We start from the raw sequence: 132,222 nt of genomic DNA on the forward strand, positions 1-132,222 counted from the left end.
CGTGGATCCGAAAATTCAGGCTATTGTGCATAAAGTTGGAGGTATGCAAAGGGAACTAGAGATATATTACCATACTCTTCTGAGAATGGTGAATGCATTAAATGAGTTAGTTAATGGAGTCGGTAAGAAAATAACCGACTTAACTGAAAAGTTCGAAGCTATTGAGGGGAAAATAGATGTAGAGTTTCATGTTGTTGAGAAGGGGGAGCAGGTACTTAGCAAGAGAAATAAGATGGATATATAAAGTCTCACACAGTGGAGTTGTCTGATTAGTATAAACCGAGGGGTCAATAAAGCAGAAAGTGATTCAATCGCAGAAAGCAGTTCGTGAGAAATTACGGTTGCTGAGAATTGGAACATGGAATGTCAGAACCCTATTAAAAGCTGGGAAACTAGAAGAGGTTAAGATGCTGATGGAAAAGTCACAGCTGGACATATTAGGAATCTGTGAAACTAGATGGGATGGTAACGGTGATTTTATGTCAGGGGATTTCAGGATCATTCACAGCAGTAGTGCTCGAACAGGAAGAAATGGCGAAGCTATAATTTTGAGAGGAAAATGGAAGAACAATGTTTTGAACACATAACACTGCAATGATAGGATAATGATGATTAAAATTGAAGCATAACCCACGGATTTGTGTGCAATTGTAGTTTACTTACCAACAACAAATAGCAAGGATGAAGAAGTAGTAGTAGTAGTATATGAGCAAGTTGATGACTTAATGAAACTGGTTAAAGGAAAGGACAATCTAAGCATAACTGGTGATTTCAGTGCATCGATTGGTGAAGAGAACAAAGGATTATGGAATGGCAAGTTTGGGTTAGGACAAACGAATGCTAGAGGAGAAAGGTTGCTAGATTTCTGTGAACAGTATGAGATGATAGTCACCAACAAGTGTTTTGAAAACCCAAGAGAAGAATATATACATGGAAAAGTCCAGCAGATGGCAAAAGGTTTCAGATAGATTATATCCTAGTCAAGAAGAAAATAAAGTCTAGCCACTCGTACCCTGGATATGATATAGACAGTGACCATGTTCTAGTGATAGCAGACTATAGTAGCAGATTTATGAAATATAAACAACTAACCAACACAGATGGTTTGTAGAAAAACTTAAGGAAAAGCAAGTAGCTGCAGACATGAAAGAATTGATCGATACCTGATAGGTAAGAGGGAAGGATGGAAAGGATTCAAAGAGATTGTAGAAGTAGCTGCTAAAGAACTAGTAGGATTAAGGAAACTAGAACCAAGGAAACCATGGATGACCAAGGAAATACTAGACCTTATTGAAGAACGAAACAGGCTGAGAAAAAAAGATTTCGATAAGTACAAAAGAGTAAAAAATGCAATTACACAGAAATGTAGATTTTAAAAAGAAAAGTGGATGCACAACAAACGTAAGGAAATTCAACAAGATCTAAGTGGAGGTTAAACTGATAGAGCCTACTCTAAAATTAAATCAATGCAAATAAAGCCAAGAACAAAATTAAATATGGTCAAGAATAAAAATGGTGACCTATTTTTCGAATTAGAGGATGTATGCGAAAGATGGAAAGAGTATATTGAGGAACTATATGAAGGAAAAGATATTGCTAATGAGGGGGAAATTCTGGAAGCAGTGTGGATATCGACATGGTAGGGCCACCTATATCTAAAGAGGAATTCAACACTGCCTTGAATGATCTAACTAATGACAAAGCGACAGGCACAGATAATATCCTACCAGAAATACTGAAAGAAATTGGAGAATCAACAAAAGAGTACTTATATAAACTTATTAAAGAATACTATGAAGATGGAAAAGACCCACCTACATATTTGCTTAACACCAAAACAATAATAATCCCAAAAAAAGGAAAGACTCTGGACTGTGAGAACTACAGAACTATCTACTTACTATCCCACACTTCCAAAATAATGTTAAACATAATAAAAAATCGAATAAAATAGAAAATTGAGGCAAACCTATGAGAAGGACAATATGGTTTCAGATCCAGAAAAGGGACTAGAGAGGCAATACTAGCTCTGAGGATGATATTACAAAGACGAATTGTAGTTAATAGGAAAACCTACTTGACCTTTATAGATTTACAAAAAGCATTTGACATGGTTAACTGGAATTATTATTCCTAACAATGAAGGAAATAAATCTTGATTGGAGGAACCAAAGATTAATCTGGAACCTGTATAAAAGGCAGGAAACATAGATAGAAGTGAATGGTATGAAGAAGAAAGCACAAATATGTAGGACAGTAAGGCAAGGATGCACATTATCACCATATCTGTTCAACTTATTTATTGAAAAAACATTAAAAAATTGAAAAGAATAACCAAAGGAATGAAAATTAATGGGGAACGAATACACTGTATCCGTTTGCAGCTGATATAGTAGTACTTGCTGACTCAGTAAAGAATGGAGTTTATGTTGCTAAAATTTGCAAAAATCCTAAGAGAATTTAATCTAAAAATAAACAAGAAGAAAACAAAAAATAAGGTAGTAGGGAAGACAAAAATAAAATAGTAAAGTTAATATTAAACTAGAAGATGATGTTCTAGAGCAGGCTGAGAACTTCTGTTACTTGGAAAGCACAGTCACTGGCGACAATAAATGTGTCACAGATATAAAGAGAAGAATAGCAATGGCAAAGCGAGCTTTCCAAAATAAATAGAATTCGCTAACAGACAATCATATAAGCCTAGAAAGTAGGAAAAAGTTTGCCAAAACTTTTGTCTGGAGTGTCTTAGCAAACAGATGTGAAGCGTGGACTCTGGGAAAAGGAGAGAAAAAGAGATTGGAAGCAATGGAAATGTGGATATGGAGAAGACTGATGAAAAAAAGCTGATTAGATAGAAAAAGTAATGAACAGATTTGAAGAGAAGTGAATGAGAACAGAACGCTGCTAAATTATATAGGAAGAAGAAAATCAAAAATGATACAGCACATAATGAGACACAACCAGTTTCTAAGTAATGTATTTTAAGGAAAAGTTTTAGGGAAAAAACCAAGAGGCAGGCCAAGAGCAACCTATTTTAATAACATCAAAACAGGTATGAGGATAAAATTGTATGAAAAATTGAAGAGGATGACAATGGATAGAGAGAAATGGCTAAATCGACAAGGCACAGCCTTTAGTTTATGATAATCATGAGGTTAGGGCATATGCATCGACACAAAACACTAAGAGAGACCTGTTAGCCGGTTACTGAATCTCTCCGACAGCTCTCAGCAAAAACAGAAACACACGATAACGATGTGTTGCCATTGAGGAATTCATTATCCATCACGCCCCTGGTCAGATAGATAGGACATTCGTCGTTAGCACGGGAAAACTGTACATCTTGGGTAAGCAGCCTATAACTGAAACTGATGACACAATACATTACCGAAGAATATGTGAAAAACTGGTGAATGTGGCATTGAGAATTTAGATGTAGCTGGAGGCCCTGGCACCCACTGGGTATCAAATGTTATGAAAAATGCGGATACTATTTCGACTCATTTGGTGACCTGCAACCACCAGAAGAATTACAACCATACTTCACTCACAGAAGACGTGTGTTCTACAATTATCGGCGCTACCAGGACTTTAATACATACCTTTATGGACATCTATGCATCATGTTTCTCTTAGACGTTTGCAAACCTCAAAACACTTAAATCTGAAATAAGGACTGTAAATGCAACGATTGACTTTAACCAGAAAGGTTCAATAGGGCGTCTGCTGGGTTTCACAAAAGGGCAGGTTTTGAAGAAGGATCCAAGTAAATTTTACAAGTCAGATCAGACTATGGACATACTGCCTGTCAGCACAATCCGAGTCGAGTGTAACTTTCCAACGAACTCCTATCTTAACGTTAGTTTGATTCATACTATTTATGGATTCTGCCCCTCAGTTGCAACAGTTGCAACGGGTTATACGATTGCTGAGACGCCTGCCAATACAATATACCTTCTAGTGACAGCTCAGACACTGGATTATTTGGAGCTGCGTATTGTGGACCAGAATAATCAACTTGTTGACTTTCGTGGTGAGGAAATCATTGCACAATTACATCTAAGGCAGCATGGGTGTATGACATAAAACAATTGCACGCAATCCACACTACCGAACAGCAAAGTGATAACATGTGCGAACTACGAGTTTCTTAAATCAGTTGGCTTGAAACCGCGCAATGATGTCCTCACTCAACATAACCAATCGATAGTATGATGAGATAATTATACGTCAGGAATACTTATCTCATAAACCTTACGCTTCTACCACATTAGGATTGTCATCCAGCACTAAGACTCACTGATGCTTCCATGCATGAGTTTCATAGATCTAGAGGGGTCATTCAAGAAAACCGACGGCAGTGATACAGTGGGTTCCAAGCTTACATGTTACGCTTTAACATTCCTGTTCCAACAGATACGCTATAAACGCAATCGGTCTGAGGTCGATCGTGCACGCAACCCCTTAAAACATGTCTCTACATCACTTGCAGATTTGCATAGTTTAGAAAATGTGGGATGGTTCATAGTCGATCCGGAGGATTGAACAGCTGCAGAGTACACGCGATTTAATGCATGCATACCTCCAAAAATGCTTATGGGCTACTTTGAGGGCATGAGACAGATTATTATGAACGCTAAACAGGAACTCATTATGGTGCAGAGTGTGACGGACAATAACTCATATATACAAGGAGCTCAAGAGGAGAATATTATCACAAACAGCAAGATAATTTGGAAAATGTCTCACATCAGTGTATCCGAGGAGAAGTGTTTGAAGCTTTTAAAAGTTCTGAATTCTGGTACATTTCTGTCAATGAAATTTCGCTCATGGAAGGTTTCCGAGTAGTGTCACCGACTCCGAGCAGACAAACATGGGCCTCTTCGCAGCTAGAGACTCCTAGACTCATCATACTTGCGTTTCTGACTGATAGAAGAGGTAATGTAGCAAATTATTCCACCATGTTCGACAGCTGCAAGTTGACTAATCCAAAGCCTACCTGAATTCTGAATTCTACCCATATGACAATTTACATTTGCAGTGGAAACAAAATGTATGCAGTCCAGCTTATGACATGTATGAAAGGTTTCATGCTTCTCACTACGAAATTGCTGAGGGATAGAGAGGAGGGTGTCTACTCAGTCCACGTAAGTTCAAGGAGCTTTCACCGATAATCATAATAGGCTGCTAGAAACAGAACGAGATAATTAAGTCTGGACCTATAGACATGTGAATTTAATTTGAATCTTTGACAAATTTCTCAGAACACACTGCCACGTATGCTCTAGTTCTACTTGACCATGTGATCAACTACTGCCCACTCACCGGTGTTGTGCAACGAGCTGTATACATTAATAGGTGTTGTACCTTACCTAGAGCATTTCACAATGGCATCTCAAGGTGTGAACATCGTTGCGGATGCTCAGGGTTTCTATGATGGCGAGCGTAGACAGTTCATATTTAAAGATGTTGCGTTTGAAGCGTACAAACAATATGCTGGAATAATAGAGACATGGTCAGCAAACATTGCATCACTGAGGTCTTTCAAGTATGTAAAGAATGTTAAGACATGGAGTGCTAAGTGGTTAACACATTTCTGCCATGGAATTCACTGGGATGATTCTGGCATACCTTATAAAGATACACTCCTGGAAATGGAAAAAAGAACACATTGACACCGGTGTGTCAGACCCACCATACTTACTCCGGACACTGCGAGAGGGCTGTACAAGCAATGATCACACGCACAGCACAGCGGACACACCAGGAACCGCGGTGTTGGCCGTCGAATGGCGCTGGCTGCGACGCATTTGTGCACCGCCGCCGTCAGTGTCAGCCAGTTTGCCGTGGCATACGGAGCTCCATCGCAGTCTTTAACACTGGTAGCATGCCGCGACAGCGTGGACGTGAACCGTATGTGCAGTTGACGGACTTTGAGCGAGGGCGTATAGTGGGCATGCGGGAGGCCGGGTGGACGTACAGCCGAATTGCTCAACACGTGGGGCGTGAGGTCTCCACAGTACATCGATGTTGTCGCCAGTGGTCGGCGGAAGGTGCACGTGCCCGTCGACCTGGGACCGGACCGCAGCGACGCACGGATGCACGCCAAGAGCGTAGGATCCTACGCAGTGCCGTAGGGGACCGCACCGCCACTTCCCAGCAAATTAGGGACACTGTTGCTCCTGGGGTATCGGCGAGGACCATTCGCAACCGTCTCCATGAAGCTGGGCTACGGTTCCGCACACCGTTAGGCCGTCTTCTGCTCACGCCCCAACATCGTGCAGCCCGCCTCCAGTGGTGTCGCGACAGGCGTGAATGGAGGGACGAATGGAGACGTGTCGTCTTCAGCGATGAGAGTCGCTACTGCCTTGGTGCCAATGATGGTCGTATGCGTGTTTGGCACCGTGCAGGTGAGCGCCACAATCAGGACTGCATACGACCGAGGCACACAGGGCCAACACCCGGCATCATGGTGTGGGGAGCGATCTCCTACACTGGCCGTACACCTCTGGTGATCGTCGAGGGGACACTGAATAGTGCACGGTACATCCAAACCGTCATCGAACCCATCGTTCTACCATTCCTAGACCGGCAAGGGAACTTGCTGTTCCAACAGGACACTGCAAGTCCGCATGTATCCCGTGCCACCCAACGTGCTCTAGATGGTGTAAGTCAACTACTCTGGCCAGCAAGATCTCCGGATCTGTCCCCCATTGAGCATGTTTGGCACTGGATGAAGCGTCGTCTCACGCGGTCTGCACGCCCAGCACGAACGCTGGTCCAACTGAGGCGCCAGGTGGAAATGGCATGGCAAGCCGTTCCACAGGACTACATCCAGCATCTCTACGATCGTCTCCATGGGAGAATAGCAGCCTGCATTGCTGCGAAAGGTGGATATACACTGTACTAGTGCCGACATTGTGCATGCTCTGTTGCCTGTGTCTATGTGCCTGTGGTTCTGTCAGTGTGATCATGTGATGTATCTGACCCCAGGAATGTGTCAATAAAGTTTCCCCTTCCTGGGACAATAAATTCACGGTGTTCTTATTTCAATTTCCAGGAGTGTATGATGACGGCACTTAAGTTATTCGATTACATGGATACCATCATCTACGTGAAGGGGAAGGAGAAGATCTCATGGATGTGTTGAATCTTTAAGTTTGCTGCTATTCAAGACCTGGAATTCTATGGGTGTCCTCTCCATCGACTCAAGAACATGTATGAAAAAAGTTTTGCCGTGTCTGCTTATGAAAATGTTAAATTACTTTTAAGTTGGATGAGAAATAAATGAATTTTTACCTCACAACCTCCGTATTCTTCTTCCTCAACCCTATTCCCTCTGTGATAGTGTACAGTTTTAACCGCATGCTATATCTGTGGTTTTCTTCAAGCACAGGAGACATTATTTTAGATATGTCTGCTGTATATCTTTGGAAGCAGACAAGGTCCTGTGCCTCCTGCTCCCATAACCCAATTCGTGCTGCACGATAGGCATAATTCCATGTAACCATTCTATATATTTTGTTAACTTCAATATTAAACTTCACCTCCTTAATAGCACTCATCTTCATCAAAACTAATGTCATTTGTGACCTGCACAGACTTTATATACATATACATACATAATGCAATAGTGGATAGGGTTTCTTGTAAATAACAACAACAACAACAACAAAGACGTATGGTGACTAATGTTTTTTTCTTGGTTTATTCAGTTCAAACAAATACAATATACACTCCTGGAAATGGAAAAAAGAACACATTGACACCGGTGTGTCAGACCCACCATACTTACTCCGGACACTGCGAGAGGGCTGTACAAGCAATGATCACACGCACAGCACAGCGGACACACCAGGAACCGCGGTGTTGGCCGTCGAATGGCGCTAGCTGCGCAGAATTTGTGCACCGCCGCCGTCAGTGTCAGCCAGTTTGCCGTGGCATACGGAGCTCTATCGCAGTCTTTAACACTGGTAGCATGCCGCGACAGCGTGGACGTGAACCGTATGTGCAGTTGACGGACTTGAGCGAGGGCGTATAGTGGGCATGCGGGAGGCCGGGTGGACTTACCGCCGAATTGCTCAACACGTGGGGCGTGAGATCTCCACAGTACATCGATGTTGTCGCCAGTGGTCGGCGGAAGGTGCACGTGCCCGTCGACCTGGGACCGGACCGCAGCGACGCACGGATGTACGCCAAGACCGTAGGATCCTACGCAGTGCCGTAGGGGACCGCACCGCCACTTCCCAGCAAATTAGGGACACTGTTGCTCCTGGGGTATCGGTGAGGACAATTCGCAACCGTCTCCATGAAGCTGGGCTACGGTCCCGCACACCGTTAGGCCGTATTCTGCTCACGCCCCAACATTGTGCAGCCCGACTCCAGTGGTGTCGCGACAGGCGTGAATGGAGGGACGAATGGATACGTGTCGTCTTCAGCGATGAGAGTCGCTTCTGCCTTGGTGCCAATGATGGTCGTATGCGTGTTTGGCGCCGTGCAGTTGAGCGCCTCAATCAGGACTGCATACGACCGAGGCACACAGGGCCAACACCCGGCATCATGGTGTGGGGAGCGATCTCCTACACTGGCCGTACACCTCTGGTGATCGTCGAGGGGACACTGAATAGTGCACGGTACATCCAAACCGTCATCGAACCCATCGTTCTACCATTCCTAGACCGGCAAGGGAACTTGCTGTTCCAACAGGACAATGCAAGTCCGCATGTATCCCGTGCCACCCAACGTGCTCTAGAAGGTGTAAGTCAACTACCCTGGCCAGCAAGATCTCCGGATCTGTCCCCCATTGAGCATGTTTGGGACTGGATGAAGCGTCGTCTCACGCGGTCAGCACGTCCAGCACGAACGCTGGTCCAACTGAGGCACCAGGTGGAAATGGCATGGCAAACCGTTCCACAGGACTACATCCAGCATCTCTACGATCGTCTCCATGGGAGAATAGCAGCCTGCATTGCTGCGAAAGGTGGATATACACTGTACTAGTGCCGACATTGTGCATGCTCTGTTGCCTGTGTCTATGTGCCTGTGGTTCTGTCAGTGTGATCATGTGATGTATCTGACCCCAGGAATGTGTCAATAAAGTTTCCCCTTCCTGAGACAATGAATTCACAGTGTTCTTATTTCAATTTCCAGGAGTGTAGTTATTGAGGTACAATATAATTCTTGAGGTACAATGAAGTTTTTTTTTGAAATACAATACAGTATTCTTGAGGTATAAATTGACTCTGCTATTCCATTGCAGAAATGATTTTAACTTACTCACTACATCACTAACACTGGTAGGATTTTTTAAATATAAATCTATGCTAAAAGCTAATGTGGGGATACTTTATTTACTACAACTAAATTCAACAGCCCCAGTACCATAGCTTTTATAATAATTCTGATGGACTGCAGACACTTAGAATCTACAGGGTGTTTCAAAAATGACCGGTATATTTGAAATGGCAATAAAAACTAAACGAGCAGCGATAGAAATACACCGTTTGTTGTAATATGTTTGGGACAACAGTACATTTTCAGGTGGACAAACTTTCGAAATTACAGTAGTTACAATTTTCAACAACAGATGGCGCTGCAAGTGATGTGAAAGATATAGAAGACAACGCAGTCTGTGGGTGCGCCATTCTGTACGTCGTCTTTCTGCTGTAAGCGTGTGCTGTTCACAATGTGCAAGTGTGCTGTGGACAACATGGTTTATTCCTTAGAACAGAGGATTTTTCTGGTGTTGGAATTCCACCGCCTAGAACACAGTGTTGTTGCGACAAGATGAAGTTTTCAACGGAGGTTTAATGTAACCAAAGGACCGAAAAGCGATACAATAAAGGATCTGTTTGAAAAATTTCAACAGACTGGGAACGCGACGGATGAACGTGCTGGAAAGGTAGGGCGACCGCGTACGGCAACCACAGAGGGCAACGCGCAGCTAGTGCAGCAGGTGATCCAACAGTAGCCGCCATGTTGCAGCTGCGATCGAAGTGACGCCAACGTCCTCTATCCATACAAAATCCAAACGCGGCAATCCCTCAGCACTGCTACCATTGCTGCACGAGAGACATTCGCTAACAATATAGTGCATAGGATTGATGACGGCAATATGCATGTGGGCAGCATTTGGTTTACTGATGAAGCTTATTTTTACCAGGACGGCTTCGTCAATAAACAGAACTGGCACATATGGGGAACCGAAAAGCCCCATGTTGCAGTCACATCGTCCCTGCATCCTCAAAAAGTACTGGTCTGGGCCGCCATTTCTTCCAAAGGAATCATTGGCCCATGTTTCAGATCCGAAACGATTACTGCATCACGCTATCTGGACATTCTTCGTGAATTTGTGGCGGTACAAACTGCCTTAGACGACACTGCGAACACCTCGAGGTTTATGCAAGATGGTGCCCGGCCACATCACACGGTCGACGTCTTTAATTTCCTGAATGAATATTTCGATGATCGTGTGATTGCTTTGGGCTATCCGAAACATACAGGAGGCGTCGTGGATTGGCCTCCCTATTCGCCAGACATGAACCCCTGTGATTTCTTTCTGTGGGGACACTTGAAAGACCAGGTGTACCGCCAGAATCCAGAAACAATTGAACAGCTGAAGCAGTACATCTCATCTGCATGTGAAGCCATTCAGCCAGACACGTTGTTAAAGGTTTCGGGTAATTTCATTCAGAGACTACGCCATATTATTGCTACGAATGGTGGATATGTGGAAACCATCGTACTATATCGTTTCCCAGACCGCAGCGCCATCTGTTGTTGACAATTGTAGCTACTGTAATTCCGAAACTTTGTCTGCCTGAAAATGTACTGTTGTCCCAAGCATATTGCAACAAACGGTGTATTTCTATCGCTGCTCGTTTAGTTTGTATTGCCGTTTCAAATATACCGGTCATTTTTGAAACACCCTGTAATTTCAACAGTCCACAATAATAAAGGCTTTTAAAATAACAGTTCAGATGGACTGGGAGCTATATACACTTAACACTATTCTGACTTGGATGGCTAGTAGCAGGTGAAAAACTTTAAAGCTATTCTATTTACAACACGCACAGGGTGCATATATATATTTGCAGGCTACACATCCATTGCGTATAAACAAATAAATCAATATATAATTCTTTTCTATTTTTTGCTTTTTTTTGTTTATGCTTTTTTTCTTTCTTTCACTGGCATCCTTTCTTTTCCACACATTCTCTCTCTCTCACTCTCTCACTATCACTCAATCAGAGTCCCCCTCCCCCTTCTCTCGCAACAAGTAAGTAGTGTGAGTATGGGAGAGTTTCAGTCCTGCCATCGCAAATGACCCTTTTATCGTCATGAGGTGACAGACCGATTTTAGACTGCAGCATAGTATACACCTCCTGTCCTCTCGATCGGATGCTGGTCTGCTGTACCATATGCAGTGGTTGCGAACACCACTGCACAGCCACTACAAATAGTCTTTAATACAGAGGGCTCTTGATGCCATACGACACACACCCTTAGCCCACCTCTTGGTGGTACCTTCCAATGTGCAATACCCGTACATTTTTGAGTGTAGACTTACAAACTCCACAAACGGCAATCAATTTGCCTTGTCCTTCATAAGACCAAAAACCATTTTGTTCTGTGGAATAATACCATAAGGATTATCGGCCGTGCATGAGGACGTGTCGAATTCATGATCGTGGCACCTAATTAATTCATATGGATTGCAGTTCTTCACCCAATAGATGAAGCTATCTGTATCCATATAAAATAATTTAGGATCTGCAAAATGAGTTTTCTCAAACACATAATGAAAGCGGTACATGCGGAATTTGGATAAGTCTAGTATACACATCCCCACATAAATAGGTTTCATAATCTCTACTTCAGTCTTCGCCATCTCCACAACAACAAAATTCTTATTGAATATGGTGACCCACTTAAAATTTGGTCTGACAATGCATTTTCTTACGCCATCCCTTTCGGTTCTAATCAAAGTTTCACATCGTTCTCTCAAATTCTCCATTGTTGTACCATAAATTGAATTATTCGTTAATTTATAAAAATCTTTCTCAAAGTCACACGTCGTGGAAGCTCTCTGTCTCATATTCAGATCAATATACTCCTTCAACTAGGAGGACTGCTTGAAAGAGACCGCCTGGGTGATTCTAACCAGCTCCATACCCAAGCTGAGATACTGCTGGAGATAACGATAGTGAATGATGTATGTCCACTTATCCCCCAGTGTTGTCATCAGTTTTAGCATGGAGCCTCCTCACGGAACTAGTTGCTCTGGACACAGTGGCAAATTGGCGTGTGCGTCATGCAAACTAATAGGGTATGTGAGTTCTGCCTCCACCACATACCCTACATCAGAATCAGCTGCCATACCCCCCAAGATTTTTCCACATAATCCCTTGCATTCGTCTTTGGGCACCCATCGAAACTCGCCAGTCGGCAGTGATTGCTGAATGGCGTGCCTGTATAAGTTATTTACGTCCAGGTACATTATGTAACTCAAATCAAGGGATGGGATGCATTGAACCTGTCACCCATCCACGGGTTATTTGCCTATGGACACACTGGCAAAATTCCCCACAGATCCCTCGCTCAAAGAGAAGAAGCATGTCGGCATCGGTCAATAATTCAATGCTGCACTTCGTTTTCTTGAGCATTGAGTCCCAAGAGAACTCAGGTGCCTTGTAATAAAAGGCGGGATCCAGAGAATATATGATCACGCATAGACTCCGGAATTTCTCGAAAACGTCCACAAGCAAGTGCACGTCTGTGTCTATGTAAAGCCGTGCGTACTCTCCTAAAGTGGAAAGATTTAATTCACGCCAGACATTCACGGCATGCTCATACTTTGCATATGTTATGGCATCGCCTGTAAGGTTGCTGGAGACTGCAGATATGTCGAGTAGCCTGGTTTCGTTGAATTTTGCCATACTATCCACATACTCATATGGGAAAGTCCCTTTCCTAGTTACAAGTTCAAACTTTTCCTCGTCGGGAATTGCAGCTTGAGTGACATGCATATCCCCCCGAGGTTGAGTTTCAACGAGTTTCTGGAGTGATGCCTGCACAAAATGTAGTGTATTAAGGAAGCAGAGCATAATTCTTGGCGTAATTCGTTTTGATAATGAAATGTATTTCTCGACTCTCTCAGGTAGGGCACTGACCTGATCTTTATCCTAACCGAAATCATCCAAGTGCTCAACTATAAAATGAGCATTATACCCATTTAAATTGTGAAAGAAAACGGGTATGTGTCCAGGTAGCTGGTACTTCAAATTGCACGTGTTGTGAGATGCACCATGGAATTTCTCTGTAAGATGACGGTAGTCCCTATAAGCAGTTTCCGCTTTTCTGTCTAACGGCAGCCCACAAATTTGACAATCAACTACGTTATTATACAAATCTTCATTCTCCTTCGATTTGATCATGGGCACATTGCCACTGTAAAGCTTATCAACCTCTCATGAAAATTTTTCGAGCTCAGTGAGCAGCCAACCTTCAGGGCTGTCTCCGACGTAAGATTTGTAGCAGTTAAGACTGATACACTGCCGCAAATGGTATGTGTTTTTCTGTAAAGGTGGTGTGTGAGGCTGTAGGGTCACCTTCACTGCGGGTCACAGTGCAAGGAGACATTCAAAGTCAGCGTACCATACACACAGGCATCGCTCCTGTTGGTGAGCATTCTTGGACCTTCAGAGAAGCTAAAGCTCACTGGCAAATTTTGAGAAATGGTGGGGGCCGACGACAATGCAAGACAAGCATGATCATATCTATTTTCGACATTAATACATGCCTGCTTGTTAGCTATATCTTCAGGGAGCTTGATACAGCTAGACCCTCCATTTACTGGATCATAGTCACGTGTGTGGATGTCCAGGTGTAGATTTCTGCTGAGTGTTTAAGCTGAGCCTCTCACTTCCATCTCAGAAAACCGGCCCAATATAGCACTCAAGGTGGATTTACGAAACCATTCAGCAGTTGATGTGCTCCGTGTTATCACGCCATGAAGACTCGTCTATTCAACAGCTGACATAACTTTGGGGGGGGGGGGGGAGATGTGATAATTCGATGCAAAGCGCCGCACTGCATTTAATGGCGGGATACTGCAGATCACTACCTTGAGGAGCTCCATTTTCACGACAGGAAGGCATGCCCTTAGGAATCCAACAGGGTCGTGGTACCCTGCTGCCAGGTTCTCGATCCTGATGAACGCGAATCATTCCACATAAGCGTCTGCAATCACCGAGTACACCAACTGCGGTCTGCTATAATTGACCTGATGTCCTTCACTAAAAGGACGGGAGAGGGAACTGCCACTATCCATAGGATTTTCTTTATTCCTAATATTATAACTACAACTAGACGATGGAGTTGGCAAGGTCGACAGGAGTGTGTGCTGTACATCAGGTGATCGGCGAGGATGTGACAGCAGAGGAGGAGACGCTGTGGAATCGGGCAGCAGCGAGCATCCTGTATGCTGATGCCCTAACCTGCTAGCCTGAGGGAGGGCGGCCCATGGACGTCAGAGCGACGCTGTGGCAGCCACAGCCGGGGCAGGGTCGGGACCAGGGGCAGAGGCGGCGGCGGCCGCTTCCCGGTGAGAGCAACATGGGCTGGGTGCAGGAGGAGCATAACAGATGATGCTAGCTCGTTTCTGTGGACTTGCCCCAGTGTCACTTAGCCCGCAACCACTTGCAGAGGCGCCTGCAGCTGCCTGCAACCTGTGCAGAGCAGCCGATAAAGGGGTGCGAGCTGGCAACGTGTGCCAGCGGGAACCTGTCGCTTTTGCAGCCCCGCGTGCATCTGGGGAGGCTGCAGGAGCACGCACTATGTGCTGAGAAGGTGGTTCTGTAAAGACAGGATGGGAGCAATAAGTACCCACATCCACAATGAATGGGGAAGAGAACACTTGTTCATATAATAGCGATAATAGTAATAATAATGGTAATTACCTAATTCACCCTGCCGCCAGGACGGCATCTCCTCCCAAATATTTGCATCCAGGAGGATGCCTTGCATCCAGTTTGACGTTGTGTATCCCCTCTCCTCGGCAATTTCATGTACCCACTCAGGCACTAGGGAGGATGGACGCGGATCTACAGACGTATCCACATCAACAGACACTGTAACATTAAGCACATGAATTCAGCAAAGGAACTTCATTAAACAAACATGTTCTAAAGTATAACTGCACAAGGTAATACCATCTCGATCAGATGTCTCTACATATACTCTAAAGTAGGATGCACAAACGGAACCACAATATTACAAGATAAAGAAATTCAGAATCACAGTTTTGAAGTGAGGAAGACTGCTGTTGCTCTCTCATTTCCTCCATAAACTTCGGATGGGGGTGGGCTCACTAGCAGTTCTAGTGACTGAAAGCTGAACTGTGCCAGATGCTTCCAGTACTTCGAGGACACCTGAGTCTCTGAAAATTTATGGATTTACAGCGAAAGAATTAATACTATGAGTAAAGATGTTATTTGGAATACACGCTGGATGATATTGAATTCAGCCTCTGCATCTGGAGTCATTATGTGTATTACGAGCTCAGCTGTGGAGAATGCAATTAGATACATTCTTGACCAAGAAGGGAGGTATTTTTAGTGATTTTCGAAGGTGAATGTTATATACGGGTAATTCTAGGTTGCTGGTATTAAGACTAGTATTTCTTAGATTTAGCTTAGTTTCGTAAAAGCTGAAGCAAATGATTTAGAATGTCTTGAGATGATAAAATGGAGACTATTAGTATTTTGGGATGGTGTACAGCGGAAAAGTTGAAATTCTGCACTATTATCGTAAACAGGATCTGTTAGGGCAAGAATTCCCATGCAGACAAGCTGAGCCATCAAGAAAGCGAACATTAACTATTTCTGGGACACTATACATTTTCCGAGAGGTCGACTTGGTTCTTATTTTACATAGCCATGTGACATCAGTATAACATTGAGAACCTTGTTAGATGCGCTTGTGATGCTTTGTAGCTATGCGCACGCATTTTGCAGCAATGTGTCAGCCATGCATGAATGGCTAGATGCATCTTGCATGTGCCGTTAGGACCATGATGGAGAGAAAGCAGTCAAATAGATTTCCACACCACGAGTTGTGACATCAGTATGCGCACGTTTCGCGTCAGCAATGGTAAACACACGTGCACAGCCCAAAGAATGACTTGGCGCTTATTTAGATAGACATGTGACATTAGCATAGCACTCAAAGAACTATAGCTGTAGACATGACTTTCACATGCCATCTGCAGTGGTGTGACCCACCATTTTCGCCCATTCTGGAACGCCATCTTGGATTATGTCAGAGGACAGATGACAGCACCCTCTGGTGGCAGTACTGTGTACTAGGTCAGTTGGAATTCAGATCCCATGGTGAACACACTGGATGGAGGAACTGCCTCAAATTGTTTAATTAAAAATGTGCATCCTTTTCCCACTATTTTCCCCCACCATCTTGGATTGCTTCATGGAATGGATGAGAGCACCCTCTGGTGAAAGTACGGTGTACTAGGTCAGTTGGACTCCTCTGGACCACATGGCGAACACACTTGATGGTGGTACTATCTCTAATACTTTAAATAAAGACTTGTGTCCAGCACAGACTGGGTTCTTTTCCTTTCCAGTTCCGAGCAAGAGGTGGCGGCTGGATGACTTAGGTTAGTGGAGGTAGCCCAAGTGCCCTTTCTTTCCCACCATTTCCTTAGGTTAGCTATGTTGCATTGTCCTGCTGGAATTTGAACTTCCCGCCATTTTCTGATTTTCTGGGAGGGGGGAGGGGGTTAGGATAGCGGAGGTAGCCCAATTGACCTACTTCCTGCCAAAAATCAAACTTCCCACCAAAAACCACCATCTTGGAAAAAAGTTCTTGTGTCATCAACTGACGTCACAGCCGCCATTTTGGATAACGTCATCAGTGGATGTCATGGCCGCCATCTTGGATAACGGTACTTTGGCGCTGCACCCCCATTGTACCCCTACTGATCTGACTGTCAAGCAGCACACTGGCAACACTGTGTTCGAACATTACAAGATTGTTTTTCCTACTGATATGCATTAACTTAGATTTTTCTACATTTAAAGCAAAGTGCCATTCATCATGCCAATCTCAAATTTCGTCAAAGTCAGCTTGTATCTTCCTACAATGACTACATCTTCTCGTATGCCATAGTGTCATCACAAGCAACTGCAGCATGCTCCTGATGCTACACGTCATATCGTTTATTTATTCGTAGAACGAAAGCAGTCCTGTGTTACTTCCCTTAGACGATAGTGACCTTATTGTTGCCGCTGATGCAGGTTCGCCGTTGAAGTCAATGTACTGGTTTCTCTACTCTGTATGCTCGGACCTTCGTTAAGTCTGCCCTGAGATGAGGTGTTAAACGCTTCCCGATTATCTAGGACTCCGCCATTTGCCTGTTTCCCTTGAGCCATATTTAGCAGGATATCACGTGAGAAAAAGGCAAGCTGAGTTCCACACGAGCGGTGCTTTCTAAACCTGTGCCGATTTGTGGGCAGAAGCCTTTTCGACCCAAGGATGTTTATTATATTCGAACTTTACAATGTGCCCAAGAATTCTGCAGCAAACCGATGTTAGGAACAACGGCCTGTAATTTTGCAGGTCAATTATTTTGCCCATTTTATATACTGGAGTCACCTGCGCTATTTTCCGTTCTCTTGAGGCTTTGCGTTGAGCAAGAGATTCGTGATAACTGGAAGCTAAGTAAGGGGCCAATGCCATAGAGCACTCTCGGGTAAAGCCGAACTGGTATTCCATTCGGACCTGGCTACTTCTTTGTTTTCAGCTCTTTCAGTTACTTCTCTAAGCGAGGAATGCATGATGCTGTAGCCACTGTGTGGAGTCTGTGAGACGTTCAAACGAGGGTATGTTTGCACGATCTTCCTGCGTGAATGATTTCTTAAAAGTGAAATTTAAAACTTCAGCTTACTTTTGCTATCTTTTGTTCCCACAACAGACCAGTCAGCGAGTGACTGGACTGAATCCTTCGACCGGCTTAACGATTTTACCTAGGGCCAGAATTCTTCTGGGTACTCGACAAGATCTTTTGCTAAAGTATGAGTATGGATGTTGTAAGCTTTCACGCATCGATCTGTTTACAGAGGCACGAATTCCTACTAACTTTTGCCTGTCGTCATTTACGCGTTTCTTTTTGAACTGAGAGCACAACCGTCTCTGCTTGCTCAACAAATTTCGAATTTTCTTGTTAAACCTCCGCGCGTCTTTTCCATCCTCAGTCCACTTACTCCGCGCGTATTTCTCCAGAGCGCGATTTATAATCAGTTTAAACTTTGCCCATAATGCCTCTACGTCCGTCATATTTGAACTAAATTATGCACATTCGTTGTCTAACAAGAAACCCTTGAGTGTGAGGCCGCAAAAGGCCAGTTATGTTCACAGCATTTGACGCCGTACATATTGCTTACCATGTAACCACAATATTGGCTGCTAATGGCACAGGGGGCGATCTGGAAGTCCCCAATGGTGAGCACAGCATGAGCGTAGTTGAACTGCTTAGTCGACGAGTAACTTGGAACAGTACAACAGTCCTACGCTGTTGATACAAAGCAGGGCAAATACTGCATTGTATCAATAACAACTGTTGCCGAAGTTGAAATTTCGGATGAAAGGAACCCAAGGAATTTTGTAGAGTGAGAAAGAGGTGACAGATGTAATACTAGCGTTTCTGCGAGATGAGTCAGTGCAATGTATGGTGTCGTATACGACCGACTGTGCGGAAAATGTACACGAGAATTACAGTGATGACTATACGTGCTTAACAAGTGAAAGTGATACTGAAACAGATGTCGAGCCATGCAGTTTATCATCGTTTGGAGACAGAGAGCTGCAGATCCCGTCTCCAGGACATATAGTAAAGGATAATCGTTGTCGAAGGAGCTGGTACTAAACATAATGACGTACATGGAAGATCATCCACAGCATAGTAAAATAGATGTCGAGTGAGTCCGCTGCAATATGACCGTGTAGCGCGAAAGAAAAACTGCAGGTATTCAATGGAGGACAAGGCGTACTTGTTGCAAAAACTGGTGTTTGTGCATTTAAAGGATGTTCGATACAATTTACAGGATGTGTTTGATAGTAACTTACTACGTTATGCACACCAAATGGCGCCATATAGATTACAGTGATTTCAAGGGAAGCGGTAGAAGGTTGTATAACTCCGAACAGTGCTGCAGACCCGGAAGACGTAAGATAACGAAATTTCAAACAAAGCATTAATTTGACGACGCACAGCAAGCTGCGGAATTGGATGAAACCATCTAGATGAAATAAATAAACTTGACCCATCGTTCACTACGGAATTTGTTTTCAACTCCGACCAATTGGGAAATCCATGTAAAAGGAATCCTGGAAATTAGGGGTACGTAGAGAGTTATATCTAGACCATCTAGCATCAATGCCTTAACGCCTTCGTATACAATTATGCCGAATGTTAATCCGGATCGTAAATTACCTGGAAAGTCGTTTATTGTGCTCTGCCCCTACGATTCTTTGCCGTGAGCGTGATCTTGCAAAGGACAATACAAAATATTTACGTCACAGCAAGCAAGAATGGGAAGATGTTCGTAACATAACTACAACTATGGTATGGGCACTGCTTTTGGCCATACTCCTTTAGAGCAAACTATCCCTCCTGAAAAGTGTGTGGTATTCCAGTTCATACCACCTGGAACCACTAGACAAATTCATCCTCTGGATGATTTTTTCCCCTTGCCTATAAAACATATTATCGCACTGCCCTTAGCTACGCCATAAAGGATAGCCAGTTTCACGACAGACTGTTTCGCTTTCGGTTGCATGCCATCACAATCCGTCAGTTTTCATCACCCCATTACACAAAAATGCTCCTATATGCATTCTTTAAGAATGGATACTTAGCTGAACGTCCTGCACAGTTACACCTCGGAAGGAGTTCGTCTTCGATCTTGATGGTGAGAAACTTTGTGATGAGTGATCACTGCGGCGCGCCATTTCTCGTTCGGTGTTCATAGTGCAAGTTAATGGTTTGTTTTTTACATTTCTTGACGTCCATTTGGTGAAGTGTAATACATACATTCCATGGAAGATTGACCTCTGCACTTCGCGAACACTCATTTTCTGCCGCCGCCTTCCTGATGCGTAATGTGAGTCAGTAGCAGCTAATTTTTTCTCATGTCATAATAGTTAAAACTAAACTTTCAAATGAGCGTTACTAAAGACTGAAACTGAAACCTCGCGCTCTAGGGGTCCCTTGTAAGTGAGACACTAGCGGCTGCAACGTCTGAAGACTCGATTTATATCCAAGATGTGGCAGAGAAATGGAGTACTTCGCATTCATCTTCGTTCATTTAGAGGAGGGTGCTGAAATAGGTTTCACGTCAATGGACATGATTCATCACACATGCATTGGAAGTCCTCTGCTGACTGTGGATTTGAGACATTTGCTGTTAACGATTGCCGGTAGATAGCACTCAAATTCACACACAGAACACACAATTGTGTATGAGTCGATTGCAAATTATACCACACAACTGATGCACCCTGAGAGAACAATGGAAAAAATTGTTAAATGCATGATAAATGACCTGCAGCAATATCTCCCTGTTCCTAGAATGCACCACCAACTTACCATTAAATCATAACTCATTACAACGCCTCTCAACAAATCATTCGATCTACTTTCTATCATCCTTTAACTCAGATCCATGTCAATTTTTCTTTTCCAGGATTCATCAAAGAAAGCTGCCAATTTGCATGTATCACTATTACCTCAACAGACATCCCGTAGTATATTGTTAAAAAACCATACACCAACTGTTCTGTAAGGTATTTGTTAGCTGACACAGCATGGTTGTGATTAGTGGATAGTAAATACTGTTTGTTAGGGTTTAAGACACATAATCAGTCTTGCACAGTGTCAAACATGCGATCCATTCTGAAGTTGTACATTGCAGTCCCCCAGATGGTAATACAACGCTCTTGAGCTAAGGACACTTTACAAGAGTTTATAGGGTGGTTGCCGATAACATTGGGGCCACAACTGGGTCTGTGATCCGACTTAAATGAATTAATTACTCTACACTTCGTGATAATCTACACTCCTGGAAATTGAAATAAGAACACCGTGAATTCATTGTCCCAGGAAGGGGAAACTTTATTGACACATTCCTGGGGTCAGATACATCACATGATGACACTGACAGAACCACAGGCACATAGACACAGGCAACAGAGCATGCAAAATGTCGGCACTAGTACAGTGTATATCCACCTTCCGCAGCAATGCAGGCTGCTATTCTCCCATGGAGACGATCGTAGAGATGCTGGATGTAGTCCTGTGGAACGGCTTGCCATGCCATTTCCATCTGGCGCCTCAGTTGGACCAGCGTTCGTGCTGGACGTGCTGACCGCGTGAGACGACGCTTCATCCAGTCCCAAACATGCTCAATGGGGGACAGATCCGGAGATCTTGCTGGCCAGGGTAGTTGACTTACACCTTCTAGAGCACGTTGGGTGGCACAAGATACATGCGGACTTGCATTGTCCTGTTGGAACAGCAAGTTCCCTTGCTGGTCTAGGAATGGTGGAACGATGGGTTCGATGACGGTTTGGATGTACCGTGCACTATTCAGTGTCCCCTCGACGATCACCAGAGGTGTACGGCTAGTGTAGGAGATCGCTCCCCACACCATGATGCCGGGTGTTGGCCCTGTGTGCCTCGGTCGTATGCAGTCCTGATTGTGGCGCTCACCTGCACGGCGCCAAACACGCATACGACCATCATTGGCACCAAGGCAGAAGCGACTCTCATCGCTGAAGACGACACGTCTCCATTCGTCCCTCCATTCACGCCTGTCGCGACACCACTGGAGGCGGGCTGCACGATGTTGGGGCGTGAGCGGAAGACGGCCTAACGGTGTGCGGGACCGTAGCCCAGCTTCATGGAGACGGTTGCGAATGGTCCTCGCCGATACCCCAGGAGCAACAGTGACCCTAATTTGCTGGGAAGTGGCGGTGCGGTCCCCTACGGCACTGCGTAGGATCCTACGGTCTTGGCGTGCATCCGTGCGTCGCTGCGGTCCGATCCCAGGTCGACGGGCACGTGCACCTTCCGCCGACCACTGCCGACAACATCGATGTACTGTGGAGATCTCACGCCCCACGTGTTGAGCAATTCGGCGGTACGTCCACCCGGCCTCCCGCATGCCCACTATACGCCCTCGCTCAAAGTCCGTCAACTGCACATATGGTTCACGTCCACGCTGTCGCGGCATGCTACCAGTGTTAAAGACTGCGATGGAGCTCCGTATGCCACGGCAAACTGGCTGACACTGACGGCGGCGGTGCACAAATGCTGCGCAGCTAGCGCCATTCGACGGCCAACACCGCGGTTCCTGGTGTGTCCGCTGTGCCGTGCGTGTGATCATTGCTTGTACAACCCTCTCGCAGTGTCCAGAGCAAGTATGGTGGGTCTGACATACCGGTGTCAATGTGTTCTTTATTCCATTTCCAGGAGTGTATGTTAAGCATTCTATTCCAACCGTCTTGTCGCTGTCGACGAAAAATGACTGGTTCCCCGGCTCCCAGTGCTTCCAATTCAACATTTTTTCGTATTCCTTTTGCTCTCACATACTTGTTCCCATATACAAGACATTTCCTGCACCAAGCAGAAGACATGCAAGTACTCCCTTATTTCCCCTCAATTTCCACGCATTTTGGCAATTTTTCCCTCAATTTATACGTATTTTCTGTCAATTTTTGTAATTTTACCGATTTAATATCAGTTCTGCCCATATGATCATGTCATCACTTCTCACCAAGTATTTTTGAAGTGCTTTAGATGTAGCACAGTTGTCATCATCTAGCGCAAATGTACTATTTTTCTGCTCTGACGGTATCATATTGCACTGTACTCGAATGCATCCCCAGTCACTTCGAACCACACATTCTACAGTTGCAATGCATTTGCTCTGTTTTCTGTACATCTGTGACTGTCAGTTTGCAACAAATGGCTCCCATGGCCCGGCTTAGATCCTAGTTAGTGTTCAAATGTGGATCCACCACTCGTTATATCCGCAGAAATGTTCAGGGGGAGATCCACAACACGCTTCATCTGGGTCAGGGTTCAATCCACCATGTGTTACATCCAGAAATGTGTGCTGTTTGCAAATGCTCCACAATGCCACAGACTCTTCCAGTTTCTCTCTGTCGCGATGTCTTCCACATTTTTGTCAATAGGAAACACCACCTCTGCCTTTTATTTCAACTATCCTCTGTGTCGTGGGATCAGCGTAGTTTACACCATGTGCCGTCCAGCTAACTGTGAGAACCAATGGATCGAAACGTGTTAATGTCATAGAATTGTGAGGAAAATCAGCATTAGACGTATTTTGTTGTTTTATTGTCAGCAAAATCGATTTTCAGTCACTTATTGACCATCCTCAGTGCTGTAATATACAATTAAAATTGGTAGGCACTGGTATCAAGCTATAACCACAAGCTTAGAGCGATCACATAAACTCAGGTTACAGCTTGATACCAGTGCCTACCAATTTTAATTGTATATTACAGCACTGAGGATGGTCACTAAGAGACTGAAAATCGATTTTGCTGACAATAAAACAACAAAATACGGCCAATGCTGATTTTCCTTCCAATTCTATCCAGTATTTGGTCGTGGTGCACACAACACTCCATGGAGTCGCCAATCAAGTGTTAATGTCAGTTTAGCATCTGACACAGACCTCAAAGTCATTGTGGAAAAACAAAATATATGGTGGTGTATAAAGCTGTAGTCATACACTGCTTCGGTGTACGACAGCAGTGAAAACAACGTATCGAACTGCTTATGAAAGAACAACACAGGGACCGCTTCCTGCGATTGATAGTCTGTATGATACAGTCCTCCTACAGTATGGGTGACGAAACTTTATGCTGGTCTGCAACAATCACTGGCCACCTGCTCCAATGGACCAACACCCATACATTTAATAGCTCAATGTCAGCATGCACATGGTATTTGTTTTCAATATATCAGAAGAGAGGGATGTAGTAACATCTTATCGAGCTCTCTACAGGGGAGGGGGGGGGGGGGCGTTAGCAGAGTTTTTATAGTTCCTAGCTTTTCTATGTTGGATTGTACAAAATAGTGAAGATATAGAGAATATAATCGTACTGACATAAATGAACCCTGAGGGATACAGATCTCTTTTGGACTGCAGTACCTGTAAGTAGTTTGTATGTATGCAGTAGCAAAATCCTCATCCGTCTTCCAATTCCCATGTGATGTACAGTCTTCCTAATTTTCCTGATAAGAAATACCGTCCTGGTTGCTAATGCCGTCTTTTTTACTATCTCATATTGAAACAGAAAGCTTAGTTTGCTGTTGGCGTTACACATCGTATATGGTTGGCAGAGCTACGACAACATGTTCCGATTTCCACTGCGTAGTCAAAACACAGTCCTGTCACATTACCTCAGCTCACCCTGTTTCTCCATAGGTTGCAGAAGGCGATAGATATAGCACTCTCTGACTTCTGTTCAGTTCCGATTCAAATTGGAACGTTCACATGGACATAGCTGCAGGGAGTGCAGGACAGAGACTGAGGAACAGTTACAGGATGTGGAGGGACAGCCTAAACCACACTGGAGTTTTACTGAATGGGGTCCTTAGCAGGTAGGTTCGAAAAATGTGACTCGTTTTGAGATATGAGAGTGACACTAATATGATACCTCAGCGGCTGCAATCATTAAAAGACATCTCCATAATGTCCATCACAAGTGTGTGGTTGAGTGGACAGATTTGAGCCCAAGCCACAGACAGCATTTCTATCAGAAAGCATAACCCTGTAAATATGGAAAGCCATTGTATTGGTTTTGTTGATTTCTTACAGTTTCAATCTAGTGATGCATTTTTAAACGATTCCTCACATAGCACAGCGTCCACTGTATGTGATAATTTCCAACAACCATCATCCTGCCTTACCTATGACCCCATGGATGTATTGTAGAACCTCTGTTACACTGTCTACATGGTATCGAGACAGAATGTGGTAAAGTACTGTTTGTTAGTGTGGAAAATATCTAGCAGCGACATGAGGGCGGTTGCAAATATTGACTTAATACCACATTTTTTAGCCGAATCACTTCCTACATTCGGGGATGAGAGTGATTTCATTACGAACTTACACTGCTGGCAACGTGCACTCACACATTCGGGCTGTTCCCATGATCACAGTCGATATTAAGTGTCATAGTACTTGTGTGGAAGACCATTTCATTCGGAAGCAATGCCATAACTCGATTTATAAGGCATGTATAGTTTTTAATACAGATATAATTACTGTTTGGTGTCATCAGTATTCAGTTACAGCGATGTACTGCACTTAGTAAGGGAATGTGTGAGAGATTCACCCAGATCGACAGGCTTATAAAGTATGTTCTGGGTGTAAAATTACTATGGTCAGTGTTGTGACATGTGCAGAGAAAATGACTATGTGTGGCCTTAAGAGTGGTACGGATCTGATGCAGAAAATTGCGAGTTCATTGCACCGATAGCTGTAAAGGAGATGAAGTACTTTATGTGGAAAAATATTTCCAGTCGTAAGAAGGATATAGATGTTGATATTTCCAGAGTTGTCTCAAGTACAGATAGTGTTGAGGATCAGTGGACAAAGTTCAAAACCATCGTACAATATGCGTTAGATGAGTATGTGCCAAGCAAGATCGTAAGGGATGGGAATGAGCCAACGTGGTACAACAACCGAGTTAGAAAACTGCTGCGGAAGCAAAGGGAACTTCACAGCAAACATAAACATAGCCAAAGCCTTGCAGACAAACAAAAATTACGCGAAGCGAAATGCAGTGTGAGGAGAGCTATGCGAGAGGCGTTCATTGAATTCTAAAGTAAAGTTCTATGTACTGACTAGGCAAAAAATCCTAAAAAATTTTAGTCTTATGTCAAAGTGGTAGGTGGATCAAAACAAAATGTCCAGACACTCTGTGACTAAAATGGTACTAAAACAGAGGATGACAGACTAAAGGCCGAAGTACTGAATGTCCTTTTCCAAAGCTGTTTCACAAAGGAAGACTGCACTGTAGTTCCTTCTCTAGGTTGTCGCACAGATGACAAAATGGTAGATATCGAAATAGACGACAGAGGGATAGAGAAACAATTAAAATCGCTCAAAAGAGGAAAGGCCGCTGGACCTGATGGGATACCAGTTCGATTTTACACAGAGTACGTGAAGGAACTTGCCCCCCTTCATGCAGCGGTGTACCGTAGGTCTCTAGAAGAGCGTAGCGTTCCAAAGGATTGGAAAAGGGCACAAGTCATCCCCGTTTTCTTGAAGGGACGTCGAACAGATGTGCCGAACTATACACCAATATCTCTAACGTCGATCAGTTGTAGAAATTTAGAACACGTATTATGTTCGAGTATAATGACTTTTCTGGAGACTAGAAATCTACTTTGTAGGAGTCAGCATGGGTTTCGAAAAAGACGATCGTGTGAAACCCAGCTCGCGCTATTCGTCCATGAGACTCAGAGGGCCGTAGACACGGGTTCACAGGTAAATGCCGAGTTTCTTGACTTCCGCAAGGCGTTCGATACAGTTCCCCACAGTCTTTTAATGAAAAAAGTAAGAGCATATAGACTATCAGACGAATTGTGTGATTAGATTGAAGAGTTCCTAGATAACAGAACGCAGCATGTCATTCTCAATGGAGAGAAGTCTTCCGAAGTAAGAGAGATTTCAGGTGTGGCGCAGGGGTGTGTTGTAGGACCGTTGCTATTCACAATATACATAAATGACCTTGTGGATGACATTGGAAGTTCACTGAGGCTATTCGCAGGTGATGCTATGGTGTATCGAGAGGTTGTAACAGTGGAAAATTGTACTGAAATGCAGGAGGATCTGCAGCGAATTGCATGGTGCAGGGAATGGTAATTGAATCTCAATGTAGACAAGTGCAATGTGCTGCGAATACATAGAAAGACAGATCCCTTATCATTTAGCTACAAAATAGCAGGACAGCAACTGGAAGCAGTTAATTCCATAAATTATCTGGGACTACACGTTAGGAGTGATTTAAAATGGAATGATCATATAAAGTTTTTGTCGGTAAAGCAGATGCCAGACTGAGATTCATTGGAAGAATCCTAAGGAAATGCAATCTGAAAACAAAGGAAGTACGTTACAGTACGCTTGTTCGCCCACTGCTTGAATACTGGTCAGGGTTGATAGAAGAGATAGAGAAAATCCAACTGAGAGCAGCGCGCTTCGTTACAGGATCAATTAGAAATCGCGAAAGTGTTACGAAGATGATAGATAGACTCCAGTCGAAGACTCTGCAAGAGAGACTCTCAGTAGCCCGGTACGGGCTTTTGTTAAAGTTTCGAGAACATACCTTCACCGAAGAGTCAAGCAGTATATTGCTCCCTCCTACGTATATCTCGCGAAGAGACCATGAGGATAAAATCAGAGAGATTAGAGCCCACACAGAATCATACCGACCATCCTTCTTTCCACGAACAATACGAGACTGGAATAGAAGGTAGAACCGATAGAGATACTCAAGGTAGCTTCCGCCACACACAGTCAAGTGGCTTGCGGAGTATGGATGTAGATAGCCATTAGGAGGAGGTATTTCTGATACTTCTCTCATTGTCGAATGTCATTAGATTGGGGCTCCAAATGTAATATTAAATGTAATTACAGTGACAAATATGTGCCTGGTTTTTTAGAACAACACCGTTTGGCTCCTTTGTGTGAGTGTTTCAGTGATCTCAGACAGCTGACTGCTACTACTGATTGGATCGTGGTTTAAGTGTGTCATGTTTAGTGCTTCTTAATACCTCACAGTGGACTCTTGTCGTGTAGTGGTTTCTGTTGTGTTTGTCTCTATCCTATCACACAGAAGGCCCCTCCTCTTCCTTATGAATGTAGTGTAGAGAACATTTTAAGAGTTCTGCAGTGCTTTAAAAACGCCATTGCAACATCAAATTGCTCATTGATCAATTTATTGTTTCCAATAGTGATAATGTGGTAATGTGAGCACATATCTGTCCAATCCCTCCTGCAAATTGTATAAGGACATAGCTTTCAAATGAGCTGATATTTGATATTTTCAGCAACATCCAACTTAATGGACAGGCTGCACACAGAGAATCCATTAAATTAATGAGTCAATCATGCTGATAGAAGCAATATTTCCATGACATCTACAGCTGAGGGGCATACCAGGCGTCCACTATTTTGTTCAGCACATGACAGAAGTAGCCATCAGAGAGAGAGAGAGAGAGAGAGAGAGAGAGAGAGAGAGAGAGAGAGAGAGAGAGATCATACGTTTCAACAGGAATTTTCCAGGAATCAAATATCAAATGGTTGCCACCACCTGAAGCTTTTGGTCAGAGTTAGTGCAACATGTGGTCTGCAACGTCACATGTCAGCTGGCTGTGCGGCAGCCAAAAGTGGTCTCAGGGCCCAAGTGGCATGGTGCAGAATGTGTGTGTGGGAATATGCGCAGTGGCACACCTGGAAAAGTGGTCAAGGCGTGGGCGCACAAAGCCCAGCAGTTGCTGCAAAAGATTTTTAGCAGTGTAATTATGTGGTTCCTAGTGCAATCAGAATAAAAACAAGTCATTGATTTAATTACTTCTTTTCAATGTATTTTACAAGACCATCATCTTCTCAAACTGTAGAGATTGATGAGTAAGAGAGATCCAAGGCCTGAAAATTGAATTTTATAAATAAACAATATACCCTCTACAGTGTAATCGAATTTACTGTTGTGAGATCTCTCCTCTTCAGCACAGACCTGTCTGTTTTCAGCAGGGAAGGGGACAGGGAGGGCTGTGGGATTCCCAGAGTGGGAATCTATTTAATTAATTAGTCAATCAAATTGATAGAGTGGGAGGGGGCTATTTGAATAACTCAGGACTCAAAGTGAATTGTCTCAGCGAGGAGGATGGGGAGGATTGGTCGTTTCCAGAGGGGTGGGGGAGGACAAGGGAGAGGGTGGTGGGAAGGAGGTTTTGTATGTGGATAGATTATGTCCAGGGGGCCATAAACCACCGCCTAGGTGGCTGAAATCCACTTAGCAGAACAATAGGTTAAGGGGAGGTGGGGGACCATAAATCAGTCAAGTGCCGATGAATGTATGCAACCTGCACTAACAAGACGCCATAAAACAAAGTTTGTCCTACTACTCCCAGATGCTCACCAAGCCCAGCCCTATGTACAGTGACAGAAGAAACTCACCTTATTGGTGCATGGAAATAGGTCCACTGCGACCCCATACACACACTTCTCACAAGCCATTCTGCCAGCAACATAGATCACATAAGTGTCTCTGTCACCCACCAGTCTAGAGTGTTCACTGTCGAAAAATGGCCACTCCCCTTTTCCAATCACAGCACACTCATCAGCTCCCACCTATTTGCACCACTGTCAGTCTGGCACCGCCATGGGACGTAAAAGCTATACATGTCTCTCCTCTGCAATCCAACTTACCAACAGTGCATCGGAGCAGTATCACTTCCTGTGAACATCACCTTCCCAGATATCCTTCTACAATGATATGGCGGCGCAACTGCGCCAAACCAGTGATCAAGAGGGAGTTCGTCTGGGAACCCGACGACAAACCTCCATCAGGATGAGATTTTCACTCTGCAGCGGAGTGTGTGCTGATATGAAACTTCCTTGCAGATTAAAACTGTGTGCCCGACCGAGACTCGAACTCGGGACCTAAGCCTTTCACGGGTAAGTTTCATATCAGCGCACGCTCCGCTGCAGAGTGAATCTCATTCTGGAAACATACCCTAGGCTGTGGCTAAACCATGTCTCCACAGTATCCTTTCTTTCAGGAGTGCTAGTTCTGCATCATTCGCAGGAGAGCTTCTGTAAAGTTTGGAAGGTAGGAGACGAGATACTGGCAGAAGTAAAGCTGTGAGGACCGGGCGTGAGTCGTGCTTTGGTAGCTCAGTTGGTAGAGCACTTGCCCGCGAAAGGCAAAGGTCCCGAGTTAGAGTCCCAGTCGGGCACACAGTTTTAATCTGCCAGGAAGTTTCAAACCTCCATCATCTGAAACGCCAGGGAATGACAACACAGTAAAGCCAAGCTCCTATCACTGACACGCAATAAGCTACAGAGTACGGTAGTGAGATCACACAGACAGGAGGATATCAGACCAAAGGAAACACCATCTAAGCTACACAGAGCGGCTGACCATTAATAACGTCGTCGTCAACAGCTTATCACCACCCTCCTCACACAAGACAGTTGCCCTCCACCTTTGCTGACCACTATGGACAAATTTGCTACTACAGAACCATGGACAATACAACCTCCAAGGACATTCTCTGACACATCACACGAACTCTCAATGCTACAGAGGAAAAATCCCTGGTGGCTGCAATGACTACAGACAAGGTGGCAGATGCTATTGCCAAAGGTGTGATGAATAAATTGCCAGGCCTAGACCATTTTCTGGTTGATTTCTCTTGGGCATTCAATGACCTTTTGATCCAGTGGTGGACCAAAAGGTTCCAGGAGCTGCTCACTACCAACTGCGAAGTGCCAGCAGCCTTTATTTCCGGCACATAAACCATCCCAAGGTATGGAGATCACAAACTGTTGTCTACACATGCTTCTTGATCTATGCACGCCTACTGGTGGCGCACATACACATGGTTCTCTCCTCAATCCTTTCACTGGCGCAGACATCACACGGCTATGGTGCCAATTTACAAACTGCCACACGCAAATGTCGCGATCTTGTCGCACTTGGCCTGTCCTGCCACCTTTGTGCAGCACTGATATCGATCTACTTTGACAGGGTCCGACAACAGTTCCTTCTATCAGTGGCAATGCGTATGGTCATTCATTGACATCCTGTGATGCCTGCTTACCAGTGCCACATCAAGTATTCAAGTCAACGGACGACAAGCGGGACCAATTCCAATACAGCTTTTCGTCAGGCAGGGCTGTCTTCTGTCGACTGTATTGTTCGCCATAGTGCTCAAGCCCTTATCGGAGGCCTCCTACCATAACTTACAGGATTCACCCTATACAGCCATACCTTATGTGCCAGGCATATGTGAACGACCTCCTGCTCCTGGCACATGCACCTACAGAAATACAGTGCATAACGCCTTCACATGAATCCAAGTGTACAGAAGAACCTCAGGAATTATCCTCAATGTGGCCTAATCTCCGATTATGAATGTAGCCCACCAAGACGAAAGATCACAGCTACTGCCCACGGTGGACAAACTCCATTAACTGGGTATTACATTTATCGGACATATCCACTGTATGGCAGCACAGGCCTTCAGCCATTTGCTTCAGACAATAAGAGCCCATATCCAACACAACCTCCACCACAGGCTGAATCCAATCCAGCGAGTAGCTTACATCAACACCTATGTCGCACCCAAGTTGGTATGTGTTAACCAAATATTCCCTCTGCCAATGGTCCTAGGACTGCAATATCAGGTGGCCTTAGGGTAGTTTGTATCAGCAGGAACCATCTTTAACAGCCACTATAACTCCCTCACCCACCCCACTTCAGCAGGACTCAGTCTCATCCATGTCAGAGACAGGACATATGCTTTATATTTAAATACTATGATAAGGTATTGGTGGAGGCCTTCCACGTCCCTTAGGTGCAGCCTCTTGGAGGTTCTTATGCGGACCTGCCCTGTCTCATTGGTCTATGTGAGTCGCATTGCCCCAACACTTTCCCACAAATCGACCTACTTTGTCGAACTCAGCTATGTATATGATGCCCGTCTGTCCACATGTGTACCAAGACTGAAAGACTTTTACAAGTTGTTTTCGAAATGCAGCCACAGGTGTCGCCAATGGTGATGGAGTCATTGTCGCCAAAGCAATGAAGGCATAAGACTACCAAACAGCTTGTCCATATTTGAAACTTGGTCATAGTTGTTTTTCATTCAATATTTTTTGTTGTATGTGATAATATTCTGATCAGAAACTTTTTTGGATTTTTTTGAGTAAAACATTGGAATGTGTGATTAACAATCAGATAATATATAGTGTACTGACAGTTATTTTCATCATGAATTATCGTACCAAAAAATACGGGGGGGGGGGGTAAAAAAAGAAGTGGTCAGCACATCTAACTGCCATGCAGTGAGCCTAGGTTCGATCCCAGGACAGGCCAGAGATTTTCTCCGCTCAGGGACTGGGTGTTGTGTTGTTATCATTTCATCATCATCGAAATGCAAGTCATCCACTGTAGCATCGATTAAAAAGACTTGCAGCTCGGTGGTGAACTTTCCCAGGAGGGTTGACATGGCCATCAACGCAATACGATCATTTCATTTCACGAGACTCTGGACAGTACCAGCACAGACCTGACTGCAGAGATTACCGCACCTGCAGAAGCAGTACAACACACTCTGGAATTCTTGAGCATTGAAGACTGTTGATGGTGTGTCGCTGTACACACGTGATCATGGTGGTCGAAATTTTGAACAATACATGTAAGGAACAAGAAATGTCATGGAGTGTAACTAAAATGTGATGGCGCCAAGCTGTGTCATATGCCTTATGTGTCAAATAAGGCGATAACAAGGTGCCGATAGTTTGTAAAAGATTGTCAGATTGGAGTTTCCAATCTGAGTAAATGGTCAGTTGGAGATCGTTCTTCCCGAAAGCCAGACTGATAGGGGGACAAAAGGCCCCAAGATTCGAGTACCCAACATAATTGGAGGCTAACCATTCTCTCAAGCAGTCTACAAAGTACGTTCATCAGGCTAGTAGGGTGGTAGCTGTCGAGAGACAGTGGTTCTTCCCAGGCTTAAGGACACGGATAACTATACTGTCTCGCCATTGTAAGGGCAAGGCACCCTTGAGCCAAATGCAGTTGAAGACCCTGAGAAAATAAGTGTCTCTGTGTAATGTCCAAGTGTTGGATCATCTGATTGTGGATGGAATCCAGGCCTGGGGCCATGTCATGGGAGAGATAATAGCCTGCAAGAATTCCCATTCAGTGAACGGTTGATAACAGAGTTGAGCTTTGCGAGGGTTGAAAGAGGTTGGGGTCTGTTCAATTTTGTGTTTGTGCTGGAGAAATATAGCAGGATAGGAAGAACACATCGATGCTGTCACAAAGTGTGTTGGAATGTATTCAATAAGGACCAATGTATCGGTAGACAGAATATCTTGGAGGATAAGCCCTGGACAGCTGACTGTCACTGGTGGCCCAGAAGGTTACAGAGCTTGGACCAAACCTGCAATGAAGAGCCGTACATCTCCACGGAGAAAACATAATGCTCCCAGAATTCCTTATTACTACGCTTAATAAACCTTAGTATGGAGACGCTTAAAAGCAAGGAGGCTGGTCTGTAAAGGATGTCGTTTAAATTGCTGAAACACCCGTCAGCTGTCCTGGACAGCGACTTATACATCCTTGGTCCACCACAGTACCAGTCGATGATGATGGTGACGTGTGGATAGGGGGACAGCAGTGCCAAAACCATGAAGAATAGTGGCAGAGATGCCCTGCACAATTGCATCAATGCAGTTCACGAGAGAGGTGTTGAACTGCACAGCCGACGTATTTAAGGCCAATTGGCCCTGTGGAATTTCCAGTGTGGGAGTCTGTCTGCCTGGTGGCAGCAGGGGAATGAAAGAATCATCGGAAAGTGGTCACTCTCACAAAGATGACCATGAAGGCAAGCCACGAGATCAGGGGAGGAGATTGTGAGATTGATGGCAGTAAAGGTTCCACGAGTGTCACTGATGTGGGTAGGGGAACAGCCATTGAGAAGACACAAATCAAGGTCTGTAGTAAGTTGGTCAAGTAGAAGACCACTATCAGATGAAGTGGAACTTCCCCACAGGAGGTGGTGTGCATTTAAGTTCCCCAAGGAGAGGATATGGTGGCCGGAGTTGCTGTATTAAGGCAGAGAGTTCAGCATAAGCAAATGACCTACCTGGAGGGAGAGTGATTGCCAGAGTCGTCTGCACTCTTAACTGTTATTGTTTCCAGGTTGGTATGAAGAGGGGTGGACACTAATGACATTTTGGTGCAGACCCCTCCAGGAGCTGTCCCAGGGCCAGCACAGTTCCAAGAAAATGCCCAATAACATGAAATGTTGGACAGTGGTCATCAAGCAAGTGCGTTTCTTGAAGAGGAAGACACAATGAAGAAGAGGAAACAAGGCAACGTAGTTCCAGGAGGTGAGGATATTATCCGTTGCAATTCCACTGGATTATCATATGGTGAGAGTCCAGGTGATACATTAAGAAGCCGAAGGGAGGTCATGTCATTTGGTCGGTGGTCGGCACCTATGAGGATGAGGTGACATCCATAAGAACTAGGTCTTGATTCACGATGAGGTGGAGGGAGTAAAGCCCCTCCAGGAAGCTGGGGAAGCCACGTCCTTTGACTATCCTCCTCAAGTCCCATGATGAAAGCACCACTGTCTACATGATGGTCCTTAGGGCCTTTCTAGACACACGAGACGAAATGAACGCCACATCGTTCCAGATTAGCGGTAAGTTCATCATTGACCTGGCAGAGAAGGTCCTTATGGAAAATTAAATCCTGTGTCATATTGAGTGGCTTGTGAGGATCGATAGCCATGGGGATGTCTCCTAAGTGGTCGCAGGCACAGAGGGAGGCTGACTGGCTGAAGTTCTCTTTATACAGAGAGCATGATCTCATCTTAGTTAATGACTGAACTTCACCGAACTTGTCCTCAATATGATCAACAAAGAAGAGGGGTCTGGTGGTGAAAAAAGTCTCCCCGTCAGTCCTGATACATATCAGGAACCATGGAAAGGGGTTTGCACAAAGCCAGCAGGCCTGGCCCTCCTCCCAGGGTGTATCCAAGAAGGGTAAGGTGGAGAAAGCAGAAACAGGAACAGACAGAACTGTACTGAGGAAGAGAGACAAATGCAGTAGAGTGGCCACAAAATTAAATACATTGTGCCTTGTGGGCACCACCCAACCACAGCAATGGCTGCCTGACAGAATGGCCGTTGCAGGGAGTCCCAACGCCTGAAAAAGATGGGCAACCCCTCCTAGGCTTGCACAAGGTGTTCACAGTGCAAGTACTAGCAATGTGATCCCTGTGTTGTCAGGGGGCTCAGCCAGATGGTTACATAACAGCCCACCACACCGACTGGCTACTGAGTTGGAGACCTATCAAGGAGGCCAAAGGTCTTTGGCAGGGAGGGAGTCGAACGGGGAAAAGGGAGAGAGAACAGGAGAGAGAGAGGGAGAGGAGGAGGAGGAAGAGGAGGAGGAGGAGGAGGAGGAGGGGGGGGTAACCCACGCCAAAGACGCTAGGGAGGGAATTCTTCCCCATCTGGCTCACACTAAATATTTCAAATTTGGAGATGGATATCAAACCCCTGAGGGGCACAAAAAAAGCCAAAAAGGAGGAGGAAAAACAACCAACCAAAGCCGCAAGACAAAGCAAAGTCACGAGTATAGCCAGGCCAACATACAGATCAACACCAAGAGAAGGAAAGAAAGGAGCCAAGGGAAAGGACGACGGACAGGGAAGGAGAAGGTAAGGGAAAGGTAAAGCACCCCAGAAAAGAATAAAGGCTGCAATAGCTCAGGGAACCATGCACACCACACATGTACCTACAAAAGAGCTGTGGGCTTCCTGGAGGGACAAATTTTGACATCTGAATGGTAAGTAAAGACATAAATTGACAAAAAATGTAAGGACTTCTGAATTTCTAAACGTGTTAGTAAAAATCTCAGGTACTATCATCAACATTTTTGCAATGAACTTTTTAGAGGGAGAAAGCAAGCCGTGTGGTATATATCGTTGGTGAAGAAACAATACCGCGTAAGTAGCAAAATAAGAATTTTACACGAGAGACAGAAAACTGTCTAAAATGCCTAATTCATTTCACAGCGGCGCTAAATTTGCAAGGAAATATTGGATCAAATAAAAATGCGAAACAAACAAAAAAACTCTTTAGAAAGCTTAATTATGGCACATATGCGGAATTGTCTCGGTATTTATGCCATGATCTGTTACTTACGTGGTATTTGTTTGTCAGTCTCCCAGCACGACTTGACACATTTACGTTTAGGAGCACTAATCATTTTTATTGGAAGATTTCATAGAAACATAATAAATATACTGTTTACATAGTTCCGATAATGTATGCACATTTCTTCAAGAAAAATCCTAAACGTCACTCAAACAGAGAATTACACTGCACTGATACTCGTCACACTGTTACCTCCGCGATAATTTTCATTCATATGGAAAGTTGTCATAATAACTATGACAATCTTTAGAAAGAACAGATTTAAGTTGTAAATGATTCCATTTGGATTTCCTTGTGTAGTTTCTGGAAGCAAACATCTCCAAGAAAATTCCTCGAACCCTAGGTAATTCTTGCCACACCTCATTGAAAGAGCACTTGTAGTAAATAATACTGTAGCGCCCTCAAATCAGTAACTGTAGATTCAGTTTTTATAGCTCTTTCAGGCCTAATTGAGCCGTACAGCCATAAACTTTTCTCTGCGTAGTTCATGAAAAAGGAATAATTTAGGTAATAGGTTTCGTATGGCTGAGGATTTTTCCTCGCTTCTTTAGATATCATAGCGCATTGGCTAGGAAGTGTAACTTCACGCCCTTTAAGCTTGCACTCAATAGAACTGTGAACTGAGTCGCATTCCATCTGAGGAAGGCCTTTCTCCAAATACTTTTGTGTAATCAATACTCCATTATCAATTGCTGATCTTAAAAGAGCATTTGATAATATCACATTTCTGTTCTGATATTTCAGCCGTCAGAGTACAAAATGACTTCAACGGGATTTTCCTTAATCGTTCTGGGTAGGGTGTCCACCATGCATGAGGCAAAACATGATGCAACCAAATCACCTTGCATTTCATCGAACCAGTAACATACTGCATCATAACTTCCTAAATTATACATTGTAAAGTTATGAACAGTCAACTTTGTTTTATAATAAACTGCACTTGCACTTAAAATTGGAGCTACTTTCACGACCTGTAAGTCCATGGTGTACACTGAGCAGAGCTTCTATCTTGTCAGCATCTTTTTGCATCCTTGCCTGCTCTTTCCATTGTGTGTGTTGCTTCTACACGTCTTCACTCAAGTTACCAAGCCTGTAACTACAACACAAGTCGTACTGGTCTTTCTTGGGCGAAAATAAGCTAATATTACCATCTTCTAAAATTAAGTTAAAGGTAGCCCAACTTCATGGTGTAACCTTCTCGCCACATTTTTGCACATAGTCTATACAGCTGTTGTTTGCATTGTAGAATAGGCTCAACATACAACTTAAAGGACGATTTCCTGCAGAAATTCTTTCATGAAGGTTCTCTCATCTTTCTTCTTCGTCTGTTTGATTCGAGGTCGTGACAATTCTGTATCAGGACTTACCCTATGTGTGTAATTACCCAGCCAATATCCGACAGTCCATTCTTTAATCCCACGAGTATTGAGAAACATCTTTTTGCATACTTTGTTTCCCCAGCTCATTTTTCAAATGATAAATGAATGTCCTTTTTCTCCTGGATTCGCCAAGTGTTGTTTCCTGGATGTTTGGTTGGAATTACGTCTGATCATATTACGTCGTTTCCCAAAATGTGTTAAATATTGCCTGCCTATCACCAGCAGAAAACTGATGGATTTCTAGCACATCTTCGAAGTATATGTTGGACCTAATTTTCGTGACTCTCTTGGAGTATCATGAGTGATTTTACCAATTCGACTTCTTTTGTATCCAGTATACGCCTGCCCACGCATTCTCAGAATTTTATTGGCATTTTTTCTTCCAATCTTCAGTATGTGGTTTAGACTTCCTTTTCCAGTCACTGCTTACGTCATCATATAATTCTTGGCCTTCACTGTCAGCATGATTATTACTCCCGTGATCTTCTGATAATTTATACAGAGTGTTTGGCAAACAATGAGCACCATCGCATAGCTATGAGTGAGAAGTACCGTCGTCTCTAGTGGAAACTGTGGCTGTGATTTCATTTTGAACATTGTTGGATACAGCCACTGAAGTTTCTAGATGGAAAAATATAAATTAATTTAAGCAGACAAAGATGAAGCTCAAATTCATGTATTTATGAGAACGACGGCATCAGTAATACTATTAACAATAATCCCAAGAAAATTTACCTGCGTCATTAGATGTTGCACGAACAGTGACGAGAACCCCATATACGAAATTAATTCTTCTTCAAAAATGTAACTCCAGCGTTACGACTTTTCTTGCCTGTTGTTTGTTCTGCATTTATGGGAGATCCTACAAGAAAGTGGAGTCTGGAAATCTTTGGCAGAAATAAATGAAGCACAGAACGAGTGAAGTGGGGACGTTCTGATTTATATCACAATAAGACATTTGCGCTGCTACTAACATTCAAAGGTGGATAATAAAACAATTTTCTTACTGCTGTCTGTCACTCTCAGAAACGATTCTCCGCGTTCACAAGCTGAATGAAACTACAAGCACTGTTTTGTATTATCGCGGTATTGTTTACAGTATCCATAGATTGTAGATATACAGAATTTAATTCTCTACAGTTCCTCGGTATTGCCATCTATTTATTTGCTGTGTCACATACACGGCATTGTTTTCGATAATTTTTTCATGGTAAATAATTAAAAATTCGGCATTATGGCGTTAAGAGCAGATGCGCGTACTGTCAACATCATCTGACTGAAAAACAAAAAATCGTCAATTTGTCAGTTACGCGGTATTGTTTCTTCATTGACCATATGTTTCATTAAGACCACTGATTTTATTTTATTTCAATAAAACAAAACACTTGGTGACAAAAATACGCATTTCATTGGAGTCGCAAGACAGATTTATATCCTCTTCACCTCAGAAAAAGTAGGCCTCTTGAAAGAAGTGTATAAGGCAGGAAGAGTTGTGTAAACCAACACTATAGGTGACTGCCAATGAAATGTTGGTTCTACTATGTTTGTTATTGTCAGTTATTAAGCACTGTGTCATGTCTAATATTTTACAGGTATTTTGTGGTTTTTCTTTCAAGAAATACTTGAGTACACAGCATACAAACTGACTGTTACTGCCACGATTTTCTTCCTCTTAGCATCCATATTTTCTAATATATAAACTACTTTTGAAGTGCAAAATGCACTAGAATAAATAAAATGCGGCACTGTACAATGTACTTGCAGTGAGACTGCCACAATTCCTAAAATCCATTGCCCCTGGCCTGCCAAGGAGCATTGCAGTCCTGAGTCCACAGGTAGATAAACCATGAAAACCTGCCACACACAAACAGACCTAGAGCCTGCAGGCAGATCGGTGAGATGGGCAGGGCCCGCACATTAGTGAGAAATGATGGGCTTCAGATTGCCAAGCCCAGTCCGTTAAGACACACCCACAGAAATGGCCAGCAGTTTTGGCCCGTCATGGGAGTCCACTGGTGTGGCCAGATATTTACACATCACAGACACCTGTTGACGAAATGAGACTGCTGAAATCAATCCATGCAACAGATAACTTGGATGAATACTCTGAGAATCAATACTAATGAGGATAGGTAGCAACTCACCATAAAGATTATCAGAGCTGCAAGACAGACACATAGGAAAGACAATCACACTATCACAACTAAATTTTTGGCCATAGCTTTTGTCAGAAAACAAGATCATGCATACATTCACTCCGATGCAACTCATGCACACATGAATGCTGTCTCTGGCCTGTGTCAAGAATCTCTGAGAATCAGGTACAAACAAACCACTCTTCACACTTCCCTGTCTCTTGTCAGCAGCTGCTAGGTTAGCAGCAAGAAGTGGTGGAAGCACTAACTGCAAGCTGAGGGGACTGGCAGAAAGGGAAGAAGCAGTGACAATGAGGAAGTAGCGAAGTGGCTCACGTATTCAGCTGCGCCCAGCCAACGACAATGCAGGACAGCTCAGTAAACAAACCAATTCACCTACTGAAACAGGAATGACATTTTTCCAGTGTTTTTTTCTTTTTTCTTCAAATTTCCCTGACACTTTTGAAATTCCCTGATTTCCCTAACTGGCAACCCTGCTAAAGGTTTGGTGAGATAACTTACCCAATTCTTATGGCCAATACCATCCAAGATAGCACATTACTGTTAACAATGGTAAATACAACAAAATTACTCAGCTATTCTTTTCACACACATCTAATAAACCACATTTTGCAACAGTTGTATCATATATATAACTGTAAGCAGTTATGAGGTTAAATCTATTGACAGATTTTAAACTTGACAAGAACTTACTAGGGTTTTCTCATACACTTCCTGCCAGGATCGTACTGTGCAAATACACTGATGGCCATTATGATTGCAACAAATGTAACACTGATATGAGGTGTAAATGTGCTTGTATCTGAAAATGAAAAGCACTTTAGCACAACTGTGCAGAGAAGAGCAATACCATCTACAATCATAAATCATATTTAGTTGTTTGTGAGAAGATTGCATTAGGCCTTGTATAAGAAGAAATGTTTATCAGTACATGACAAAATTTGAACGCAATGTGACTATAGCCTACTGAGACTGTGGTTTATTGTTCTTTGATACTGCTGCACTTGCTTGTCAGGATACCGTGACTATCATGAGAGTATGGAACTGATGGGTTCAGGAAGATCTCTGTAGCACCACACAACTAGCATCCAAAAGGGCAGACATAATTATCACTCTGCCATGTAGGATTTTACAGCCATGTCACGTAACTTGTGTATGGAAATGGGCTTGTAGCAAGAGAAGTAGACATTTGTGCTGAGAGTTGACAGCACTGTGCCCACTGTTGCAGCTACCTTGATATAACACCAAACAAACATGGACACAGGAGCACCACCATGTCATCTTTTCAGACAAATCTCAGTTCTACAAACAGCATCATGATTTACATATCTGTGTGTATGTATGCTCTGAGGAGAACAAATATGATTTTATTCGTCAGTGTCACACAGACACAGCATTTGGTGAGAGTGGTATCAACGTCCACACAACAAAATCAACTGGTACACAGTTGCTTATTTGGACAATGGCCATTACATTTCTGACGTGTTAGGGTCTAGCGGCTGCACCCTATCTTTGAGGCCTTTGATGTTATCTTTCAACGACTTAGCACAAGACCATCTGTTGCTCGTACTGCCCTGACCTAAGTAGATATGGAGGATGTTTCGCTGTCTCCCAGGACAGGATGTTATCCAGATCTCTCACCTATTTAACACAACTGCTCAGGTGTTGCCAAGAGATCGGCACACCACTACTCACCAGCCCCTAGGATGGATTCTTGCATCGCTCCCTCCACCTTTCACTTTCCCATTCCATTCGACACAACCTCTCACGCCAGTAAGTTGCAGTATTAGTGAGTACAGAATGCTTACAATAATTCATAAGTAAATTTCATTCAGTTGGCTTTACGATGTTTTTTCCAATTATTGTAAGCCAGTGTTGCAGTTTAGTGCAAGTGAAAGAGATTGGTCAGTTGAGGCATTGTATTACAGCTAAACAAGGCTGGTAATCCTTATTAAAATGTTTTGCAAGTTCAGCAGAATGAAGGACTTATCTGAAACTACTGCAACCCACATCCCAGCTAGTTAACATTACCCGGGAACATATGGATTTAGACCATGGGCACATGTAAAATTTTGCACAACACTGTAATGTCACAAATGAAAAGGGACATACCATATTTATTCCTTTATTGGCATTCGTAGCTCACAAAGATCAGGTGCAAAGTAATTGTAATTTCCAGAACCTCAATACAAAAGACAAAAATAATTTCCATGCAGATGTTGCCTCCTTGCCTATGTTTTTTAAGTGGGGTTATGCATACTGATTCAAATATCTTCAACAAGCACCAGAGAATCTAAGATATTAGGAACCCCTAGATTCTTCAAAACTAATAATGCACTTCATGAATTTAGAAAACGTTGTCTTTGAAGTGCAGTGATCTGGTGCTATACATCGGTTAAAATCAACAGTTGAGACTGCAATAACATTTGTTTACTGACCAGTTTCAGCTGATGTTAAAGCCATCCTCAGAATTTTTGGGCCCCCTCTAGCTGGTGCTGATGACTCCTTGGTTTTTCAGGTGATACCATGATTGTTCACAGTGTACGATCATGGTGTCACACGAAAAACTGAAAAGCTGTCAGCATCAGGCATGGGGCCCCAAAAATTCTGAGGATGGCTTTAACATAAGCTGAAACCAGTCAATAAGCAAATGTTATTGGGATTTTGGTTGTTGACTTTAACCAAATAATATATTTTATTATATGGTTTTAATATCTGAATATTTCTTTCACCTAGCAATGTTCACTGTAACATAGGAACATAATCCTTCAAAGATAGTATGGTTATTTAATGGTAAATAGTAATGTGATTATGGAGATACTAAACTGTCAACAGGAGATAAATTAAAACTATTTAATATAACCGTGAAAGTAGCATTGTTCTCTCTTTCCTAAACAGTGTATTTCCCCTTAATCTGTGTTAAGCTTAGCATGAGTAAGCACATATAATTAATAAAGGTTGTACAATAGTTAATAAAGTTCCTAGCAGCTGCTTCAAGTTTTTAATGTATACACTGTTCAGTTTCATATGCCTGGAAGTTCTCTCTCACGATGGCACCTATGAAACAGGTGAATGAATTTACTAGTTCCCGTTACCACGACTGAATTCCGAACCTTCACTCTGTCACCCCAACTTTGATCTAATGATGCAAGTGTCTACTTAACTGATGAACAACTGGGGCACAGCTACAAGCACACACATTTAAAAGTATTGTTTAGCTCTTACACAAATTCAAAAATCATCCTCGAGAGATAACTTACAAATTTTGAGAAAGCTAAGGTAATACATACTGGAGCTAAAGAGAAGTCACAACAGATCCTAAATCAGGTGAGTGGAAGTGCAAAAGAGTGCTGCTAGTAATTAATACATACATCTACACTGCACAACAAAATTAAAGGGTCACTTTTTTCCTACTGAGACACAGAAGTTCAAAATTTGGCTCAAAGGTACCAACTCTGTAGTGGTGCAAAAGCTACGTGCCCTGTGATGTCAACCTCAGGCTCTGCAACATTTCAAACACCAGGGTGTCACCACTTGAGGAGATTATAACACTACCCTTAAGCCGTCCTCACATGGTGCGTTTCTTGTGTTTGCTGTGTGCTCTGAAATGACCTGGTACATCTCATGGAATGTGCTCCACATTATTTGTGACTGCAGTGCTCTCCAGTGGCAGTTCACAGCTACATCTGGCATCCAAATTACACAGTTTGTTTGCCAAAACTGATTGTAAATAGCTGTGTTATCCCTTTTAGCAATCATTGAAAAAGAGCAGATAAAATCACAGAGGAGATACTGGAGTCCTCAATGCTTGGACGACGAATTAGTGGTAGAGGAACACTGTATGTTGTAGAACCATCTGAGAGACATACTAATAGGAGTCAACTGAATCTCAATCACATTTTTAGTTTTAAACTGAACAGAGTCAAAGGTTAGTGTTTAATATCAGTTTTTGCTTGTTTAATATCCATATTCTCTATGTAGAATTGATTAATGTTACTATGAAGTAAAATGCTTCATTATGTAGTTTCAAGATCAAGAGTCATTTCATAATTTCATCTGAATGGAAGAGGAGTTTGTTTCAAAGCTACTCATCACTGGAGAAGGTATTTACCAGCAAGTCAGAAACGTGAGGCAGTCCATAAAACCATGAGATCGGTATAAGCATTTTACGCAAAGCTTCACAATAGTAAAAACTCCCAGCGTACAACTTGTTTTAACTTTCTGAAAAAAAATTAGGAGGTAGCTAGACTTGAACCTAATACCTTTTTCTTTCGTTTACATACTATGCTACGAACCATGCTACAGCTTTATGTGGCAGCAGCATCTCAGTTATATGATACACAATACATAAAGGTATTGATCTGGTCACTTGAAACAAGTAAGTTGCCCAACTCAGTTTGCAGTGAATACTCTACAGCACTGGCTCCTTGTTCAGCTTCCATTTATTACAAACCTTTCGCCCAAAGTCGCAAGCGACTGAAAGAAAGTGCAAGTGACAACTATATATAAGAATGGTAAAAGAACAGACCTGCAAAATCACAGGCCTTCAAAATCACAGACCAACAACCCTAATATAGGTTTGCTGCAGATTTCTTGAACATATTCTCAGTTCAAATATAATAAATTTCCTTGATACAGAAAAGTTTGTGTCTGCAGGTCAGCGAAATTATAAAAAAAAACATCCTTCATGTGAAATTCAGCTTGCTGTTCTCACACGATATCCTGTGAACCATGGATGAAGGACAACAGGCAGATTCCATATTCCTAAAACTGCAGAAAGCATTCAACATGGTGCTCCACTCCAGGCTGTTAAACAGAGGTATTAGCACACTAAATAAGCTCCAAGATCTACAAGTGTCTCAAGACTTTTTAAGTAAGTGCTCAATGGCAAGTATTCATCAGAAACAGGGGTATCGTCAGGAGTGCTCCAGGGAAGGGTGATAGATAAATTATCTGATGGGCACAGTGAACACAATCTGTGGCTATTTGCTGATGATGCTGGATGCATGGGAAGTTGTCATTGAGTGACTGTAGGAGGGTACAAAATGACCGAGACAAAATTTTTAATCATTGTGATGAATCGTAGCAAACTCTGATTGTAGAAAGTCAGTTAACACAGATAAATAGGGAAAAAACCTGTAATGTTAGAATGCAGCATTTGTAGTGTGCTGCCTGACAAAGTCATGTGATTAAATACCTAGGATTAACACTGCAAAGCAGTATGAAATGGAATGAGCACCTAAGGGCTGTAGTAGGGAAGGGGAATGGTCAACTTCGATTAATTGGGCGAATTTTAGGAAAGCATGTATCACCTGTCAGGAGAGGACATATAGGAACACTAGGACTGTATGAATGTTTGGGATCCCTACAATGTCAGATTAAAGGAAGACATCAAAACAATTCAGAGGTGGACAACTAGTAGGTTCTATTAACACGAGAATATTATGGAGATGCTTTGTAAAGCAATGGCGAATCCCTGCACAGAGATAACTTTCTTTTTGCAGTACTTTATTGAAAAAATCATTCCTTTTGTTTGTGAGGGGAACACGGCAGGAAATTACTAGTAGTGGTATGAGGTACATCACACACCATGTAGAGACTTGCAGAGTATGTGTGCAGATGTAATTACATTGCAAGAGATCGTCAAAGTGCTGGTGCTTTGTAACAGCCAAACAATATGGTACCTCCCTAAGTTATGCTTGTGACAAAAACAATGCCTCATCTCACTGGCCGTGTTCCCCTCTGCAAGACAAAAATCGGACAAAGCAGATTCTCCATTTCACACTTCTCAGTTTAGTGGAATTCCACACTATGATGTTATCAACACCTCATCTACATACATTTTTATGTCCCATGGAGGACGGCTTTACTGACATCTCATCCTCTCTCTCAATGCCTCTGCAGTGGAGCTAAGAACCATGACACCTAGCACTGAAATCACACATTTGTGTTGTGGCAAACATTTCGGGCACACTGCTGCTCAGAATCAACACAAAAAGGATCAGGTGGTGTTATAAAGAATGTGAATGAGACCGTTAATTTTCATGAATTCCGTGACTGAAAATGAAAGTTCGCAGCACAATGTGCAAGAGGATGTCATTTTTGACTATTTCAGAGACTGCTGACACACCACACAGATGTTTCAGTCCTTCTGTAAGGACACTGTAGGACTGCAACACCACCGAGTGCAATCTCACCCATTTGAAGTGTAGCGGGACAACACTTTTTGTGCTCAAATATACTGGTCGGAACCACCTGAGACCACTGAAAACCATTCAACAAAATTTGAATGTTATATTCAGGATGTTTATGCTTTTTCATCCAACCGTTTTTGCACCCTCCAATGGCACGTGCATTGGAGTGTGCAGGTTGCCCACACTGTCAGCAGTTAGGAATTAGTGAATTGTCTCTGAACAGGGACATTTTTAAAGCATCCAACAGAAGTGCACAGAGGGGGCGGGGGGCAGCCAAAGGCATTGTTGAACTGGTGGAGCAGATGGAAGGCCAGCAATAGGAGTGGGGGGCGGGCGGTGCGACACTTTGCCATTTTATTCATGTGTGTGTTAGTGTTTCACCATCCCACGCACATACACACGCTACAGGAGAAATGAAAAAGCATAAACACAGTTTTCCACTGCGACAGCAACTTAAAATACCAGGTATACTCAGCCAACCTAAAAACAAACCTTTTAAAACAATAAAACCTCACTTATTCCATTTGAACACCAATAGTTTCACACTTTGTTGAAATGGTTGAGACTAAATATCATCTTCACTGTGAGTAGCTTTGGATACTCTACAACAAAATTGGTCCAGTATGAGATTTTCACTCTGCAGCGGAGTGTGCGCTGATATGAAACTTCCTGGCAGATTAAAACTGTGTGCCCGACCGAGACTCGAACTCGGGACCTTTGCCTTTCACGGGCAAGTGCTCTACCAACTGAGCTACCGAAGCACGACTCACGACCGGTCCTCACACTCACAGCTTCACTTCTGCCATTATCTCGTCTCCTACCTTCCAAGCTTTACAGAAGCTCTCCTGCGAAACTTGCAGAACTAGCACTCCTGAAAGAAAGGATATTGCGGAGTCATGGCTTAGCCACAGCCTGGGGGATGTTTCCAGAATGAGATTTTCACTCTGCAGCGGAGTGTGCGCTGATATGAAACGTCCTGGCAGACTGAAACTGTGTGCCCGACCGAGACTCGAACTCGGGACCTTTGCCTTTCGCGGGCAAGTGCTCTACCATCTGAGCTACCGAAGCACGACTCACGCCCGGTCCTCACAGCTTCACTTCTGCCAGTATCTCGTCTCCTACCTTCCAAACTTTACAGTTTTAATCTGCCAGGAAGTTTCATATCAGCGCACACACTGCGGCAGAGTGAAAATCTCATTCTGGAAACATCCCCCAGGCTGTGGCTAAGCCATGACTCCGCAATATCCTTTCTTTCATGAGTGCTAGTTCTGCAAGTTTCGCATGAGAGCTTCTGTAAAGTTTGAAAGGTAGGAGACGAGATACTGGCAGAAGTGAAGCTGTGAGGACCGGGCGTGAGTCGTGCTTCGGTATCTCAGATGGCAGAGCACTTGCCCAAGAAAGGCAAAGGTCCCGAGTTTGTGTCTCAGTCGCGCACACAGTTTTAATCTGCAAAGAAGTTTCAACAAAATGTGTGCTTTCATCCTCTGTCCAGTATTATTGTTTAGGCATTGCTTCCAAAAATAGATGGATATAGAAATCCTGAATTTGACATGATTTTAGCCGCTCAGAAAGTGAAGAAGAATGTTATGTTACTTATTTAGAGATAAACTTGTAACAGATCTTGAGACAATGGACAAGTTCTCACCAGAGGTAAATATTAGCGTTCGAGCTTCGTACGACGAAAACGCATGTTGCGATGGTTAGACTCCTGCTCAAACTTAATTACTGGTCTAGTTTTTTCCATCACTGCTCACATTATTTAATTTATATTATATTTGAGAGATAATAGAGTGGAAAAAAACACGTGTATTTGTATGAAGTTTCAATTTATGTTTACCATGTCTGTATGACAAATACCATCCTGCAACATATGATGTCAAGAGCACATCCGACAAATAACTGCACATTACTCTTGTGGCCTGGAACATTGTGACTTGCTATAATACTGATTGTGAATAATGTCACTTGCATAATTATTTATCAAGGTTTGACTTGGCCTGTCCCGTGCCCTTGAAAATTTAATTAAAAATAGTAAATAGTCAAATAACACTCTACAACTTCATGAAAATGCACTTTTTTATTAAATTACCTCTCAAATGTCATAAATTAAATAATGTGATGAGCGATTGGAAAAAAAACACTAATAGGTGTCCATGGTAATGGGATTGGAACCGCCGCCTCATCTGTGATCTGCATGCACCGAACGAATGCTAACTACTTGACCACAATGACTTCTCACGACAGGTATCTTTGTGCAAATACATCCGCTACATAATAGATAGGTAAAACTTCTCTTGCAATTTTCTCGGAACTGCCAGGGTAGTGTACCTTACTACTTGCACATTATGTTGTTTTAATGGCCCACTAAAGATGAACAAAGCTTTAAACTGAACTAGGATCAGAATACCAGGTCACCATATATATATATATATATATATATATATATATATATATATATATATATATAGTGCTGGTCTGGAGCAGGTGACAGAGGATTTAGGATCACTTTGCAAAGATTTCACTAAGGAAGACACCGTGGTTATAGAGGGTGGGGCAGGTAATAGAATTGACAGAGATCTTGGGTACAGTATAGAGTGTGACCTGGCATAGATTCTTGGGATTACAGCTAGATAATAAATTCAACTGGGAGGAGCAAACCACAGAACCGCTGAAGTGTCTTAACAAATCTCTGTTTGCAATGTGAATTTGGTCAGACGTAGGGGACGTAAAAATGAAAAAGCTGGCATACATGGGATTATTTTTTGGGGTAATTCATCAAGCCAAGCTAAAGTTTTCCGGGCACAAAAATGTACAGTACGAGTTATATGTGGTGTGAACTCGAGAACATCCTGCAGAAGCCTGTTTAGGGAACTAGGGATACTAACTACTGCTTCCCAATATATTTATTCCTTAATGAAATTTGTCCTTTAAAATATATCACTTAATCAATCCAACAGCTCTATTCATGGAATCAATACCAGATATAAGAATAATCTTCATAAGAATTTAAAGTCACTTAGTCTTGTACAAAAAGGTGTGCATTATTCAGGAACACACATTTTCAATAACTTGCCAGCAGCCATAAAAAACTTACCAATGAAATTCACTTTAAGAGAAGTCTAAAGGATTTATTGGTGGTCAACTCTTTCTACTCCAGTGATGAAGTCCTCAGTAAAACCAACTGATATATATCTCACAGAATATAGCTTCTGCACAATTTCAGTGCAGTAATGTGTTCATTGTAAATATATATATATGTGTGTGTGTGTGTGTGTGTGTGTGTGTGTGTGTGTGTGTGTGTGTGAGAGAGAGAGAGAGAGAGAGAGAGAGAGAGAGAGAGAGAGAGAGAGAGAGAGAGAGTACAATCTAACTTCTGCACCGTTTCAGTGCAGTGATGTGTTCATTGTAAATAAGTATTACAGTAGTTGTATTACATGTTTATTATCTTATAAATAAGTAAAAAAAAAAACATTTTTAATTTTAATTTCAGTGCATTAGTATTTGTAAAATGACTCTTTCATATAGTGTTCATTAAAAAATGATCATTCCACTTGGGACCTGTGGAATGGTACATTAGCTTTTGTTTTAGTTGTAAATATGTCATGTATCGTTGTTTTTCTGACATGTTCCACATCCTGGAGGACCACCTCACTATGGATCAATTGGAATGAAAGTAAATCTAATCCAATCTAATCTGTGATCCCAACGTCATGGCCTCCCCTTGTAAGATTCGGGACATTTTAGTTGTTGGGATTTTATTAACAGTAATCTTCAAAGGCTTTTAAGTCGTTATTTTCAGGTTTAAAAGCTATAAATAATGACATTCAATATAGGATTTTTCATTTATAAAAATACTATTTTTTAACAGACTATGTAAAAAATTATCAATACATTAAGGAAATATCTGTGCAGTAAACTGAAATGGAAAACCTGTAAACTGTATCAACTGCTGTTATTGGTCTAAGTTACAAGGGAAATGATTGTTATTGTCCAGGAATAAAAATACATTTCTCTTGACTATTTCCCAACACTTATTTACTTCAGGTATTAAAAGGGGGTTGTACTCTTGAAGGTCTCATCAAAGGACTCATTCTGGTATATGCTGGAAGTAATTAAGAAAATGACAGAGAAAACCAAATTAAGAGATATTTGGGTTTTTAACTGGGCCCCTCCGATTTATTATCAAACAAACCAACTTCGTCCTTTGTAAGTTGGACAATGTTTCTCCATTAAATAACTTACATCTCTTTCTCTGGTGGCACAGTGGTTTGGAAGTAGTGGGCTTCAAATTCCAATTAAGTTCTTCAGTTTTAGATATACCAAAGACATCCTAAATTCTCTCCAGTCAATACCACGATGATTACTTTGAAATGGTCACTATCAATTTCCTGTCCCTTTTGAGCCAGGCTCTGTATCGCATGAACCACGACTTATTTCATACATTTTAAATGTATCAACCATGCTCATACTTTTATGACAACTGGCAGCGAAATATGATGACTGAACAAGTGACGCTTCTTCACAATGTGATACTGTTTATCCTTGTTTCTTGCAAGTTCAACTTTCAAGTGCTTTCATCCAAACCAATGCACAAGAAGCTTCGCCTCCCAATAATGTCTGCATCGACCATTATGTTATAATTGACATTGGAGAACTATAAAATGATTACTCCAGAATGGGGCTCCATGCAATTATTCAGTTTCTCTTCAATTCTGAATCACTGTTAATTTTTTGTGTACCATTAACCCTATTCCACCACAAACACTTCATTTTCTGCACACATGGAACAGAATACAGGATGCAGTTAACGTATGAATCAGATAGACCTATGGACCCTTTTTGTTTTTCAAGATCACTATCCTCAGTAATACATCTCAAAACACACAAAGTAAAACAGGAATTATACAACATAAAGGCTCCAATAACAAACAGTTGTTGTTATGTGATGGTCGCAGTGCCAGCACCAATGATATATTAATTCTGTACAAGCAACAAACTTTATGTACATAACATATAACAACAATATACCACACATTTACATATATTACACATAAATTATTTAAAAACTTTGAGATCACAGTGCAACACTTCTTGTATCACAGTTACCTAAAGGATTAAAAAGATACTATGGCTACATTAAAAAACCTGTGAAACCGGAAAAAAAGGAAGGACACCATCACACTCTGTACATAAAGACACAGAAGTCTTCCAGAAGTGCTGCAACTTTGAAACTGAACTACACAATACACATTGTGTTGGTACTATAACTTAAATCTGCAGAAAAAAGTGTCATAGAACAGCAACAATATTTTATAAAAATATATCAAGTATCTCTCTATGTAACATTGTCGAAGAGGAAAGGCACATTATTCAAAAGAAATCTCTAACTTGAGGAAAGACTTTAAGATGACATCATGATGTCTGAATCATTATACATGAGGAATTCGCATTCTTTTCTCAGGTGCAAACATGTTGCGTTCAGAATGGCTTGCTCTCTGCAATTCTTTCCTAAAGTACTCAATTGTCTTACGAAGTCCTACCTCCAAAGGCACCTGTAAATGTAAAATTTCTGTTATTAGAAAATTACATGACACTGAAACATAAAACAAATGGTTTCTATATTGTCTCTTATGTTTTCTTCAGTCATTCCTTAGAAAACTGAAAATTTTCTTAGAGGAAATATTTTCGACATACCTCCAACATACTGAATACTGAATAAAATCCTGCAAAAAGGGGTAAGATTGAAAGGACACACTCAATTTTAATTTCGGTCATGACAAATTCCCCTTCTATGCAAGACTAACCTCAATTAAGTCCTATAGTTCAAAATGCAATAAATATCACTGGCTTAACAAATGAACACTGTATCAATTATGTCAACTCAGTATGTGATAAGAGGGATAGCATTCAGATTGTCCCAACTATGCTGAACATGAATCAGACTGAGGTTAGGTGCACAACAGTAAAAATTGAAACATTTTCTTCTCCTTCAATGTCCATTTGTCTTTCTCTTAATTCGGAATAGATCTGTTATCGAGACCCAAAATTAATGTAAGACATAATAGTGGTTTGCATAATCGTGCCAAAGTGGATCAAAATTTGTTTAAACACAATGGTGTTAAACTTCCACCACACATTCCTAATGAGCTCTTAAAATAAAGGCTAAAGCAAATGATATTGAAGTGTCACTACACAAAACCATTTGTTGAAGTATTGTCTACCAAGAGTGGTATACAATATATATCATTAACAATTGTAGTGACATTTACAGAAGAAAACCCCTCTTCTTGTTACCAAACATAGCTATGTAAAAAAATAAGAATACTGAGAAGTTTTGGAAATCATAATGACTGAAACTCACAGAAATCTTGATCTGCAATTTTGTGATCTGATATCTTGCAATTGTTTAGGTGATAGTGTGCAGTAGTGCGAAGGCCTTTCACACTATCAAGATACATACAAAATAAATGTATTTGTTTTGCTACAATAACACTGGGCAGTTCTATTTCGTATTATGTTCCATTTCCATTACAACTTAATACTGTAGCAACACAGATTGAAGAACCTACCACACCTTCAGTATCATTCAGTTTTTCTGAACAGAAACCAACAGGGAAACATCTCACATTCATCTCTTTAAAACTCACTTTGGGTTCCCATGAAAGATATTGTCGTGCTCTTGATATGTCAGGTTTTCTTCTCTGTGGATCATCCTCCACTGCTGCCACCTGTTTTATGTGACTTGGACCTCCAACCAGGTCTTTTATCATAACTGCAAACTCTGAAATCACAGCAAAAGTGTGTGTGTCATTAACAGCCAGTTTCTGATAAATGGCATGCTTATGAACAAATTTAAGTATAAATTTATCTATTTTTGTTAGAAATGAAACTATATGCTTCTGCTGTTATATAGGTTCTTTGCTGCTGTTTTTCATGTACGTAGTGTGCCAATATCTGTGCAAGATTATAACGCCGTCTTGGCCAGCACTACCTTATTTCAATGATGCAGTTCAGTTCAATGGGTGGTCCATGGTAAGAACTATGATATACAAAGCACCTAATAGTCATATCAAAGGAAAAAGTTAAGTTATATTGGGTCACAGCATACTTGATATAGTGTGTGTGCTGTGTGTTGTTGCTTCCCTCTGTTACATGGGTTCAAGGACGCTGGAGCAATGTGGCAGGCTTGCTGTAACAAGGTACTGTGTTTTTGAAAGCTGGTCATCATGCATGCGAAACCAAAGGCTGTGCCAAGCTGAACATCGTCGTTGGGACAGGTATCGTACTGTATTATAATGTACTGTACAAAGGAAAAAAAAGAGAGAAAGTTTTGAATGATCTTAACTCATGTATCAGTTGTTGCCTAGTTGTCTTCACAGCATTAAGTTGCACTCATATGTGTGAGCAACCATAGTTTCTGTTATTACATTGACAATACAAATGTATTATGATGAATGAATAGAAACTGAACAGGACATGTTATTAATGGAAATATAAAACCTGTGATTTTTGCTATATGCTTATCATGTTAAATCTCATCCAGATCATGTTATTGAACAAAAGCTTTACTCATTAACTGAGGTGCAATTAAGAAAAAGGGAAATGGATTACCTTTGTGACATGATTTTCAGGGAAGTGACTTTGGGTATTGGAGCCAGTATTAACATCCGCGATCAATTCTGAAAAGTTATCACATGCTCTTTATGTGATATACAGTTTCAAAGGTGAAAAGGTGCCATAATTATTGACACTGACATAACACTAGCTCAGAGATATGGATTACACAGTTGTGCTCATGACTGATTAGTTCATGTGCTAATATCACTGGTTGTCTGAACATTGGACAACAACAACTGTATGATGCACTGCGAAAAATGTGTTACTGATTGCAAATTACAAACGGATTCATTTGTCACAGTTATGCAATTAATGCCCGATAGTCCTATTCAATAAGAACCTGCTACGATAATGTATTTCTTTGGATGGTGATATCAACCCGATCAGTTATGGTGCAACTGTTTCCAGCAGTCTTCTAAAGTTAAGGCCTTACAGGATAAGTTTATTAGCCAGTTTGATGACTAGAAAGCTGCTAAGAGCATTGAAAGACAGTCAACATATAGCGTCAGAGTTGCTAATATCGATAGAAAGGTATTGTTATTAACAAATTACATGAAAAGACTGACAGACAGACACAACAAAGAAATATTATGTACATGTCGACCTGCCACATCTATTCTCATTCATGTGTGTGTTCTATGGTACCCAGTCCAACCAGTAAACACATTTTGCTAAAAAAGAAAGGAAAAGGAAAGAAGAAGAAAAAGTAAAATCAGTTATCCAACTGAAGCCGAAATTATGGCATTAATTTCATTACCGCTGAAAGAAAAGCTGAAAGGAAGATAAAACTAGAATATGTGGCAGTTTGTTATGAAAAATATCTTCAGCACAAAAAGCTATGGGATGTGTTGTTCCCGCATAACATCAAGCAGCGGCATGTCGGCCTGAACAGTACAGCAAAGAAGGCTGCAACATGACATCAGCCAACAGAACGCTGACTAAGACAACACCACAACAGGAGTGGCACCTATATGAAGAGAATATAAGCACCACCCCAGCTAGACTTGGCCGAACTAGAAGACAAGCCGTGACTTGTGATCTATATTAATTGCTTGCATGGAAATTGTATATATCGAAGGACATTGAATATTTGCATGTCGGCAATTGTTTGTGGTAAGTCACAGTATATCCAAATTAAGTACTGTCAATTCAACGTATTTTAATAAACTCTATAAATAAGATTTGCTTGAATGTTGTCTAGCTACCGCAGGAAACAGCTTCTTAGGAACCATATTTAGACGAGTGGACAGGATCCCACCTGTGTCTGGGTGAAATAAAGGACAATTCAAATGTGCAAGATGCTAGAGCAAAAATAATATTGTCAGTTGCCCCAGAAATTTACATACATGAGCAATATACATCTACAAATGAAGCAAGGGACAAATTAAAACAAGTATACAAATACTCCAGATTTCAGAGAAGAATCTGTTAGTTGACTACACTCCTCCCAATATAGATGGAGAACATTACTCCAGCAGAAGAATATGCATACAAAGCAATTCCCACTTCTAAGTTAAATGCTTTGAATTTTATTGGCTGAACTGCATGATGACTACAAACTAATGATCATGAGCCTAAAGAATTCCAATATATCAAAAACTGGAGACATTATTAAAACTAAATTGTTGCTGGAAGAGGAAGACGAATAGCATTGCCCCTCAACCAACAGACACACAGCTCCTCAAGTAAATGAGAAGGATAATAGAAACTTTGTACACAATTCCTCCAAGGGTCTGAACTGCCATAATTGTAATAAGTATCATCATATTGAAAGAAATTGTCGCAGCATAACCAAGGCAAGTAGCAAGTCATTCGAAGGGACTTCAAATTACGAGATATTCTTCTCTTATCGTCTGCAACAAGTGTTGTTGGCCTATGGGGCAGGGATGTGCAGCTGCACAGGTAGCCAATCAGTGCTCAGCCACTATCATATTTGAGCATTCTATCTTGTTTTACATATGCAAAACTTCAACTGACTGATTTCTGTGGTATTGCTGTATGTTCTGTGAGCTTTGTCCAGGTGGCTGAAACCCAATAAGTTCCAAGTGTTTTACAAACAGGTAAGCAGCCTTATTTTTAAAGTGTGCTCATCCTTCAAATGTGAAAGATTCAGGCAATCCAGTTTGCAAGGTTGCCAAGGTGCAGGATCACACAGCAGCAGCATATGGCAATATTGGTGTACGAAGTGTCAGGCAAATTGAAGGAAGACCAAGACGACTCAGCAGGCAACTGGAAATGTGGTGGTTCGGCCCAAGAAAGAAACATACAATGCCAAAGCAGGTAATAAGAATCTACAACTTCAATATGATATTTTAAGTCAAAAAGTTTTCAAATTTTATGAAAGACGGCAGTGAAATCACTCACTGTTGTGTGTGAAGCTACTGAGTTTGAAGGACGTACAAGGTCAATACACAGAATACTGAAGAACATGGGATCGCAATATGTAATATGTAATGACTGACAGAAACTGTTAATCCTGCATAGTGATGTTATTGCTGCTAGGATGATGTTTCTAAGAACAATGCATGAAGTCAGATCAAAAGGAACATCAACTGCATATTACTTGGGCAAGACTTGGGTAATCGAAACCACACTAGAACTTTTATTTGATTAACAGACAGACAAGGTGGCTTTTGCACTGGTTCTGCTGCTACCATATTTGTGCCTCCAAGTAAGTTGAAGTTTCAATCAAAATCGAAAACCAACTCCGATTCTCATTCTGAAATGAATGGAGAAACATTTCAAGAATAGTTTCAGAATCAACTGTTGCCTTATTTGCATCCAGGTGAGAACACCTTGCATTCCTGCTGCTGATAAACTGAACACAGTGTTCATTTGCTATATATTTTTACAAGCTTCAAACAGGAGCAACGTAATTCACAGTTATATGTTTACTTATTAGTTTTGTTCTTAAATTTCTTGCAGGTTTGTGTGCTTACTATGCAGTCCAGTGTTGTAATAACTGTTTATGTACAGTTTTGCTGTCTTTTGTATGGATAGGAACTTTGATCGCTATGTACAGGAGTGAGCTGAAATGGTGACCCTTTGCTCTCACACCTGCAGGCAGTCATTTCTTTGGTCCCACAGCCTAAGGCTGTTGCCAATGAAAACCACTATGGGGGACCGGATGTGAGGATCTGACGAATGTCCATCATGTCCCACGTGTCCCCTTAATCACTCCACTATTGTGTCCACCCCTGGTACTGCCCACACTAAGGATGGCCCCCCACCCATGGTTGAGTGAGAGGTCATTCAAAGGTGTGGCAGGCAGCTACAAACTTTCCAGGTTGCCAATCAAAAGGCCTTATCGGCTCAACAGACAAACAGGTTTCAGGTGCTATCTGTGGCTGTCAAAGTCCCTGAGCCTCATGCAGTTGCTTGCCCTGTTCCAGAGGAAGCATCTCGGACCTCAGGGCCTGGGCATTCATACAGAGGGTGGGATCACTGGTAGTTGGGAGTGACAACATTAGGTAAGTAATGGGGCCCTTTAGGGGGTATGGCTGCTAAGGGGGAGAAGAATCTAGGCTGCACTCTGTATCCATAGTGGGAGGAGTCATTTCTGATGTGAAAAGGCTGCTTCAGGATGCTGTGACAAGCACTGAGAGCAGCCAACTGCAGGTGGTGGGTCAAATCGGTACTAACGATGAGTACCACTTTAGATTGGTTTCGGGCAGCTATCTGAAGTGGTAAAGACTCTCAATCTGGCTTGTGAGATGAAGGAGGAGCTCATCATCTGCAGCATCATCAACAGACCTGACTGAGGTCCTTTGGTAGAGTGCCCATGCAAGGGTCTAAATCAGAAGCCCAGACAGTTCTGCTGCCGTGAAGGATGCAGATTCCTCGACTTGTGCCGTAGGGTAGTAGGTCTCCAGATTCTGCTTAATAGGTCAGGGATCCACTGTACACAAGAAGCAGTTACACGGGCAGCAGAGGCTGTGTGGACGTGTGCAAGGTGGTTGTTAGGTTAAAGGGTGTCAAGAAACTACAGATAGGGCATCAGTCTAAAAGGCTGCAGTGCACACACAGACAGCTAGATCTAGCAACAATCAGTATTGTAGCTGTGTTGCAACAGAACCAGAGCTCCAAACAGTAATGGAAAGTGCTGAAGCTCGAATCGATGTAGGGACCTAACCACATACAGAAATGGCAGATTTAACACAGTTAGTGGTGGAATGTTTGTTTTTGTCAGTAGTAGTTTACCTTGTAGTGAAATTGAAGTAGATGGTTCCTGTGAGTTAGTTTGGGTAGAGGTTATACCCAACAATCGGTATATATTATTAACAACTGGTTCGTTTCACCGACACCCCGACTCAGATGATACAGTTGCTGAACTGTTCAAAGAAAACTTAAGTGTCATTTCACATAGGTACCCAACTCATATCAGTATAGTTGGTGGTGACTACAATGTACCCTCGATATGCTGGCGAAAATATTATTTAAAGTTGGGGGTAGGCATAAAACATTGGTCAAAATAATACTTAATGCATTCTCAGAAAATTAATTTGAACAATAGGCTCTGGAGCCCACCAAAAGTGTAAATGGTTGCAAAAATGTAATTGAGCTCTTAGCAACAAGCAGTCCTGAGCATATAAGGAACCTCATGGTGGAAATAGGGATTCATGACAACAAAGTGGTTGTAGCAAGAGTGAAAATCATAACATCTATATCCACCAAAAATAAATGTAAAATACAGCTATTTCAAAAAGCAGATATTTTCTTAATAGACGATCTCCACTCTTCCAATTCGACTATGTAAGAATAGACCAGATAGGGTTTCAATTCGAAAAAATTGTATCAACGGCAGTTGAGAGATACATACCAAACAGATTAATGAGATATGGTACAGATCCCCTACAGTAAACAACAGAAGTCAGAACACTGTTAACGAAGCAACAGGAAAAGCATGCCTAATTTAAAAGAATGCAAAACATCAAGATTGGCAAAGTTTTACAGAAGCTCGAAACTTAGTCCAAGATGCTGTTAAACAGCTTTAACAATGATGTTAGTGAAACAGTGCCACTAAAGCAGAGTTACTAAACATAGCTTTCTGAAATTCCTTCAACAAAGAAGACGAAGCAGATATTTCATAATTCAAACTAAGAACAACAGCCAACATGTGTAACTCAGAAGCAGATACCTTTAGCGTAGTGAAGCAGCTTAAATCAAGGCAATGTCTTTAGTCCAGTTTGTATACAGTCACGTTCCTTTCAATGGATGCTGATACAACAGCTCCGAGCTTGTCAAAAAATCCACACCTAAAAGACTGGAAAGTTGCACAAGTCACACCAACACACAAGAAAGAAAACAGGAGTAATCTGTTGAATTGAGGACCCATATCACTAATGTCAATCTGCAGTAGGATTTTGGAACATATACTGTCCTCAGACATTATGACTTAACTCAAAGATAACAGCCAATACAGATTCAGGAAATACTGTCCTTGTGAAACACAAGTAACTCTTTATTCCCGCAAAGTAATGAGTGCTGTCAACAGGGGGTGTGAAATTGATTCCATATTTTTAGATTTCCATAAGGCTTTTGGCAGCATCCCTCACATGTGTCTTCTAATAAAATTCATGATTTCCTGTCAGAAACGTCACAGTTCTATTTGAGTCAGAGATTGGAGACTGTGCTGGCCACGGAAGTTGCTGCCCCTTTTTCAGAGCACACTGAGCTCCACAGGAAGTGTGTGGGCAAGCATTATCCTGTTGGAACAACACATTATCTTCCTGATGCAAGAATAGCAACAGAACGTGTCTAACGACATTCTGCACATACCAAGCACTGGTTAGTGTCCCCTCCACATACACCAAACATGAATGAGAGCTGTAGTTCATCTCAATCCATACCATAAGGCCTGGGGTGGACCCACAGTGTATTTGACAAATGCAAACTATGAGACAGCACTCACCAGGTCTACGTCATACGCACAAACCACCATCATCTGCGTACAAGCAGAATATGTTTCCATTGCTGAAGACCATGACATGCCATCCCATCTTCCAAGTGATCCTCTGACAGCACCAGTCAAGCCAAGCACACTGATGATGTGGTGTGAGTGGAAGATGGGCTCAAGGTGTGTGCGCCCTTAGTTCACACTGATAATAACTAGTTCACAACAGTTCGTGTTGACACATCTGGGCTCACAAGCCCTCTTATCTGTGTTGCTGTAGCAGCTGTACAATCTGCCACTGCTGCCCTTACAATCAACAATCCTGGCAGGCATCCATGCTCTATGAATATCCAAGTGTGAGAATGTGTGTGAGAATGTTCATGTGACCACTGATACCAGTATTGTTGCACAACTGATGCAGCAAGCCCTACTTCTTTGGCAATTCTCCAAAAGGACCTCCCTGCCACTTGATCCCTATAAAACTCGCTCAGTTAGCTGTAGAAAGCATGAGTCCATCTCTGCTTGCTTCACATGTTTGCACCACACTGAGCTTCCTGGCTGTGGGCAATCCCTATTAAAGGGTAGACACAGATAGCGCCACTACACTATCTGTTGGAGGATAACACTGACAGCATTATCAGTACATCTACTGTCCCACAGGTGGTATATGCCATCATTGTATTGAAATCAATGTCCTCTCTCTAGGTCTACTTTTTTTTCCTGGCAGTGTATTTTGCAGGCACCCACCTACATAGGGAGAAATTATCATCACAGTAAAATAAGAGAAATCAGAGTTCGCATGGAAAGATTGAAGTGTTTGTATTTCCTGCACGCTGATCGGAGTGGAACATTACATAAGTAGCTTGAAGGTGGTTTAGTGAACCCTCTGCCATGCACTTAATTGTAAATGTCAGAGTAATCATGTAGATGTACATGTAGTCTACAAAAGTAACACTCACATAATACCATGCGGTAACTGTTTGTTTTACTGATTACAACAGCAAATTATCACCTGACAACAGATGAACAGGGAACTAACTCAAGAACTTCCACATTTATGTCAAACAATAATTAAGTATCAACACACGCTACCAATAACTGGTGTTTCCCATGCCATTGTAATTACATAAAATTGGTGTGGGACATGTAGCAAAAAAGGCTGAACCATGAAGCAATACACAAAATCACCATAGCTGATTGGGAAGCTTATGTACATCACTCTGATAAACTGCTAGTAGTAGTTTATCTGAAAGAGGGTGTTAAGAGAGAAAAAAAAATGGATTCTTTAATCATCAATCTGGCACCCCCATCCGGCGACTCCAGTTCCAAAGGCAGTGATGGTGAAACATCTGACAAGGAGATGGTGCAATCGACTTTTTGAAATTATCTATATAGTGATGTAGGTTAAGAACCCAGTTATTCCACACTGTAGCTATTCACTCTGGTGGACCGGCATTTTTGAGTAATTGACGAAACAAAAGAAAATGTGAAATAATGTGTAACACTCAATAACATTTAAAAAAAAATTTGCATAATGGACAGGATAACAGCTTCACATGCAGGACGTTGTAAGTTCAAATATCGTCAGGTAGGCACTGAATTTTTTTTATTGAATTTACTGTGATCATTATTTTTACTCCATTAATTGGTTCAAATGTGATTTCTTTCTTTTCCTCTGTCACATCACTTTAATCATCGTATAAACTTTTTCATTTTTTTCATTCTTTCTTTACATCATTTTTTTCCGATCATATTTTTTGTGAATATAAATTTAATTCTATTTATCCAAAACAATACTCAATTCTTTGGAAATTCCCATTTATCAGTTAAAAAAGGAAAGATGAATAATCTATTTATATTTGTGCAATTGTCTGAAAACGTATTTTTGTTACCAGATGTGCAATTTATCTGCACAGTAATCATCTTGTTGTTGTTGTTGTTGTTGTGGCCTTCAGTCCTGAGACTGGTTTGATACAGCTCTACATGCTACTCTATCCTGTGAAAGTTTCTTCATCTCCCAGTACTTATTGCAACCTACATCCTTCTGAATCTGCTTAGTGTAATCATCTCTTGGTCTCCCTCTACGATTTTTATCCTCCACATTGCCCTCCAAAACTAAATGTGTGATCCCTTGATGCCTCAGACCATGCCCTACCAACTAGTCCCTTCTTGTCAAGTTGTGCCACAAACTCCTCTTCTCCCCAATTCTATTCAATACCTTCTCATTAGTTATGTCATCTACCCATCAAATCATCAGTATTCTTCTGTAGCACCATATTTCGAAAGCTTCTATTCTCTTCTTGCCCAAACTATTTATCGTCCATGTTTCAATTCCATACAAGGCTACACTCCATACAAATACTTTCAGGAATGACTTCCTAACACTTAAATCTATACTCGATGTTAACAAATTTTTCTTCTTCAGCAACACTTTCCTTGCCATTGCCAGTCTACATTTAATGTCCTCTCTACTTCGACCATCATCAGTTATTTTGCTCCCCAAATAGCAAAACTCATTGACTACGTTAAGTGTCTCATTTCCTAACCTAATTCCATCAGCACCACCCATTTTAATTCGACTACATTCCATTATCCTTGTTCTGCTTTTGTTGATGTTCATCTTATACCCTTCTTTCAAGACACTGTCCATTCCATTCAACTTCTCTTCCAAGTCCCTTGCTGTCTCTGACAGAATTACAATGTCATCGGCGAACCTCAAAGTTTTTATTTCTTCTCCATGGATTTTAATACCTACTCCGAATTTTTCTTGTTTCCTTTACTGTATGCTCAATATACAGATTGAATAACATTGGGGAGAGGCTACAACCCTGTTTTACTCCCTTCTCAACCACTGCTTCCCTTTCGTGCCCCTCGACTCATAACTGGCATCTGGTTTCTGTACAATTTATAAATAGCCTTTCGCTCCCTGTATTTTACCCCTGCCACCTTCAGAATGTGAAAGATAGTATTCCAGTCAACATTGTCAAAAGCTTTCTCTAAGTCTACAAATGCTAGGAATGTAGGTTTGCCTTTCCTTAATCTTTCTTCTAAGATAACTCGTAGGGTCAGTATTGTCTCAAGTGTTCTCTACAGAAACCAAACTGATCTTCTCCGAGGTCAGCTTCTACCAGTTTTTCCATTCGTCTGTAAAGAATTCGTGTTAGTATTTTGCAGCTGTGACTTATTAAAGTGATAGTTCGGTAATTTTCACATCTGTCAACACCTGCTTTCTTTGGGATTGGAATTATTATATTCTTCTTGAAGTCTGAGGGAATTTCGCCTGTCTCATACGTCTTGCTCACCAGATGGTAGAGTTTTGTCAGGACTGGCTCTCCCAAGGCTGTCAGTAGTTCCAATGGAATGTTGTCTACTCCCGGGGCCTTGTTTCCACTCAGGTCTTTCAGTCCTTTTTCAAACTCTTCACGCAGTATTGTATATCCCATTTCATCTTCATCTACCTCCTTTTCCTTTTCCATAATATTGTCCTGAAGTATGTCATCCCTGTATAGACCCTCTATATACTCCTTCCACCTTTCTGCTTTCCCTTCTTTGCTTAGAACTGGGTTTCCATCTGAGCCCTTGATATTCACACAAGTGGTTCTCTTTTCTCCAAAGGTCTCTTTAATTTTCCTTTAGGCAGTTTCTATCTTACCCCTAATGAGATAAGACTCTACATCCTTACATTTGTCATCTAGCCATACCTGCTTAGCCATTTTGCAGTTCCTGTCGACCTCATTTTCGAGACATTTGTATTCCTTTTTGCCTGCTTCATTTACTGCATTTTTATATTTTCTCCTTTCATCAATTAAATTCAATATTTCTTCTGTTACCCAAGTATTACTACTAGCCCTCTTATTTTTACCTACTTGATCCCCTGATGCCTTCACAACTTCATTTCTCAAAGCTACCAATTCTTCTTCTACTGTATTTCTTTCCCCCATTTCTGACAATTGTTCCCTTATGCTCTCCCTCAAACTCTGTACAACCTCTGGTTTAGTCAGTTTATCCAGGTCCCATCTCCTTAAATTCCCACCTTTGATCTTACATTTAAAATATAACCTAAAAACCTACTGCACTATGCACAAAATAAGAAAGATGAAAATTGAAATGACAACTGTGTTCATATAGTTTCTAGAAGTTGATCACACCGCTGAGGCCTCTCCTTATGAGTATAAAAGTATGTGAATGGAATGCACTAAGTGATAGTTCAGAGAATAATCTGTTCTGTAACGGAAAATTTTCTTTTATTTATCTCATATTCTGACTACAATTTAAAGTAGTATAAAATGCTCTTCATCCTACTGTGGCTACTTTACCTTTGTTTTTGCATTGTTCTGTTAGTAAAGTAAGAGACAACGGAAGGTGTAATCTGTTGTTTTGAGTTGTAATTTATTTTAGAATCCATTCTGCAAAGTGACAGTTTGTATCACTGATTTCGCTTCATATCATTATGCCTGGGAATGATTGAAAAAACATTTCATTCTCTAATGTGTATGTCACACGTATTAGGTACACATAATAAATTTACCATGAAATGGTTTGTGATACACAATGAAAATGACCACAGTGAGGTGGCTTGGACTAATGCTATTGCAGCTATCCATAACATAACTGACAATGCAGCTTTCCTCATGCACTGTGTGGTGAGAAGATATTAATATAGTCGCCAACTGTACAACAGGTAGAGCTATAAATAAAGACTGGTACATTGACTCTGGTGCTTCAGCAAACATCTAACTCCTGTGTAAAACGAATTCATGTAGATCAATGTTATCACCACAGATGGTTGTGGCAAATAATAATGATTTACCTGCTGAAGGAATATGTGACAAACACATTGGTGCCTAAGCTGGTATGAAAGGGAAGGGGGGGGGGGAGGGGCAAAAAAGAGAAAGTAACAGATGTTCTTTGCACAACACTGTTAAGTATGAATTTACTTTCCGCAAGTAAGATACTGTAAAAGTGACATTCCATCACTTTTGATAAACGAGGCTGTAGGGTTTATAACAATCAAAAGAAGCTACCTTCAATAACAACACTTTACACATGTACAAAGTGGACCAACCAGATAATTATTTGGTTGAAGCCACATCCATATCACTATTAAATGACATGAACTTGTGGCACAAAGATAGGACATTTAAGACCTGACAGAATCGAAGCTTCTGCAGAAAGGTACGGCCAATTGGATTATTTATACGGGAACTATTGATTCTCATGTGTTATATGCTTGGAAGATAAATACACAAGGTTACCTTTCCAACATTCTGACTCGACAGTAAAGGTATCCTTGAATTAATATATTGACTTGGGTGCTCAGATAGAAACAAGATCAACTGGAGATGGCAGGTATTCCCTGACTGATTACATGAGGAAGATATTTTTGTATGTACTACGTAACAAGTATTGACATTATTTGAAATTTTAAGTACTAGTGGAAAAAAACCTATAGTTATAGTTGTAAAATTTGTGTCTTTTGCACAGACAATAGGAAGGAATATGTCAACCGGGAACGAAGAGACCTCTTAAAGAATGAAGGAATAATTCATAGCAGGTGGGCATACTGTCTTTAACCAATTAGAAGACAAAGTTTTTTCTCAAATTCGTCATTCGAAAAATACTGGGTCATCTTACATTCACATATTAAACTACTGCTGCTGAGGTCAATGTTTCTACATTGTTTAATAAAACAGAAAGAAACTTCCACATGGGAAAAATATATTAAAAACAAAGATTCCAAGACTTACCAAGCGGGAAAGCGCCGGCAGACAGGCACATGAACAAAACACACAAACACACACACAGAATTACGAGCTTTCGCAACTGGCACATCCTTTCATTTTTCCCTCTCCTGACGAAGCAACTGCCAGTTGCGAAAGCTCGTAATTCTGTGTGTGTGTTTGCGTGTTTTGTTCATGTGCCTGTCTGCCGGCGCTTTCCCGCTTGGTAAGTCTTGGAATCTTTGTTTTTAATATATTTCTACATTGTTTAATCTATTAATTTAGGGATCGTCTTACATTTACAGATGAGGCTGACTATTGAGGTTTCGCACAAATTTACTTCTAAATAATTCTGAAGAGTAGGGCATATCAGACAATACTTGTATTCAATGTGCTCAAGCTTTCCCAATACGCCGAAGCGCACGATATAGTAACGACTTTGCTTGAATACCCATGTGACATTTGGCTTGCAATGCTAGTGCAAGGGATGTGCAAGAAACTCTGAACTGGACACTACAACACTCTACTGCTCTGCTTAAAAATTGACAGTTTTGTGAAACACAGGAGGAAATAACATTAAATTCTGTCAACTTACAAACTTTTGTTGTATTTGAAAAGGTTTGGAATAAAAGTTCTCATATGTGGATGGACATCACATATGTACATTTATGCTGCTTTTTAAGTAAAAGTAACATTCAAAAGCGAAAATATTGTCCTTCAAAAACCATTATTTCATTCAGAACCCAAATCAATATTTTATTTAGTTAAGAGAAATTAATGGTTTACCAAGTTGGTTGCAAATGAGAAATTCAGTTGCTATACACATATTAGAAAGCTGGAGAAAATCGTTTCCAGCTTTAAATCTGCTTTAGAATAATGTGATGACATACAGATGAAAAAAAATAATAATCCAGAATAAAATGTTTAACAAACTAAATAAATCATATTAAGCTGACAATCACCCTGTTATTCTGATCTGGGTATAATTATTGAATAACTTAGAAGCCTCGTTTAGTGTAAGCATAAATATAAGTTATTTTTTGTCATAAAAAGACAATGACTTTCAAAAATTAAGATATAACTTACAGGGTGATTATATTTCATTTTTGCCAATGGAGAAAGACCCCATGATGAACATGTGATCACATGACAAAGTAACTTAAAAGAAACATTTGTAACAACATGTGGAAGAGCAATAATGAATAAACCATTTAAAGAAGCTCATTTTAATTTCCGCATGAGATGGTAGCTTTTGTTAAATGAGTATCACAGTTACATTCCAGGTTACAAATGTTGCCGAATATGATGACCATCTACATCCATGACAGCCTGGAATGAGGCGTTTCACAGTTGTTCACAACACTTTTTCAACATTTGCACACACACACACACACACACACACACACACACGCACACACACACACACACACACACACACAGACACACAGACACACAGACACACAGACACACAGACAGAGAGAGAGAAAATTATTTCAAACTTTCTTACCATTAACAGAAACTCAAGAACACAGAAAAGTTGAGCTTGCATGTACACTAGGTTTAATACTTTTAAGCACTTCTTCAAAGAAAGTAACCAATCAAAAACATAAAAGAAGTACACACATGCACGAGTTGATGAAAAGACACTATAAGTGTCTGTAAGATACTACAAAACACTGTGAAATGCGAAATGTGGAATTATGTAAATGTTACAATAAACAAAGTAGTGACATAAAAAACTGATGCTATTCAGTTATTTTTACAGTCCTGAAGAGCAGTCAACTGCAGGTTACAGTCACAAACTAATACACCATCAAGAAAAATAATAGTGACGTGAAATGATATTGCTATCACTTACGACTTATTCTTAAACAAAGGAAAATCCAGGATGGAAGATAAAAAATATTATGAAAAGGATAGTTGCTGCTCACCATATACTGGAGATGCTGAGTTGCAGATAGCCACAACAAAGAGACTGTCACAAAATAAGCTTTCTGCCAACAAGGCCTTTGTCAAAAATAGACAAAACACATGCATGCGAAAGAGCGTGCGCACGCGCGCACAGACACAGTCTCTAGCAGCCGAAGCCAGAGATGACGCGCACGCACGCATGTGCATAAGTTTTGTCTGTTTCTTGACAAAGGCCTTGTTGGCTGAAAGTTTATTTTGTGACAGTATTTTTGTTGTGCCTATCTGTGACTCAGGATCTCCATTATATGGTGAGTAGCAACATCCTTTTCACAATATTACTACTTATTCTTAGCAATACAAACAACACTGCAATGTAATGATGAACAAATTCCTTAAAAATTGTAAGTCAACTGAATTAAATTTGTAAGGACATTTATAGTGCTCCATAATAATCCCCAGGCTCACTATTACCGAGCTCTCGGTGAAAGAGATATTTACATAAACTGCATTCATTACTCTGCTCTCCAACAAATACTGTTTTATATTTGCAACTGCACAATTATCCTTACGAAAACAGCTCAAACAATGAACCAGTCACAGTAGTGAGTTGGCAAGACTGCCTTCAGTAAAAGTACTTACTAGCAAAATCATTACCTCACTAATACAGGGTGGAGCCAATAAAAATAGCCCAGACAAGTGGATACTACTGGACGTGAATGTATGCATATAACCACACCTGGTTACTTCCAACAGAATGGAGCAACTGCCCATACATCTGGCTAAGTCTTTGACTAATTTACACAACCTTCATGCCTGACAGTTGTTAGCTGAGGTTAGTCAGGTTAGGCCATAGCTGGTCACCCAGGTCACCTGATCTGTCAGTGTGTGACTACTCTGTGTGGGGAGCCCTCAAGTCCAAGGTGCATTGCAATAACCCTCAAAGTCTTCAAGAACTGCAGCAGAGCATTTCAAATGAGGTTGCAGGAATTCCAGTAGTCCAGCTTTGATCCATCTTCAGCAACTTGCTGATCCAGGCCCAAAAGTGCCAAAAAATGAATGGTGATCACTTTCGACATCTGCTATAGTCAGGTTAGTACTGTATTTCCTTTTCTCTGCTGTCTTTCTTTGTACCCTGGAATTCCATTCTCTGGGCCACTTTTATTTGCCCCACCTGATATTGTAAGTGTGGCATTAAATTTTTCTTCTTGATGGAAGCAGTGTGTGACCCACATACAAATACCTGAAGCTGTACCATCAAATTTAAAAAGAATTCCATACCCCAGATGATTCCACATTTCATATTAATGTCTTCAAAGTAAATTAATTACTGGTGGAATTATTATGTAGTTACTGATTTTGGAAGAATACCTTCAATAGTATGCTCAGTGGGGTTTCCTAAATTTACTGGTAATGTGAAATTTGATGCCATTAACGATATCAGACCATTCACAAGATCTGATACATATTGGAAAGATCTTGTCTGTTTACCATGGCCATACACCTGCAAAATAAATTAATAAGAAAAATAACAACTGTAAGACAATGGAATAAACATTGTTTCAGTATGAAATATTTTTAACAACATTCATAATGCTGACGTGTAACAGAGGGCTTGCTTGCCTTGGCTGGCTGACCCTCCCTCACAATGTCATACACCTACAGCTACTTCAACATTTATTCGTCAATTTCAGCATTCTAATATGTTTATTTACTCATCTAAATATGTTATTTTCATGTAAACTTACATAGCTTTTAATCTAACTCACATTCCATTAAGTATTCAGTTTACTTATTGACTCCTGTTTAATGTCTACTGCTTTCAACATAAATGACTGTTGTGCTTTCAACAAAACACATTTCTTTACAGAAGGTCAAAACATACGCATTTTTGTACTGCTGTCTGTCATGATTTTGTTTTTTCACCTATCTGTTGTTTTATATTGTGGGCTCTAGTAAAAATAATCCTTTACTTATCACCACAGAAAGGAAACTCCTATGAATGCACACACACTTTTTCATATCAGTTGCAATGGAAATGCTTAACAACTAAAAACAAAAGATCAATTATTTCAATGTATATACACATTTTTTTAAAAGTTTCAATTTCACTGTGTCGATTAAGACCATGAGCCATTTACATTTTCCTTTAAACAGCACCCAGAAAAAACAACACTGAGACAGCTATGCCATCTGGAATTTCTCGGCATGTTCATCACAAATAGAGCTTCTCTCTGTGCATCATGCCTTGCAAGTACAACTGAAGATGGATTAAAACAGAAGGGATAGCATGGTGTCAAACATTTATTGATTTAAACAATGCCATGTTCTGTTTCAAGTTGAAAATTAAAGTGGAATGTCACACTCCACTCGCGTAGGATCAACTGGAAGTCTAGTTGTCAAGCTATTTCATTTCTACAGCAGTGGTGTTATGTTCTGGAATCATATAGGTACAAGATATCCACTAAAATTGTTGGTAAGTCAACAACACGGTCACCTGAAAGTTGTGCTCTTAATGTTGTTGATGTTGTGATGCCCCTGTTCAACTTTTAACAACGTAGGAAAAGACAGATTGCTACTTACCGTGAAGTAGACACGTTAATTTGCACACAGGCACAATTAAAAGATCCTCACATAAAGCTTTTGGACACAGCCTTTGCCAGTAAAACACACACACACACACACACACACACACACACACACACACACACACACACACACACACCCCTCATGCGCACACGACCGCAAACCCCAGCATCTCAGGCCGGAATACATCATCATGTTAGATGCAAGCAGCAATCTGGAGGGGGTGAGGGAAGGGGAAGGGATAATAGTATACTGGAGGGAGGAGAGACGAACACTGTCTGGTGGAGTGTGCAGGGACTTGACTGCCAATAGGCGCAGTGGCAGGCGTTTGTGGGGCAGGGGTGTGGGGAAAAATTGAGAGGCATTGGGAAAGATGAGCGGATTCATTGGCAGTGGGCTGCAAACAAACAGGGTGGGAGATGAGAATGGGGAAGAGATGATGGGACAGAGGTGATGGAAACTTTTGAGTGTTGGATATGTAGACAATAGGTCCCACCTACAGTAATGTATTGTCCCCACATCCTCCACCAAACAGTTTCCACCCCTTATGTCCCACCATCTCCTCCCCATCCTAATCTCCCACACTATTTTCAGCCCTCTGACAATGCATCCTCCTATATTTGCCCACTCCTCTCCTTTTTTTCTCCTTTTCCCACCCCTCTGCCCCACAACCTAATGACACTGCACATGTTGGCAGTTTAGTCCCTGGACATACCACCAGACACCAGACCCATACACTACTATTCCTTGCCCATCCCCGCCCCTTCAGATTGTTGCTTGCATCCCACATGATGATGCATTCCAGCCCAAGATGCTGGTGTTGGTAGTTACGACTGCATGAGGTGTGTGTGTGTGTGTGTGTGTGTGTGTGTGTGTGTGTGTGTGTGTGTGTGTGTCTTCTACTGTCAAAGGCTGTGGCCAAAAGCTTTATACGAGTATCCTAATTGTGCCTGTCTGCAACTTCACGTGTTTTCTTTATGATAAGTGGTAATCTGTCTTTTCCTACATTACTGATATTCCTACCTTGAGTTTCCGTTTCAATTTTTGCGGTTTGATAATGGTAAGCAGTGGTTTTGATGTGGTGTATATCTAGGGTCTTGTGAGGCGAGTGAACAATTGCTCTCAAACTGCCTTCCTTTGTTGGTGCTGACAATTTTTGGGACTCCCAAGCAAGCGATCCATAATAATAGAAGTGTAGTGCAAACACTTTCTGCATAGATGTCCTTCAGTGGAACTGCCTCTGGCCAATGTGTAAACCTGACATTGTCAACAGACAGGTGAAACACTGAGAGCAAGGCAATAGTCCCACTACATCTATGTGTATATGTTAGATGTGACTGATATCCTCACTGACAGTTAAGCAAGCACTGGCTGCATGTTTGAAATGTTTGCTCACTGACAATGAACACATGCTTTTGGCCACATGTTTAAATCTTGTTTCAATGAAATTCAAGTTATGTAGTACATGGATGACATTTTGGTGGTTCCATGGAGGAACATACGGCCCCAGTTTACCTGTTAACTTATCACAAGTAGCTGTGATGCATGAGGTAACAATATTGTTACAAACGCTAAGGAAGAGGAGTTTGCATTCTTCACTTTCGCCTGTTCTGTGTCACTTCTTTCTCCTTTGCAATATCATCATATAAAATGTTGGCTGGCAACATTATGTTCAAAACTCTGGAACATATATCAGCAGGAATATTCTCTCATCCAGGAAGATACTGAATACTTGTTGTGAACCGCCTACCTGGGTGTTGCTATTTTAGGCACAAAGGCAAACGTATGATTAAATGATGATGGCGACCTCTTGGGTAAAATATTCCGGAGGTAAAAATAGTCCCCCATTCGGATCTCCGGGCAGGGACTACTCAAGAGGATGTCGTTATCAGGAGAAAGAAAACTGGCATTCTACGGATCGGAGTGTGGAATGTCAGATCCCTTAATCGGGCAGGTAGGTTAGAAAATTTAAAAAAGGGAGATGGATAGGTTAAAGTTAGATATAGTGGGAATTAGTGAAGTTCGATGGCAGGAGGAACAAGACCTTTGGTGAGGTGAATAAAGGGTTATAAATACAAAATCAAATAGGCGTAATGAAGGAGTAGGTTTAATAATGAATTTAAAAAAATAGGAGTGCGAGTAAGCTACTACAAACAGCATAGTGAACGTAGTATTGTGGCCAAGATAGACACGAAGCCCACACCTACTACAGTAGTACAAGTATAGATGCCAATTAGCTCTGCAGATGATGAAGAAATTGATGAAATGCATGACGAGATAAAAGAAATTATTCAGGTAGTGAAGGGAGAGAAAAATTTAATAGTCATGAGTGACTGGAATTCGACAGTAGGAAAAGGAAGAAAAGGAAACGTAGGAGGTGAATATGGATTAGGGCTAAGAAATGAAAGAGGAAGTCGCCTGGTAGACTTTTGCACAGAGCGTAACTTAATCATAGCTAACACTTGGTTCAAGAATCATGAAAGAAGATTGTATACATGGAAGAACCCTGGAGATACTAAAAGGTTTCAGATAGATTATATAATGGTAAGACAGAGATTTAGGAACCAGATTTTAAATTTTAAGACATTTCCAGGGGCAGATGTGGACTCTGACCACAATGTATTGGTTACGAACTGTAGATTAAAACTGAAGAAACTGAAAAACGGTGGGAATTTAAGGAGATGGGACGTGGATAAACAGACTAAACCAACGGTTGTAGAGTTTCAGGGAGAGCATAAGGGAACAATTGACAGGAATGGGGGAAAGAAATACAGTAGAAGAAGAATGGGTAGCTTTGAGGGATGAAATAGTCAAGGTAGCAGAGGATCACGTAGGTAAAAAGACGAGGGCTAGTAGAAATCCTTGGGTAACAGAATAGATACTGAATTTAATTGATGAAAGGAAAAAATACAAAAAGTAAGTGAAGCAGGCAAAAAGGAATACAAATGTCTCAAAAATGAGATCGACAGGAAGTACAAAATGGCTAAGCAGTCTTGGCTATAGGACAAATGTAAGGATGTAGAGGCTATCTCACTAGGGGTAAGATAGAAACTGCCTAAAGGAAAATTAAAGAGACCTTTGGAGAAAAGAGAACCACTTGCATGAACATCAAGAGCTCAGATGGAAACCCAGTTCTAAGCAAAGAAGGGAAAGCAGAAAGGTGGAAGGAGTATATAGAGGGTCTATACAGGGATGACGTACTTCAGGACAATATTATGGAAATGGAAGAGGAGGTGGATGAAGATGAAATGGGATATACAATACTGCGTGAAGAGTTTGACAAAGGACTGAAAGACCTGAGTGGAAACAAGGCCCCGGGAGTAGACAACATTCCATTGGAACTACTGACAGCCTTGGGAGAGCCAGTCCTGACAAAACTCTACCATCCGGTGAGCAAGATGTACGAGACAGGCGAAATTCCCTCAGACTTCAAGAAGAATATAATAATTCCAATCCCAAAGAAAGAAGGTGCTGACAAATGTGAAAATTACCAAACTATCACTTTAATAAGACACAGCTGCAAAATACTAACGCCAATTCTTTACAGACGAATGGAAAAACTGGTAGAAGCCGACCTCAGGGAAGATCAGTTTAGATTCCGTAGAAATGTTGGAACACGTGAGGCAAAACTGATCCTACGTCTTATCTTAGAAGAAAGATTAAGGAAAGGCAAACCTACATTCCTAGCATTTGTAGACTTGGAGCAAGCTTTTGACAATGTTGACTGGAATACTATCTTTCACATTCTGAAGGTGGCAGGGGTAAAATACAGGGAGCAAAAGGCTATTTACAATTTGTACAGAAACCAGATGGCAGTTATAAGAGTTGAGGGACATGAAATGGAAGCAGTGGTTGGGAAAGGAGTGAGACAGGGTTGTAGCCTCTCCCTGATGCTATTCTATCTGTATATTGAACAAGCAGTAAAGGAAACAAAAGAAAGGTTTGGAGTAGGTATTAAAATCCATGGAGAAGAAATAAAAACTTTGAGGTTCGCCGATGACATTGTAATTCTGTCAGAGACAGCAAAGGACTTGGAAGAGCAGTTGAACGGAATGGACAGTGTCTTGAAAGGAGGGTATAAGATGAACATGAACAAAAGCAAAACTGGGATAATGGAATGTAGTTGAATTAAGTCGGGTGATGTTGAGGGTATTAGATTTGGAAATGAAATACTTAAAGTAGTAAAGGAGTTTTGCTATTTGGGGAGCAAAATAACTGATGATGACCGAAGTAGAGAGGATATAAAATGTAGACTGGCAGTGGCAAGGATAGTGTTTCTGAAGAAGAGAAATTTGTTAACATTGAGTATTGATTTAAGTGTCAAGAAATTGTTTCTGGAAGTATTTGTATGGAGTGTAGCGATGTATGGAAGTGAAACAGGGACAATAAATAGTTTAAACAAGAACAGAATAGAAGCTTTCGAAATGTGGTGCTACAGAAGAATGCTTTAGATTAAATGGGTAGATCAATAACTAATGAGGAGATATTGAATAGAATTGGAGAGAAGGTGTTCTGAGGCATCAAGGGATCACCATTTAGTACTGGAGGGCAGCGTGGAGAGTAAAAATCATAGAGGGAGACCAAGAGATGAAGAAGCCTGCACAGGATAGAGTAGCATGGAGAGCTGCAACAAACAAGTCTCAGTACTGAAGACCACAACAACAACAACATGCCAATCAAGACGACTTCTGAATCAGCTAAAACAACCATTACTAGCTTCAAACACCTCATCTTTGGCTGCCTCCCCAGCTTCTTCTTTCAGTTTCTCAAATATCAGCTTAGTTTTAGAGCACACCACATTCTAATCAACAGGACAATTTCCATTTGAGCGATAATACCATGAAGTTTACGAATAATACCCAAGTTCAAAGACTGAGCAATTCTCACAGCTTCCAGAATTTTTTCTTTACCTTTCACAATTGTTTTCACTGTTTATTCCGGTAGATCAGACTTCTTTGGCAATTTTAATTTTTGCATTGAAGCCCTTGATAACATGAAGATTAAATTCCAAAGATAATGATTTTCTTCCCTTTTTTGATGCAAATGAATCAGTTCTGCTACATTTGGATGACACAGGCTCTATCAATCCTTGGGGAGGGGGAGGGGGGGGGCAGCAGAATGGCGGAATTGAGGTGCGCAGCAATTCAAACAGATAAATCACGTAACTCTAGATTTGCATAAAAAAGGGTAGCACATATTTAACTGTTTGTGTATGTTGTTATAATGTAATTTCAGTTTAGAATATTTTCAGCATAATTCTATTTTAATTCCTCGTAAGTTGTTATGTTATTTGAAAATTAATGAAGATACACACTGAAACATTAGCAAATGCACAATTGTGCATGTCGGACCTAATGTCAAATTTTTTAAGACATTAGCTTGTTGACAGAGGGCTGATATTCACAAGTGTTTCAATGTCTGTATCTTTCACGTCTGAAAGCCAGTTGATTTCATATGGTCTTGTGATGTTTTGTCATTACTTTAATAATATCACTCTGTCTAATAGTTATTTCAACACTTGTGAGTGATACTGTGATCGCTGCTTTGCTAAATCCACAAGATATAGATGATTTAAGCAATGATGGTGATATCCTTGAATCTACTTGACTCCTAAATGCAAAGACAAATGCTTCAAATTCCTGGAAGAATTCATCTGGGTCATCTTCACAGGTGAAGATTTTAAAGAAACATTCACTTCACAGTACAATGAAGATGACATCCAACAACAGTAAACTGAAAACCTGGGGAACATAAACAACATATGTGACAGCAAAAGAACCAAACATACATGTTTCTGACTATAACTGCACCAGGCAAATGGTGAAAAACCTATTTGACGACACTTTTCTCTGGTGACACCACCTTCTGAAGATCAGAGCCAGCAATAAACCTTACTATTCATGCTTTATATTAAAGCAGAAATTTTTAACAATATTGTTCAAGAAAAGTTTCATTTCATTTTTTTCAGTATGTTGTCAAAGTTGCAAACCCAGCATCTTATTTCCTAAATTCCTTCAATGAACAATTGTTCCAAAAAGCAGCAACCTATACAGACATTTACTACATGGCTAAAACAGAATTACAACCTGCAAGAAATTCACAGGAAATCAAGAAATTAATTGGAGTGCACATAAACTGCATGCAAGTGCAATCAATCAATAAAAGGAACTAAAGTGTGCGATCAGCAGATGGAGGGGTAATATACACATAAAAACTAAAAAGTGGATCCTCCAGATAAATTTACATTTGATGAATGTGGCATGCCTGAATTTGGTATAGGAATGATCGTAAGGCAAAAAAAGTTTTAATAAGAGACATATGTATTCCAGATGGCCATGAGGGAATACCTTGTCATAGCATGAATGGAAAGCCTTACAGGAATTGATGATCATGATGAAACCGAAGGAGACGGCCACTTATTATAGCTGAAAGAAAAAAATATATACCATTATGTTCACCATGCACGAATAAGAGGTCATTCAAATTTGATAAATATTCTGCTGCAAGAAGTTGCCACAAAACCTGTTGCAAACAGCCTAGAAAAAAAATGTGATAGTTGGAGTTCCTATTTTCAAAAACACACAAAATGCAACCTTGGGTCTGGAAGGGACAGAACATGCAGCGGTTGGTAGTTGTTGAAAAAATATAACTCATAAAATATCATTGGTTACTCGCATTTCGGCAACAGCATGCATGTCTTGCCGAAAAGTTGATGAATTTTTGTGTCTTAGTTCTACTTTGATTAGCAATTTTTAACTTTGTGCAATTCTGATTCCCAATTTCTGTGGTACGAGGTGTTTTTAAGCCTGTTTTTCGAAAAGTCAATTACAGTTTGGACATGAAATCTGCAATTAGCTCAGCAACTCGCTATCAAACTATCCCGAAATGTAATGATACTTTGTTACCCCATTGCTAGTATGTGCAGTAATAAACTGGGACTCCACTTACAAAATCCATCTTTGTATTTTTTTCACCACACGGGATATTTCCATACAGGTGTTGTTATATGGTGAGTCTGCCACGAAAAGAGACATTCAAATTATTACAGTAACATTGGAATAATGATTGGAGCGATTCTTGTGTACTCCCAGTCACAATGGGGTCAACATTTAAGGGACCTAATAAAAATAATTATTTATTTAGCACCACAAAAAGAAACCATTATAAATGCACACATATCTTTTAGTGTAAGATTCAATAACAATACTAAATAACTAAAAACAAAAGATCAATTACTCTTGTTTATCCATAGTTTTTACAGTGTTTACACTTTACTGTGTCTATTACAGCCACAATACTACATACTGTTACCACTCTGTGGAGTCAATGGCAACTGCTTCACATACTAAAAGAAGCCCTTTTTTAATTCCAGGACCTATTTAAGGCTCAAGTGACACAAGATGCCACTTGGGGTGGCAAGCTGAGACATACACCACGACTGTAAGATTTACCTACATGATGCATCACAATTTGTAGTGGTCTCTTTGGGCACCAAGGGCAAGGGCACTCAAGTGTAAGATTTGTATAAAGGATGTACACAACAAGCAGCAAAAACTAACATAGGTGAAAGTGAAGGAGGAGGGAGCAAAGTAGATTCACTTGCGAGGAAAAATGTTCTTGAACCAGTCCTGATTAACTCAACCAATAATACCCCCCTTCCCTGCACTGCCAGACATTATGTAAGAGCACATTTATCAGTCTCAAAGAGTGAAATTTCAAGTACTGTGGTACCTGTAAAAGGCCTCCTAGGCCCATTAACACTTACACAGTAATAAAAAATAAATGTTCTGTGAAAAAATGTTTAACTGTACTCGCACAGTAACTTAAACGGGCATCTATCTTCCAACACAGTAAATAATTAAATGTGCTAAGAAAAAAGTTTAGAGAAGGCTGTGTAACTGCGCTGAATGAGTAAAGGGCTGCACGACTGAACAAACTTTAAGTGTATTCTTGCAGCAATACCAAGAAAGTGTAATTTCACAATTACTTCTACTCAAATATGAATTCTGTAAATTTATTATTTCACAGACAACATTGTCTGAATTCATCACTGACAAATTATGTTAAAAACTATTTTTATCACAATTCCTAAAAATACCGACACATAATTTCACCGAGTTCCATGTTTTATTCTGCCGTCTCTCATACTCTTTGTTTCTCACTTTTCTGTCACTTTAAGACTTTATGCTGTGATCACTCAGTGGAATGAATTACTATTAATACTACACTTAAGTTTTTGTGATGTACCAACTAATAGCACATGGATTTTTGATGCACTATGAAATGAAGAGAGTCACACACACCTGATGTCAATGAGGAGAGTGTTTATGCACACTTAAGGTATGTAAAAATTTGGGAATAACATCTGCACTACAAACGGGTACCAGACTAAAATGTAAAGTAATACCACACAGAAATGAATGAATCGTGAAGGAGGGTACGGGGAGTGGGGGAAGCAGACTCCAGTACCTTTCCAAGCGGCCCTGACCGTGCCATCTACTGGCTGCCATACCAACTGTCAACTGTTATCGTATTTTATAGACTACAATATTCAATTTTTTCCTCAAAAAACTGCCTCCAAAATTCAGGTGATCTTACAATCAAAATTAATATACAAATGTCTAGTGTTTGATTTATAACCCCCGCCAATCTTAAAAATTGCTATATATTTGAAGTAGCGGGAAACCTATCTCTATCTGGCAAAACTGGATTCAACTGACACCAGTGGTGTACCAATGTGACAAACATGAGTTGTGGGGATTCACAAGCTTGCTAACACTATCTCCCCCCAGCCAGCCATTACAAACCCAGCACACTGTCTAGCCTATGATGTGTCATTGCAGTCTATGGTGTCAGTGAACTTGAACTGAAAGTGATTTGTTGCTGGTAACAGTATAATACTTTTGTTAGTAGCTAGTTATATAATGGAACAAAATCAAAAGGTCTTCATATGATGTGGGCTATATATTGAAAGCAGCAGTATATGTAGAACAACATGGAGCTGCTGAGTGGCACTTTGGCACTCCACAAAATCATCATTCACAATCGGTGGGCTGATGAAGGACTGAAAAAAAATGAGGAAGACTAAATGTGCAAATAGAGGACTGAATTCAAAATGGCAAGAACTAGAAGGCGATGTATTGAAATAGGTTCAAGAACACCATCAGAATGGCACTGGAAACAATATAAAATGATTCAAATACCCAAACTTTAACAGTGGAGTGGGTTGGTGCTACGGGTTTATGAAGTGTCATGGACTTACCCTGTGAGCAAAAACCAATATATCTCAGAAAATACCACAAGAGGATAACAAGAAAACGGCTTTATTATTCTACATTGAAAGAAAATCAGAGTGGAACTAAGCCAAATAGTGAATATGGAAAAAATTTCTCTGACATTTGATGTGCCAAGTAACAGAACTGTTGCTGTGAAAGGTGCTAAAATCGTCAAAAAATGTGCTACACTGTTGTCCTTTCATGCTGTGTTGACGGTACTTAACTTAATCCAATTATCATTTTCAAGTGCAAAACAATGCCAAAACCTTCTGAAATACCACCAGGTGTTGCTCACATATATGACAAGGATTGGATGGATGAGGCTGCTATGAAATTATGGATTAAAGGAGTGTGGGAGGAAGGAAAGGTGCTTTATTGAAGAAGATTTCTGTTCTCGTGCTAGATCTGTTTAGTAGTCATTTGAAAAATTCTGTGAATGAAAAATTGAGACAGGGAAATATGGAGCTTGCTGCCGTTGTGGAAGGACTTACTTCAAAACTGCAATCTCCTGATGCCTTGATAAATAAATCACTTAATGTGTATATTAGAGAGAAGTGGAACAAATGGATAGTGGATGAAACCCAACATCAATTCACGATGAAAGGAGCTTTAAAATGACCTATGATCAAACAAGAGTGTCATTGGATAGAAGTCATGGTCTAGAGTGAGAGAGGACATTATTCAAGGTGTATATGTGGACAAGAAAAAAAAATTCCTGAATTTTCCCCGGATCTCCCGGTTAAAAACACACTTTTTGAGATGTGAAAATTTACTTCTTCCAATGTGAAAATACATTTTTTCCACAATAAGCGAGCTGTAAAAATATCAATCCTTTGAACAGCAAAGGTTTTATGCACCAGCGTAGAACTACCCAGCACTTTAGAAAACGAAAATGAAACTTGGCATGAGGGCAAGGGGAGGGGGGGTGCGTTTTAGACCTTTGTTGTGCAGCAACATGTACATAGAATATTTTCATATTACAATACGCTAAATATTTTCGTATTACAAAAGTATAAATTCAAATTCCAACAAACGCAGCACTTTATAGTTTCTGAAGCACTAAAATAGAGATTGCAATGCACTTTGGTAAGCCAATCATAGATCATGTCGGGTGATCTTGCGAGCCAATGACAGCAGATATTCAGAGCATAGGACATGGCATGCACTCAGCCAATAGCAACATCACTGTTAAGCAGCGTGAACACATAAGTAGGAAAAGTTAATGTACATAGTGTAGCTACAAGAAAAGCTAAGCTTTCACATATAATATTGGTCTTTTTAGCATGCATTACACTTTGAGATACATCACACAAATGCGTCAGTAAAATTTTAAACAATGACATTAATCTCTGGTCTCCTGGGCTTGAAATTATTCAAAGTAGCTGGTACTCAAAGTGTAAGTTTTACATTAGAGCCAAATGCTCTCTGATTTAAGAAATTCACTGCACTTTCTCACGCGTAACATAATTCACCTTGTGTAAAAGGAAATTTCCTTTGAAAATGACACTTTTTAAAGAAATATTCGAAATATTTTCCCCGTGACCTCTTAGACATGGATTCGTTTCAGCAGCTGCCACAGAGCGCCAGAAAACAGGCATTACTGCATGTAGGCCACTGGAAGCCAGTACATTCGTACACATATAGCATTAAGAGATCTTACATGACGTCATAAAAGAAATAGGGCATCAGAGGATACTTCAAGAACATGGGAGTTCCATAAACCATACTAAAATGCATGATTCAGCTTAGAGGACACATTCATATGTGTATATTCACAACGAAGTAGGCCCCTATCTGATGATAAGCTTTTTTGTAAACTTTTCAGGATGCAAATTTTCTTGGAGTAGCAGTACTGCAGTGTCTCACGTTTGGTTCTTTATTATACCATACATGCCAGAAGATAAAAATTGTCATGTGAAATTCTGTGAAAAGTTGAAGCTAGCCAATAGTGTGGAACAAACACTCTGTATCTTAAAACTGACTGCACCTGCGGAAAACATTCATGAAAACCACATTTATTTAGCAAACCACAAAAGCAACTTAATTGACAACAAGGTGATTAATGTTTTACTGCCAAAAATGTGGAAATGAAATAAAATAAAATGAGAAAACTTAAACCAGTAACGTATTTTAGCCTTCCGTAATTATGAGAGTGTGTTTTAATTCACTTGATAGCTTCCGGCCACGGAAATCCATTTTGTTTTCATTTGATGTGTAAACTGTACACGAAGAGGAAGCAGCAAAATCACCAAACCTAAACACGGATAACTACCCCCCCACCCCATTAAAACCCAGACTGCTCTGTGCATGCACGAATCTGGCAGCTTGAGCGTGCCAGAAAAATTTTTCTGGGTAGCATAACTACTCCTTGCTACTGCAGCAGCCACACTTCAAGTAGCCAGAAAAGGGAGAAGGTACTGCTCATACACAATTCAACTGCGCATGGGCATGAGCCTGCTGGCAACTGCTCAAACAAACTTAATGTAAACAGTTACGATGTCACATTCATTGGAAGCAGGTATCTGTTATAAAATATTTCATTGTCTTTAATGCGAACTTTTTTCCATGTCTTTGACACATTTTGCTTTTGGCATGCACTTTTGTGTGTACTGTGTTTTGTTGTAAATGGCGCATTAACTTTGCAACTTAAGTTTTATTTTGGTTTTTTCCTCACGTTTATGTTTCATTGCTGAAGTATTATTCTGCAGCAGCAGGATACAGTAAAATTGTTTGTTACACTATTAGTTCTTACCAGTACAAATTACAAAATTTTACTGAACACTAAAACAATGACAAATACCTGGAATTATAAAAAGATTCCCAGGTCTTCCCTGGTTTTCTCCTGCTTAAAAAAATTCCCGGGTTTCTCCCGGATTTCCCGGTTGCCTGGAGAGTATACATTTTGTTATTGTTAAATCTTTCATGAAGTTTGTCATAAGTAATGCTCTCGATGGCAGTGAAGACCATCTTATATATGAAGAGGACACTGATGATAACAAATAGGAGGAGAAGGAGTAAGAAGCAGCCCAGTTGACAATTTTCAGTGATTTTTAAAGATAAGTTCGGTTTTACAAATTACAATATTTTTTTAGTCTGGCTTTGCAATCTGATGGTAAAAACGTTACTTTTTAAAAAAACTGCTTAAAAGTTAAGGTGTGTCTTATAGTCCGTAAAACACGGTATGTACTGTGCGTTTATGAAAGTTAAAAGTGAAACAGGAGCATAACAGAAGCTTATAGGGTCCGTGAAATCTAAATTGATAGTTGCATATTGAACGACGGTGCTTGTCACTAACAGTTCACATAGACAATTCGAAATTAAAAACAACTAGTACTAAACTTACATTGTGGCAATTAAAAAATAATAAAAATTACATATCAATCACTTTGAAATGATTACATATGCAAGGTTCTATATTTGATCACTAAGGATGGCAGCAGCCCACAAAACATGAGCACGCCGAAGTTGATAGGCTTCTGCCGATCCAGAACTAGAGTGCCCTTAAAGCCCTCATTCACCTCTTTGTGAATGGACTATAGGTGAACTTATGGGCAGTACAAATGCTAATTATCCCTTATCAGAAGTGTTTTATAAATAATGAGTGCACAAAAAAACCAAGCAAATGTGTTGATGTTAACAATACGAAACTTCAGCTACCTTGTGTCATGCTGTCAAACACAGCCAAACTTCTTCAAATATAGACACAACCATGATGCCAAGATCAGCAATAACTCTAAACCTGAAGAAATTCTGTATACAAGGAAGGATACATTGGGAAATAAAAGGTAACCTATATACAGAGAATAATTAAAAAAAGAGAAGAAAACAATGGTCAGCTTCCTCAACTGTATTCTTGCGCCATAGTATTTCTACACACTGTTGTCACTATATTGCTTTATATGTGTGGGGTGGGGGAGTGGGGGGGGGGGAGAGGGAGAGGGAGAGGGAGAGGGAGAGGGAGAGGGAGAGGGAGAGGGAGAGGGAGAGGGAGAGGGAGAGGGAGAGGGAGAGGGAGAGGGAGAGGGAGAGGGAGAGGGAGAGGGAGAGGGAGAGGGAGAGGGAGAGGGAGAGGGAGAGGGAGAGGGAGAGGGAGATTCCGTCACCACAAAACCAAATACAATTCAACTAGCAAATGCCACGACAACAAAAAGGCCACTACAATATCAAGGACTTTCAAATCCTTTTTCCTCCACCCAAACACAATTTATTCAAGTCCAGACACAATTTATACACACATTCAAATGTAAGCAACCATTAATGTCAATTGTAGTCTATTACATTTGAGACAACTGTAGCAACTTAACCATCTTTTATTTTTAGAAGCAGTATCCAAGTACTGAATCAGTCTCACATTGGTAACCTTCATAATAAAACATGTTTTCAGTCTTCAGTATTATAATTAATAATGACCCCCCATCACGCGCGCACACACACACACACACACACACACACACACACACACACACACACACACACACACACACAGTAATTAAAAGTATGAAGTGCCACTTACATTGCTGTAATCATTTATTCTAACCTTCATCATTTTACTTAAATACTATAATATCAAAAGGATGTAGAAACTCACTGTGATGGTTTCATTGTTAAGAGCTTGAAGAATGAAGTTTGATACCACTCTTCCATCATTCATATGCATTCTTGGTCCATATGTGTTAAATATTCTTGCAACTCTAACATCAACTTTCTCCTGTTTTGCATAGGCATAGCTTAGTGTTTCAGCAACCCTTTTCCCTTCATCATAACATGCCCTGGGACCTAAACAATTAATGTAATACATACTAAGCTTTGAAGATTTAATAGAGTTTAGAAATTATATTTCTTCAGGAATTTATCATTTCTTCAAGAATTTGGCTAAGAAAAGAAATTTTCAATTTTATGCATCTTATATTTATTCAGCCTCAAATTATGCTTCGAAACTGGACAATTATAGCAGAATGCTATTTTTTTTATGTTCCACATTATTCTTCATCTACTCTGTCGAGCACATGCTTCTAACCTGTCATACAACACACTGCAACTGAGGAAATTGTGTGTGTGTGTGTGTGTGTGTGTGTGTGTGTGTGTGTGTGTAAACCGATGTATTACATGTTCATTATAAGGAATATAATTATATCTTTCTGTTTGATTCTCACCTATAGGGTTGACATGGCCCCAGTAAGTTTCTGGTTGGGGATGCACTTCCGGGTCGCCATACACTTCCGATGTACTGGCAATCAAAACTCTAGCACCAACTCTTTTTGCCAGCCCTGTAAACAAAATTAAATTATTGCAACCAATTAAATGTTTATCATAAACCAGTAAAAAAATCTTTTTAATTTCACTGGCAACAGATATTTTTAAGGCTCAACTGACTACTAACATAAAATTTAGCATTAATATTTCATTGATTCCACACAACTACATGTAACACTACGCACTCTCTTTCTTTCTGTCTTTCTTTCTTTTTTCACTCACCTTCAATGAGGAACTCAGCAGGTTGACACCAGCAACCTACTGCAGTCAAGTAACACTTTAGTGCATTAACAACCAATGTGAGATTAGTGCACAGCCTTATTTCCAGTTTTGTATTTTTGTGATAACTGATATTTATATGGCAGAAATACTTATTGTTATCATCATTTTAATTTTTAAGGTAATTTTAATAACTTGAAATACTGGTATGTTAATCAACTTTCTACACCAATCTAAACCTTTCAAAATTTTCAACATAATATAAAAGATGCAGTTTCCATTTCTTCTCTTAGCTGCACTGAGCAAAGTTGTGTAGTGGTTAGCACAGCGGACTCAAATTGTGGAGGACACGCCAGTTAAAATCTGCATCTGGCCATCCAGATTTAGGTTTTCCACAATTTCTCTAAATTGCTCCAGACAAATGCTGAGATGGTTCCTTTGAAAATGCACAGCTGATTTCCATCCCCATCCTTGAAACATTCCAACCTTGTGATTCATCTCTATTGACCTCAATTATGATGGGACGTTAAATCCTTCCTTCTTAGCTGCACTATATGGCTGAGTTGGATGTCCCTCCACATTACTCCTCATGACAATGTTAGTGCAGAAGAGAGATTCATCTAGTTGCTCTTTGCACTTTTACTTTAATGCTGTCATGTTGGTGTTCGGGTAATCAACACTATGATCATTACAGCCCCCTCAATTCAATTAATATAGCTCAACTAAAAAAATCATAATATACAGCCAACTAATGAAAAATATTGCAGCATTTCACTGAAGATCATAAAACAGCCAGGAAACTTGTTGATTGAATTATCTGAACAAGATTCATTGAGTCACAAAACATTAACATGCCCCTCAAATTATCATTGTCATTTGTTAAAATACAAAATATCCATCAAATCAGCACATACTTAAATTACAGTGCACTGCAATAGTGATCACTTCATGCAGGCCATTCATGATGCAGTAGGATACCATGTGCTACAAGTGAGCTAGAATTACTTCTTTCCATCAAAATGCATTGAACAAAGGTACACCCTGACAAAGATCAATCAGATCTTCCAATGCTTGTTCAGTTACACATTTTGTCTCTTTTTTTCCCTCCACACAGCCATAACTTTACTCCGTACCGATAACATCAGTGCACATTTGGAGATGGAGCATAATGCCACTTAATTCTCCTCAGGTCTATCTGGCTGCCACATCCGTTATCTTACTGCTACAAATCTAACTCAATCAGGTACCCACCATAATGATATTAGTGAACTTCACTTTTGCAAAAATTGTGAATGACAAGCCTTTCTGTTGTGTATATTCTATCGATAACATGACGAGCACTGTTATCCTTTTTATTGCTAAATTTTATAACAACTGAGATCAATGAGTATTGCACTCAACTCTCTATCCTCAGGATGTTACAGAAAATGGACTTACTATTTAAGTTCCATTTCCTGGACATATTTGTGTGAACTGCAATGGTAAATACAGTGGTAGACACCCTTAATTGTCCACTTCTTGATAAACAGCTTGTATGATCAGTTTAAAGAGGTGTTCCACTTGTTCACTTTAATAAAATATAGGTACTGCAAGTGCATTTAAGAAACACAGGTCATACTCATATGGTAATTAAAAATGTTTCTTATGCCTCTTTATCAACCAAGGTGAATGGTTGCTATAATACTACTGGAGATCTTTCATTTTTACAATTTTTTTTTCCAATCATGACTCATCTGGCTGGGATCCCCAAATGGCATAAGATTCTTTGGCCAAATGTTTTAAAGGAGGACAAAGCACTGTGGGTAGCTTCCCTTACATTCTTAGAAAAGAAGGAAGCTTAAGTTTACCACATTATCAACAAATAAGTCAGTGACCAAATGCTAGCACAGATTGGCAAAAAATAAATAAATAATAATTTAGGCCATGTCCTACACAGAGAACCCTCCCAATATCTTCCTTAATCTGTTATGAGGAAAGGGAAGGAGGAGGGGGAGGGAGAGTGGAAGGAGGGGGAGAAGGGGGGGGGGAAGACAGACAGCTACATGTGGATGGCCAGAAAAAACCTTGAAACCCACTGCCCCCAAAAGCAATATCCAGTGCCTATACCACCGCACCACCTTCCTTCATTGCAGAATGGGGCTTGTCTTATGAGCTCCAGTTGCAAGTCTTAATGGGCTGACAGTTGAGTATTCACTATTTTCAAATTATGAAAGTTGATTCACAGAAGCTACACTCACTATCAAGTCAGGAGCAAATGAATGATATATATAGAAAGAGTAGTAGGCATTAATTTATATAACTGATCCTCATCCCTCTGGCTGAAGCACTTCCAGGGATTTGTGACCTCCTACAGCTAGTAATATTAAGTTTTCTAAAGTGTGGCTGCCAAGTGGCTAATACCATGCAATGAGATATGACTGTTTTATCAAGTTAAGAATAGAGTCTTTAAGTTTAAAGTGAGTGAGTATTCAAACACTTGTATGAGAGTAAATCTATGCTCACAGCCTATCCCTCCAACCAGCTAAGGGTGGTCAATTTCTAATGACGAGTTGTCACAGTGAGGTTTGAAAATGAACAAGAAATACAGTCCTGAAGAAAAAAATGATCATTTTTACAATGGTTTTTACTGTGTTAGTTACACCATTTACGGATAAGTGAAATGGAATATGCTATACTGTAGAACAATTTTTACTAAGATAGATTTGCAACAACCCACTCTACCAGAAAGGACTTTTAATAGAAGTGGAAGTTGTCCACCCATACTCAACTATGAAGGGGCTTTACAATAGTTGTCTTCCAACTTGTTATTACTGCCACAGAAGACATGATGACAGGTTTGCGAGGCACTTAACTGCACTGTTATCAGCGTCCGCACATACAAAGTCCCAATTTTTACACAGTCCAATCTAGCCACTGTCACGAATGATGATGATGATGACAGCACAACCACCCCGTCTCCGGGCAGAGAAAATCCTCAATTCAGCCAGGAATCAAACCCAGGACCACTTGATCCAGAGGCAGCAATGCTAGCCACTAGACCACAAGCTGCTGACACCACAGGAGATGGGATATTGGGGTAGGGTGTGGAGAGGTGTGGGAGGGGGGGGGGGGGGGGTTGTACAGGGGGGCACTAAAGGAATGTTGGGGGATGAACTGGCAGTGTTTTCTTTCAACTGATGTTTTAGTCAGGATAAAAATATCCATGAATTTAACTTTTTAAACATAGGTACGATAATATCTGACAGCTGAATCCAATATCATTTTAAAAAAAAAGTATGCCTGTACTGACTGGCAAAGAGACACCTTCAAGGCAGTAGGAATAGTACATGAGAGTGGGACACATGATCAGCATGTTCCATCCCTACAGCACAAATTGCCAGTAGCTGAATACTGATGGTGTCAATGGTTCTTTATTCAAGAAACTCCTCATTCGGCCTCATGAAGCTAAGTCCACACCATTCCAGACCTCTACTTCAAAAAAAGATCTTAGATTGTATTAGGAATTGAACCTGGGCTAACAATTCGGCTAAAGAGGTGGCCGAATATATTTTATAAAATTATATTTCGATTCACATTTGGTTTAAAAATGAGACCAGAACAACTTAAAAGACACTTAAACATAAAAACTTTTTTGTAGTACAATTATGTAAGAAACAGATGTTACCTGCAGCTGCACTCGCAAATCAGTAGCTTTGATATGGTGAGCCATGGTAAGTACACAAGTTACTGTACATGCAATAACATAAGCTGCTCTCACACCTACCTGTTTGTGTAAGCCTAGTTCATAATGTGCATCCAGATCTTCCCCCTCCCATGCTGTCCCAACACACAATGCATTGGCATGCGCAGTGACACCGCTGAGCAGTGAGTACAGAGGGGCAAGAGCAGGAGCACACATCTATGCATCATGCTATTGAAAAAGCTATAAATTACATAATATGTAAATCATGCAACAAATAGTGTGGATGTATGGATTAAACACAGTGATGATTACATAAGCATTGTATTCATTACGTTGAATCTTATTAGGTGTCATTTATCAACCAATGAAAACATTACACAAATTTGATAAAGATCAAAAGCCAAGGACTAAGTATTTTTCCCTAATCTGCATAATATTCTTCAAATCAGTAAGTATTTTCTACTACAGACTTTCTAAAGTAGCCTATGTTCTTCATCATTGTTGGGTTGGGATGTTTGGGGGAAGAGACCAGACAGCAAGGTCATCGGTCTCATCGGATTAGGGAAGGAAGTCGGCTGTGCCCTTTCAAAGGAACCATCCCGGAATTTGCCTGGAGTGATTTAGGGAAATCACGGAAAACCTAAATCAGGATGTCCAGACGCGGGATTGAACTGTCGTCCTCCCGAATGCGAGTCCAGTGTGGTTTCATCATTGTTCAAGCTATCTTCATACAAAATTACACTGAAACTGATTCATTGGGTTAGTCATGAAAACTTGTCAAACGGGATTACTTGCACATTTGTAGAAATACTACAGATAAAACTTTCAATGATGACATCTTTTTTTCTGTGATCCAATTTTGATGAACTAAACCCATACAATGCCCCAAGCGATACACGAGCTACCTGGGAAAACCTCCTGAAAATCTGTTTAGTAGTTTTGGAGAAGAATGTTCAGACAGACAAAACAACAGTTTTACATGATTATTATTAGCTTAGATTAATATTCAAAAATCCAAAGCTGCTGTAATGTTAGTAGGTGCCTTGTCTTGGAGGCCATACGAGAGCATAAAGTGGTTGAACTCAGACTTGGGCAAAGTTCCAACAATGAAATCTCCCAAACTGATTATATATCAACAGAGAAGCCTCAATACTGAGACTACTGGCACTGCACACATGTTGTGGTACGTTGTGCCTAGAATCAGTTGAGCATGGTGAAAACCTATGGCATTTGTTCAGCAGCATAACCAGCGCATTTTGGAAGCACATTTTCACTCCTAAAAATATTCACTTGATTACTTGGAACACTGACTCGTCCCTTTATTCAGCACTGTGCATCATTCATGGAGACCCATTGTGAAATGAAGCTATGGAACCTACCACATTCTAAGCGATCATCTTGGGAAAGTGATTTTCAGCAAGCAAGGTATTCAGAAAACCTCACAAAGGTCTCCTTGCTTTATAAAAATAATTATTATTATAACAAAATGTGGGGAATTGTATATTTTTTTGGAGAACACTTGTATACCCTGTAACCAAATGAACTATCAGTATAGGCTGGAGTCTGATGCATATGGAAGGATGAAATAAGTACCTTTGAACAATGACAGTTCCGAAAAGAATTGGCGAGATGGCCTTTTAGGTGGATGAAATGCATTTCAATGTCTCTAAGAACACTCAACTAGTAATGCAAATTGATGGAACCACAGCTATAGATTATGAGGCACTGCTGCTTCCTGCCATTTGATCCATTAGCTTAAGTGGCGACATAACTGATGAAATGATGTTTGCCAGAAATTTGACCACCAAAATGACTTCACTACAAATATAAAAATGGAAGGATTTTTTCAAAGAAAAATATCATTTCCTAAGTATTGTGGTTATAGAGCCCATTCAAAACCTACACCGTGTAACCCAAGGGTAGTGCTCTGTTGCTAAACAAATTTAAGTGAGAGACTGCATAAATCTCTGCCTTTGTCAGTAACGTTAACAATAGGAATGTGCATCCTTTGAACAGTCATCTTTTCATTCAGCTCTGTCAAGGAATTGACAAAAAATTCAAATGTCTTCTCCAACACATTGATATGAGGCAGTTATCAAGATAAAAGTGTCCCCTCCCCATCCTTTTGATGCAAGAGTTGAGTTTCTTTGGTCAAGTGACCTGAGCATTCAAACTACAATGTCCTGACATTGCCTGTCTTGCAGATATAACTGACAAATCCAACGAGGTCAGGACAAGGCTGCAGGAAAACAATGAATTTCTTTAAGTCTAAAGCAAAAAACCTTCATTCATGGCCAAACTGCAACTTCAACAGCAATAACTCGAGTCAAAGTGCACTCTGTCACTTTCTGAATCTTCAAGAAACTGCATATGAAGACACACTTAGATAGTTTTTCCTCAAATCTTCTACAATCCATGGAAGATATACTAACCAGATTCCATAATTATTATACTCTGAAATACCAGATGCAGGAGAATTCCATCAGAAGATGTAAAAGCAACTGACTAACTTGAAAGACAACTGTGAACCTGAGCACTTTTTCACCAATATGGCTATGAAGGTTTCCATTTAAGTGCACATGCAGGCACGTGAAAAGGGCTACATGAGAATCTAGTTGATGACAACACAACTAGGTCTCAGGAAGTCAGTATTCACTTGCCATCGCGAAGGAGCTACTAATGACAGATTCGTGTGTTTTTGAGAATCTTCATTACTATTACTCCATTTATTTAAATCTGTTGCACTTACATTTAATGTTAATCTTCTGTTACACACTGTTGAACATACTATGCTTTGCAGCAATAGTTTTGGGCCTGAAGATCTGTGCACCAGATTGAAAATGATTATCAAATTAATAACACAGGCAACATTTTCTCAGGGTACCATTAGTGGTCAGGGTTCCTCTGAAGATGTCATGTCTTTACAATATCAATATTCTGCCCATTGAAGATAAATGAGTACCTCCCATTCTTTTTTTATTCTACATTTGTACCAGGTAGTGATTTAAGTTTGAATAATTCATTAAATGTTAGAAAATGTCCACAACCAATCATTAAGAACTATAACCAGTGGAGTAAGAATAAACATCTATGAGAATTCTACCTGGATTAGAACCTACTGAAACCAGTATTAAAAGGTTAGTACTGCTTCAGTATGAGAAACAGAGTCATCTACCCAGTCATATGAAATGGTTAACAATGTAACAATAATAGAAGGTAGTTAGAAAACACCAATTAGCTTCATTCAAAAAGTAGAAGACATAATGTCAATGCTATAAATAGTTCTTAAAGAGTCAGGAAGGGTGCAAACTCTGTAACAGTTTTTCTTGAATGTGGTCCCCCACAGCCAAGGACTTGCTCATTGTGCGGTTATGGTCCAAGTGCTTCTATGAAGGTATACTATCACAAAGGAATGTGTTTTTTATTTACATCAGATAAGGAATGGTAACGAATTTGCCAAGGGTTTATTCAACAGTCAGTTTCAGTTAACAGTGAAGCAACTCTTAATAGAGTTACTCTCCAGCAATTTGTACAAGAGTGCTGTTGAAATAAACTATTGGATGCAAGTCAACCTCATGGGTAGAAGATGCAGTACTAATGATGTTTCACTACTCCAAATGTGAAAAATACAACTGGAACTGGGAAATTGTTCCCAAAACATAGAAAATGTATGTTTAGCCCCTTTGCACTCCACAATGTAGACACGGGGCATCTCTGTGCCCTCTTATTTAAATCTTCGCCACGTGTACAAGTCTCATTGTGGAATCAATGATGCTACTGACCATCAATTAGGGTATACATTAACACAAAAAGTGCATGTTAATTCAAATATGTTTACATAAGCAATACAATGCAAAATGTTTCACTGTGTGACATTTTTTAACTCTCTTCCAGTTAAACTGTTTCCATAGTCATTCCACTCTAATTGTTTACAAATGAATCACTATCATCATCAGAACCACTGCCTTACTCATTTTAACTTACTCTAAAAGATCTACAATCTCCTCCTCAGAAAGGACTGTATTTGAAGAACTAGTCATTTCACACCCACTAACTTTAATTTATTAATTGTAACCTCCCTCCACACACATTTCCCGAGATGGCAGTACTATGTAAGACGATTGATGCCCAGTACAATCAGATTAAAGAATGGAGCATGTGAGATATACTAGAAATTGTGTTGAAGTGGAAAGGGTTAATGATTAGCGAGTAATATTAACCTAGAAACAAATAGAACTGAATAAAATAAGAACACACAAAAAGTAGAATTGAGCTTCTGATGATTCCTATTCAAAACAGAGGTGAATTGAAATACTTGCCCAGCATATTGATTGTGCCCACTGTATTTGTCTTTATTGTTTTCACTGGATTATACATGTAATGTGGTGGCGATGCAGGACTTGCTAGATGATAAATTTCATCAACTTCAATGAATAAAGGATTTACAATATCATGGTGTATTAACTCAAAGTTCTCATGACCTATCCAGTGTTCAACATTGCGCTTGCGTCCAGTGAAAAAATTATCAACCACAATAACTTCATGACCAGTCATCATCAGTTCATCTACCAAATGTGACCCAACAAATCCAGCTCCACCTGTAATCTGAAGAAAAATATTTTGATACTGATTATCAATAATTGTGGCAACTTGTCAGTTGCCAAAGTAACATTACAAGTAATCTTATCACACTTAATTCCTTTATGAACAACACTTTTCATTTCAAATGTAGTGTACCGTCATGAGAGCATTTGTGACAAATTAAGAGCACCAGACCAGAGCTCAATTTTAGCTGTAGTGGTCACTCAAATTACACACTTTCAGTTCAGCTCCAGCATAGAGTATTATCACAAATGTCTGCATTTAATGGTGATAACATTAATTTATTAACAGTGCAAAATTTTTGATCTATGACATAAATACACTCATCACAACTACCAATTCACAATTCTATGTTCCCAGACGTTTCTTTCTCTGCAAAGCTAGACTCGCACAAAATCAGCCATTTACATAACAAGAAAGTGGAGATTTTGAGTGCACACAGCCACAACAAAAAGACAGCTAAACAAGTAAGCTTCTTTCAAATTAGACAGCACACACACACACACACACACACACACACACACACACACACACACACACACACACACACACACAAAACCTGACCACTGTCTCTGGCTGCCAAGGCAAGACTGAGAGCAACAGTGCCTGATGGGAGAAGCAGTCTGAGTGGTGGGGGTAAGGAGGGGGCTGGGACAGGGAAAGACAGGGATAGCAGGATAGAGTGGAGCACAGTAAAGTGCTGATTGTGGTAGCATACAGTGATTTGGTGGGGAAAGAGTAGGGAAGCTAGGTGCAGTCTCAAGGCTGCACGGACAGTGGGATACAAGATTTATGGCAATTCCACTGAGATTTAAACCAAAGTGCTATGCAGTAACGAATGATGGATAACAGCAACCTGCTTATCTTGGAGACAATGAAACTTACAATAGATTTATTTTTACCTTACTTTAAAAATAAGAGTGTGACTGAAGGGTGAGGGAGCGGGAGTAAAAAAGTTGTGGGTGCGTTGGTGGAATAGGAGGCTGTGTAGTGCTAGAGTGGAAACAGGTGGGAAGGGGACAGGTGGGTAAGCACAGTGACTAACAGAGGTTGAGACCAGGAGGGTTACGAGGACATAGGATATACTGCAGGGAGCGATCCTACCTGTGCAATTCAGGATTTCTGGCATTGGTAGGAAGGATCCAGATTGCACAGGCTGTGAACCAGTCAATGAAAGACATTCATGTTGGGCAGTGTGCTCAGCAACTGTGTGGTTCAACTGTTTCTTGGACCCTAGTTTGTCGATGGCCATTCATGAGGACAGGCGGTTTGTCGGTTCTCACGCCCACATAGAATACAGCGCACACTAGTTGCAGCATAAACAGTAGATCATATGACTGGTTTCACAAGTAGCCCTGCCTTTGATGCAATAGACGATGCTTATGACAGGACTGGGGTAGGTGGTGGTGGTGGTGGTGGTGGTGGTGGTGGTGTGAGGATGTACGGAACAGGTCTTGTATCCAGATCTATTACAAGGTAAATCAGCCGTGAAGCAAGGGGGTTGGGAGCAGGTGTTGAGTTCAGATGGGTGACGATATTGTAGAGGTTCAGTGGGTGATGGAATACCACGGTGGGAGGTTATGTTTGTAGTCGGTGAGACATCACCTACAATACAAGTAAATACAGGGTATGGAAATGGGTACCCACATGGCACTGCCCTATGCCAATCTATTCATAGGCCTTCCTGAACACCCAGTATCCCAAGCCCCTCACCTCGTTCAGATTCACTGATGACATCTTCAAGATCTGGATCAACGGTGAGGACACCCTAACCACATTCCTCCAGAACCTCCGACACTTTCTCCCCCACTTGTTTCAACCAGCCCTCCTCAACCCAACAAGACACCTTCCCCAACGCTGACCTCCACCTCAAAGATGGCTACATCAGTACCTCCGATACACATCAAACCAACCAACAGCCATACCTGCACTTAGACAGCTGTTACCTATTCCATACCAAAAATTCTCTTTCCTACAGCCAAGCCACCTGTTCCCGTCACATCTGTACTGATGAGCAGTCCTCCTCAAGATATACCAAGGAACTCACTGAGGCCTTCACAGACTGTAATTAGCCTTCAAATCTTGTATACAAACAGAGCTCCCATGCCCCATCTCTCCAGCCACCCACCACCTCCAAAGTACCACCATCCAGCCATAGAGGACGATTTGCATTGTGACTCAGTACCACCCAGGACTGGAGCAACTGAATCACATTCTCCAACAGGGTTTTTAATACCTCTTGTCAAGCTCTAAAATGAGTAATTTTCCACCCACTATCCTTCCTACCCCTCCCACAGTGGTATTCCAACACCCAGCAAACCTACAAAATATCCTAATCCATCCCTACTCAACCCCTGCCTCCAAACCCTTGACTCATGGCTCATATCACTTTAATAGACCTAGGTGCAAGACCCAGTCCCATACATCCTGCCACCATAACCTACTCAAGTCTGGTCCCAAGCATCGCCTATCCTATAAAAGGCAGGGCTGCCTGTGAAACCAGTCATTTGCTCTACAAGCTAAGCTGCACCTAATGTGTTCCATTATACATGGGTATGACAACCAACAAACTGGCTGTCCACATGAATGGACCCGGACAAACCATGGCCATGAAGCAACTGGACCACCCAGTTGCTGAACACCTTTCCCAACACAACTTTCTTTGCTTCACAGCCTGTGTGATCTGGATCCTTCCTACTAACACCACCTCTTCTGAACTGAACTGATGGGAATTCTCCCTGCAATATGTCCTACATTAGCATAACCCTCCCGGCCTCACCCTTCATTAGTCACTGTCCACACCCACCTACCCCTTTTATATTCCCACTCCAACACTACACAGCCTTCTATTCTACGAATGTGTCCACAGTCTTTTTACTTCTCTCCCCCACTCCCTCCAGCCCTGCCGTCCATCTAACCTCCCAACCACACCTAGTTGTCCTACCCTCGCCCCACCTCAACCCTATATGCTCCCACAAGCAGCACTTTAGCATCGCCTGCCCCTAACCTGCTATCCCTCCCCTTCCCTGCCCCAGTCTCCTTACCCCCTACCATTCCAGCTGCTTCTCCCAGCATGCGCTGTTGCTCGCAGCCAGACACAGTGGTCATGTGTGTGCATGGTGTCCAATTCAAAAGAAGACCTTTTGGCTGAGAGCTTATTTGTTTAGCAGTGTTTTTGTTATGCCTGCCTTTGCTTAACATCTCCTCAATATGGTGAGTAGCAATCTATCCTTTTCATAACACTGCAATTACTCCATCCTGTATTTTCCATTGTTTATTTAACAAGAAAAGTATTAAAATGGGCAAAGTGTCACAAACTGCTTTTGCATGCCTCATTTCCAACTCTTATTACAATTAAGGAGAAAATTCTAAATGTAATAAACTAACTGCTGTGGACGAGTTAACCTGTTAGGCTCTAACGCACCCTAGGTGCCAAGCACATGTTTAAACATAGCCCCTGGGTTTTCCTCAAGCACTTTCAATGTGTTTAGCGTCCCATTCCACTCACCCTCTCCCTACTGTAGATGAGTTACTTCCATATCTCGGCGATTAAAAAAGTTTCAATAATATGTCAAACATACAGCTTGTGGGTATCATTTGGAAAAAAAAAAACCTTCCTTCATTTTGCTATCTTGAGCTATTTATGATCATGCAATTCTCGATACGCAGCGACTGGATTGGGCACACTGCACGCAACCGTCCACTGGATATAAAAAACCAGTCACTCGAGAACAAAATAAGATGTTGTCCTGCTCTCGATTACAATATCTTGTCTACATTTCATACATAGCAATGTACGAGATAAAAATCAACCATATGCAAAGTTTACGAATTGCGTTTTTACCCCTGCAAATTCATTAAAATCTCACACAATGCTTTACTTAATTTGATGCGGCAAATAACTACGACAAATAAAAAGAAATTCTTTCATTGAGTGATGTGCAAAACTCCTTCCACCTTGTAATTTTCTTAAAATCTAATCGTATGTATTTCATAGCGGCCCAAAGACCATCTCTCAGGCGTACTAAACAGCAACAACAAAGTCGCACGCAGTACTAGAGAGCACATCAGTAGTAGTCAAAGGTTTAAATAGGTTCATAACTTGAGATAACCAAGGCAAAACTGTTCCATGATATTTGCTACTTGACTACACAGAAAGCCTGGTGTACATACATATTAGATAGGTTTGGCAGGGGGGGCGTCAGCCAACCAGTGGCAAATAAAGGTTTATTCCTATGGTTTTCTGTAGTTATGGAATTATGTTCCTCAGAAGGTGTATTGAACCCTAAAAATTACATTAGGTGTTACAAAATTATTTTAAACAAGACAAAGAAGAAACAAATGCAAACAAAAAATTTAAAGATATGCTCACTCACTTGTTACATCAAATGCTGATGCCCTACACTAAATAAAGCCAAATGGCTTGTTGTACAAGACATTCACCTTAAGAACAAAATATCACAAGCCATAGCTTAAGAGTGTGGCAACACAGCATCTCAGGTTTGAAGATTAAATGCCAAGTGCAGTTGTCCATTCGCATAAGGTTGTATGCCGCAAACACCAAAGGTCAGATGACCAAATGTACAGGTTTTAACATTAAGGAAAGCTACGTACAGAAGGCACTAAATGTATGTGCCTTGAGTGTATTGCATAACAATGTACATTGAAATAGGAAAGAAAATTGTGCCTCATATAGGACCAATATTAATCTAAAACAATAACAAAATTAAAAATATAAAAACATTCTGAAACAAAGTAACACAGCAATATTTCCCAGTGCATTTAATAGAAATGTTCTAACAAAAGTAATGAATACTGTTGAAAAGAGGAGGAGGGGTGCAAAATGAACTAAAATTTTAATGAAACCTTGTTGTTAAAATGGAGAAACTTCAAATTAGGAACAAAGAAGTTACAGACAGTGGAGGAAGTAGAACAGCCAAAAGATTCCAGATTCAAATTAGACTCAAAAACATTAAAAGAAAAACATGTCTCATATAACAAGAGCCATTTGGCTTTATTCAATGTACTTTAGCAGCATATGATGGAACGAGTGACTATGATTACCTTAAAATTTACTGTCTACAGTTGTTACTTGTGTTTTGTTTAAAATACCCCTTTTTGTAACCAGTAATGTCATGTTTAGTGTTCATTACATCTTCTGAAGAAGATAATTATATTATTATTGAAATGTCAGTAAAGGGTTCCAATAAGCCTTTATTTGCAACTAGTTGGCTGCCTTTTTTCAACCTCTCCAAGTTTAGTGTCACACAAAGGTCTTAATATGCCATCACAGTATTTGAGCTGTATGATCAAAACTATCAGGACAACACCAAAAACAAACATTTTTCATATTAGGTGCACTGTGTTGCCACCTACTACCAGGTACTCCATACCAGCAACTCAGTAATTATTAGACATCGTGAGAGTAGAATGGGGCACTCTGCGGAACTCACAGACTTTGAATGTGATGAGGTGATTGGGTGTCACTAGTGTCATCCATCTGTACAAGAGATTACCACACTCCTAAAAATCCCTAGGCCCACTGTTTCCAATTACAGTGGAGCGGAAACGTGAAGGGCTATGCACAGCACAAAAATGTACAGGACAACCTTGTCTGTTGACTGGCAAGAGACCACCGACAGTTGAAGAGGATCACAATGTGTAATAGGCACACATCTATCCAGACCATGACACAGGAATACCAAACTGCATCGAGATCCACTGCAAATACTACGACAGTTACACGGAAGGCAAGAAAACTTGGACCTCATGGTCGAGTGGCTGCTCATAAGCCACACATCATGCCGGTAAATGCCAAATGACGCCTCACTTGGTCAAAGGAAAGTAAACATTGGACGGTTGAACAGAGGAAAAACATTGTGTGGAATGACAAATCAAGGCACCAATGTGGCAATCCAATGGCAGTGTGTGGGTATGGTGAATTCCCGGTGAACATCCTCTGCCAGCGTGTGTACTGCCAACAGTAAAATTCGGAAGCAGTGGTGTTATGGTGTGGTTGTGTTTTTCATGAAGGGAGCTTGCACCCCTTGTTGTTTTGCGTGGAAGTATCACAGCACAGACCCACATTGATGTTTTAAGCACCTTCTTGCTTCCCACTACTGAAGAGCAATTCGAGGATGGCGACTGCATCTTTCAACACGATCAAGCACCTGTTCATAATGTAATGCCTGTGGTGGAGTGGTTACACGACAATAACATTCCTGTAATGGGCTGGCCTGCAGAGTCCTGACCTGAATCCTATAGCCTAGGACGCCTTTGGGATGTTTCAGAACGCCGACTTCGTGCCAGGCCTCACTGACTCTCCTCAGCGCAACACTCCCTGAAGAATGGGCTGCCATTCCCCAAGAGATCTGCCAGTACCTGACTGAACATATGCCTGCAAGAGTGGAAGCTGTAATCAAGGCTAAGGGTGGGCCAACATCACATTGAATTCCAGGATTACAGATGGAGGGCTCCATGAACTTATATGTCATTTTCAGCCAGGTGGCGGATACTTTTGATCACATAGTGTACAGTGATTCGGATGTCATCACAGTACCAGCCACAAAGACAATATGATGCACTTGTCTTCTGATGAACAAGAGTGAAAGCTGATTGAACTGAAGGTGACAACTAGGGGAAAAAAATATTTAATGGTTTAACACAAGGGGAGTATAATTTGGTAAGATATGGCAGACAAGAGTGAGTAATCAAACAAAAATAGAAAAGTGGACTCGAGGCAGTCATTTGTGGACCAGATGCGACTGTCTTGAGTTCTCACAGAGGTTCTAAGACTTTGCATGACTAAAGACTGACATCAAATTACCTGTAAGACTATTTTCAGTTATGGTTGCTAATGTACCTCATTTCCAGCTTAGGCTGACAAGATACACAGTCTAGTACCCAACTCAATGACCAGTTTGTCCAATACAAGAATTTAAAGATTTTTATTAAAATGCTATCACAATATCCTTGACTGCACAAACAAACTGCTGAAGTTATTCCAATGTTTGGTTGAACACATGTGCAAACTTTTTTTTTCCTATTATGAAGCTTACTATGTCCTGCCAACTTGAAGGTTTAAACGATTTTGATCATTGTAAGTCCACTATGTTTGTCTGCATCACAAATCAAAGTTACAGATATTTAAAAAAGAAATTGTACAAATTTATAAACAACACAACTGCCATATATTTGAGCTTTTCGGCAAGAGACCTTCTAATCTAGAGAAGAAAAAAAAAAATACATGCAGGGAAAAAAAGAAGAAAAAAAAAAACCTTGTCTCTGACCATCGAGTCCAGACTGTGTACAACAACTGCACCTGATGGGAGAAGCAATCTGGTATGTCTGTCTGCATGTCACCCTATCTTCTATATGGTAAGTAGCAATCTCCCCTTTTCATTATTCCATCCTGGATTTTCCATTGTTTAAACAAAACAGCTCAATGATAAATGCCTGTACGTAGAGTTTTTCGTAGTTCTGCTCACCATATACTAGTTAACGCACTAACTCAAGTAACAAAATTATTGCTCGGAAGAAAGTAAAAGGTTGAACATTGATACTACTGATAAAACCCTTATAAAAGTAAGCTGCAATAGTCGCATTTTAGAAATAATAACACTGTGTCACTAAGACATATTCCTTAGTTTCTCCCTTGCGTAGCCTTCAGCATATAGATATCCCATTTACATCCCAGCTAGGAACAGCAAAGTGGCCGGGGAAGCCAGAGCACTGAGCAACACTGCTGCACCCGTGAAGCATGAGGGCAAATCTTGGTCAGGCCTGAACTAAAGGGTCACCAAGTCTGGTAATCTAGTAGCATGTGCTTGGAAACCCAAAGGTTGAAGGAACAAATCCTGGCCAACAACAGAATATTTCAATCTGTCTTTAATGTAACCATCACGTCTCAATGATGCGAAGATCTGCCACGAATGACACGCTGTTTAGATCGTACATTAAAACTAGAGGACCCCTTACAGTAGGATTACTATGGGTGCGCTAGGAACATATTAGTTGCTGAAGTAGTGTCTGACTGAAAGCCTTGTACCATGCTGCTGACACACACAGGGTGGTGAAGGCACATAATCATATAGTACATATCCATGTCTTTCACTAGTTAGATATATATTTATAATAAACCCCTAACCTCATCTCCAGTAGATATTACCCTCAACTCTTCCAAGAACAGTACACTGTTGGAACACAGGATGAATTGTGTAATGTGCTTTTTGAGCAATTAACCAACCCCCCCCCCCCCCCCCCCACCCACCCACCCCAGGCACGCAACCAACCAAAGAGTATCTATCTATGTGTACCATGACTCGTCAGACCAAATAACCTCTTTTCAGGTTTTGCATGTCTAATGTCAGTGTTCCAGCCCCCACATAAATCTTTGTGCCCAAAATGTATGGTGAATACAGATACACATGAGACATTTGCTTCACACCATGTCTCTGGTTTTACAATCCACCATAGTAACTGTAACTCACCATGAACATTTTACAGTTCATGACAGGAATCAAGACATTTATTGTATACCCTGAACACGATAATACCTGGAAACCTTAGTGCCTGTATGACCTACTAGAGGGAGTGCACTAAGCATTGAACATCCATGACCTGACTGACCAAACAGTGACACCATGTCATTTGTCTGTTCTGCACTCTATTGTCATACTGACGGGTTGTAGGTGCTTTGACTACCTCACTGCAAAAACCACACACACACACACACACACACACACACACACACACACACACTGCAAGTAACAATATATTCATTTATGCAGCATAAAGAATATGTACTAACAAGAATTCTTTTTCTCAGTTTATAGTTCAAGAAAGTAACATCTGGATATCTCTGTGGAATCCTTGCTTCTAGCTTCTTAATCTGAGCTTCCAATTCCTTGATTCTCTGCTGAGCTTCAAGAATATTTTTGGCGGCATGATACTGTTCATGGGAACCACCGACATCCACTGGTGACAGATGCGTAACATATTTGCTATCAGCGCTGTGCAATCTGGAGTATGCGTGCTCATATGTGTATAGTTCTTCACTGTGTACCCAATTTTTGTAGAAACACAAAACTGTAAAAGAAAGAAATAATTTCAGAAACTTATTGAGCTTTGCCATAAGACTAAAAGTATTATGGACACACACACACACACACACACACACACACACACACACACACACACACACAGAGAGAGAGAGAGAGAGAGAGAGAGAGAGAGAGAAGTTGATTTAAAACATATTTTAATGATTTAAGCTTAACATAAAACAAGGGCAGGGAGGTGAGGAAACAAAACAATGGAAAATGGCTGTTTGCCCTTGATAATTAACACCACTGCATTTCTCACTGTATCAACAAATTAACTTAAAATCGTAAGAACCAAAGCCTAAATTCAGCGTATCATAAAATTCTTTTATTTCAGAAAATGGTTTTGCAGACAGCCAATTATAAAGGCTTTACTTGACACAGTGTCATATTTAGATACACCGATTGTGGAGGGGTATCTGTTGAGAGGCCAGACAAACGTGTGGTTCCTGAAGAGGGGCAGCAGCCTTCTCAGTAGTTGCAAGGGCAACAGTCTGGATGATTGACTGATCTGACCTTGTAATAATAACCAAAATGGCCTTGCTGTGTTCGTACTGCGAACGGCTGAAAGCAAGGGGAAACTACGGCTGTAATTTTTCCCGAGGGCATGCAGCTTTACTGTATGATTAAATGATGATGGCGTCCTCTTGGATAATATATTCCGGAGGTAAAATAGTCCCCCATTCGGATCTCCGGGCGGGGACTACTCAAGAGGATGTCGTTATCAGGAGGAAGAAAACTGGCATTCTGCGGATCGGAGCGTAGAATGTCAGATCCCTTAACCGGGTAGGTAGGTTAGAAAATTTAAAAAGGGAAATGGATAGGTTAAAGTTTGACATAGTGGGAATTAGTGAAATTCTATGGCACGAGGAACAAGACTTCTGATCAGGTGACTACAGGGTTATAAACACACAATCAAATAGGGGTAATGTGGGAGTAGGTTTAATACAAAAATAGGAATGTGGGTAAGCTACTACAAACAGCATAGTGAACGCATTATTGTGGCCAAGATAGATACGAAGTCCACAACTACTACAGTAGTACAAGTTTATAAGCCAACTAGCTCTGCACATGACGAAGAAATTGAAGAAATGTATGATGAAATAAAAGAAATTATTCAGATAGTGAAGGGAGACGAAAATTTAATAGTCATGGGTGACTGGCATTCGAGTATAGGAAAAGGGAGAGAAGGAAACGTATTACGTGAATATGGATTGGGGCTAAGAAATGAAAGAGCAAGCCGGCTGGTAGAATTTTCTGCAGAGCATAACTTAATCATAGCTAACACTTGGTTCAAGAATCATAAAAGAAGGTTGTATACGTGGAAGAATCCTGGAGATACTAAAAGGTATCAGATAGATTATATAATGGTAAGACAGAGATTTAGGAAACAGGTTTTAAATTGTAGGGCATTTCCAGGGGCAGATGTGGACTCTGACCACAATCTATTGGTTATGACCTGTAGGGTAAAACTGAAGAAACTGCAAAAAGGTGGGAATTCAAGGAGATGAGACCTGGATAAACTGAAAGAACCAGAGGTTGTACAGAGTGTCAGGAAGAGCATAAGGGAACAATTGACAGGAATGGGGAAAAGAAATACAGTAGAAGAAGAATGGGTATCTCTGAGGGATGAAGCAGTGAATGCAGCAGAGGATCACATAGGTAAAAAGACTAGGGCTAGTAGAAATCCTTGGGTAACAGAAGAAATATTGAATTTAAGCGATGAAAGGAGAAAATATAAAAATGCGGTGAATGAAGCAGGCAAAAAGGAATACGAACGTCTCAAAAATGAGAGCGACAGGAAGTGCAAAATGGCTAAGCAGGGATGGCTAGACGACAAATGTAAGGATGTAGAGGCTTATCTCACTAGGGGTAGGACAAGATACTGCCTACAGGATAATTAGAGTGACCTTTGGAGAAAAGAGAACCACTTGTATGAATATCAAGAGCTCAGATGGAAACCCAGTTATAACCAAAGAAGGGAAAGCAGTAAGGTGGAAGGAGTATATAGAGGGTCTATACAGGGGCAATGTTCTTGAAGACAACATTATGGAAATGGAAGAGGATGTAGATGAAGATGAAATGGGAGATAGGATACCGCATGAAGAGTTTGACAGAGCACTGAAAGACCTGAGTCGAAATAAGGCCCCAGGAGTAGACAACATTCCATTAGAACTACTGACGGCCTAGGGAGAGCCAGTCCTGACAAAACTCTACCATCTGGTGAGCAAGATGTATGAGACAGGCAAAATACCCTCAGACTTCAAGAAGAATGTAATAATTCCAATCCCAAAGAAAGCAGGTGTTGACAGATGTGAAAATTACCAAACAATCAGTTTAATAAGCCACAGCTGCAAAATACTAACGCGAATTCTTTACAGACGTATGGAAAAACTGGTTGAAGCCGACCTCGGGGAAGATCAGTTTGGATTCCATAGAAATGTTGGATCACGTGAGGCAATACTGACCTTACAACTTATCTTGGAAGATAAATTAAGGAAGGATAAACCTATGTTTCTATCATTTGTAGACTTAGATAAAGCTTTTGGCAATACTGACTGGAATACTCTCTTTCAAATTCTGAAGGTAACAGGGGTAAAATACAGGGAGCGGAAGGATATTTACAATTTGTACAGAAACCAGATGGCAGTTATAAGAGTCGAGGGACATGAAAGGGAAGCAGTGGTTGAGAAGGGAGTAAGACAGGGTTGTAGCCTCTCCCCGATGCTATTCAATCTGTGTATTGAGCAAGAAGTAAAGGAAACAAAAGAAAAATTCGGAGTAGGTACTAAAATCGATGGAGAAGAAATAAAATCTTTGAGGTTCGCCGACGACATTTTAATTCTGTCAGAGACAGCAAAGTACTTCGAAGAGCAGTTGAACGGAATAGACATTGTCTTGAAAGGAGGATATAAGATGAACATCAACAAAAGCAAAACGAGAGTAATGGAATGTAGTCGAATTAAGTTGGGTGATGCTGAGGGAATTAGATTAGGAAATGAGACACTTAAAGCAGTAAAGGTGTTTTGCTATTTGGGGAGCAAACTAACTGATGATGGTCGAAGTAGAGAGGATACAAAATGTAGACTGGCAATGGCAAGGAAAGCGTTTCTGAAGAAGAGAAATTTGTTAACATCGAGTATAGATTTAAGTGTTAGGAAGTCATTTCTGAAAGTATTTGGAGTGTAGCCTTGTATGGAAGTGAAACATGGACGGTAAATAGTTTGGACAAGAAGAGAATAGAAACTTTCGAAATGTTCCGCTACAGAAGAATGCTGAAGATTAGATGGGTGGATCACATAACTAATGAGGAAGTACTGAATAGGACTGGGGAGAAGAGAAGTTTGTGGCACAACTTGACCAGAAGAAGGGATCGGTTGGTAGGACATGTTCTTGAGGCATCAAGGGATCACCAATTCAGTATTGGAGGGCAGTGTGGAGGGTAAAAATCATAGAGGGAGACCAAGAGATGAATACACTAAGCAGATTCAGAAGGATGTAGGTTGCAGTAGGTACTGGGAGATGAAGAAGCTTGCACAGGATGGAGTAGCATGGAGAGCTGCATCAAACCAGTCTCAGGACTGAAGACCACAACAACAACTCCAGTGTGTGTTCTGCCATTTAGTTGTACCAGCAGATATAGAACCTAACCTAACATGCAGGAGTACTGTGATGGCAACAAGTATATGGATACACCATTTCCCAATGCTGGCTGGCATGTCCCTTACAACTGCTGCAACATAAATCAGATGAATTTCCTTCACTCACATCCACCTGTGAAATGCGATGTACAGCTATGACCTCCTGGATGTAAATGTCTACTGTATATGACACAGTTTAGAAATAGTGTTACACGGGTATTGATAAGGAAAGGAGCAGGGAGAGCCTGAAAGCCTCATTCATCAAAGAACTCCCTACAGCAACAAGACCATCATCTGCAAGATTCACATTCCACTGTCCACTAAGAAAGTTTGGAGAGGTTTGGGATTTAACTTGGGACAATGTAGGTTAATCTGGTGGTCAGAAGAACTCTCCTCAACAGCCAGGCAATGTTAACAAAACTTTCTTTCACAAAATTTGCAAAATTTTAAATTGTATCCCAAAGGTTTCATTCAGGTGAATTAAAAACAACACAAAAATTGTTCAAAAGAATCTTGACATTATATTTCTCCACCTATACCTCTGGCCTCCCTATCAACTGGAAATTATGTGTAGCAATTATTGTGAAACCGCATGAAAAAAATTTTAAGATCACTGGAATGGCTCCTTACTCGGGATAATTTGCTGCTAATTAAATTGCAAACATAATTTCCTTGCTGAATTCGTCCCAAGAATACTTGAACAAAATATATAAGAACTTGGGATAAATGTCCCAGGAAGACCCTTCTAAAATGATGTCCAATTGTATTATGTCTTTGAGCAGTACTGTAGGCCATCTCAAGTTTAGAGAAGACACTTAACAGAAATGACCTACATAATAAATCCGTTTTTGTAGGATGGTCCAATATGAGTGAGTCATCAGTCAGGCAGTAATATTTTCTCAACCTGCAATGAAAGCAGGTAAGAAGCTATCAGGATTTCACCATTTACTCCAATTTCTGCTACCATGTATGAGATCAATACCATGACTACCACACTGCTTGGTTTAAGTTGTCCTTTCAGTTTTCTGAGCAGGTACTGAAACTGCATATCTTCAATGGTACAGGTTGTAATGGTCTTCATAATGACCAAGCGTAAGTCCAAAGTCACAGATTACACGGAATACTGCAGCCAGGATGTGATAGGGGAGCTAAACAGCAGCTGTGATGAAGAAGTGGCCCATAGGAATGCTACAACTACCGTACAAGATAACTAAAAATCAGTTGCCTATACAGAAGTGTAATGCAGTGATTTACATAGCTTTTTTCACGTGTGGATTTTGCGTTAATTATATTCATTACAAATTTCTGCATTACATACAGTATTAACATATCCAGAGGAAAATTAATACTTAATGGATTTATCTGCACACTGTCACACCACTGTTTTGTGCTGCCAAAGGTCAGTATAACTTAGTGGAACAGCCTATAGGCACTTCTTGTGATTAAATTTCAGTGGGAACTAACCTGCTAGCTCCTCCATTCACTCACTGGCTAAATCATTTGGGCAGTTGATGTCTGAACTTCCCCTAACAGTGATCACTTTAAGGCCACTGTGTGTAGGATTCTGATAAATGCTGGCCACGACTCTGGCAAACCCTTTTATCACCATGCAATTTAAACACTTCAAACCAGTCTGACTAACAATTTGTTGCATTAAAGTGAATTTATTAAACACACCAAGATTAGTGCTAAAAATTAAATAAAATTTTGCCACAGATGCTGAAAGTGTTTTGCAGTCTTTAAAACAGCAATCTTAACTCCACCAGGAAACATAGTGCTTTTTGTATTGATCTAAACTGGGTGAATATTTTAAGAACACAGTGAATCATGGTCATAGTATGGGCTAATTCACTCATTCAAAGATGATATATTTGTGTTCAAATACAGCCACCTTGTTTGCCTTACTCATCAGGAGATGTTTCCAAGACCAACAATGACTACCTCAGTACAAAGATGATTTAGCAATATTTTCCAGTACCTTTGCCCCGGACAATTGCATTTGGTGTTTTTATCAACCCTTAGCTAATGTCTTTAGTATTAGTTTTCAGTAAATGACTATTTTTGTATAGAAGTAATATTTGAAATTATTCTTTGTCTCTATTGTTTGTGATCGGACCAAACATATCTGTCCTAGTGTAATTTCTTTCAGCAGCTTTCACCTCACATCAACAACACTGACATCGGATGTACCAAGGTAATTTCTTCAGTATGCAAATATGCCGCACCGCTACAAAAGTACCAATATATGCTAATAACAAACATTCACATTAAAATGAAAGCTAGATTTTGCTTGGACAAAAAAATATACACTGCTTTTAACCTGAAACTCCTAACAGTAGTTTTGGATATAGATGAAGCTTTCACTTTCCTAAAGTGTCACTAACAACATCCAAACAAAAAATTACAATACATCTTGTAACAAATACAATGTACTGCAGAGGAGATAGTGGGTTTGAAAAATTCCTCTTATATTGAGCCAATTTCAGTGAGCTGTAATGTAATAGTGTTCAATAGATCTACAAATGGCACAGTCAAATAGGCTGATTACACAATAAATATTTGGCTCTTTATTGTCTCTGAATAGTACCCTTCAAATTGCTTCACTGATATAAAATTTCACATGCTCCAACTGAACTACCCATTAAAACAAGCTGAAGAATTCAACCCACCTAGTCAAAATTCAACATCCATAACAGACATTAAAAATGATGCTGTCACTGTACAGGAGAATGCCACTCCACTACTACTTGTTTGAAACCCATTGTCATCACTACTCAGAAGGTAATGGTCATTTCACTGTTTGGCGATTTATTACTTAACCTCTCAATTACTTTTGAAAAAGCTGAGAGGAGTGATACTGGTAAAAAAATTTATGCTTCTTGCCTCTATCACTATCTCACAATATGAGCCCAAGGCTTCACATTTTTATTTAATCGTTTACTGGGAGTGTGTGTTGTTCCCCCACGCATTAAAAATCCCGAATGTGATACGTTTGATGACCGATAATAGGTATAAAACAGTATATGTTTTTCCAACTCTATACACAAAGCTTATTGGCAGAGTCACATTACGTACACAAACAACTGAGTTTAAAGGAATCCATAACGTTGGAATATGTACCAAGAAATAAAAGACTTTTGTCGCCTTTAACCGACATCAAAAGCACAACCTTATCCTACATCAACAACAGGACGATGTACTCGATTCTGATGTAGTCTCTACTATTCAACGCCCCATGAAAATATGCAACTTGTCACTGTCTAAATACGTTATCCCAGTATCGAAAACTTACAGCAGTTGTGTTCAACCAACTATTTATGTAGCAGATCAAGACAAGCAAATAACATACTTTTCTTACTAAATGGCATAGCTATTCACACATACTTTTCCTCTGAATTAATTACCGCAGTATCACAGAAAAGCCAGCAGTGTTACAGAGAATCGAAACACGGGTAAACGTAATGAAGCATCTCAAACTTCTAAATATTGGAAACAATTTACAAACAGCCACGGTTAAACACGCGCATGCAGCAGATAAACCAATAATATGGACGATACATTGAAAGACTTTCTCGTTCGAAATTGCGTCAGAAACATTGTTGATTGAATTATAAAATTTGTTTTGATCTTATCTCCAAAATACAACTTTCACTTTCCAACAAATCTACGAAGCAGCAGGCAACACTTGTAGTCACCTGAATGGAAGGTATTTACACATAGTGATTATCACAATCTCCAACTTACGTATAACAAGCACAATGACACAAAGCAATAATTTTTTCACATTTCTATTAATAATGTTCATTTCAAACAATGTTCACCATTGTGACCAGTGACAACTGCACTCGAAGAGCAGGCTACACTGCAAAACTCTATGTCGCGTATATCGAAAGTTGTATAATAATCGACAGAGCCAGGTTTACACACGCAACTAAAGTGATGCTGCAGCTAGTGGTAACGGAACTGGCACTGCAGTTGGAAGTGATAACACCCAACTGAAGACCCTTATGTCATGCCATGGTAAATTTCAGCTCAGCTATACTTTGTACCGTCACTAGTCTTTTCGACAGCTATGAAAAGCATCTTTCGACTGCTCCCAGATGGCTCTTTTTCGAAACACAAGCATTCTATCGGAGTTTTTCTAGAATATACTCGGTTCGATTTCAGTGAGTTTTCGTTTTCCTACTGAGAAAAAAGATAAAACAATGGACCGCAGGAACACTTGCGTAGTTTCTAGAACTATATGGACGACAACCTGATATTACTGTTAAATTTCCTGTAATTAGGGGCAGTAAATGAAGCTCGATAAAGGGCAATTCACGCTGGCCGTCACGTCCCGCCCCGTCACGTCAAGGAAAGGGTAAACTGGCTGGGATGATAGCAAAATGTTTAAGGGTAAGGGGGGGGGGGTGGAGGGGCACTGAAACTCATGGGATTACTTTTTTTGGCTAAGATCAGAGTCCAATAATCCTACATTGATTGAAATTAAGTTTAATGAGAAGTTCAGACAGGCAGGTACTGGAGAAGCTAAAATATCACGAGATTTTCGTAACATTAAAATGAAAAATAATGTTAGTATATTGCATCAAAATATCAGGGGTTTAAAAAACAAAGTAGATGAGCTTCTTGTTGTTTAGAATATTTAGAAACTGAGGATGGAATATTTACTATGCCTGTCTGAACATCATATAGTCACAAGTATGGAAATGGCAAATATATGTGGATATAAGCTTTCAGCACATGTAAGTAGAGACACTATGGAAAGAGGAGGAGTTGCCTTTTATGTTAAAATCTGCCATAGTGTGAAAAATGTGGAAGCTAAAGCTTTTGCATAGAGCAACATATAGAACCATGTGCATGTGAGCTTAAACTAAATAATTGCACTTTTATAAATATAGCGAGTATTGGCCCCATTGGGAAATTTTCCACTATTTTCGAAAAACTTGGATGCTTTGTTTTGCTATCTGTCAGACAGAAGAAAGCAAATTATTATTTGTGGGGATTTCAATGTAGATTTTCTGAAAGAGTCCAATAGAACGCTTGACCTTTAGTATTACTTGGTTCCTCCAGTTTGACATGAGTTACTGATTTTTCCTACTTTGGTTGCACAGGAAAGCAACACATTGATAGATAATGTTTTCATAGACCATGACAAATTTAATCAAATACAAACTTCTCCTGATATGAATGGTCTGTATGCTCATGATACACAGCTATTTACTGTATGTTATATAGCTCCATACAGTAATCCAAAACAGTCCTCCATAATAGTACGTATGTGCATTATGTCTGAGATTAGCACATCTGATAATAAAATTAAAACAATTTCCAATATTGTTAAAAGGGAAACAGGGCAACTGAGAGCACAGGAAGACTGTATCTCTATCAAACACAATGAATGATTTGTTAACAAGAAATCAAAAGTAGAAAACATTTTTAAAAACCATTTCTTCAGTGTTGTAGAGACGATAAGATCCAGCTATTCATTAGAAAATGCAAGGCAGTATATGGAAGAGGCAGTACTTATATAACTTGATAAAATGGCAGTCCAACCCACCTCTAGTACAGAAATTAGGAAAATAATAAATTCACTCAAAAGTAAAAGCTCACATGGAATTGATGGCATTTCCAACAGAGTACTAAAAGCTTGATACCAACAAATAAGTAGGATTCTCAGCCACATATGTAGTAGCTCACTGACACAGTGCATTTTTCCAGATAGACGGAAATATCCTACTGTTAAACCATTGCATAAAAAAGGGGATAGGTCTGATGCTAACGACTACCGCCCAATCTCACTTCTGACAGCCTTATCCACAATTCTTGAAAATGTAATGTATTCAAGAGTAGCATCACATAGTTTATAAAAATGAAGTACTAACAAAACGTCAGTTTGGTTTTCCGAAAGGCTTTTCAACAGAAAATGCTATATATGCCTTCATTGATCAAATATTAAATGCATTGAATAACTGAATATCACCCATTGAGATATTCTGTGATCTCTCAAAGGATTTTGATTGTGTGAATCATGAAATCCTTCTAGAAAAGCTTAAGTACTGTGGTATGAGTGGGACAGTGCACAAATTGTTTGACTCATACTTAACTGGAAGACTGCAGAAAGTTGAAATTAACAGTGCAGATAGTCTGCAAATTTCAACAGAGTCATCTAACTGGGGAGTTGTCAATAATGGTGTCCTACAGGGTTCACTCTTGGGTCCCTTATTGTTCCTAATATTTATTAAAGACTGGCCACTCTATATTCATGAAGATCCAAAGCTAGTTCTTTTTGCTGATGATACAAGTATAGTAATCACACTCAACAAGCAAGAATCAGGTGAGGAAATTATAAATAATGTCTTTAACAAAATCATTAAGTGTTTCTCTGCAAATGGACTCTCACTAAATTTTGAGAAAACAGTATATATAATTCTGTACAGTAAACTCAAGGTCCCCCCCCATGAACCATGGACCTTGCCGTTGGTGGGGAGGCTTGCGTGCCTCAGCATACAGATAGCCATACCGTTGGTACAACCACAATGGAGGGGTATCTGTTGAGAGGCCAGACAAACGTGTGGTTCCTGAAGAGGAGCAGCAGCCTTTTCAGTAGTTGCAAGGGCAACAGTCTGGATGATTGACTAATCTGGCCTTGTAACAATAACCAAAAAGTCCTTGGTGTGTTGGTACTGCAAACGGCTGAAAGCAAGGGGGAAACTATGGCCGTAATTTTTCCCGAGGGCATGCAGCGTTACTGTATGATTAATTGATGATGGCGTCCTCTTGGGTAAAATATTCCGGAGGTAAGATAGTCCCCCATTCGGATCTCTGGTAATGCGAGAGTAGGTTTAATAATGAATACGAAAATAGGAATGCGGGTAAGCTACTACAAACAGCATAGTGAACGCATTATTGTGGCCACGGTAGATACGAAGCCCAGTACAAGTTTATATGCCAACTAGCTCTGCAGATGACGAAGAAATTGAAGAAATGTATGATCAAATAAAAGAAATTATTCAGATAGTGAACAGAGACGAAAATTTAATAGTCATGGGTGACTGGAATTCGAGTGTAGGAAAAGGGAAAGAAGGAAACGTAGTACATGAATATGGATTGGGGCTAAGAAATGAAAGAACAAGCCGGCTGGTAGAATTTTGCACAGAGCACAACTTAACCATAGCTAACACTTGGTGTAAGAACCATGAAAGAGGGTTGTATACATGGAAAAACGCTGGAGATACTAAAAGGTATCAGATAGATTATATAATGGTAAGACAGAGATTTAGGAACCAGGTTTTAAATTGTAAGACATTTCCAGGGGCAGATGTGGACTCTGACCACAATCTATTGGTTATGACCTGTAGATTAAAACTGAAGAAACTGCAAAAAGGTGGGAAATTAAGGAGATGGGACCTGGATAAACTAAAAGAACCAGTGGTTCTACAGAGTTTCAGGGAGAGCATAAGGGAACAATTGACAGGAATGGGGGAAAGAAATACAGTAGAAGAACAATGGGTGGCTTTGAGGGATGAAGTAGTGAAGGCAGCAGAGGATCAAGTAGGTAAAAAGACGAGGGCTAGTAGAAATCCCAAAGAAAGCAGGTGTTTACAGGTGTGAAAATTACCAAACAATCAGTTTAATAAGCCATAGCTGCAAAATACTAACACGAATTCTTTACAGATGAATGGAAAAACTAGTAGAAGCCGACCTTGGGGAAGATCAGTTTTTATTCCATAGAAATACTGGAACACTTGAGGCAATACTGACCTTACGACTTATCTTAGAAGAAAGATTAAGGTAAGGCAAACCTACGTTTCTAGCATTTGTAGACTTAGAGAAAGCTTTTGACAATGTTTACTGGAATACTCTCTTTCAAATTCTAAAGGTGGCAGGGGTAAAATACAGGGAGAGATAGGGTATTTACAATTTGTACAGAAACCAGATGGCAGTTATAAGAGTCGAGGGGCATGAAAGGGAAGCAGTGGTTGGGAAGGGAGTAAGACAGGGTTGTACTCTCTCCCCAATGTTATTCAATCTGTATATTGAGAAAGCAGTAAAGGTAACAAAAGAAAAATTCGGAGTAGGTATTAAAATCCATGGAGAAGAAATAAAAACTTTGAGGTTCGCCAATGACATTGTAATTCTGTCAGAGACAGCAAAGGACTTGGAAGAGCAGTTGAATGGAATGGACAATGTCTTGAAAGGAGGGTATAAGATGAACATCAACAAAAGCAAAACTGGGATAATGGAATGTAGTCGAATTAAGTCGGGTGATGCTGAGGGAATTAGATTAGGAAATGAGACACGTAAAGTAGTAAAGGAGTTTTGCTATTTGGGGAGCAAAATAACTGATGATGGTCGAAGTAGAGAGGATATAAAATGTAGACTGGCAATGGCAAGGAAAGCGTTTCTGAGGAAGAGAAATTTGTTAACATCGAGTATAGATTTAAGTGTCAGGACGTCGTTTATGAAAGTATTTGTATGAAGTGTAGCCATGTATGGAAGTGAAACAGGGACGATAAATAGTTTGGACAAGAAGAGAATAGAAGCTTTCGAAATGTGGTGCTATAGAATAATGCTGAAGATTAGATGGGTAGATCACATAACTAATCAGGAAGCATTGAATAGGATTGGGGAGAAGAGAAGTTTGTGGCACAACTTGACCAGAAGAAGGGATCGGTTGGTAGGACATGTTCTGAGGCATCAAGGGATCACCAATTTAGTATTGGAGGGCAGTGTGGAGGGTAAAAATCGTAGAGGGAAACCAAGAGATGAATACACTAAGCAGATTCAGAAGGATGTAGGTTGCAGTAGGTACTGGGAGATGAAGAAGCTTGCACAGGATGGAGTAGCATGGAGAGCTGCATCAAACCAGTCTCAGGACTGAAGACCACAACAACAACAACAACAACAACAACCACAAATTCAAGGTACCCTCCGCCACACACCGTCAGACGGCTTGCGGAGTATGGGTTAAAATGTAGATGTAGATGTAAATGGCGTAACACCATTGATAAATATAGACTACAAACAGAAGTCTGTTGCTAAGGCAGAACACTCGAAGTTTCTGGGTGTGTGCATTAATGAGATATTGAATTGGAAGAAACACATCAATGATCTGCTGAAATGGTTATGTTCAGTTACTTATGGTATTAGGGTTATTGCTAATTTCAGTGATAAACATACCAGTAACTTAGCCTACTATGCCTATTTTCACTTACTGCTTTCATATGGCAGCATGTTTTGGGACAATTCATCACTAAGAGAGAAAGTATTCATTGCACAAAAGTATGTAATCAGAGTAATAGCTGGAGCCCACCCATGATCACCTTGCAGATATTTATTAGAGGAACTCGGGATATTCACAGTACCTTCTAAATACATACGAACTCTTGATGGGATTTCAGTTCGGTTTTGCACAGAGTATTGTACTGCATTGACTCCTTGCTTAGCTTGCATTTATAGCGAATCTCTTGACCAATGTAAAGTCCTGAGTCACTGGTAAAGAGCACAAGTGACGCCTGTATATAAGAAGGGTAGAAGGATGGATCCTCAAAATTACAGACCAATATCCTTAAGAACGGTTTATTGCAGGATTCTCGAACATATTCTCAGTTCGAATATAATGAATTTCCTTGCGACAGAGAAGTTGCCGTCCATGCATCAGCACGGGTGTAGAAAGCATTGCTCCTGCAAAACGCAACTCGCCCTTTTTTCACATGATATCTTGCGAACCATGGATGAAGGGTATCAGACGGATGCCATATTCCTTGACTTCTAGAAAGCTTTTGACTCGGTGCCCCACTGCAGTCTCCTAATTAAGGTAAGAGCATATGGGTTTGGTTCCCAAATATGTGAGTGGCTCGAAGACTTCTTAAGTAATAGAACTCAGTAGATTGTCTGCGATGGTGAGTGTTCATCCTAGGTGAGGGTATCATCTGGAGTGCCCCAGGGAAGTGTGGTAGGTCCGCTGTTGTTTCCTATCTACATAAATTATCTTTTGGATAGGATGGATAGCAATGTGTGGCTGTTTGCTGATGATGCTGTGGTGTATGGGAAGGTGTCGCCGTTGAGTGACTGTAGGAGGATACAAGATGACTTGGACAGGATTTGTGACTGGTGTAAAGAATGGCAGCTAGCTCTAAATATAGATAAATGTAAATTAATGCAGATGAATAGGAAAAAGAATCCTGTAATATTTGAATATTGACATTTTTATCGTTTTTAAACAGTGATCGATTTTGTGAAGTGTTAAAATTATTTGTAAATACTTAAATATTTTACGTACATAATTAGTAAAAAAGATACATTTAATGTTCTAGAAACAACTGATATGCAGTGATGATTTAAAAGTAGCATCTTTATTTAAAATTTGTCTATGAAAATAAAAAAGGATCGTTAAGAGACGCGATTGTATGGTTGAGGAGGAAGGACGTATTTTATGGGACTCACACTATTTTGTTTCGCGATACAGAAGGCAACCATTGAGCGGCTACACATATTTTATGTAAGTTATTCGGAATTTACTAAAATAAACTAATTACAGTTATCACAAAATGAATTCCTTTGTAATAGTTGTCACCTCAAATGGTCGCAGCGGCTAATTATTTTTAATAAGCATTTTTTTCAGTAATTTGTGCTGTGGGAAGCTCATCTTCCGATGCAGCATCTGGTCGGCCATTACACCCTGAAGTATTAATTTATTTCTCGATGTGTTAATAGTGATTGCAAATGCGAGAGATTTCATTGTAAGAACCTTTCTAAATTGCAACAGATAATTAATTTACGTTAATGTTCATATTTAAAATTATACAGATTCCATGAGTTCAGTAAGTTTTATCTTGGCCGCTCCACAGCAACAATCGAAAGTCTCTCGAGCCTTGCTTTGCAATCAATAAACAGAAATCATCAAAATTACATTCAATTCAGTTAACGGCAACCATATTTTAGTCATCACATCCAAAATCTAAAGTTGGCACACGAATATATATATAACGTAACAAATGGCACCCAACAACGTGAGGACCCGAAACTGCCAAAGTAAACGTTTTAGCAGAAGTAAAATTTTTCACAGTGCAACGGAAATATTACGAGTGCGAAAGTGTAACTGTTAGTTTCAGTAGGACTAGAGGTAGGTAGCTTCTTTGCTTTACTTGATTTCAGTGTTTTTTATGTGCTTTGTGTAGTTAGTATATGTTGTGTGTGTGTCATTTTTGGGGGGAAATAGATTTTGTGTGTACTCGTGTCTCACCAGTCAGGATTAATACTAGTCGAAATGGTAAAGATACGCAAGGAGAAACGGTTAGAGGGGGAAGATCTGTCAGGCTATGACACAGACGAAAATATACAAGAGTTTCCAGTGAGGAACCCACCCACAAGGACAGATTCTCAACTTCCAAAACCGGAAGCTGAGCAACCTGAAACGGACAAAATATTAGGCACTGATCAGGATCAAGCTCAACTGAGCAAAGGAATCCAATAAATTACTGGCTCAGGGAAGGAGGATGCTACTGCATCGACTGCAAGTGTTGTACAAGTACCTGTACTAACGACCAATTTTCTAACTCTGCTGATGGCACAATTAAACATGAGACACAAGCAACAGGAGCAGGCATTAATTACCCAAGTTAAGGACATTTTAGTGGAAGAACGTCTCGAACGAGAGGAAAAGCAAAGACAAGAACGCAAGAAACAGGAGCGTGACGCTCAGTTCCTGGCAAAATTAAATGAAATGCCTGAACAACGTGACAAGGCGCTAGTATCATATTTGTCACAGGAGATCAGCAAGTGGTTGAGTTGGTAGACCAGGACAAAGACATTCCACAAAGGGTCGCGCAATTAGACGAACGTGTAGATCAATTAGACAAAGCTCAGTGCGTGTTGGAGAACAAGTGAAAAATGTCGTCCATGCAGTTGACGAAATTTCCATCTCTGTCGAGCAGCGAGTCGACGACTGCATAACACAGGCGGTAGCTCGTTTAGAGGGAGCAGTCATCGACCCTCGCAACACCTAGTAGCAAAACACAGTACAGAAATGAGCTGATAAATGTATGAAGAGTGGAAATAGCTGACTGCGAGAAAGTGCAACCGTACTCGACAGTCACTTGTTCAGGTGTTGTCGCCGCAAACGAAGAGGTAGTGCTACCAACTGTAGCGCAAGTAAAGCACGAGGAATCACTATTAAGACACAGGCAGTTTCAGACATTTAATAATGAGAAAAAGAATGTCCATCTGGTAATCTTTATAAAAAGTTTCCGTAATATACTCCTGGCATCATAAACTGAGCACCAAAAGGTTCAATTTCTGATCTCTTTCATCACAGGCGACGCGGCACTGTGGGCAATGGAAATCGAGGAGCAGTATCCGTCGTTGTCTGAATTCGAAAGTAAATTTCTTGCCAGATGATGGTCCAGGTCTGTTCAGCAGCGTCTCCACAAACAAGTGTATAATCCGGAACCACTCAATCCCCGTTCAGGTAACTTGAGAAAATATTTTGAAAGATACCTAAACAAAACGAGGTACTGGGTCAAACCCGTGGCTGCCAGGGACGTTCTAAGAATTTTGAAGGGTAAACTACCTATAACGATAAGAGAGAAGCTCGTACATGTCGCTGACACGGACTTGTTTATGGCAACCATAGACTCCCTCGATTTAATACACGAGGATGCCAGTCAGGGAGGTACGAACGACGGACAAGCAAATGGTAAAGGAGAAAACCAATCCAATAATAGCCCTCGGAAGAACGGGTATTCAGAGAGTGACGAATATTCTTAACGGGAAAACTTCTTTAAGAAAGGAAGCGCTATGAATAGTGTGCACACTGTGGATGGTCACTGGCACAGCATTGGATACAGTACGTACCAGCATCGCCAGTCAAACCCGTCTTCACCAAAAAGTGGTGGAGAAAATTACAATCAAAAGAGACGAGACGAAGGGGGAGGAAACTCCAACATCGGCAATAAAAATATTAGAACTAACAATGAGCAGTGGCAAGGGGATGGGCCAGCAAACTGGCAAGCACATCAAAACATGCCGTCAGGTCTTATGCCTGCTAATCACATCAATGTCATCCTGATGCCACCGCCTCCACTTCAGCCTCCGAACAATCAGTCACACGTGTATGCACCACAGTGCACACCACCAACTGTGACTGATAATGTTCGAATACCTGATGTGTCGGCAGGGTGCAACAGGCCATCAAACTCTGGCCAACCTCTGTAGGCCCTTCCCAGACGGTCGGCAATACGAAAGAGGGGGCAGACAGAATGTGGGGGTGAATCTACTCTTCTACAATGACAGATACGAGACGTAAGATGAACTGACAGTTGATCCTCGTCCTGTGGACCAACGAGAAATAGAAAATGTGCAGGCTGCCTTTGTGGGGTCGAAGTAACAATAATATTGGATACAGGGGCGAGTGATTCTTGTTGTGAAGACATCGTTATTTTGCGATGTATTGTTTTTTTCCCTGTCTGCTCATATATCTTTAATGTTGTAGCGCATTTTTCTTTTGTCCTGTATTATAGAGATAAAAGTTGTTTTCTAGATGTAATAAGTAAATGGAATTTTTTTTCTTTTGTAAGTAGATAAATATGTTTAGAGATTATTGATTGTGGAAAGCTTTAATTTTTTGTGTTTATCATTTACTGTAATAAGTTTGGTAGAAAATAGTTGTGTGAAGATATATGTAATTTACTTTTATTTTGTATAAACTGCGGGCGAGAGTATTGAGAAAGAGAGAGAGCAATATCGATAGCCGATCCAACAAAGCGGGTGTGTGTTGTTGGGTATCTAGAGAGACGGACACTTGTTTTACTGTGGGAGTTGTGACTTTTACGAACTGGTGAAGATTGAGTTTAGTGGCAAGGGATGTACGTTTTGAATGATTGTTTTATACCAGTCCGTGATATGATAATAGTGAGTGTAGAAACTGGGCGAAGTAAATACTGAGACTGCGCTGTGAGACGAAGTAACTATGACAATGCAACCGAGAATGGGCGGTATTGTAGCTTTGTGTCTGTGAATTGAACTGCACTTGTATTTTGACTGTGTATTCGTACACTCAAGTACTGCGAACTTACGTCTTTCGATGAACTGTCGGACGCCTATAATCAGGAACAGTCGTTATGAACTTATGCGAACTGTCTATTGTGTGTGAGTACATTCCTGCCCAGGACGGTTTTTCGCGATCGCGACAGTCATAATACGAATTGACTTCCTATAGAATTCGCCGTCGGAAAGTTTTATAAACTGTGTGTGGCATAAGTAAACTTAAATTGTGTGTGCCAGAAACATTAATACTGTGCACATATGGACATCTGTAACCACAATTAACATCGACCAACCTGTGGCCTGCAAAACGTCACTGTAATCATATTTGCAGCTTAATGAATACCACCTCCCGCCCGATTACGAGGAAAAATCATCAGCTGCAATCACACGACCATGGGAGCAGATCTCAGCTTTTCACCAGGACCTGCCAGCTGCCGTCGATATCGCGACCATCGTCACAACACACAAGACAAGATTTAAAAGCAGCGCTCTCCTCTCAAAGACTCAAAATTATTGCAAACAATTATAATTTCCTTTTGGCTGACATACACGTAATATTTGTCTTCTTTAGAATAAAAGTGTTCCCCACGAAGTGGTGTGTTCTATGTAGACATTGTTGACTTTCATTAGAAGTAGCCATTTCCCTTTTAATTATCTGAATTTTTTTTACATTTTAAATCCACTGCCGCTGCATGTGTATTTTTTATAACTTTTGGAGGGTATGTGTCTAAATTCGTGTGCCATAGCATTTACCAGAAGTATTGTAATGCTTTGCTACTTGGACAAGGGCGCCCGCCATTAATTTCTTAAACGTCGACCAATGACAGTGAAGCTCGCTTGCTATTGATGCTAACATGCTATAGTGGGTAATTCAAAGGTGGGTAGCCGTAAAAACCACACAGGGTGTGATTACTTTAAATGAAAGTCGTGTAAAATTGTGGGTTCATCACTCAACTTGATATTCTTTTGTTTATTGATGTTAGAAACAAATTTTTTTGTCAATGTCCTTAAATCTTATTTAATATGGTTATTCTATGCTAAACTGGGATAAATGCACAGTCAGGTATTGTGTTGGGAAGTAAAATTTGGAGCAACGTCTATTTAGATACGACTTGATTTGGACTGCATTAGTTAACACGGTACTCTTCAGGTATTTTGGCGATACTTAGTGACAGGGTAGAATCGCAATCGTCACATTGTATTGATGAGCAGTTATTCAAGTACAAGGATTGTATGAAAAAGCTACCGAGCCTGAGAGTAGAAAATTGTAGCGTAGTAGGTGCCCTATGGGGCAGGGTGCAGCTAATATAGAATCAGGTGCAGACATGAGATTGCGCTGGAAAACGAAGCCATACTGTGCTCATTCCTGGTGTTCAAAAATCTCACAGTACATTGCATCCTGGGCCTTGACGCACTTAGGGAATCGAAGGCAAAAATTGACCTCTCCAGAGTCATATGCACCTTAACCTATATAAACTGACAAACTGATCTGGCATTAATGAGGACTCCGGACGCATATGTGAACTACTGTCAGAACATCCAGGTAACTTTACAGGATCCTGACATGCTGAATCATAACAAATGGTTCAAATGGCTCTGAGCACTATGGGACTCAACTGCTGTGGTCATTAGTCTCCTAGATCTTAGAACTACTTAAACCTAACTAACCTAAGGACATCACACACATCCATGCCCGAGGCAGGATTCGAACCTGCGACCGTAGCAGTGGCACGGCTCCGGACTGCGCGCCTAGAACCACGAGACCACTGCGGCTGGCTGAATCACAACAACTGTGTCTTAAATCAAGACAGCAGCGAACCGGAACCCAGTTGGGAAGGGGAAGGGGAAAATGCTATTGTTAAGCAACATATTGCATCAAAAGTCGCCAAATCTTCGTACCTGAGCCTGTCACAGCAATCTGATTTGAGCCAAGTGCTGAAGCAATTTGTACAAGTGTTTTCAGAAAAACTGGGGATAGTAAAAAAGTATGAGTTCGACATGCTGGTAAAACCTCACCAAACGTTCTGCCGTGCCTTCTATTCAATACCATGGTAGAAAAGACAAACCATGGGGAGAGAAATTCAGAGAATACTGTGGTGGCAAATAATAAAACCATTTATATCCAGGGATACAGAAGGGTATAAGTCTACAATGTGTAGCATGTAAAGGTAGATGTAAGTTGTATGCCTAGTTAGTAAGAGTTCTTTCATGTTTATTTGATTTTATTCTTGTGCTTGTTAGATTTAGAGTAGTTGCTTAGTGCATGTATGAGTGAGTTGTGACAGAAGGGGAATACTGCACTTAAATAAGTGCCATGACAGAAAAGAGATTAGCAAATGAATTTGTGTAAGGACGCTATGCACAGGATAAACCTTGGAAAGGGAAGAAGCATTATGCATGGTCGTTGGACGCGCACATTAAGAGCGAATCGCTGTTCAAACGCGAGAATTCGAGTAATAAAAAATTTCAAACAGAATAATATCTCTTAACTTCCACATTGATTCCAGTTTGAAAGCACTTGCAGGTACACCTGCACGCAAGCAAGGCAGCTGCGAATGCAACAATGACAAAAGTTTCTGAATCAGTGTTGAATGAATAAATAATACACATGTCATAAAACCTACTGAACTCACGGGTCCAGGGTGGCCAACTGGTCAACACTTTAAATAAGAGATGACAACTATGCCAGTCACTGAATACTAAGTGATAAATGGACCTAGAAGGAACTGTAATTGTAATATATATATATATATATATATATATATATATATATGGTACAATTACTAAAATTACATAATAAATAAATGGATCTAGAAGGAACTGTAACAGTTCCTTCTAGGTCCACATATATATATATATATATATATATATATATATATATATATATATATATATAAGAATTTATTATGTAATTATATATATATGGTACAATTACAGTTCCTTATAGGTCCATTTATTTATTATGTAATTTTAGTAAAATGCAATAAACCATGTTCCAATTTAAAAGTGACTATCCGAACACTCAAATAGTGAAAAGACGGATAAACTGAACTACGAATTGGAACGAGATAAAAGTTTGAACAGTTAACTGTGTAAGAACACAATATGTGTGACTGTGTTTAACAGTGGAAGACTGTTCTGAAAGTATGGTGAACTAAAGAATAAAAATCAATAGCTCAAATGGTGTGTCTTTCTTAGAAAACAATTTGCATGCGAAAAATGATAGACATTCACAGTGTGGATAAATGTTTCTGCAAAGAAATGAGACTTCTCATGAACAGAGCCATAGCAGTGGACTTTGTGAATAGCTATAGGTAGCGCACAGCGAACTGTGGTTTCTGGACTGGCAGAAGCACTCTAGAAGCAATGCAGGACAAGTGGTATGAAGCAAAAAGTGTCACCGCGATGTACTCAACTGAACACTCACCATAGTGACAGTGCATACTGCGATCAAGTGAACACTTAGCTTAAAACTACAGTTATGTTGAATCAGTGTAAAATGTGTGAGTTCGAACTAGAACTTATTTAAAGACCTGGAACTCATTCATTCATTCCATACGCAGTGAACAAAAATGACTGTGGAGTGTTTGGAAAACTAACGAATTTTCTTCCAACACTTGTAGCAGGTATATTTATTTTATTATGCTGATGAACTGATACTCTGTTAAATGTTTACATGTTGTATGACACAGTGACTGATAGGCAGTTGTCCTGTCCGTGCAACTGGTGCAGCACCCCGCCCACTGACCGGCAGCTGTTCCCGCCTATGTCACTGCTTGGGCCAACGAACCAGCGCCGGCTGCAACAAGCGGTCATAGTCGCTACCGTCTACGTCAGCAGCGACACACCGCCAGACCAGCAACAAACCGCCGTCGGCAACGTTTACCTCAATCAGATCCAAAAATGTTGTAGTCGACGATAAACTGATACACCATGTAAAACTGTAACAAACATAACTACTCAAAAACATAACGACTAAAACAACTATCTGTACAAAAGAAAAAAGCACTGTTCTACATTATGTAATTTCATGTTTTAATGATGAATTTTTGTAATGTAAATGTATATGTATATATTTGTCTGTTAATTTGTGTGCAGGTGCTACACATTCAATGTAAAAGCAAAATTAACCGTAATAACAACAATCCAAAGCCTCCGGGCGGGTTTTTTGGCCCGTTTTTTCCCTTTACACCTATAACCCTAATGAGGGAGTGTAAGTCAAAGTGCTTTGGGTCTATAAGGTACCGAATTGTTCCTCTTCATAGTAAACTAGAAAGGCAGATAGGACTGATAGACATTCTCACCTGTAATTGTGACTTATGTATGACATCCATAATTGTGAAATGAACAGAGTACTGAACAGTGAATTTAAATACGTGGGCCAAACATAAACTTTTGGCTGTCCAAAAAACTGAACTAAACATAAAACCGTAGTGAGTCTGTGCATAAACAGTGGACTTTATTAGGTACACCCTCACTAGGGGGCCTATGTGACGGTATGTCACAGAAAAATTGACATTTTTATTGGTTTAAACAGTGAACAATATTTTGAAGTGTTAAGGGTGAACTAAAAAAATATTTTATGTACATAATTAGTATAAAAGATACAGTTATTGTTCTAGAAACAACTGTTATGCCGTGATAATTGAAAAGTAGCATCTTTATTTAAAACTTGTCTATGAAAATAAAAATGGATCGTTAAGAGACGCGACTGTATGGCTGAGGAGGAAGAACGTACTTTAGGGGAATCACACTGTTTTGTTTCGCGATAAGGAAGGCATCCATTGAGCGGCTACACATATTTTATGTAAGTTATTCGGTATGCTCCTAAAATAAACTAATTATTGTTATCACAAAATGAATTTCTTTGTAATAGTTGTCACCTGAAATGGTCACAGCAGCTAGTTATTTTTAATAATCATTTTTTTTTCAATAATTTGCGCTGCAGGGAGCTCATCTTCCGATGCAGCATCTGGTCGGCCATTATGCCCTGAAGTATTAATTTATTTTTCAAAGTGTTAACAGTAACTGCAAATGCGAGAGATGTCGTTGTTAAGAACCTTTCTAAATTGCAACAGGTAATTAATTTACGTTAAAGTTCATATTTAAAATTATACAGATTCCATGAGTTCAGTAAGTTTTATCTTGGCCACTCCACGGCAACAATCGAAAGTCTCTCGAGCCTTGCTTTGCAATCAATAAACAGAAATTAACAAAATTACATTCAGTTCAGTTAACGGCAACTATACTTTAGTCATCAGGTCCAAAATCTAAAGTTGGTACATGAATAACATCGGACCTTCAAGAACCTATTTTCTATTTACTTATGCACATATGTAAAAGTGATAAGAAAAGATAATATCCCTGAGCGAAATAATCATGCTCTAACGAAAGAAAAATTCACCTGATAATTTTTTTTACATATATAACGTAGCATCTTGGAGGATATTACAGAAGATGAGCCCCACAAATGTTACCATCAATGGCAGAAGCGCTAGGAAAAGTGTGTGCAATCAGAAGGGAACTACTTTGAAGGAGACAACACTAAATTGGACTAAAACAGTAAGCAAAATTGTTTTTCATATCAGTCTCATTACTTTATTGTCGCACCTAGTGTATTATCTTATGAAAATTGTCATTAATAATCGATCAAAATTCAAAAATAACAGCAAAGTGTATAGCGACAACATTAGAAGAAAGGATGATCTTCACTATTTTGGATTAAATCTCACTTTGACATAGAAAGAGGTGAATTATACTGGCACAAAAATCTTTGGTCATTTACCAAATAGTATTAAAAGTTTGGCAGACAGTCAACCTACATTTAGAAGCAATTTAAAAGAATGACTGAATGACAACTCCTTCTACTCAATAGATGACTTCTTAGATATGAAGTAGTAACTGTAAAAAAATAATTAATTAATTATTTTGTGCAAAGAAAACGTATATTAAAGTGCCATGTTCCACATCATTACGAATTATCGTATTCATGATCTATGGAACAAGGATTAATATATGTATATGTTTGTTTCTATGTCATGTCCTGTCTCAACATTCTGCTTTCCATTTTAAATCGCGGCATCCACACTGGCTGTCCCGTCTCGTCACGTCATGTCACGTCATGGCACCATCGAGGTTTCTCTGGAGGAAAGTTTTGCCAACTGAAGTCATCTGTTGATTTGTTGATCACGTGACCCCAAGCTGATTTCCTCTGGATACATATCCATGCACAGATCTCTGTATTTCATTTCGTTTGGTTTTCGTGGTTGTTTTTAATCCCTTTGTTATAAATTGTTTCGTTTCATTATTTATTTTGTTAAAATCTAGAAGAAATGCAAAAAGATTAATTTAATCAGTGAGGGAGCAATCTGAATTGTACGACATGAGCATACTAAATTACTTGCTCTCCACTACATTTGTAAAGTGCATTTTTATACGTACCTGAACTGTATTTCTTACAATGAAATGAATTGCAATATGGCTCCAGCCTGAAATGACAAGAGTACTGCAGGTAAAATCAGACAGATTACTAGGTGGAATTCATTTGTATGTTGTAAGGCATATGTACCGTGTTATGAAGAAACTGTCTGAAAGATTTAGACAATGAAAGGTGTTTCTTTAAGTATGCTTTTGGCAGGCTTACTTATTGTTAAGTAATTCTCTGGAGTCCAATAAACGTCAATTTTGTAGAAATGTGGACTCCGGCATCTATGTACATGAGCTACCACAGTTGAAAACCATTTTTCAAAGATCGTAATGCCCACGAAAAAACATCTCAGGAGAGCCATGTTAGTTGAGATCATGTGACTTGAATTGACTTGACGTGCAGGACGTGATAGAACTTGACGTGACGGTTACATGACGTGACAGTTCGTGATGGAAAGGTGCCATGACAGCCAGTGTGAATTGGCGTTAATAAATCCGTCTGTATAAAGTTTATTTAAATATACAATTGCATATAATTCAATGGCAGATGACAATGAACGTCAATTCACACACATCACATCCCATCAAAACATTTTTCAGTGCATTTCATATGGCAGCACCCACACTGGCCGTCCTATCCCATTCCATCATGTCACGTCACAGCACCGTCGAGGTTACTTGAAAAGAAAGTTTTGGTTGTTGATATCATCCACTCGTTAATCAAGTGACCCTGAAGTCATTTCCACCTGATACACAGCCATGTGCACATCTCCATATTTAGTCTCGTCTTGGCTCTTCTGGTTGATATCAGTTATTGGTTGTTTGTTAGTTGTTATAAATTTTTCAATTTTGTTATTTCTTTTGTTAAAATTTACTATTTTATAATAAATGAAGAAAGATTAATTGAATCAGTGAGCCAGCAGTTTGAATTGTGGAAAATGAGTGTACTAGGTTACTTACCTTCTACAGTATTTATAAAGTTCATTTATATATGCACCTGTTCCATATTAAACATTTTTACAATGATATGGACTGTAATATAGCTCCAACTTGAAGTGAATATGGTAATGTGGGTAGAATCAGATTGACTACCAAGCGGAATTTATTTGTATGTTGTCAGGCATTTGTGCTGGTTCATAAAGAAATGGGCTGAAACCTTCAGAAACTGCAACAGTGGCAAAATGCTTTTTTGTGAAATGTGCATCAAGTAATGTGTTAGAGTTATTTGTTTAAATATTTGTTTGTGACAGGTTTATTTATTGTTAAATAGGTCTCTGGATTGTGTGTGAGTTTTGCAAGCATCAGTGTCAACATTTATGTGGTTTCACTAGCTAACCCAGTACTACTAAAAGCCAAATACAACACAAACTATAAATCGAGGAGGGAATGGTATTGTGGGAAATATAATTATTGCTCAAAAATTTCGTTGCAGTCTGGTCCCTATAAGCCCTCAAACCAACCAACCTCAAAAATTTGCACTGGATTGGCAACTAAACGTAAGCTTAAAGAAATCATTTTTTCAAGGGATGTGATGACAGCTCGTAACACTGTGTTCTTTATAGTAATTTGTGGAACAATTTGGTGTAAAGAGATGAAACAACTGGTGTTTCGAGTTCCTAAAATATTGAACAAATGCCGATTCCTCTTCCTCGATCTCCTTGTACAGTGAAAGAAATTCTCCTTCTCTACCTCGAGATGACATTTATTTTACCTACATTCTTTTCCGCATTGTTTTACACTTCTGTCTTCCTTCTCTAATGTACAAGCTGCACCTGAAAGCTGCACTTCATGCGTTGCTGCTCTCATCTAAAACTTTCCCATCTTTGGGGAAGCGTGTGGGGGACTATGTAACCTTGCGGCTTTTACTCCTCTGTGTACTTCTGTGTGTGAATTTATCTGTGTTTTTTTGGTGTCTGTGAAATGTGATGAATGTTCTGTATGTGTCTGATACTTGCACGAGGTTGGCGAGATTATTGTTATTTTGACGGCGGGAAGCGGATTAGGATATGGGTATAGGGATGTTCTCTTCGACTTAGTCGTCGAAGACCGTCATAGGGCGTTTGTTCTGGTCGCGGGACATGCCATACCGACCTACAGAGTAGATGAGGTTATTTACAGATCTGGAAGAGCTCTCGTAGAAAGCTCTTGCCAAATCTTAGAATCTTTCTTTGAGGAGTGGGATTTCGGCAGCGGCGTGCAGTTCATCAGTGGGGAATCCAAGGGGTAGGTGCAGTGCCCTCATGAGGGTGCACTTTTGCTGCCTCTGGAGTTTGTCCAGATGCTGCTTTGCCGCGTCTCCCCAGACGGGGCATGCATATTCCATTACTGGCCAGATCAATGGCCTGACACACATTTACTCCTACTGGGCAGGGAAGGGAGATGGTTGAGTTCAGGATGGGGTATAGGATGGACATTCTGGCGCAGACCTTCCTGTGGACCTCGTCTATGTGAGGTTTCGACGTAAGACGAAAGGTTACGCCAAGGTACTTGCCAGTTATGCGCGAGGGGAGTTGGGTTCCGTTTAGGTGAAGATGGAGGGGGGGGGGGGCGTTAAGGAGGTTCGAGCCTTCCGAGCCTGTGGGTAATCAGCATAGCCTGCGTCTTTTCAGAGTTCATGGTGATGCGCCAGCGAAGGGCCAAGGATTCTGTGTCATCTAAATAAAACCCTTTGTAGCCTATGGATGAGCAGGTCCTTGTTCGCGTTTCTTGTGTAGAAGGCTGTGTCGTCTACGTACTGTGCAGTGTGCACCAGGGGGGCCACTGGTGTGTCTACAGTGTACAGGCTGTATAAAATGGGCCCCAGGACCGATCCTTGTGGCACCCCAGCACGAATACACCTTTTGGTGGAGGTAGCAGTTTCTACTTTCACGGCGAAAGTTCTATTTGTGAGATAGCTTTTGAACAACTTAACTATGCTCCCAGGAAGCCCTTGTGTGTACAACTTGTAGAGTAGCCCTCTATCCCATACTGAGTCAAAGGCTTTGGCTATGTCTAGTAGCACTATCCCACAGCAGCCTCTGTGGTTGAAGCCCTCTGTGGCTGCTTCAACTACTCTCATGACCAATTGTGGGGCAGAGTGGTTCTGGCGGAATCTGAATAGGAAGTCCGACAGAAGTTGCTCTCTGGTAATATGTTCCTGTATGGGTCTTAGCAGGAGGCGCTCATAGATCTTGCTGGGAGGTGGCAAGAGGCTAATCGGCCTGTAGTGCTGCGGGAATAGAGGGTCTTTCCCTGGTTTGTGTATCTCTACCACTTCCACATGTTTCCAGTAGGCCGGGAACTCGCGGGATCGAGTAATCTCGTTGAGGACGTTCGCGAGGTGTGTGATCGCCATGGGTAGGAGATTTTTGACTAACTGATTGGTGACACTGTCGTGTCCTGGCGCCTTTTTCGTGGGGAGGGACCTAATTGCTCTTGCCATGTCCTCAGAGGCGAAAAGTATGGGTTCATCCTCTGGGTCCCCCTCAGCATTGAGGAAGACAGCCAGTTGACGACACTACCTCTTCATGCTCTTCATCCTGGGGTTCTGCCGCTTGAAACTGCTTCTCGAAGGAGTCGGTGAGGGCGTTGGCCTTCTCAGCATGGCTGTAGACCAGACCCCGCTCGCCGTGCAGTGGCGGCATCCTAGCGCGTCTTTTTGTGAACTGTTTGTTGCTTGCCATAGTGTATGATCGTCTACTTCGAGAGCTGTGAGGCGGTTTTGCCATTGCTGGTTTCTGTGCTCATTGAGCGCTGCCTTCAGTTATCTTTGTAGACGATTGAGCAGCCTCCTGGTGGCCTGATTTCTGGTGATGTTCCACTCTTTTTCCACTCTGTTCTGATGTCGAATTTGAGCTAGCAAGTGTTCTGGGAGCTGCATTTGCGGAGGTGGGCCATCCCTTTGTGGAGGAGTGGCCTCTTCTGCTGCCTGCAAAATGGTGCCTGTTAAGTCTTTCAGCGCTTGTTCTACTGTTTCGGCAGTAGGTGGAGGAACGCAAGCGATATCAGAGGGGACAGTTTTTCGGTATCGCTCCCAGTCTGTACGTTTGTAAAACGTCTGGTACTGTGGGTTCAAAATGGTTCAAATGGCTCTGAGCACTATGCGACTTAACTTCTGAGGTCATCAGTCGCTTAGAACTTAGAACTAATTAAACCTAACTAACCTAAGGACATCACACACATCCATGCCCGAGGCAGGATTCGAACCTGAGACCGTAGCGGTCGCTCGGTTCCAGACTGTAGCGCCTAGAACCGCAAGGCCACTCCGGCCGGCGGTACTGTTGGATTGCTACCTATTCTCCCACATCGATCTCTAGAATCACTGTGTTGTGGTCGGAGGACATTCAGTTGATTGTCCTTGCGGCCACAAACCCTGTGATCCTCCTAGTGAGAGCTATGTCTAACACGTCGGGCCTGCCTCCATTTTTTGGAAAACGTGTGGGCTCGACTGGGCCCCATGTTTCGAAGTGGTGGGTGCGCGCTAGTTGTTGCAGTATGGCGCCTGCTCTGGAGGTTACTCTAGAATTCCAATCAGGATGTTTGGCATTGAAGTCGCCCCCTATTATGAGTTTGCCTTCAATTTGCCCTAGAGCAGCAATGTCTTCCTCATCTATCTGGCCCTGTGGGGGTAGGTAAATTGCAACAGTTAGGGGTCCGGTGGAGGTGGTTACTTCCACCGCCACAGCTTCGATTTTGTTAGTAGCTGGTAAGAATACCTGGTGGTGGGGGATCCCACTTTTTACGTATATGGCCACTCCTCCCCCTTGGATTAGCCAGTCTTTATGGTAGCTAACGTAGTTGGGAACTGTCGCTTTTATTCCCAACTCATAATCCTCTAAGTAATTTGGAGACTGAATATTCCTCCTGTGTCTCAGATTGTATGGCCTCTCATCCTAATCATCTACATTTTTCTCTGTGTCCTCAAAAGAATCTTCTCTGTTTCCTTTGTCTCCATTTATTTCTTGCCCTTCACTAAGCTGACTTCTGTTTTCTTCCACAACCTCAATTCACATTTCTACACCTTTCAGCCCTTCTGAGTATGAAATTTTATTGATGTTCTCTTCAACATACCAAACAGTATCTGATTCTATAACAAGGACGCCAGTTTTCTCCTTCTTTTCAGATAGTGCTAGTAGCAAGCAAACTATATCTCTACGCAACCCAGTTTTCTTTGGAAAGTATAAATATTCTCTTCCCCATCACATCACTAACATAATCTATAAATAAACCTAAGTTATTTTTGGGGACTAGTTTCAATTCCTTTTCTTTTAGTACAAGGACAGACACAGGAGCCCCAAATATTTTCAAATCTGGTAAGGGTAACTCTGCCATAAAAGGGCTGAAAAAGAGTTTTACCTTTGACAGGTCTTAAAACCAGTTCAGTTTAGTATGTAAGCCACCATGGTAATTGCTTCAGCCCAGAAATGTTTGTGCATTCCTGAAATCATTGAACAATCAGCTTCAATCCTGCTGCACAATCCTCTTTGAGCTCTTCTATTTTGCTGTGGTGTATACATGGTGTTTCTTTGATGGGCTATACCGTTTTCACTCAAATATGTACTTAATGCAGTATTCATTAGCTCCAATCAATTAGCACTCTTAAGAGCTTTAAATTTAGGATCAGTTTCTCTCTCAGATGTTCCAAGAAAGTTCTTGACCAAACCTTTATAACTATCCTTTTGTTTCATAAAAAATACTTTGCAATAACCCATGTAGTCACCCTTCAAAAATAAAATATATTTCGCTTCTCCTGACGAAGGTGTCTCCATAGATCTGCAGAAGTCTGCATGGATCGATTCAAGCGGGACATTAGCTCTTGACTAACTAATGGGGAAAGGCAAGTGATCCTCATCCGCCCAGCACTCTTCACAAGTGACAACAATGTCAATGAAGACCACTTCTTTAGGTGACAATAACACTCTCACATCTATAATGCTCGGAGGGCACAGTTTTTTTTTATGCCGAACTCTCGAGTTTTCAACACTTTTGGACAAATTTACCAGACCAAAATTCATTAACTAGCACACTATCGATCTTGACCAATTAAAGTCTCTAGTGTCATTACTGTTAACTAACTACACACATCATAGTAATCATCAATAGTTCTGATTGTGTTCCATTTAAAGCAAATAACATACGAAACATTTTACTGAGACGTTGGATACCATACGAACTTCTCCTTTACTGTTCAAGAATTCACATTGCTCCTTGTCTGACACCGAACACATATCTTTCTCCAACTCAGTTCCTATCGAAAACATACAATTCAGGTCCAAAAAGCAAACTACTAACCACTGCTCTGATAAACTTAATCCCATTCCACACATAAGTTCCTCAGTACCATGATCAATCACATCATAAAGTTTACCGACACTCAGAGTAGCCTTACTGAGATTTGCACACTGTGCAGTTTCTTGAAAATTCTCTCTTATTGCATTTGCTCACAAGCACCATTGTCAACGA

General features: G+C 40.6%; 1 protein-coding gene and 1 non-coding gene across 2 annotated transcripts; both read right to left on the reverse strand.

Annotated features, from left to right (window-relative positions):
* Positions 1-46,502: 46,502 nt before the first annotated feature.
* Positions 46,503-46,577, reverse strand: Trnas-uga (transfer RNA serine (anticodon UGA)). Its single transcript has one exon. It is a non-coding gene; the product is annotated as a tRNA-Ser (tRNA).
* A 4,170-nt stretch (positions 46,578-50,747) lies between these two features.
* LOC126334565 (UDP-glucuronic acid decarboxylase 1-like) lies at positions 50,748-109,210 on the reverse strand. The gene is made up of 8 exons (XM_049996950.1): positions 109,054-109,210; positions 101,380-101,657; positions 92,288-92,573; positions 83,968-84,081; positions 83,403-83,590; positions 68,325-68,457; positions 52,463-52,596; positions 50,748-51,367 (listed from the first exon to the last, which is right to left on the reverse strand). Exons 1-8 carry the CDS (start codon positions 109,112-109,114, stop codon positions 51,245-51,247), a joined length of 1,317 nt encoding a protein of 438 aa, XP_049852907.1. The 5' UTR covers positions 109,115-109,210; the 3' UTR covers positions 50,748-51,244.
* Positions 109,211-132,222: the final 23,012 nt, after the last annotated feature.

The sequence above is a fragment of the Schistocerca gregaria genome, chromosome 2 (assembly GCF_023897955.1).
Source record: "Schistocerca gregaria isolate iqSchGreg1 chromosome 2, iqSchGreg1.2, whole genome shotgun sequence".
NCBI classification, from domain to species: Eukaryota; Metazoa; Arthropoda; class Insecta; order Orthoptera; family Acrididae; genus Schistocerca; species Schistocerca gregaria.

Excerpts from the sequence above, each read along its gene's own strand:
- LOC126334565 (XM_049996950.1), bottom strand. The coding sequence starts at position 109,114 with ATGAACATTATTAATAGAAATGTGAAAAAATTATTGCTTTGTGTCATT. Across the intron at positions 83,591-83,967 it reads GGGCCATGTCAACCCTATAG|GTCCCAGGGCATGTTATGAT; the intron begins GTGAGAATCAAA and ends TTAATTGTTTAG. Across the intron at positions 68,458-83,402 it reads TTAACAATGAAACCATCACA|GTGTATGGCCATGGTAAACA; the intron begins GTGAGTTTCTAC and ends TTTATTTTGCAG.